This window comes from Gopherus evgoodei, chromosome 7, assembly GCF_007399415.2.
Source record: "Gopherus evgoodei ecotype Sinaloan lineage chromosome 7, rGopEvg1_v1.p, whole genome shotgun sequence".
Taxonomy (NCBI): Eukaryota; Metazoa; Chordata; order Testudines; family Testudinidae; genus Gopherus; species Gopherus evgoodei.
In genome coordinates, this window is record NC_044328.1 from 79,902,579 (window position 1) to 80,045,194 (window position 142,616).

Here is a 142,616-nt window from a genome sequence, read left to right on the forward strand (position 1 = left end):
GATTCTACGGCCCTTGTGGGACCGGGATCGACGGTGACGACGTCATCGGTGCCGTAGCAGGTGTCGGCGCCGGGCGATCCGACTTAGACGAGCTCTCTGGCTGCGGTGCCGCTGGCACGGAAGCAGCAGGAGCAGTAGCTCAACCACGGCGCGCGCCGGGGAGCCGTCAGGCACCGGATTCTACGGCCCTCGTGGGACTGGGATCGACGGTGCCGACGTCGTCGGTGCCGGGCGAGCCATCTTAGACGAGCTCTCTAGCTGTGGTGCAGTTGGCACAGAAGCAGCAGGAGCAGTAAGCTCTACCACGGCGCGAGCCGGGGAGCTGCCAGGCACCGGATTCCGTGGTCCTGGGGGACTGGAATCGACGGAGCCGAAGTCATCGGTGCCTCTGCAGGTGTCGGTGCCGGGTAACGCAACTTAGGCGAGCTCTCTGGCTGCGATGCAGGTGGCACGGAAGCAGCGGGAGCAGGGGGCTCAACCACGGCGCGTGCCGGGGAGCCTCCAGGCACCAGCAGGAATCGTAGGCTCTCTCGACCTCGGAAGAAGGGAGCGGTGCCGAGTCGACATCAGTGCCGGCGACGGTCGGTGCCGAAAGGCCTTGGTAGTAACGGCGGGGTCCGGTGCCGAGGAGGCGCTTCTGCCCGCCGCTTGAACATCGCTCGGCGCCCAAGGTGAAGGGGTAAGTGAAAGTCCCGCACCTTTTTGTTCTCGGCTTAAAAGCCTTGCAAATGGGGCACTTATCTGTCAAGTGTGCTTCCCTGAGGCACTTCAAACAGGAGACATGTAGATCTCTCTTCGGCCGCGGCTTCTGGCAGGCCGGGCCCTTTTTAAAACCCGGTGAGCCATGCATGGCTCCGGCACTGGGCTCATGGAAGGGGCTACTTCCTGAACCCCGCTAACTAAACTAACCATGTTAGCAAAGAAAACACGTATAACCATACAAATATATATATAAAAGGGTTATAACTGCATAATTATATACGAGAAAACGAGTAGCTAGGGAAGTGGAGGTCAGCTAAGCCGCGCTCCACTGTTCCAACGACCGACACGGGCGGTAAGAAGGAACTGAGGAGCGGGTGGGCCGGCAGGAGTATATATGGAGCGCCATGGTGGCGCCACTCTAGGGGGCGACCTGCCGGCCCACTGAGTTGCTAGGGTAAAAGTTTTCCGACGAATGTGCACGCGCGGCGCGTACACCTAACTGGAATGGATATGAGCAATCACTCGAAGAAGAAACAGGTTTTCCAGACAAAGGACTGCAGTTCCACCTGCTTGACTGTGTCTCCCATGTAAATTGAGCAAGGTGTGATCAAAGAAAAAGAAAAGTACATTTTCATGCCAGACAAACAAAGCCAAGGGGGGTATGGAGACTGCTCCTCCAGGAAGCCTTCCTGCCTCTTGAAGCAAGGTCAATGAAATGTGGGAGAAATACTTTTCAAAGGTTTACGTGACTATAAAGAGAGAAGCACAGAACCCTTATGTTAACCTTCACCTGAGGACACAAAGAAAACCAATCCCTTGGACTCTAGTGGGATCCTTAAGATACCAATTAGAACAACAGTGAGCTGGGGTACACTGGACTGGTCAGGCCAGCTGATACTCACTGCTATATACCAGGAAGCCCCTTGCCTTCTGGCAAGGAATGATCTTAGGGCCACACTGTGTGTAATTACTGGCCTGTAAGTAAGATATCAATCCCAGGCAAGATAATGGAGCATCTGATATGAGACTCAGTTAATAAAGAATGAAATAGTATACTATAATTAATGCTAAACATGACATGTTTATGTAAAATAGATCCTGTCAAACTAATTTGATCTCTCTCTCTCTTTGATGAGATTACAAGTTTGGTTTATAGATATATCTTTCTAAAAGATCTGCTCCAGGATTTATGTTGGGGAAGTTCTATGGTCTGTGTTATTTGGGTTCGTCTAGTAGGATAGTATCCAGTAATCCCATATTGGAGCGTACTGTGTGCTTTGGGGCTGTAGTTTAATGAGGATCTCTTCACAGTGATCACACACAATGTTCCCTCTAATTTTTTCCAGCCACGTACAGAATTAATGTTGTTATGTGAGGTAATGTGCGGATGTGCACCCTCAGTAGAAACAAAAAACCTAGATATAATATGAATATATTTAAAAGTTACCATAGAGCTAATTACTCCAGCCAGGACAGGTTAGGCATTTTAGAACTCACTTCTCAAAGAATTAAATTTAAGCGTAAGGAAAAAATAAAAATGCATAGACCAGTCTGAAAACTAAAATAACACTCTAAAAGAATAAAATTACAGCGAATATATGTGCATTGAAGAAAGTGATAACAACAATAATACAAATATGTGTTGGGAGGTGAGTGTGAAAGGCTCTGTGTGTGTGACAGAGAGCAAGGGAGACACAGAGACTGTGTGTGTGAGAGAGAAATAGAGTGGGAGCATGCTGGCTGCTGGGGAAGTCTCTGAGAGACCGTGCACTGTTTCTTTAAGGCACTCACTCACTGCCTGTAGGCTCATTCAGACCTCAGACTGAAGCAGCTCTCCTGCTCCTGAGCCCTGTCCCCTCTTCCCCCTGCTCTGTGGAGATGGGGTACAGGGGCAGGGAAGGGGGACACCCTGACATCAGCACCCCTCCCCCCTGTCACGGGGTCCCCGGGCGATGCTCTGGAACTGCTCCCCACCAAGCCTGTCAGGACTTTGGGGAGCTTCCTCTCCCTTGAAGCAGACTTGTTCAGGGCAAGAAGCTCACATGTCTTCACCTCTGGGTCTCTCCTTGGAGCATTCAGCATCCTCTTCCCCTCCGTGCACTTCCCACAGCGAGCCCACCCCAGCGGGGTCCTGGGGAAGCCCCAGGGTCCTGCCCCTCCACTTCGCAGTCAGACATGACTGTCAGCCAGTCAGTAACACAGAGGTTTATTTGATGACAAGAACAGGGTCTAAAACAGAGCTTGTAGATACAGCCAACCAGACCCCCTCGGCCGGGTCCATTCTGGGGGGCAGTGAGCCAGACCCCCTCATCTGCACTTCACTCCTCATCCCCAGCCAGCTCCAGACTAACAACCCCCTCCAGCCCCTCCTGTCTGCTCAGTTCCTTTCCCAGGCCCTGAGGTCACCTGATCTCTTTGTCTCCAACACCTTCAGTTGGCACCTTTGCAGAGGAGGGGCCCAGGCCATCAGTTGCTAGGAGACAGAGTGTCAGGCATTTAGGTGCACTGGCCCTTTGCTCTGCAGCAATCACATACCGTTATTCCACCACCTAGATACTTAAGAACTGCACAGGGGACACTGAGGCACCAACACAGTATTCAGAGAAAACATTAAGAACATTCCCAGTTCGCCACACCTCCACTCTGCAGAGCCAGCAGGAGAGTCCCAAGAGCAGCTGGCCAGGGGCTCCAAGGCAGAGGACAAGAGCAACATGGCTACAAAGCAGTGTGTGTGTGGGGGACACATGTACACATGCATCTCTGCTGATGAAGTGCATGGTCCTTGATTCACTCCTGGGTGGCTGTGCAACTGCACATCTTAGAGGGGAACACAGATCACACAACACTGCCTCACAATGAATAAGTACCATGTAACACGGTGTGTCTGGGCTCTGAGGCAAGCCCTGGGGCAGCTGGGATTAAAAGGGAAAACACCTTCACCAACTAACTGCTTTGGCTGAGTCAGGCACTCCCAGCACAGGAAAGAAGCTCCTTCTTAGCTCACTTAGTTAGCAGATCAGCTGGAGTTAACTGGAGTTTGGAAGTATCATGTTCTCCTTCACAAGTTCACTGGGTCAGGGGTTTCGTCATTACTGGGGAGATGGACATAAACTGACCCTCCACTGCAGCCTCCCCAACCCCCACAGCAGATCCAGGGTCAGGGTGGGGCATTAATTTGATCCAGTCTCTCTCCAGAAAGCAAGTGCATAGAGCCCTGTATCTAAGCCCTCGATTGCAGTTTGCAGCACTCACAGTCATTGGGTACCAAGGAACTTGGAGTACCCAGTGCCTGGGTCTGGCACCTCCCTGCACCCACATCAGTGATGGGAGAGTCTGAAATTAGGCACTTGGTGTAGCCTCAGTGAGACTTTGTTTGTGAGCAATAGGAGAATGGGGGAGGAGAGGCAGATGGTGTGTGCGGGGAGGACCAAGGTTTGGAGGCAGGGGCAGTGATTGGCAACAGGGATGGGGTAGAAGGACTGTGATAGAGCCATGCAACCTGACCCAAATCTGGCTACAAGTGTTGAGTCGGGTGGGAAAACAATCAGCCCCTCTCAGGTTTGTGTCAGCTCAGCTCTCCTACTCTTCCTGCCTGTAGGTTTGCTGTGGTTGCATACCCTGTTCCTGCTGGCCGCTACTACCTCACTGGGCTACGTGTGCTGCAGAGTGTGCGTGCAGGGGAGTCACACTGCCTCGCACACCTCAGCACACACACAGGGTATAGGGAGAAGTTCCTATGTGGAGTCTCTGATGTTTGTTAAGGGATGAGCGCTGATTGAAGCTTTTCCCACACTTAGCACATTGTGTACGGTCTCTCACCAGTGTGAATTTTCTGTTGTCTAATGCGGGTTGAGCTATCACTGAAGCTTTTCTCACACTCAGTACATGTATAGGGTCTCTCTCCTGTGTGGATTCTCTTGTGCATGATAAGGGCTGATATCTGACTGAAGCTTTTCCCGCACTCACAGCACATGTGTGTGTGTGGGAGGGGCCTTACCTGTGTGGAGTCTCAGATGTGTGCTCATGGTTGCCTATTGAAACTTTTCCTGCACGAAGAGCACATGTAGGGTGTCTCACCAGTGTGGTTTCTCCAATGGGTGATAAGGTTTGATCTGTATTTGAAGCTTTTCCTGCACTCAGAGCTTGTGTAGAGTGTCTCTCCCATGTTGATTCTCTCATGTCTGATAAGGTCTGAGTGGCTACTGAAGTTTTTCTCTGGCCTGAGCTGTCTCTCATAGGCATCTGACTGTGCACAACTCCAGGAAACGTTCCCTTTGGATCTTCCTGGCAATGGCTCCTGTGGTTGTCAGATTCATGGGGAGAACACCTGAAACACCTGCAAGCTGTCTTCCAGCACATAAGGGAGGCAGGATTAACCATGAAGGCCAAGAAGTGTCAAATAGGCCTAAACAGGGTACCTTGGACACCAGGTGGGTCAAGGAAACTATCAACACCCTATACAGGCTAAAGTAAATGCTATTCAAAATTGGCCTGTCCCTAAGTCAAAGAAACAGGTCCAATCCTTCTTGGGCTTGGCCAGGTATTACAGATGATTTGTACCACACTACTGGTGTCACTAGTGCCACCCCACTGACAAACCTAACCAGGAAAAACAGCCAAATACAGTTCAGTGGACTGAGAAGTGTCAGAAAGCCTTTAATCAGCTTACTTCTGAACCCGATACTAAGGGCTCTGAATTTCGACCAACCCTTCATGGTAACCACAGATGTGTCTGAGCAAGGTGTAGGAGCAGTTTTAATGCAGGAAGGCCCAGATTGACAATTCCATCCAGTATTACTCAAACTGTGGGTCCGGTTCCCTCTAATTTTTCCCACTTATGTGTGGAATGAATTTTTATATGTTCACCAATATGGAGGTGACGTGGGTCAAGGGGTTTGGAGTGTGGGAGGAGGCTTAGGACTGGGGCAGAGGGTTGGGGTGTGTGGGTGTGGGCTCTGTGGTGGGGCCCAGGATGAGGGGTTTGGGGTACAGGCTGGCCTAGGTGACAGTGGGGAGAGAGGACTCCTCCAAGCTCTCTCTCCCTGCAGCAGCACCTGGGCTGGGGGGGAGGGGCACCTCTCCCTGCCATGGCAGCTCTAGCGGGGTTGGGCTAGGCTGGGGCAGAGGAAGGGCCCCTCTCTCTGGCCAATGGCTTCTAGCCCCAGCCATGGCACCTTTGGTGGGCCTGGCCTGGGCAAAGGTGCTCCTCTCCTCAGCAGCTCCACAGGAGGCTGGGCCGTGACATGCTGGGGGACCTGCCTGACCTTAAATAACCTGCTGCATGGCCACGCAGCTTACAGGAAACCTAGGTTCCAACCCAAAAGGGGTGGGGGCAAGCTTATTGTAAGTGGGCATGGTATATGGTACTGCCACCCTTACTTCTGTGCTGCTGCTGGGGGTGGAGCTGCCTTCAGAGCTGGGCACCCAGCCAGCAAGCACCACTCTCTGGCTGCCCAGCTCTGAAGGCAGCTCCACCAGCAGCAGCGCAGAAGTATGGGTAGCATGGTATGCGGGGGGGACATGTCACTTTTTCAGGGTGAGGGTCTTCAAAGCCTGAAATATTTTAATAGGAGATCCCAGCAGAAATGAGAACTTCTCCACTAGACCATATAGTCGTTAGTGGCTGCTGCTTTCTTTCTCTCATTTCCAAGGTCCTTCCCACAAGAGAACTTAGAGTCAAAAATTCACACAATACAGCTGTCCCAGCACCTCCCTGTTCTTTGTAAGCTACCATCCCCAATACCACCATGCTCAGTGCTTTTTCATGGAAAAGGAGATGAGAATCTGTTGTAGGGGGTGCTATGAAAAGAAAAGCAGCTGTCCAGCTCCACTCTGTTACCCCACACAATTTAGTGATCTCCCCTGCCCCACGTCTTTTGGGTACTCAGGATGTAAGGGACCCAACTTTACCCCTCTGTGGGCTCTGGACTAACACCCATTCCCAGTGGGCTCTGGGCTTTACAGCTCTGCAGGGCCTTTTACCAGTGAAAAAGCCATACACAGTAATATCCTTAACCTCTACTTATTAAGTTACCAAAACAGAATGCACACACTAGGCATACAATGCTCACCACTCCCAATAAGGCAGATGAACTTTTCCTGGTGGCCGATCAGGGTCAGGTAGCTTTTGCATTATATGGTTGGCAGTGTGTTGAGGTCTGGCAGTTCTGATCTTTAGCTGTGTCCTGGAGTTAGGTTCCCAAAAACTTCCTTTTAGATCCCAGTTGAAATAGTTAAAACTTGGGTCCTACTTAGCTATACCTTAACTAATCATTTAAACTAAAATACTACATAACAGTATTTTTCATCCATTACGAAACAATTATTTAACCCAATCATACCCCACCACCTTAGTTGATTTAAATCTTGCAAATTAGTTCTGCATCAGATAGAAACCATTAAAGAACGGCCAGAAACCCATACAGATAAAAAATAGAGAAGCAGGGACATAAGGCAAGACAATAGAAGTATAGATGTCACAATCACAGCTGTTGACAAGTAGTTTATTTGATAGTATTCTGTCTGGCAAGAAAGTTTTCTTTAAACATCTTAAGATCTGTTTTTTTATCTGGTGATGGTGGGTACTCTTAGGACAGAAGCACCTTCTTAACAGCCCAATATTACATCTTTTTGGTGCAATAGACAGAATGTAAGGATGTGAATCTCTGTAACTTAGCTCATGGCTGCAGCTTTTACTGCAGAAAGAGGGCCTCAGATCTTACAACTGGAGCATCAACAGCAGTTGAGGTTTGCTTGTGCATCTCTTCTTTAAACCATGTGTAAATGAAAACTGTCTTGGTTTAGGAATTTCGGTGGTGAAGTTTTGCTAGGAATGGCAGCAAGCAGGGATCACCTTGTGGTTGGCACCAATTTGCATCACAGGGAGAAGGCAGGCAGCGTCTGATGGCCCAGAGTAGATCTGATAATGTGGACATGGCTGTAACATGGAGGGTCTTGGAGGAGCCAACACTCTCTGACTCTTGGAATGGACCATTGTCAGCACAGAGGCCAAAGCCCTTCAAAACCACGTGCCCTGTAGCAGGAGGTCTGCGCCTCCTTCATCCCCACCTCTCCTGGTAGGAAGGTGGCAGACACAGCGTGACAGTTAAAGCTATTTACCCATGAAGATTTGAGCATACTGAGAGCATCATTTCCATTCTGCCAGTGCTTGAGGCTGTAACTGAAAAACAGGGCTCTAGGCTGTGTGCACACAGAGAAGATGCCAGCCCCTGCCCCACAGAACATAGGCAGACTCTGGACGTAGGACTGGAAGGGACCTCCTGGGTCCTGAGTGTAGTCCTTGTTAGCGCAGGCAGCCATGTCTCCTCAGCCTGTTCAGGAGTACATGGAGCAGACACTGACCAGTGGGTTTGCACAAAGGAGGACAAAATCTCGTATGCATTTTGCCCCAAAGGTGTCATTATTAATCACTGATTTGGACTGCAGTAGCGCCAGGAGCCCCACTTATGGAGCAGGACCTCACTGTGCTAGGCACTGTCCAACATAGAACAAAAGAGATGGACTCTGCCTCCAAGGAGTTTGAGCACAAAGAATCAGGTTGTTCTAAGCCTTCTCCAAAGCCCTCTGAAGTCAGCTCCCACTGACCTCCCCTGGGTGTAAGAGCAGGCCCTTTAGTGCACAGGATATTAAGGGCTTTCCCTTCACCCCTCCCCCAGTTCTTGTTACACAGACAGAAAGTAGAAGACCACAAGTCTGAAGTGCAGGCAATGCGATGTTTATTGGGGTTAAATCAAGCAAGCATATCCATAGCTTGATGCTGGCAGAGCCTTTTCCCAGTGTTCCAGTTCCAGTTTCCCCTTCCTTAGCAGGCATAATTATACCAGTAGTGCACACCTTTGATCCCACCCCTTAAAATGTATGGTCATGTTCCATTTTGGAGGCTCTTGGATCAGGGGGCTTTGGTACCACCTCTTTTTATCCCTGTGGTGGGGTGAGAAGTAAGGGTGAGGTTGTGCTTTGGTCAGGGATAGGCATTTCTTTGACTTTTAGTATTTCTTATACCTTTCCCCTCAACTCCCTCAACCCTCCCGACTGGTTGTTTGACTTTATCTCAGGGGAGGAGTTTGAAGCAGGACTGTCCTTCAAGTGTATGTTTGTATATTAAACTCCCATCTAGCCCAGCAACACTTTTACTCTCTTATCTCCCCCATCTCAACCCACAGTAACACACAGTGTCTTTGTTCACATTAGTAGTAAGAATATAAAAATGCCAACAAGTCAAATGGGCAACAAGACTTAAAATTATATCTCAGGCAAATATACAGGCTCTGAATACTACATTGTCATCACTAAACACTCCTAACACAGCGAATGAGAGTTTTGATCCTTAGCAGAGGCTGTGACCTTCTGCCTCAGATTCCAATGCCAGAAGAAACCATTGTGATCATCTTGTCTGAACCCTGGATGACACAGGCCCGAGACCTGCCACACAGTAATCTCTAGTGCAGAGCTTTGAATGTTTTCTTAAATCTTCATGTAAAAGTTGTCACTGATGGAAAGTCTATCATGGCCCTGAGTAAATTGTTCCGACGGTTAATTCCCCTGTTAAAATGTACACCTTATTTGCAGTCTGAATGTGTCTAAGTTCAACCTTCCAGCCATAGGATCGTGTTAGACTTTTCTCTGCTAGACTGAAGAGCCCCTTATAAGTATATGTTCCCTGTGTAGGGCTCATAGACTAATAAATCATGCCGACCTTCTCTTTGCTAAGCTAAATAGATTGAGTTCCTTGAGTCTATTGCTAAGAGGCAGATTTTCCAATCCTTTAATGCTTCTCATTGCTCTCTGCTGACCCTTCTCCAATTTATCAACACCCTTCTTGAATTGTAGACACCAGAACTGGACACAAGATTCCAGCAGCGGTTGCACCAGTGCCAAAATACATCAGTAAAATAATCTCTCCTACTTGAGATTTATCTATGTACACATCCCAGGATCAAATTCTCTCTTTTGGCCAGAGCATCACACAGGGAGTTCACATTCATCTGATTATTCATCCCCCACCCCACCCCCAATCCTTTTCAGTCACTGCTTCCCAGGATAGAGTGCCCACCTGTAAATATGACTAATGTTCTTTGTTTCTAGATACATACACAGCCAGATCTTAAATTCAGCCAGAGCCAAGCTCTGGTAAATATTTTCAAACCCTCGAGCAGAAGCCCCGAGCCCTGACGCACCCTACAGAGCAGAAGCTCTGAGCCCTGGTGCACCCCACGGGGCTGAGTAGTCTCATTGTGCAGATAGGAAGCAGAGACACAAACAGACTAGTCACTTGCACAAGGCCACACAGAAAGTCTGGAGTAGAGATGGGAATTACCCCAGATTACCCAATAGCAGGCTAGCATCCTAACCAGTTTAACCAGAGGCCTGGTGGAGACTCCAGTCAAAGTCAGGACTGAATGTCTTTGTCAAGAGAGCTGCTCTAGCATAATAGTTGTCATGGGTTTGATGGAGAAGTCTCTGGGTGAGGTTCTTAGGCCTGTGCTCTGCCAGAGTAGGTCACAATGGTCCCTTTTGGCTTTAAAAAGCTATTCATGAAACCACTGGGTCATCTGTCCTCTCGCACACCTAGATGAAGTGGCCCTCCTCCTTGGTCATCCAGGAGGCAATACCCACCTGCCTGTCCCAGGACATTAGGGCAGGAATTGACATCCAGAGCAGCACTGTGCTGAAAAGGTTGGCGCCAGAACCTGACTTCACCTTCCCATGCAAAGGTCTGGTCCAGGCTAGAGTTAGGTCAACGTAAGGCAGCTTACCTTGACCTAGCTCTGTCAGTGTCTATACTACAGTGTGCCTTGTGCTGTGCTGCATGTGCTACATCAACCTAAAAAACTCCACTTCTGCGAGAGCCATAGCGATTAGGTCAGCGAAGTTAGGTTGACTTAATGTCAGTGTAGATGCTAGGTTGACTGTTCTGGCTGTCAGCCCCTAGCGGCTGAGAGCCCAAGCCCTGCCACCCCAGGAGCTGACAGCACAAGCCCCAACTGCGCTATGAGGTGGTGGTGGGGCTCCAACTGTCAGCTCTTGGGTGGCAAGGCTCCTGCTGTTAGTGGCCCACCTCAGTTGGTGCAAGTTCTCCTGATGAGATATTCACCACTGATAGAACAAGGGTAGTGTGGACATGAACAGCTGATTTCATTACTGTGGTGGCAGTAGGTCGACCTACTTGACTTAAATGTTGTGTAGCACCACAGTAGCACCAACACAGGGCCAAGCTAACCTGCCCTCACCTGGGTTTAATTTACCTGTAATTCAGTGCTGAGCTGAGGGCCAGGTCTATCAAGCCTCCGAGGGCCTCCTTCCCAGCATCAGGAGCTGCCTGCAAGCTGAGGAAAGGGGATGGAGCCAGGCATCCTGAATCCCCTCAGGACCGTTTCCAAGCTGGTGCAGAGTCAGTTTCAATTCCTGGAATGCCTGGTTGTCAGGCACCTGCTACTGTGGGGTGAGTGCCTCAGTGCCGGCTGCACTGTGCTAAAAACTTCAGTGTCAGGCCACCCGATCCCCCTGCCTTGTAGCCAACCACCTCTCCCAGACCTGCTCCCTGGCTCCATCCCTGTGCTCCCAGTAGCTGCTCATCCTCCTCCATAGCCAGACTTGAGAGAGCAGCTACTCAGCACCTAACCCCCATCCTTCTCCAAAGAGAGCTGGTTTGCTCCCCACCTTGATACCCTGCAGCATTTAACCTCCATGTGCCCCCAGGCCTCCTCACACTTCTATATTACTCCTAATGCAGTCTTGGGATGCATCAGGTGAGGTATTTCCAGTAGAGATAAGAAGGTGTTAGTACTGTTATACAAGGCACTGGTGAGACCTCATCTGGACAAGTGTGTGCAGTTCTGGTCTCCCATGTTTAAGAAGGATGAATTCAAACTGGAACAGGTACAGAGAAGGGCTACTATAACAAGCCAAGGAATGGAAAACCTGTCTTATGAAAAGAAACTCAAAAGAGCTTGGCTTGTTTAGCCTAACCAAAAGGTGGCTGAGGGGAGATAGGATTGCTCTCTATAAATATATCTGAGGGATAAGTACCAGGGAGGGAGTACCATAAGTACCAGGGAGGGAGAGAAATTATTTAAGCTCAGTACCAACATGGACACAAGAACAAATTAATATAAACTGGCCATCAGGGAGTTTAGACTTGAAATTAGACAAAGGTTTCTAACCATCAGAGGAGTGAAGTTCTGGAAAAGCCTTCCAAGAGGAGCAGTGGGGGCAAAAGGCATATCTGGCTTCAAGACTAAGCTTGATAAATTTATGGAGGGGATGGTATGATGGGATACCCTAATTTTAGGAATTAACTGATCTTTGACTATTAGTGGTAAATATGCCCAATGGCCTGTGATGGGATGGGATCTGAGTTACTACAGAGAATCCTTTCCTGAGTGTCTGGCTGGTGAGTCTTGCCCACATGCTCAGGGTTTAGATAATCGCCCTATTTGGGGTCAGGAAGGAATTTTCCTCCAGGGCAGAGGCCTTAGGGTTTTTTGCCTTCCTCTGCAGCATGGGGCACAGGTCACTTACTGGAGGACTGTCTGCATCTTGAAGTCTTTAAACCATGATTTGAGGACTTCAGTGGCTCAACTATAGGTTAGAGTTTTATTGAGGGAGAGGGTGGGTGAGATTCTGTGGCCTGCGTTGTGCAGGTCAGACTAAACCATCATAAGGGTCCCTTCTAACCTTAAAGTCTATGACTCTGTAATACTTTCCCGCCCTCCCTCCACCCAAACTCCCCCACTGGTCATCTTCTCACTGCCCCAGCGCTCTCTCCACTGAGGGCCCAGCCCACCAATCAGAGCTGCTAGGAGGGAGGGAAAATTAGAGAGCTATCCAGGATTCCAGCCCAATGCTCCTGTGCCACCTCATAGCCAAGGGACCGATTGCCTCCACTCCACATGTAGGCGTAGATGCTGGAAAGCCCCCCATGCAGAGCTCCAGTTCCACCCAAGGGAACCAGCCCACACTCTGGAGCTGGAACGACCAACAGCTCTGAGCCTGGCCTCTGGCCATTTATCTACCATGTCTCCACCCCTGCAGATTCTCAGGTGCCAGCTTCATGCCCTGCCCAGTGCCCTTCTCCTGAGCAAGTCACTTCACCTTCTCCCTGCCTGCCTCTAGTGGAGCTAATGCCCACCTCTGCATTTACTGGGAACAGTGGCTGGTGTTCCATGGATGGTGGTGCTCCCCTTTCTCTGCTACCACAAACATCAGGGAGTAAGATACCAGGGCACGGCAGCAGCAATACTTTAATAGGCCCCACAGAACTCACCAGACTGGCTGAGAGCAGAGGCCCATGTAATCCAGGTCTCTGCCTCCATCAGTGGCCTGCACCAGCTGGCTCAGAGGAATGTGCAAGAGTGTCTCAGCTACTTTCAAATTTTGTTCCCCAGTGAGAGGCTGGCTCCCTGAGTGCAATGGAGCGAGCAAGATCTTTGCTGAGAAGAGACAGCAGCAGCCACCTCAGGTTACAAATCAGATGGCTCCATATTGTACACCACATTTATTTAATAAAGGCACATGTTCTCAGGGACATACAGGAATCAGGGCACCCACACTGCACGAGCTGGGTACTGACACAAACAGCTGCTGATGCTGAAATCAGTGGAGTTAGGGCTCTGCCTTTAATCCATTCATTTTGGTTTCCAGATAAGCCTGTACCAATGCTGGATCTGTCCGGTCAGCTCTCTAACTAGCCATTCTCACTAGCCAATGCATTATAAACAGCACAATTTGAAGAGGGCTCCATTGTATCAGGGCAAGATCTGGAACAGAACCACATGGGAAATGTGAGACACCAGACTGAGCTTAAGGCCAATGACAGCAGAATAAAGCCCTCCCCTAGCAATCAGCAGCTCCATCATATTTCTTTCCCAGTAAGCGTAACTGGGCTGGTATTTTGTATTTAACACTCAAGCAGCAGTAGGGAGGGATCCGTCTCAGAGGAGCATTTGTAAACTCATCATATCATTAAAAAAAAAATTGATTAAATATATAAAAATATAAGTTCCAAACTAAAGTTTGCAGAGCATCCAGAGAATCATACAGACATCGGCCCATTTAAGAGCCTGGTACAGAGACATGAAGTTCTCGATTCTGGAAAATAAAGCTCTACAGACGTGGCAAGCTGGGAAAGGCTACCGGCTCCTGAGCTAAAAACGCTAAGATCACCCCACCCCCAACTGCCTCATTACAGACCCACCTCCTCATTAAACCTGTGCATGCCAAGCGGCTGCTTAGAGATCAGATAAAATAGTACAGTGCCGACTGCTGTACAATGGGCATGCAACAAATCACACACAGTTTTGCTCTATGGACAATCGGCAGGTTGGCTACCCGCTGGGATGGTAGACACAGCATCACAGAATGGTTGTCTGTCCTGATTCTGGGCTCGTCCCTTCCAAAGCAGTCTCCTGCTAGACTAAGTCCCCAGCTGCCATGCCTGAGTGTGAGGTGTCAATGTGAGGTGTCTTCCCTGGCTATCAGATTAAAAACCAGATTTGTGCCTGAGGCAGACTCCTTCTTTCAGGTGGAGTAGCATGAGGCATGCTCTAGCCCAAAGACTCCAGGTTAGAGAGAGGATTGCCGTGCCGCCCTACTAGCCAGGACAGCTGGAGATGAAACATCCAGCATAGGGAGACTGTGCATCCCTGCCCTGGAAATCAGCCCTGGATGCTACAGGCTTACAGACACTGGATCCCCTTCCTCCATCTTCATGTCTACGATGCTCCTGAAACCCAGTTAGAGTGCTCTATCCCCCAAGGGGCCCATCACCACCAGAAGTGCTAAAGCCTAAGAGAACAGGGAAGCAGGGCAAGGAAATTCATTGTTTATTCTGTGCCAACAAAGGCTCCTGGGGGAAATGCAGCCTCGTAAGGCCAGGCCTGAACCAATCAGCAGCCAGGAGATTTCTAAGTCTGCTTTGTCCCACACTTTACTGCATTGCCTAGGAGCGAGGCCAAGATGAGTCAAATCAGGCAGAGATGAGGGATCCACACACCCCACCCACAGGGAGTCCTGAGCTCTTGAGCACAAACCAGTGACCTTGCACGTCACGCAAAGGCAGGCAGGTTGCTCAGTGCCAGGAGCTCCATCTCCCAAGACAGCTGGTAGCCCATGGCACATCCTGCCTTGCCATGCTCAGAGTGTAGTCAGCCTGGACCGGATCAACAGTGAACTACAAAAGGGCAGTTCCAGCCCATGGGAAAGTTCTGACTGACACTGCGCCTTGGTCCCAGGGCTTTGGTTCCGCAGAGATGTAGGTAAGCCACAAGACTTCTGCTCACGCATACCTAAGTGACCAAGAAAGCCTTCAGGTTTACTGAAGGAAGCTGTCCAGTTTTGCCTGGCTCGTGCCAGAGGAGGAACCTGCTGCAGTTGTGGATGCTGGCCTGGAGACATTCCTCTTCCTGCTCTTTACAGCTAAGGGACGGATCTCCATTGGGTTTGTCTGAAGGGAAAACTGTCAGGGAAAAAAAGTCTGAAAATGGGGAGCAGGGTGATTTATTACCAGCTCCAGGATAGGTTAGGCTAACTTTTAAATCAGGATCATGTGGAAGGGTCTCAGACCTGCCCAGAGAACATGGCCACACAAGTGACAGTCCAAGAGCTGACAACTATTACATAGTGATCAGATGACTCAGGTCCCCCATTCCTTGTGAATGACATGATTCACATATAGGTCAAATACAGCCCCAGGACCTGTGCCCGCATACATACAAGACCCACAGCAGCACAGTTATCTGAGCCACAAGTTCCCAGATTGATCAGGATCTTTTAAGTTTCCCTCAAGAGTTCCCAACCGATCTGTCTCCCTCCTCCTCCCCTAGTGCCTGGAAGACAGAGCTGTGCAGTGAGACTACACACCAGAACAGTGTCTTTAATCAGACATGTAGTTAGATATTCTGCTCTCCTACCTGAGCCACGTTTGGTGTACAGTTTAACTTGGTGCATAGAAAACAGATTAATTAAAACCAGCCTTTTCTGTGGGCAAAGTGCTTGCTTAAACAAGTTCCACCACATGCTCCCTTAAAGAGTCCCCAGCCCATTCCCAAGCGAAGCCCATGCATTAATCACCCTAGATACTCGCCCCAAATGAGAGGGAAGCAAAGCAGAGATTCCTGCCCGCTTATTTCCACAGCGCAGATGGTGGGGAAGGATACGGGCTGTATGAACTTAGTTCTACCTCCTAAGCCATCATACCCCATTCTCACCTAGAAAAGAAGAGAGAAGATATAACACCACACAAGGTCTGCCTCTTGGGTGATACTAGGTACTTCACCCAAGCTGGAAGTTTGCTGTGTACTGGAAGTGAGGGACAGTTCCAGGCACCTTATAATGTACAGACTAAGGTACCTGACCTGAGACAATAAAGAAGCCAGAGTTTCAGGAAATGCTAAGCAACTGCCCTCTCAAGATCAGGACCCTTTGAGGGTCTCCAAGTTGGGTGTCCAAAGTCACTTTTGAAGAACTTGACCATATTCTGATGGAAGCTTACACAACGGACAGAACCCCCCTTAAAGAAATAGGACCTTTAGTGGGAAACGTAGGGGAGACAGACAAGCTGCCGAGCTAGAGCATTGATGGCGGACAGGATCTCAGTGAAGGGCTATGGCCATTTGACTAGCTTCACAGTGGATGAGGGAAGACAGAGGGCTCTAAAGAGAAGTCTTTAGCCACTTCTCACATCCACAAACACATAGGAAAAGCAAGAGTCTCATTTTCATTCACTCCCACTTAGATCACTCAGGGGCTAGAATGCCTACGACTGACTCTTGACAAGCCTCCACCACTGGTGGGCAGGGAGCAGCATCCTTGCTCTGATTGGCCAGGGCACATACTCACAGCTCCTGAGTTCTTGTGTGGCCCCAGCAGGCTGCCCACAGGTGGCTTCCTGGAAAGAACCGAGTTCCTGATGAATGCAGGAAAGAATTCTTCTAGAGGGTCCTCCTCTGGCTCACCTGCCCAGTTCTGTCCCAGGAAAGAGAGGAAAGGCAGCATGAGCAGCTTTACTCCATGAATTTCATTTACAGAAACAGATAGCACTGAAAACCGTACCAAGCAGCTTAGGAATTATAGCTCATGTACCCATGGTTTATTCTTTTAAGGTGGACCATGGAACTGCAGCTTCTCAGCTAGTCAGTATCAATGTCTATGGTTTCTTGCTTTTAAGAACAAAGCTTAGGAGCAAGTGTTTGTGTTTCATGTGGCTAGTAAGATCAGCTCTTTTCAAAGTGTTTGCCCCCAGGATTCTTAGAGTTTAACACCACTGGTGTCATTGGCAATAGCAACAGTGTGTGTGCCAGGTGAGTGCACTGTAGAAATGCCCCAAAACTATTAAGAACAGGTGGTCTGGAAGGCTAGAATAGCCCCTGGACTTGGGCAGCTGTGTTAGAGCATTTGCATGAACACTGTCTAGGCCAGTGGTTTTCAAACTTTCTTCCTCGTGACCCAGTTGAAGAAAAGTGTTGATGCCCGTGACCCAACATAATTATATCTTTTAAATAGAGTTTTCATAAAAACATAATATTGCAAAACATTCCAGCTTAACCCACTTCAAATAACACTAGACACTAGCCTTGGTAAGCCTATGGTAAGGAGTGTGGGAGGTGGGTGTGGGGAGTGAGGGATCTAGGGTGGGGCCAGGGATGAGGAGTTTGGGGTGCAGGCAGGCTGCCCCAGGGCTGGGGCCAGAGGACTCCCCACAGCCTTCTCCCCATTGGCAGCAGCTAGCTCCAGGGGAAGGGCTCTCTTCCTGCTGGCAGGCAGCTGCTAGCTCCGGGGGAAGGAGCCCCTCTCTCCCTGCTACCTGCTAGCAGGGGGAATACGGAGCTTCAGGGGAAGGGCCCCTCTCTCTCTCCTTGCCAGCAGGCAGCACAGAGCACAGAGCACCAGGGGAAGGGCCTCTCTCTTCTTCTGCATGGAGCTCCATGGGAAGAATCCCTCTCTCCTAGCTGACAGCAGTGAGCTCCAGGGCTGGGGGAGAGGCCTACAGCAGCCCTGCAAGCCCCAACTTGCTCCTCTCCCCAGTTTCTGCCCACCCCCTACCTCTGTCCTCTCCAGGTCCCTGCTGCACGGCCCTTTAGAGCTGCTGCGTTGCAACAAACATTATAATTTGAATCAGCAGTGCCTGACATTCCGCAAGCCAGTACTAAGTCGGGACTCGTACTTTGAAAAACACTGGTTTAGGCGATGCACTTTGGAGCATGTATTGCAGTACTAAGATCAGAGCACGATGGCTGTACAGCCCAAGTGGAGGGATATTCTGGTCAATTTCTTAAGTCTATTACCAGATTGAGAAAAGCAGGGGGATCTAAGAGGCCAGCAATTGGTTACTTTACCTCCACTGTTTCCTTCAGAACTTTTTTTGCTAGGTTTGTCACAAGAGGCCTGTAAGAAATCAGATCAGTGAGTCAGATGTCTATCTGCTGTAGGTTCACTGCTTCAGAGGACTGCAGCAATTAGCAAAGAATTTGCAGGGGAGAGGAGCAGCTAGATGGAAGGCCAAACAAAAATTAATGTCTCCTAGTGCAATGAATCAAATGGGCAGAGATCCTGATGCTCAGCAGAAATGTGAGCATTAGAGTGACTGAAGCCTGGTCCCCTTGGTCCCACCTAGGACTGGAGAAAGGGGAGAACTCACGGCTTTTTATCCAGCTTGGGTTTTTTTGCAGGGGTTGTGATTGACTTGTGAGGCTGATGCTCAGGTATCTCAACATCAAAGGTGGTGTCCAGGTCCATCTTGTTGCTATGGGCTGGGCGGTGGAGCTTTGGGCTCAGCAGTTCCACAGGAGCAGGGCTGCAAGGCCATTTCAGACATGTCATCCATCACCATCAAGTTACATACCGTCCACCAGACAGACAAGAGAGACCTTCAGCCCAACATTTTTAACTAGGATCCCAAAGTTGATAGGATCTCCTAACAAATCTAGAGTAGTTATAATGACACTTCTCTAATGCTGAGTTATAACAACAGCCACTAGGAGCAAAACTGGAGTTTCACTCATAACCTACCCCTTCATTTTGTTCCCTCAGAGCTTTCCAAATTACACCTGAGTCCCTCTCTGAACACATGCTTCCGGATACCTACAAACCCCTGTCCTCACATCAGCCTAGTATAAATGAGAGGGTATGAGAAAGATACAAAAACAAAAACAACAAAACCAGAGTTCTTTGAGATGGTTCTGCACATTCACACTTATGGGGACTGCACCATCTCCTACTAGCAGGCTCAGCTAGGGCTCTCCCATACCATTCCGACACCACTGCAAAGCCAGAGACAGAACAAACAAGGACTCTGATAGAGAAGGGGAGGCAGATGGGAAAGGTAAGCATGCAGAGCCATCTCGAGGGATACCGGTTACAAGTAAGTTAAGGTCATTTCTTTGAGTGGCTCTGCATATTGCCCCACGTATACTGGCAGTCTCAGGAGCAGTGCTCAAACTCACCTGGAGATGGGAGCAGAGTCCTAACTGAACAGAGACTGAGGCACTGCTTTAACAAATCCAGCATCTGCCCTAGAGACCAAGTTCAAACCATAGTGTCTGGTTACAGTGTGCACCGAAGTGCAGGTTGAAGCTCTGCAAATTTCAATGACTGGAACCTGCCTGTGACAAGCAAAGGGAATGTGATCACACTAAAGCAGGTACAGAAACTTTTGCTAACATGTAACAATCAGCAATACACTGTTTAATCAAGGGAGAGGATGGGGAAAAACAGTTACCTTTTCTGTAACTGGTGTTCTTTGAGATTAGTTGCTTATGTCTATTCCACAGTAGGTGTGCATGCTTGCCACTTGCACTGGTGCCAGATCTTCCCCAGCGGTACCCGTAGGGGGAGCACCCATCATGATCCCTGGAGTGGCACCTGCCTGGCACGGTATTTAGGGAGCTGCGCATGCCCTCCACCCTGAGTTTCTTCGTGCCAGACAACTCCGACAGAGAGGAAGGAGGGTGGGATGTGGAAGAGACATGAGCAACACATCTCAAAGAACACCAGTTATGGAAAAGGTAACTATCTTTTCTTCTTTGAGTGACTGCTCATCTGTATTCCACTATAGGTGATTCCAAGCTATATCTGTTGGAGGTGGGTAGGAGGTCACAAGTTCCCAGGATGGAGGACAGCCCTGCCAAACCTGGCGTCGTCCCTGGGTTGGGAGACGATCGCATAGTGCGAGGTGAATGTGTGAACTGAGGATCACGTGGCAGCCCTACAAATGTTCCGGATGGGGATGTAGGCCATGAAGGCAGCAGATGAGTCCTGCACCGGGGTCAAGTGTGCCCTCGCAATGGGCGGCGGGGGAACGCCTGCCAGCTCATAACAGGATCGGATGCATGAAGTGATCCAGTTGGAAAGGCTGTGGGTAGAGATTGGCTGGCCCCTCGCCCACTCAGCCGAGGTGACAAACAGTTATGAGGACTTTCTGAATGGCTTATTCCACTCGAGGTAGAAAGCCAAAGCCTGCTGCACATCAAGCGTGTGGAGGTGGTGTTCCTCACTGGATGCACAAGGCCTGGGGCAGAGGACTGGCAGAAAAATGTCGTGACTCATGTGGTATGTGGAGATAACCTTAGGGAGGAACACGGGGTGTGGGCGGAGCTGGACCCTGACCTTGTGAAAAACCGTGTACAGGGGTTCAGAGGTCAGGGCCCTGAGCTCCGAGACTCGTCCAGCCAACGTGATAGCAACCAGAAATGCCACCTTCCACGAAAGGTGAGACCAGAAGGACGTGGCCAACAGCTCAAACAGGGGACCCTGTGAGATGAGCTAAGACCAGGTCTAAGTCCCACTGTGGAACTGGGGGTCTAGAGTACCAGTAGAGGCAACTGCAGAGATTCCAGCGGCAGCGTGCTTCTGGAGTGCAGGGCTGACATCAGCGGGGCTCTGAGCACTGGCATGGACACGATGTCCCAGGCTGCCTGGAGGGTTTTGGGTGTGGAAGGCATCCAGACATCTGGAGAGGCCTGTTCCAAAGATGCTGGGCTACTCCGCTCTACGTAAGTCAGGGGCCTGGGGCCTGATGGGGATTAAGGACTGCCCGACATGGGCCTAGCCTCTTTTCCAGACTTCCCTTGGTGCCGTTGCGAGGAGGGAGTCTTGGTCTGCTTGGTGTGTCCCGTGGATGGGGAGGGGTGCTGACTGGTCAAAGGCACTGGCTGAATGCCGCTTACCAACACCGTGGTGTCTGGTACCGGCTCGGAGCCGTGTGCTGGGGTTGGTGTCAGCACCAACTCCATCAGAATGGTCCGGAGCCTAATGTCTCTTTCCCTTTTGGTCCGCAGCTTAAACAATTTGCAAATTTTGCACCTTTCGCTGGTGTGGGTCTCTCTCAAAACAGCAAACAGTCTGTGTGCAGGTCGCTCCTTGGCACAGAACACCAACAAGAACCGCACAACTTAAATTCTGGGTCTCGGGGCATGCCTCGGCCCAGGCTCACTGACTGACTAAAACTAACTAAACAGCTAATTAACTACAGGTACTAAATGAACGAACAGTTCTGGGGACGAGCTACAGCAAAGCTGGAGCAGAGCCATTCCGACGCACCTTCACTGGCGGCAAGAAGAAACTGAGGCGGGGGGGGAGCGTGCAGCTCCCCTTATACCACACCGGGCAAGCGTCACTCCAGGTGTCACGGGGGGGGGTGTGCTCCCACCCCCTATAGGTACTGCTAGGGGAAAAACTTCTGGCACTGGTGCACGTACCAAGCACGCACACCTACTGTGGAGTACACATGAGCAATTACTCGAAGAAGAAACCATATAACCCATGTGGTGTTTAGCATATGGCACAATCTAGATGATCTATGACAATTTTTAGTTCTAAGTAGTAGGCGAGAGCCCGTCTGGTGCACACAGTGTGTAGGATGATTCCCCCTTATGAGAGTGCAGTGGGGGGGGAGGTAGGGCAAATTATTTGTTTGACTGACATGAAAATCAGAGAGACAATGTCAGTGAGATAATACCTTCTATTGGACTGACTTCTGTTGGTGAGACAGATCAGCTCATGCAGAGCTCTTTTGACCTGAAGAAGAGTTCTGTGTAAGCTTGAAAGCTTGTCTCTCTCATCAGCAAAGTAAGTCTACAAAACATATTATCTCACCCAATTTGTGTCTCTAATATTCTAGCACTAACACTGCTACAATAACACTGCCTATGAAAATCAGACACCACCTTTGGTAAGAACCTGGGATCAGGTCTGAGACCTACCTTGTCTTTATGAAAAGGAGTGAAAGGTGGATCAGCCACAAGGCCATTCAATTCACTCACTTTCCTAGCTGACATGATGGCAATAACGAAAGCTGTTTTGATAGATAAATGCTAGAAAGAACACTTAGTTCAAGGGGCATGGCCAACACCAAATTGAGATCCCAAAACCAGACAGCATACATTTAATAAAAACTTTTCATAAACCTTTTGTCTGAACGAAGAAACAGCAATCCACTACTAAATAAAGCATGACACACAGAATTGGCTGCCAAAGGGACTTTTAACAATGAGTTAGATAAGCCCTAGACTTCAAGTACATTAAGTATTCCAGAGTATAAGGAATGAAAGCAGATACAGAGCAATCAGGTTTCCCCTTCTTCTATGCTTAAAATCTGGTCCTCTTTAAACACTAATAGCTCTCTAGTTTACTAGTTTCTACAGTTAATTAGCCTGCCCTGAACAGATGAAGAATGTGACTACTCAAGAGCAAAGTTCGAGCACCCATGCTGTCAACTGAAGAGACGGTGGGTCTGGGTGAAAGATCTTGTCCTCCTGCTGAGATAGTAGGTCTGGAGACAGAGGAAGACACAGAAAGACTTTGCCAAACAGTTGAAGAAGATCAGTAAGCCACCGTTGATGGTGTCAGGCTGGGGTAATGAGAATTATCCTTGCCCTGCCCTGACATGTTTTTCACTACTTTCTGAATCAATAGCAAGGCACACATCAAATCCTTTCCCCATGCAGAAGGAAAGCATATGACAAGGATAGACTGTCCCTGCTCACTCTGCACTGGAAGAGGTTACACTTTTTGTTGGAACTCATTGTGAACATGTCCACCTCCAGTCAACCAAACTGGAGAAAAGACAGTTACCTTTTCCATAACTGGTGTTCTTTGAGATGAGTTGCTCATGTCTATTCCACAATGGGTGTGCATGCTCACCATATGCACTGGTGCCGGAAGTCTTTCCCCTAGCAGTACCCATAGGAGTGCCCCTAGCGACCCCTGGAGTGGCGCCTCTATGGCATGGTATAACAGGTGCTGTGTGCTCCCCCACTCTCAGTTCCTTCTTGCCAGACAACTCTGACGGAGGAGAAGGAGGGTGAGATGTAGAATAGACATGAGAAACATCTCGAAATACACCAGTTACGGAAAAGGTAACTTGTCTTTTCTTCCTCATGTGATTGCTCATGTGTATTCCATAATAGGTGATTCCAAGCTACATCTGTTGGTGGTGGGTAGGAGGTCACAAACTCTCAGGATGGAGGACAGCCCTGCTGAGCACACCAGGAAAACCGAGACCACTTTGCCAAGTAGGCTCGACGCATGGGGGGTTGCCTGCTTTCCAAGAGGACGCGCTGAACCCCTTTCGAGCATGTCCTTTCTCCTGGCCTAATCACTGAGCAGCCACGCTGTGAGGTGAAGTGCCACTAGGTTGGGGTGGAGGCGGCAGCTCTGGTCCTGGGAGAGCAGATCCAGGCGGGATGGCAATGGCCATGGTGGGGTGACCGCCAGGCTCGTGAGGGTCCCGTACCAAATGTTGCCTGGGCCACGCCGGGGCAATCAGAAGGATCCAGGCAGGCCCTGTCCACCTTTATCTTTTCCAGGACTTTGCTGTTCAGTGGGATCGAGGGGAAGGCACAGAGAAGCTGGCCTGACCAGGAGAGAAGGAAGGCATCGGAGATAAAACCCACACCCCTCCCCCTGCAGAGCAGAACTGGCGACACCGGCGTTTCTGCCAGGTCATGAACAGGTCCATCTGGGGAGTTCCCCACTCTTGTAAAAGTGTGAGCACCACCTCTGGGTGTAGAGACCACTCGTGCTAATAGGAGAAGTCTTGGCTCAGGTGATCCATCCGTGAGTTCTGGGTGCCCAGTACGTGGTAGGCCTGTAGGCAAATGTCATGGGCTATACAGAAGCTCCACAGCCTGAGGGCTTCCTGGCAGAGGAGTGGCCCCGCCTTGCCTGTTGACGTGAAACGTCAAGGCCGTGTTGTCCGTGAGAACCCTGACCTCCAGGTGCAAACGGAAGGCCACGCACGCCAGCCAGACTGCCCTGAGCTCCTTGACGTTTATATGCAGGGCAAGATCCTGCGTGGACCACAGACCTTGGGTCTGAATGTCCTCCACATGGGCTCCCCACCCCAGGTATGGCTAAGATGATTTAGTTGGTGTTGGTCCTGCTTTGAGCAGGGGGTTGCACTAGATGACCTCCTGAGGTCCTTTCCAACTCTGATAGTCTACGATTCTATGACCCCATACTGGAAGTGGTGTCTGGCTACCACAAAACAAAAGTATTTGTGATTACTATTATGAGTCAATATATGAAAACATGCATCTTTTAAGTCAAGAGCTGTGAACCAATCCATGACCTACAGAGAAGGGATGACGGAAGTTGAAGTCAATATACAGAACTGAAGCTTCCAAAAATGTACTTGTTCAGATCCCTTCAGGGTAGTACTGGATGACCCCCCCCCATACCCTCAATCCTTTTTTGTACCAGAAAGTAACAGGAATAAGAGCCCTAACCTCTCACACATACAGGGATCTCCTTGACTGCTCCTATCAGATGCAACTTTTCTACTTCTGCAAGAATAGTCTTAAGTGTCTCCTCTAATGAGAGGGAAATGTAGGGGTAAGGGGTGTGGGGAGGCAATTTTTCAAATTATATGGCATAGGCCTTTTCTGTTTTCTCTAGCACCCATTGATCTGATATAATTTGCTTCCATACATTGAGAAAGTAGAGTAGCCTGCCCCCAAAAAAGGAGGTAGATTGGTTCTTGACTCTCAAACATCTTGTCAAAACTCAGATGTGTTCTGAGCTGAAGACATGGATGAGGAAGCAGGTTGGTTAGAGCTAGACCTAGGTTTGAAAGGCCTCTTTCTAGGCTGACTCTGGAAGGCTGCAGGCTGTTGCCATGGTTGACATCTCTGATTCAATAAAAAATAAGGGGAACAGGTACTGCAATAAAGACGCCTATCTGCTCAATCTGCCTCTAGGTCAGCCTGTCTTCTTTTAAGATGTCCCATACTGGAAAGAAGGCCCAGAAGGGAATCAAATCCAGAAAATGGCTGTCAATCTTGCATCCTTTATATTTCCTCCTCTCTGAAGGGGAGATCCTCCCATTTACTCCTCGTGTCCAGAGCTAGAGGGGATAAACGAAGCCACACATGCCTCCTAATGGCCCCAGAAGCAGCCAGTACTCTGGAAGCAAAATTTGAAGAGTCAAAGGAGGCCCAGAGGGAGTGCGTAGCTACATCTTGGCCCTCCATTAAAATGGCATTTGCTAACCTGATTCTGTCATCAGGTAAGACTTGTAAAAACAGTGTCATCTTCTCCTGTAAGTGGGCCATGACTGCCTGATAATTTGCCGCCCTAATACTGAGGAACGATGGACAGAACTTTTCTCCCCAACGACTCAATCCTTTCTCTTTCCTTGCTGTCTATAGTGGAGTGTGGCTGTCCAGATCTTGCGGTGCGACTGGCAGCAGTCACCACCAGTGAATTAGGGCTTGTCTCCACTTACTGGGAGATTGACATGCAGTTGATTTAGCGGGTCTTCACTAAACCCGCTAAATCAACTGCTGATCGTTGTCTTGTCAACCCACTGCAATAAGTCGACCTAAGGTATATCGACTCCAGCTATTCATGTAGCTGGAGTCGCGTAACTTAGGTTGACTTAGTCCTGCCCTTAGGGATAGGATGGGTATGGAAGTAGGAGCGCCCCTCAGAGGGTATCTGATACAACTTGTCAGAAACAGGCTGACAAGCAGCCGACAAGGCCCACATGGATTTAGCCGGCTGTAGCAAACCATCTGATAGGTAGGGATTCTACTCCTTGAAGTAGCATTCAGGGATATCAAACACCAGGTGAGAAGTCTCTTCCACAGCCACTGCAGGAAGATTTACAGTGGATACCATACAATCCATTAAATTGTGGAACTGTGTAGCATCCTCAGGAGAGGAGGCTGAAGCCACCTCCACATACATCTGGTGATAAATCACGTTCATAATCTGTTTCCAAATGCTACTACTCAAAGAAGGGCACTACCTCTTCATCTTCCTCCTCAGACAGCATTTCCAGTCTCACCATCTGTAGTGTCAATCTGAGGAACTCTGGACTCCCAGATCCTTTGCAGAAGAAAAAAAAGTTACCTCTCTGCCTACACAGATGATAATAGCAAAATTCCCGAGGTAGCCCCCCATAAGGCCACAGGACAACAAGTTCCCCCAGCAACTAAGGTTCAGGAACATTCTTGCAGGAGGCAGACTGTAGGGTGGTATGAATTAAGCCACAGGTCTCTGCATTCTTCCTCTATTTTCCTCCTGGTAAAGATCCAGGTCTGTATCAGGTCTATGTATCAGACACAGAATGTACCAGGGATAACTGCTGATCTGGAGAAGAGTAGGGAGATCCAGTTCTTTGTAGTGACCCTATAAGGGTCCTAGGAGGAGGAAGCACAAGGTGTTCACAGGAAGAACCAGCAGCGCCCTCTGATCTCTTCCTCCTATCACAAGACTGAAGCCACAGCTTTGGAACCATAGTAGTTTTGGGAGAATCAGATGGATCTGAAAGTTTGATGCAGCGGTCATTTTGTTCCTATGCCTCTTTTCCTTCGGTGATGGGACAGACGGAAATCAAAGCATCAATGGCTTCGATTCTGACACAACAATCGAATCCATCTTCCTGGATTTGGAAGTGGAATTCAGAACTGACCCTGGTCTTGCAGCAGGAGGAGTGCCATGGGGGTTGGGTATCTTCAAGGCACTAGGTACAGGACCTGTGAGGGTGGCTGAACTGTTTCTCGAACTCTCTTCTTGAACTGGGGCAGTCAGATCTGACCGCGTGGTCTTCGGTATGGACATGCATAGCCTTGGAGGCTTGACTGAGGGAACTGCAGGAACCCAATCTGGCCCCGACAGTGTGTGGCCTCTTGGAAACCTTCGACCACTGGGAGCCACTGAAAGCGAGAGGAGCCAAAATCGGTTTCTTCGACTCTGGATCTGAGGAGGGATGGGATCCAAAGGGTCTAGCATCGAGAGCTTCCTTGACAAGAAGGAGCTGCAAACAAGTCTCCCTGTCCTTGAGGGCTCTGAGAGTGAAGGTCTGACAAGTCAAACACCCAGAAGGCGAGCACTCTTCTCCGAGGGACCACATGTGATTGTCAAATGCTGAGAAGCCAGCTGGGCAGGAAATGCACCTCCCAAAGAAGGAGAGGAGGTTGGGATTTGAGTCCACCAGACCTGTGAAACACACTCACTATAGTACAAAGCTAACACTAGCTCTCTAAAAGAGAACGACTCAGGCTCCAAAGAGCCAGGCAAGGTTCACATCCATGCAGGCCAAGAGTTGGAAGGAAGTGAGGTGGTGAGGGAGCTCCACCCCATCCAATCTTGCTGTCAGGATGTCAGTGACAGAGGATGGGCGAGATACAGAAGAGCTCTAGATGACCCTGCTAGAAGAAGGTTACAAGGTCAGGCATCACAGGCAGTGCAGTACAGAATGTGAATGTGCAGAACCACCTGAAGGGAACAAAGGTTAAGCTACCACAATGCCTGCCCCACTTCAACCTCAGCTACTGCTTTCTGCTGCATCCCACACCCCAGCTTTCTGTTCCGATTTAGGCGGAAGGCTCTTTGGAGCCAAGATCTCATCCCTATCCATGTCTGTAGAGCACCCAGTAAGCCTCTATGTGCACTACACTGATTCCCAGAGAATGCATCCATCTAACCTTTCAAAGACCAGTCGGCTAAGCGTCTCGCTGGTTACAGACGGCACCTTCAGAGTCTCCTGCAGGATTCCAATCTTCTTCTTCAAACTCTGAAGAAAAACCAAAAAACCAACAACAGAGCACAGATGAGGAAATGGAAAGCCTGTGCCAGAGAGAGTTTGCATCTTCCTGCCCATAAAACTCAGGAAAGCCCACAGGCTGCAACACAGGGGACAGACAGAGTCTCAAACAGGATCAGGAGAGAGGCGACATAACAGGAACGGACAGTGAGCTAAGTGTCCAGCTAGAGCTGGCACAAGTCCTAGCTCTGCAGCTGTAGGCCACGGACTGCTACCAGCTACTGTAGGCTGAGGAGTGGAGGATCTCACCATAATCTCCTTGTCTGCATTACTCAGATCCTTCTGGGTGCTTTTTAACTCCTCTTTCATCTTCTCCAACTCCAAGAATGTTTTCTGCCGCTGCAGAGTAAGAACAGTTCAACAGTGCAATGATAGGAAAAGATCCCAAGCACGTATCAGGTATACAGCAAGCACAAGCTATCTTTCCCAGTCAACTTTCAGGCCCTACTGTTTGAGAATTGAACTCCCCACAGTGGAGACGCAGGGCAGCCACTCTAGATTGTCTAGATCAGTGTTTTTCAAAGTACGGGTTGCGAACTAGTACTGGGTTGCGGAATGTCAGGCACTGCTGATTTGAATTATAATGACTGTTGCCATGCAGCAGCTCTAAAGGGCCCCGCTGCAGGGACCTGGAAAGGAGAATGGTAGGGTGTGGGCGGGAACTGAGGAGGGGAGCAAGTTGGGGCTTGCAGGGCTGCTGTGGGCCTCTCCCCTGACCCTGGAGCTCTGTGCCAGGCCAGGAGAGAGGGGCACCTTCCTCCGGAGCTGTCAGCCGGGGGGGGGGGCCGCAGGCCCCTCCCCTGGAGCTAACTGCCTGCACCCCAAACTCCATCCCTCACCCCAGTGCCCTCACCCCCCCATCTCAACCCTGAGCCCCCTCCTGCACCCTGAACTCCTCATCCTCAGCTTCACCCTAGAGCCCTCACCCCCAGAGAGACCCCTCACCCCCGCATCCCATCCTCTGCCCTACCCTGGGCCACCTCCCACACTCCTTACAATAGGCTTACTAAGACTAGTGTTAGTTATGTAAAGTGGAATGTATTGCAATATTATGATTTTATGAAAACTCTAGTTAAAAGATATAATTATGTTTGGTCACGGGCATCAACACTTTTCTTCAGCTGGGTCACAAGATAAAGAGTTTGAAAACCACTGGCCTAGATCGCTGGTGTACTCTAGTGTAAGCAAGCCATGCCTGTTCATTCCCTCAAGCTGCCTGCAGAGGGAATCCCATGGTGGTTTATCTCAGACCCAGCCTCCAGCAGAGAAGTTTCACAGGTGATTTCCTGAGCTTTCAAGTCTCATGGTGACAGCTTTTCCATGGTTTAACACATGGATGGCAACAGCTGCACTTCGGTTCAATCATTTGAATTTCTACAGGATTTGAGACATATCAGATCAAAGGGAATCAGGACTGCCACCTTGAAGGACAGTGATGATGGGGCCTCACCACTCCCACAGGGACAGCAGCTTTGCTGCATCAGCATTAGTACAACACAAACATGCCAGTCACTACAACTTCACCAATTCAGGAAAGCAGTTCTGTTTTAGGACCTTGGACTATGACATTACGGGACTTCAGTAGTACGGTGATTATACCCCTGGCTACTCCAGCTTGTACTCAATCCCTGCCACTCAAAATTACAATAGATCTGCTCTGCTGACATTAGAGGGCCAAGGGATTCCTATTTGGCAATGCACTCCCACCTCTAGTCTGGATCAGCAGCTACAGACCTCAACCAAATTGTCAAGGGATGCCACTGGCCAGGACAGGACCTGCCAGATCACCAGGGCTGGGAAGGCCACGGCTGCTTGGATACCCAACAGCAAATTAACATTACCAATGTCACTTGAGCCCCCAAGCGCACCTTTCAACAGCACCTATTTCAGACAGTGAGCTATAGAGGGCAGGGATGGTAGTTTGCTGCAGGTCACAAATGCCCTATACACAAGAGGGCAGAACATTCCATCAGGGGTTAGTTATAGTATTTGCTCTGTTACAAGCTCTGGACTTGTAAAGAAGAGAGAGATTTACCTGGTTCTTTAAACAGCTTAGGATAACAGATTGGTCAATCAGTGGGGCTCTTCAAACACATGCTCCAAGCACAAGGAAGCACCAGCTGAATTTTTCAGTTTACCAAGCAGTGGCTAGAGTAACTGATACAGCTGGCTGGCAGGAGCAGGGCTTACTGTGAGCGAAGGGCAGGGGCAGAGGCAGAGGACACGAACAGAACAGAAATCACCCAGACACCTTTGATGTGCAACTCCTTGTACTTTCTTTACCTTATTATTGGCAGAAAACAGCTCCTTTTTCAGCTTCTCAGTCATCTCACTAGATGCCTTCCGAGCCTCTTTCAGATTTTCATATTCCCTGGAAAGAGCCCAAACTACAGTCACTCTAGGCTTTTGAGATAGAGTTCTTAACGGGAGTCAAATGATCACATACTGCCTGCAGATACCTGATTCACAGCTCCACGGCTGCAGAAAAGAGAGTTACCTTTTCCGTAACTGGTGTTCGAGACGTGTTGCTCATGTCTATTCCACAATAGGTGTGTCTGCTTGTCAAATACACCGGTGCCAGAAGTTTTCCCCCTAGCAGTACCTGTAGGGGAGCGCTCCTAGAATCCCATTGAGTGGCGCCTCTATGATGTGGTTAAGGGGTGCTGCGCGCTCCCCTCACCCTCAGTTCTTTCTTGCCAGACAACTCCGACAAAGGGGAAGAAGAGTGGGACGTGGAATAGACATGAGCAACACATCTCGAAGAACGCCAGTTATGGAAAAGGTAACTGTCTTTTCTTCTGTGAGTGATTGTTCATGGGTATTCCACAATAGGCGATTCCAAGCTATATCTGTTGGAGGTGGGTAGGAGTTCACAAACTCTCGGGATGGAGCACAGTCCTGCTGAATCCAGCGTCTTCCCTGGTTTGGGAGATGACTGCATAACGCGAGGTGAACGTGTGAACTGAAGACCATGTGGCAGCCCTGCAAATGTCCTGAATGGGGACATGGGCTAAAAAGGCAGCCAACGAAGCTTGCGCCCTAGTTGAGTGACCTCACAATTGACGGCAGAGGGATTCCCGTAAGGTCATAACAGGTATGGTTGCACGAGGTGATCCAGTTGGAGAGCCTCTGAGTGAAGATCAGTCGACTCCTGATGCATTCAGCCAAGGCAATGAACAGCTGCAAAGACTTCCTGAAAGGCTTAGTCCGTTCCAGGTAAAAGGCCAGAGCCTGTCTCAAGTGAAGTGTGTGGAGGCGGCGTTTCTCACTGGATGCATGGGGCTTGGGAGGACTGGCAGGAAAATGTCCTGACCCATGTGGTAGACGGAGACCACCTTCAGGAGTAATTGAGGATGTGGGCGGAGCTGGACTTTATCCTTATGGAACACTGTGTACGGGGGCTTGGAGGTCAGGGCCCTGAGTTCTGAGACCCGTCTAGCAGAAGTGATCGCCACCAGAAAGGCTACTTTCCATGAGAGGTACGACCAGGAGCATGTAGCTAATGGCTCAAAGCAGGGACTAATGTACAGGAAGAGACAATCCAATCCCTTAAGGAATTGGCCAGTCATAGCATGGGAGAATACCGTGTGCCCCTGCACCGGCGGGTGGAAGGCTGATATGGTCACCAAATGCACCTTGACAGACGAGGGTGCCAGGCCCTTGGCTCTAAGGTGAAGGAGGTAGTCTAAAATGAGGTGGATCGGGGAAGTCACAGGGAAAACGTCTCACTCAGATGCCCATCGGGAAAACCAAGGCCACTTTGCCAAGTAGGCCCGACTCATGGAGGGTCGCCTGTTTTCCAAGAGGATGCCTGAACCCCTTCTGAGCACATCCTTTTCCCCTGGCCTAACCATTGAGCAGCCACAGTAAGGTGGAGTGCTGCTAGGTTGAGGTGGGAGAGAGCAGGTCCTGGGAGAGCAGATCCAGGCAGGTCGGCAATGGCAGGGTGACCGCCAGGCACATGAAGGTTCCATACCAATGTTGCCTGGGCCATGCAATGGCAATCAGGATGACCCAGGCTCTGTCTGTCTTTAATTTTTCCAGGACCTGGCCGATCAGTGGGATCCGGGGGGTGGGGGGGGATGTTATAACCTTAGTCCCAGATCTGGACCTTAGCGTCCAAAATATGGGGGTTAGCATGAAAACCTCCAAGCTTAGTTACCAGCTTAGACCTGGTACTTGCTGCCACCACCCAAAAAATTAGAGTGTTTTGGGGCACTCTGGTCCCCCTGAAAAACCTTCCCTGGGCACCCCAAGACCCAAATCCCTTGAGTCTCACAACAAAGGGAAATAATCCTTTTTCCCTTCCCCCCTCCAGGTGCTCCTGGAGAGATACACAGACACAAGCTCTGTGAATCCAAACAGAGTGACTCCCCCTCTCCGTTCCCGGTCCTGGAAACAAAAAGGACTTTCCTATTCCCCCAGAGGGAATGCAAAATCAGGCTAGCCAATTCAACACACACCGATCTCCCCTGATTTCTTCCTCCCACCAATTCCCTGGTGAGTACAGACTCAATTTCCCTGAAGTAAAGAAAAACTCCAACAGGTCTTAAAAGAAAGCTTTATAAAAAAAGAAAGAAAAATACATACAAATGTTCTCTCTATATTAAGGTGACACAACACAGGGTCGATTGCTTAAAAGAATATTGAATAAACAGCCTTATTCAAAAAGAATACAAATCAAAGCACTCCAGCACTTATATTCATGCAAATACCAAAGAAAAGAAACCATATAAACTTACTATCTGATCTCTTTGTTCTTACACTAAGAAACAGAAGATTAGAAAACAGAACTACTTCTCCAAAGCTCAGAGAAAGCAGGCAGCCAGAAAAAAAAGACCCCAGACACAAAATTCCCTCCACCCAAAGTTGAAAAAATCCGGTTTCCTGATTGGTCCTCTGGTCAGGTGCTTCAGGTGAAAGAGACATTAACCCTTAGCTATCTGTTTATGACACGCCCCCCAAATTGCAGACAGTGGGGAAGCTCACTGGCGGCGATTTCCTTCTAGAACTTGAAAATAAACAGATTAATACAACACATGCACCTTTACATATACCCCTAAGTATATAACTAACAGACTTCTACATTTTAAGAACACTTTTTAACTACTGGATTCTGGGAAACTCTCACGGGAGAGAGCATCAGCAACTTTGTTAGAAGCTCCTGTGATGTGTTGAATTTCAAAATCAAAATCCTGGAGAGCTAAACTCCAACGAAGAAGTTTCTTGTTGTTTCCCTTGGCAGTATGAAGCCACTTTAGTGCAGCATGGTCAGTTTGTAGTTTGAACCACCGTCCCCAAACATATGGGCGTAGCTTTTCCAGGGCGTACACAATGGCATAGCATTCCTTTTCACTGACTGACCAGTGACTTTCCCTCTCAGACAGTTTCTTGCTGAGAAACACGACAGGATGGAAGTTGTGATCTGTTGCTTCCTGCATGAGCACTGCTCCTATACCACGCTCAGATGCATCCGTGGTTACTAGGAATGGCTTGTCAAAGTCCAGGGCCCTGAGCACAGGGTCAGACATGAGCATCGCCTTAAGCTGGGTAAAGGCCTTTTGACACTCATCAGTCCACTTAACGGCATTTGGCTGGGTCTTTTTGGTCAGGTCGGTCAATGGGGCAGCGATTTGGCTGTAGTGTGGTACAAATCGCCTGTAGTATCCGGCCAAGCCTAAGAAGGATTGGACCTGCTTCTTGGACCGTGGGACAGGCCACTTTTGGATAGCATCCACCTTGGCCTGTAGGGGGTTTATGGTTCCTCGACCCACCTGGTGCCCCAGGTAAGTCACTCTGTTTTGGCCTATTTGACACTTTTTGGCCTTAACAGTTAGTCCTGCCTGCCTGATGCACTCAAAGACCTTTTCCAGGTGGAGTAGGTGTTCGGGCCAGGAGTCTGAAAAAATGGCCACATCATCGAGGTAGGCAACTGCAAATTCTCCCAGTCCAGCTAGTAGACCATCTACCAGCCTCTGGAAGGTGGCGGGTGTATTTCGAAGGCCGAAAGGAAGGACATTGAATTCATACACCCCCGCATGGGTGACGAATGCTGACCTCTCCTTGGCAGGTTCATCTAGCGGTACTTGCCAGTACCCCTTGGTTAAGTCTATTGTAGAGATGAACTGGGCACGTCCCAACTTCTCCAATAGCTCATCGGTGCGTGGCATTGGATAGTTGTCCGGACGAGTTACAGCATTTAGCTTACGGTAGTCCACGCAAAAGCGTATTTCCCCATCTGGTTTGGGTACCAGAACCACTGGAGATGCCCATGCACTGGTAGATGGGCGGATTATACCCATCTGTAGCATGTTCTGGATCTCCCGTTCTATAGCAGCTTGGGCATGAGGAGACACCCGGTAGGGTGGGGTTCTCATTGGGTGAGCATTACCTGTATCAATGGAGTGGTATGCCCGTTCAGTCCGTCCTGGGGTGGCTGAAAACAATGGGGCGAAGCTAGTGCACAGCTCCTTAATTTGTTGCCGCTGCAGACGTTCCAGGGTGGTTGAGAGGTTCACCTCTTCCACGCCACCGTCTTTTTTCCCGTTGTAGTAGACACCGTCAGGCCACTCAGCATCATCTCCCTGGACTGTAAACTGACAAACCTGTAAGTCTCTGGAATAGAAAGGCTTGAGAGAATTAACATGGTACACTTTAGGCTTTAGTGAGGAATTGGGAAATGCTATGAGGTAGTTTACAGTTCCCAGGCGCTCTTGGACCGTGAATGGCCCTTCCCATGATGCTTCCATCTTATGGGCCTGTTGCGCCTTCAAGACCATAACCTGGTCTCCTACCTTGAAGGAACGTTCTCTGGCATGTCTGTCATACCAGGCCTTTTGCTCTTCTTGAGCATCCTTTAGATTCTCTCTAGCAAGGGCTAAAGAGTGTTGGAGGGTGCTTTGTAGGTTGCTTACAAAGTCCAGAATGTTAGTTCCTGGAGAAGGCGTAAACCCCTCCCATTGCTGCTTCACCAACTGTAATGGCCCCTTAACCTCGTGACCATACACAAGTTCAAATGGTGAAAACCCTAAACTGGGATGTGATACAGCCCTGTAGGCAAACAGCAACTGCTGCAACACTAGGTCCCAATTATTGGAGAATTCGTTGATGAATTTTCGTATCATGGCCCCCAAAATTCCATTGAACCTTTCCACCAGGCCATTGTGGTTTGATGGTGGTACAGGGTGGCAACCAAGTGATTCACCCCATGAGTTTCCCACAGTTTTTCCATGGTCCCTGCCAGGAAATTAGACCCTGAATCTGTAAGGATGTCGGAGGGCCAACCTACCCTGGCAAAGATGTCTGTTAGGGCCAGGCACACAGTGTTAGCCCTGGTGTTGCCTAGAGCAACTGCTTCTGGCCATCGGGTAGCAAAGTCCACTAAAGTCAGTACGTACTGCTTTCCTCTGGGCGTCTTTTTTGGGAAAGGGCCCAGAATATCCACAGCTACTCGCTGAAATGGGACCTCAATTATGGGGAGTGGCTGGAGAGGGGCCTTGACCTGGTCTTGAGGCTTACCCACTCTTTGGCATACCTCACAAGACCGGACATACTTGGCAACATCCTTGCCCATCTCCTCCCAGTGGAAGGACTTCCCCAACCGGTCCTTGGTTCTGTTCACCCCAGCATGGCCACTGGGATGATCATGGGCTAAGCTTAAGAGCTTCCCACGGTACTTAGTTGGAACCACCAACTGTTTTTGCAGCTGCCATTCTTCCCGGTGTCCACCAGAAAGAATTTCCTTGTATAAAAGTCCTTGGTCTATAACAAACCGGGATCGATTAGAAGAGCTGAGAGGCGGTGGGGTGCTCCGTGCCGCCGCCCACGCTTTCTGAAGGCTGTCATCTGCTTCCTGCTCAGCCTGGAACTGTTCCCTTGAGGCTGGGGTCACCAGTTCTTCCTCAGACTGTGGACTTGGACTTGGTCCCTCTGGAAGCGATGTAGGTGATGGGGTTGTTTCCGTTGCTGGTGAACCGCTCTCCGCTGGTGCACCTGAGGGTATTTCAGGCTCTGGCTGAGCCTTTTGGGTATGGCTGTCTTTTGCTTCTGCCAGTTCTGGCTTGCTGGCGCCCTCTGGCGTTGAGTTTGAAGATGTGGTTGCACTTGCTGGTGCTGGTTGCTGTTCCAGTTCCGGGCCTGGGACTGGAGATGCTGTGGCTGTTTCAGTGGTAGGCATGGAATCCGGGTCCACTACCTCTGTCTGGGTCTCTGGTAACACAGACGGGGCCTCTGTGGACGGCTCAGGAACATGAATGGGTCTGGAAGCTTGCCTGGTTTGGCTACGTGTAACCATTCCCACTCTCTTGGCCCGCCTCACCTGGTTGGCCAAGTCTTCCCCCAGTAGCATGGGGATAGGATAATTGTCATAGACTGCAAAAGTCCACATTCCTGACCAGCCTTTGTACTGGACAGGCAGTTGAGCTGTAGGCAAGTCTACAGCTTGTGACATGAAGGGGTAAATTGTAACTTTGGCCTTTGGGTTGATGAATTTGGGGTCAACGAAGGATTGGTGGATAGCTGACACTTGTGCCCCCGTGTCTCTCCACGCAGTAACCTTCTTTCCGCCCACTCTCAAATTTTCCCTTCGCTCCAAGGGTATTTGAGAGGCATCCGGGCCTGGGGATCTTTGGTGTGATGGTGGTGTAATGAATTGCACTCGCATGGTGTTCTTGGGACAGTTGGCCTTGATATGTCCCAGTTCATTACACTTAAAGCATCTTCCATCTGATGGGTCACTGGGCCGAGGTGAGTTACTGGAGACTGGTGAGGTGGAAGGGTAGGGTGTCTGTGGCTTTACTTGGGTGGTATGTGGGGTCTTTGGCTGTCCTTGGTTGTAGGGTTTATGGTCTGTGTGCCCCCTGTGGTAATCGTTCCCCTTGACAGTAGCTTTCTTGCTTTCTGCCAGTTCCATCCATTTGGCTCCAATCTCCCCCGCCTCAGCGAGATCTTTGGGTTTTCCATCTTGTATGTACCGTGTGATGTCTTCAGGAACACCATCCAAGAACTGCTCCATTTGTATGAGGAGGTTCAGTTCTTCCAAGGTTTGAATGTTGTTTCCTGTTATCCAGGCCTCATAGTTTTTTTGCAGTGTAGTAGGCGTGTTTGGGAAATGACACCTCTGGTTTCCACTTTTGGGTTCTGAAGCGCCGACGGGCATGATCTGGGGTTATCCCCATCCTGTATTTGGCCTTGGTTTGAAAAAGTTTATAGTCATTCATTTGCTGCTTAGGCATTTCAGCTGCCACCTCTGCTAAAGGTCCACTGAGTTGTGGCCTTAATTCTACCATGTACTGGTCTTCGGGGATGCTGTACCCAAGACAGGCTCTTTCAAAATTTTCCAAGAAGGCCTCGGTGTCATCACCTGCCTTGTAGGTGGGAAATTTCCTGTGCTGTGGAGCAATAATTGGCGCCGGGTTGTTAGGGTTGGCTGGCACATGCAGCCCAGCTTTTGCCAACTCCAGTTCATGTTTTCTCTGTTTTTCCTTCTCTTCATTCTCTTTTTGTTGTTTTTCCATTTCTCGGCAGTGGGACGCCTCTTCTTCTTCTTGCTTCCTTCTGTGGGCCAACTCTTCTTCTTCTAGTTTTCTTTTGTAGGCTGCCTGTTCTCTTTGGTAGGCTGCCTCTCTTTCTCTCTCTCTTATTTCCATCTCTGTTTGTTTTATTTCCAGTTGTCGCCTGTGTTCAGCTTCTCTGAATTGGTCTTCGGCCTCAATTTTTGCCTTGGTAGACATGGTTCCTGTTTTCTTGTGTTGGGGTGCTCTCCGGTGTTTCTCTTCTGAACTGCAGGCTCTCTGTTGCCTCCTGAAGTCTGCCTAGCAACAGTGCCTTTAGCTAATCTTCAATGTTAAGTAAACCTGAAAAACCACTTTATTTGCATTTATATAGTGCTGGTATGACTCTCAATGGGAGTGCTATTGTGTGACAAAAGACTCGTGATAGCACCTTAACGACTTCTTGCTTAACATGCAAGCCACAAACTGCCACAGAGAGCAGAGAAAAAAAATTTTTTTCTCTGGTTCTCTTTTAAAACCAAAACTGTTTCTCTCTGCTAAAAAGCCCTTAGCAGAGAAAAGAAAAATATAATATTCCTACTGGCTTCTGGATTCTGTCTATCTCCCACCCGCTGCCACTCATGTTATAACTTTAATCCCAGATTTGGACCTTAGCGTCCAAAATATGGGGGTTAGCATGAAAACCTCCAAGCTTAGTTACCAGCTTAGACCTGGTACTTGCTGCCACCACCCAAAAAATTAGAGTGTTTTGGGGCACTCTGGTCCCCCTGAAAAACCTTCGCTGGGGACCCCAAGACCCAAATCCCTTGAGTCTCACAACAAAGGGAAATAATCCTTTTTCCCTTCCCCCCTCCAGGTGCTCCTGGAGAGATACACAGACACAAGCTCTGTGAATCCAAACAGAGTGACTCCCCCTCTCCGTTCCCGGTCCTGGAAACAAAAAGGACTTTCCTATTCCCCCAGAGGGAATGCAAAATCAGGCTAGCCAATTCAACACACACCGATCTCCCCTGATTTCTTCCTCCCACCAATTCCCTGGTGAGTACAGACTCAATTTCCCTGAAGTAAAGAAAAACTCCAACAGGTCTTAAAAGAAAGCTTTATAAAAAAAGAAAGAAAAATACATACAAATGTTCTCTCTATATTAAGGTGACACAACACAGGGTCGATTGCTTAAAAGAATATTGAATAAACAGCCTTATTCAAAAAGAATACAAATCAAAGCACTCCAGCACTTATATTCATGCAAATACCAAAGAAAAGAAACCATATAACTTACTATCTGATCTCTTTGTCCTTACACTTAGAAACAGAAGATTAGAAAACAGAACTACTTCTCCAAAGCTCAGAGAAAGCAGGCAGCCAGAAAACAAAGACCCCAGACACAAAATTCCCTCCACCCAAAGTTGAAAAAATCCGGTTTCCTGATTGGTCCTCTGGTCAGGTGCTTCAGGTGAAAGAGACATTAACCCTTAGCTATCTGTTTATGACAGGCCATGCAATGGCAATCAGGATGACCCGGGCTCTGTCTGTCTTTAATTTTTCCAGGACCTGGCCGATCAGTGGGATCGGGGGGCGGGGGGGAGGCATAGAGAAACTGGCCTGACCAGGATAGTAGGAAGGGCTCAGAGCTCCCGCTAGGAGCAGAACTGGAGACACCAGTGGTTCTGCCAAGTCCCAGACAGGTCCGCCTGAGGAGTTCTCCACTCTTGGAAAAGTCTGTGCACCACCACTGGGTGTACAGACCACTTGTGCTGAGAGGAGAAGTCTCGGCTCAGGTGATCCGCCCATGAGTTCCAGGTGTCCAATAGGTGGTAGGCCTGTAGGCAAATATCGTGGGCTATCCAGAAGTCGCACAGCTTGAGGGCTTCCTGGCAGAGGAGCGGGCCCTGCCTTCCCTTTTGATGTAAAATATCGAGGTCACATTGTCCGCGAGAATCCTGACCACTCTGCCCTTCAGGTGTGAGCAGAAGGCCACGCACGCCAGCTGGACCGCCTTGATGTTTATATGCAGGACAAGGTCTTGCACAGATCACAGACCTTGGGTCTGATCGTCCCGCACATTGACATATCAGACCTGGGGTGGGGAGCCTGACACTAGCTCCACCTTCGTTGGCCTGCCCCTGAATGGGACCCTGGTGAGCATATTCCCTAGGGAGGACCACCATTGTAGGGAGGCGATCATCGGCTTGGGCACAGTGAGGACCGTGTCCATCCTGTCTCTGGCCTGGGAGAACACAAGATCAAACAGAGCAGGAGGGATCTCATCCTGAGTCTGGCATTGTGAACCACATACGTGCATGCCGACATGTGACCAAGGAGCTGGAAACACGCTCTGGCTATCGTCATGGGAAACTTTGTGACCGTGTTGATGAATCCTTTCAGGGTCTCGAATCTGTCTGGTGGGAGGGAGGCACTGGACATCATCACATTCAGGACTGCCCCGATAAACTCTATGCGCTGGACTAGGACTAACGTGGACATGGGTGTCGTTCACCAATAGTCCCCGGGTGGCGCACGGGAACAGGAGTGCCATGTGATCCCACACCTGTGACTGGGAATTGCTCTTGATCAGCAAGTCATCCAACTAGGGGAAGATCTGGACCCCACAATGTCTGAGGTAGGCCGCCACAACAGACATGTACTTTCTGAATACCCTGGGAGCAGTGGACAGGCCAAACAGGAGGACCATAAATTGGTTGTTTCACAGTTGGGCAGGAGCACTAAGGAAGCGCCTGTGCCCCTTGAAAATATGAATATGGAAGCATGTGTCCTGCAGATCAAGGGCAGCGTACCAGTCCCTGGGATCCAGGGAGGGGATGATGGAGGCCAGAGAAACCACATGAAACGTGAGCTTTATCATGTACTGGTTCAGGTTTCGGAGGCCCAGGATGGGCCTGAGCCTCCCTTTGGCCATCAGGATAAGGAAATAGCGGGAGTAGTACCCCTTGCATTTGAACTCCACTGGCAACAGCTCCCCCGCTCCTAAGCCAAGGAGCCGCCCCACTTCCTGCTCTAGCAGGGCCTTGTGAGACAAGGGACGGGTGCAGAGGGTGGTTGGGTGAGGTAGAGGTAAACTGGAGAGTGTAGCCCTGGGAGATGGTGTTGAGCACCCAACAGTCCAAAGTCAGCCGCGATCACTCCAGGAGAAAAAGCACACAAGCGGTTGGAGAAGGGAAGCTTTATTGTGGGTGGATCCCTGTTGTGAACTGGTAGGTCACCCCCAGGTGTCCCATCAAAACTGATGTTTCCCCACCTGTTTACCCTTGGAGGACCCAGGAGGAGGGGCAGACTGAGACTGCCTCTATGGCCATTTCTTATAGTTCTGTGACTTTTTATAAGGGAGCCTGTATTTAGAGTGGGTGGCCTGGGTGGAAGCCTGCTGAGGCTTAAACTTGGGCCAAGCTGGAGCCGGGACATAGAGGCCAACTGTCTTCAAGGTAGTGCGGGAATCTTTCAGGCTGTGCAACTTCATGTCCATTTGTTCCACAAACAGGCCTCGCCATTAAATGGGAGGTCCTGCAAGGAGTTCTGCACCTCACTGGACAGCTCAGGCAGCAGGAGCCACGATACCCTTCTCCTGGACACCGCGGAGGCCATGAACCTTGCAGCCATATCCACAGCATTCGATGCGGCCTGCAGGGTTACCCTGGCAGCCGCTGTACCCTCCTCCATCAGAGCTTTGAACTCCTGTCACGTTCCTGGAGGGAGTCCTCAAATTTGGGCAGAGAGCCCCACAAATTGAACTCCTACAGACTCAGGAGAGCCTGATTCGTCACCCTTAACTGGAAACTAGAGGACGAATAAACCTCTCCCCCAAATAAGTCCAGCCTCCTTGAGTCTTTATTTTTCGGAGTAGGGACTGGTTGGAGCTGCCTCTCCCAGTGGTTGATTGACTCGACCACCAGGGAGTTGGGGGCAGGGTGGGTGTACAGGTATTCATGCCCCTTGGCAGGCACAAAGTACTTTTGTTCTGCCCTCTTAGAGATGGGGTGCAAGAAAGCTGGGGTTTGCCACAAGGCATTTGAAATTTTTGCCACCCCTTTGTGGAAAGGGAGGGCCACCCTGCCCAGTACCATGGCTGATAGGACGTTGAAGAGGGAGTCAGAGGGTTCCTCCACCTCTTCAGCCTGAAGGTTGAGGCTTGATGCTACCCTTTTCAATAGTTCCTGGTGGGCCTTAGAGTCCTCCTGCGGAACAGAGGGAGAAGGGGCCGTAATCGCCTCATCAGGGGAGGGTGAGGATGCAGGCTCAGTACTCTGCATACCCATTGGTGCCGGAGGTCCCACAATTTGGTCGCCCTCTGGGCATGGAATCAAAGATGCATGTCCCACCGACTCCTTTCTGGGAGGCTGGGAAAAGGAGGCTGATGGTTGTTCTGAGGCTCCAGCCACTGAGCAAGCCCCTACCGGGGCCCATTGGTACTATGGTGCTGGCCAAGGAGCCCGGTGCCACTGCACTTGCTGTGGCACCGGCGGAGCAGGCTTTTCAGCCTGACTAGCCTGTCCTATTGACGAACGACTACCTGCCGCTCTCCCTGGACTGGGAGAAGCAGTGGTGTTGGGAACGGTGCCGACCATGAGACCGTGATCCCGACGTGGAGGAATGGTACCGCCAGTAGCTGCTGCTCCATGATCTGCTCCGACAGGTGGATCTGCGCTAGTGAGGCACTGGTGATCGACACTCGGGACTGCAGGAGTGGTGCTGTGGTGGCGTCCTGGAGCGAGATGAAGAACGGAAACGGTGTTGACATTCGTATCGCAACAGGCTATGGTAGCCTCTGGGAGAGGAGGACCTCCATTGCCATCTGTCTCGGTCTCAACAGGGCCTGCTCCTTTCGCAAGGTCTACGGTCCCTCGAGGCGGAGCGGTGCCTGGAACCCCTGTCAGTCAGAACCCAGCCAGACAACCTGGTGGGGGTCGACAGCGACCGGCATGGACTACGCATGGGATGGTTGCTGAACAGCAAACGGCATCGTGAACATTCCCTCGACAGCAAATGGTACTGACCAGGAGGTGACTGCGGCAATCCAAGCGGTGGCTTGCCTCTGGACCAGGGAGCCAACGGTGGCGGAGTCGGAGGCCAGGAGTAAAACAGGGACCGAGAACTGCCCAATGTGAGTCTACTCTCTCCCCTGGTCCTGCTCCAGTGCCTCGGCAGAGAAGACCTCTTCTTAGCCTTCTTGGTGTGCCCTGAGGGCAGGGAGCAATGTTGACTCGTGGAAGTCACTGAAGGGTCACCGCGCACTGATGCTGCGGTACCCAGTGCCGACTTGGAGGAGCGCACCGGAGTTGAGGTCAACACAGACTCCATCAGAATGGCTTGGAGCCGAACGTCCCTTTCTTTCTTGGTCCGAGGCTTGAAAGATCTGCAAATCTTGCAGTGATCGCTGAGATGGGTTTCCCCCAGACAGCGTAAACAGTCTGTGTGTGGGTCACTCACTGGCATTGGCCGCCTGCAAGTGTCACATGACTTAAAGCTCAGGGCATAGGCCACGCCCCAACCTGGGCGCACTAAACTAAACTAACACTAATCTGAACTACTTCACCTATAGGTACTATTACTATTAATGAACAAGAGTTCTAGAGGAAAGCTGCAGACAAGCTAGAGCAGAGCAGTTCCAATGCACCTTCGCTGGCAGCAAGAAGGAACTGAGGGCGGGGGGGGCGCGTAACTCCCCGTATACCGTACCAAAGAGACACCACTCCAGGGGTTGCTAGGGGTGCTCCCCTATGGGTACTGCTAGGGGAAAAACTTCCGGCACTGGTGCACATGGCGAGCACCTATTGTGGCATACACATGAGCAATCACTTGAAGAAGAGCTTTAGGTGCAAGGCTATTTATACAAGAGGCCCCACTGGGGAGAAGCCAACGCTGGATAAACCAAAGCTCAACTGTAGCATGGCAACCACCAACAGAGCACTGGGCAGCTAAGAGAACAGGCTTAGATGGAGACTGCAACTCAAGTGACTGGAAGGGGCCAAAAAACTAAGTCCCTGACTGCAAAATGGAAAGGAGATGTGATCTGGGGGCCATGCAGCCTCCTTGCTGAAGGGGCCCATGTAGTACTGGTTAAGAAGTGAAGTTCAGAGGCACTTAGGGATATTTGCCATGCAAACTCATTATCGATACAATGCAGGTGCAATCATTCTGCCTGGCAGCACCATATAAAATCGTGATCACTGAACTGCCATTAGATTAGAGCTGGTGAAGACGCATGAGCAGAAGGATCTCTTTGTAGGAACTGGAGCCAGCGCAGAGAAGTATGGCAAAAACTTGGAAGCTGAACAATCGGAGCCATAGCAGCACTGCTATCAGGTACTATGTGCCGCATGAATGAGACATTCAGGGTTTGTGCCACCATCCCTAGGAGTATGTCAATGATTTGTTCCCTCAACTGCCATCCAATAATCACCATCTAGATGCACTGAACAGCTCTGAAAGCTGTTCCTATAGCAATGCACATGTCCACAGTATCAGTGGAAGAATTTCCAAGTGGCAGCCTCCAATCTAAGTTGCCTTGATTCTGTCAGTCGAAGCCCAGCGTAGCAGCAAACAGGCAGGTCACAGCAGCTAAACCATTGTACTTTTCTCCAGTACCCTGAAGGGGGAGTTCTATACATACAATCCAAGAGATGGAACAAACAGTCTACTGCCAAGTTTTTCAGCACCTACTTTTCAGTGAGACGCAGTAGACTGCAAAGCTGTTCCACTGCTGCTGCCCTATTCCCATATCACGGATCATCTCCTCCACTTCCGGGCGCTGGCTCTGCAGGAGCATCTCAATTCCTGAAACAGACACGTCTGTTCAGGTTCCCACACAGCCATGAAGAGTGGACTGGGAAAGGAGTTGGAGTGCTGGGTTGTTACCTGGGCCACTAGTGTGTTGATCCCCACTGCAGTGACACACTGGGATGGAAGCTACAGCTGCCCACTAGCTGCCCTTAGTGAGCTGGGCTGTTTGGGAGGAACAGTGGGGCAGCAACGGCTTAGCAAAGGGTGGGGGGGAGAAGGGGGGGCAGTGTGCTGTAGTGGATGCGAGCACCAGGCTGGGATTCAGAACTCCTGTGCTCTATTCCTTGTCACTGTCCCTGGGCATTCACATCAATATCTACATGCCTTGGTTACTCCACCTGTAAGCCAAGCTCCCAGTGCTAAGGATGAAAAGCTCTAGCTAAGTGCCAAATGGTTATTGTTTAGAGAGCAATAACTGCCCGGAGGTGCCGGGGTGGGGAAGAGGTGGCGATGAGTTTGGACAGGTCAGGACCAATGAGGACACACCAGCACTGATGCAGGAGGTTCCCAAAACAACAGTGCAACAGCAGTGACATTTCCATCTGCACTAGGACTGAGGCTGAACCCAAGTAGCTCTGCATTGATAGCCATTCAGAACTACTGCACAAGACCTCTAAGAAAGTAAGTGACTCGGACCACTGAACAGCATGCTTGCCCCAGCCCACATATACGTACACAGCAGAGGCCCTGTATCTAACCCTCTCCATGGTTTTCAGTTTATTTCTCAGCCTTCGGGCCTCCTCGTCTTTGCCATCTTTAGTTTCTTCCTGCTGCTGCTCCAGGTACTTCATTTGTTTCTGAGATTGAGACAGGCACATTTGTGCAGTTAGCATGGCACATAGGAGACACATAGCTAGTACGTGTACATTGAAATACCTGCACAACCTGCTCAGCAGTCACGCTCCTCAAAGCTCTCACCATCTTATCAGCCCAGAAGCAAGGTGTCCATAGGTTCCCACCCAGCTACATCACTCACTCAGCTCCCAACACATGGCAAGTTCTCAGTGCTGGCCATCAGATACTTCAGTCCATGAACTGCTTGATCCCATTGCTCCCATTAGGATTATTCGTGGAGAGTTATATGTGATCCTCTCCTTCCGTGTTCAGAAGTGATGAAGATCCACAGGGAAGAGTCTCCAGCTACTGCAGCCTTCTCCCCATTCAGACACTCCGTTACCTCTGAACTAACTCTCCCATTTTGCTGAACTGCCATCTGTTGCCAGATGTGAGAAGAAATCCTGCATGGGACTTTGCTGGGAGCTCAGACACTTTATCAAGACAAACTCAACATGGTGCCCTCAGATTACACTGGAGGAGCATCTGGAGCTGTCTGAAGGTGCTGCCTGGTTTTCTAGGTATTCTCAAAATGACTGGCAGTAGGACATGGCCTGAGCAGGATCAACTGAATATTACTGTGTATAAGGGGCTCCCAAGGGGATCACATGGTTTTTTAAAACACTCTTTCAGTTCACCTGTATTCACTCCCTAAGCTTTGATCTGCCTGGACAGTTTAACATATCAGCTTCTAAGGTTCCTGATGGCTTTCCTTCTTTTCACTGAGACACTGTTTGATCTGACTCCAGAGAGAAGATTGGCCAAAGACAGTGTCCTCTCCTCTTGGCAGAAGCCAGAGAGGTTTAATATGCATTCAATCTCAGACCCTTCCACTGGCTCACCAGATACAAGATACAAAAGGAGGCCTGAGATGCCACTGTCCCTCTGCAAGGTCTCACCTTGCCTGGCTAGGATGTTTATCTTTCTCATACCAGTGCCACTTTTTGCCTCTCCTGGCCAGCTCTCTCCACCACATTTGCACTACTGTTTCTACTTCCCTCACACTGCTCTAAACTGGCACGATACACGGTTCTCAGACTCCCTGGCCAGAACTGCCAACGCAACCATATCTGCTGTTCTGGCATCCAGCTGTGGCCCGGAGGCACCAAGCAGGTTCATTGGTAACTGACGCAGTCCTAGCAGAGGAAAGGTCCTGCTTGAAGCTGGTGAATTTGGTCTTTGCCATGGCTCTGCCAGGCCTGCAACAGTATAGCAGAGGCTCCAAGGCTTATGCTTTAAACAGTCTGAGGAGAAACAGTGCACAGAACTCTGCAGGGAGATCTCAGACCCTTTCAAGAGGACAAGACGCAATGAGCATGGTGCCTTTTCTTCCAACGTTCCCAGATTACATTGGAGGGGCTTTCACATGTGTCAGAGAGCAATTACAGTCAGAGGAAAGATAGGTTATGAGTCTCCCCTTGAATCTGGGGTAGGGAAAGCCCAGGAGAGAGGGGGTGTGGAAACCTAGCAGCCAACCCAATCACCTAGAGCAAAATCATCTTGGGAAGGGCTCATTTGTATCTGCTGCAACAGCACACCCCGATTTAGAGTTTTACAGCAACTGGAGTGTTTACGTGACCAGGAAATGCTAATAAGCCTCACAGAGAAATTCTGTTCATTGGGACACCCCAGTGACCTATAAAACCACTGAAAAACATTAAAGTCAAGGACAAAGGGACAAGATACCCTTGGGGTGAAGAGAGATTTTCACAGGTTCACCTTTTTCTTCTGTTTAACCTAGGTGCGTTAAGAATGCAGCTCCGCACTCACAGTTGATGAAGCACAGCTTACTCGGTGGCAGACAAAGTGCACCCCCAATACGTGGAATTTATGGCACTATCATCTCAATTAAGCAGCAGCTAAGACCAATCACTGTGATTAAGTTGCATCAGTTTCCCTGGGGAGCACCACAGGGAAGTGGCCATCCCATCCCCATCCTAGTTTACTCACTCATGAGTTTTGACTATATACATATAGACACACACATACATATACACAGAAACAGATTATTTCCTGTTAGTGGCTTGACTATAGAACAGGTTTGACAGCAGCACAATGGTTGGTCCAACCCAGCCTCAGCTTGTAACTTTCTCCTTGTACATTTCAATTAACTTGCCCGGGTGGAGGCGGAAATCACTGATTAACATTAATCAATTCACGCAGAACCCCACCAGGCCTACAGAAAGATTTAATGCAGGGCACTAGTGTCAGCCCTCAACAGAAGCTAGGGTCTCGCTCCCTAAGCAAGCATTCACACTGATGGGATGGAAGATCAATACTGACACTGCATCAACAAGCCAGACCCAGCTCACTGCAGGCTCAACACCTCAGCATACTGGGTAATGCAGGGAAGCATGTGTATGCCTCTCATTCCCTGGCCTTGAGCGGAATGCTGTTTTTAAGTAGGATTCTAACAAACCACCCCAGCCATAAATTGCTAAGGCTAAGCACAGAGAAGACCCAATGTCTTAACATGTCAAGTACCCCAACTGCTTTATATTCATCCAATAAGTGTATTGTTTCCCCAATATCTCACCTCTTCCAAGGTGCATGGGTTCAAGGGAGATAGCTCAGGAGATTACTGTCCCAGGGTGGTGTGTGTTAGAACTGAAAAACATCGCCTTGAAATAACACTGCTGCCCTAGAGAACCTTACCCCTTTGCCCCAGTGGCTATTCTATAGCACCACCTCCTCAAGGAGCTCAGACAAGATTAAAGGATTGTCTTAAATGGGAACGCAGCCCCATTACTCTCCTTCCACTTCACATCTGGAGAGATGGGGCCCACACGCGTCACAGGGAGCTGGTTTCAGAGCAACAAACAGAACTTAGACCTCTGAGCACAGAGCCACTTGTCCTCTCTGCACAGGCCTGAGGACAGTGTGACCCAGAGGAAGAGCTAGTGAGACTGTAACCCTAGTCAGAAATGGGGAAGATCAGATGTACGCTGCCCATGGAGGAAAGTACCTTGAGAGTGGAACACAGCATCTCTGTCTCACACAGGGCTTTCTGGAGTGACTCGATGGTGACGCTGTGAACATCCACAGTCTCCCTCAGTGTGTCTATGATTGACTGGCAGTCTCGCTTCTCCTTCTCTGAAAGGAAATGCTCACATAGCACTTGGAATGCCTTGCCCTGGGCAGCCCTGAGACCCACGGGTCTGAGGGCAGATATGAAACCAGAGTTACAGACAGGATACATACATTCAGTCTGAGAAACTCTCAGAGACGTAGCCATTTCCCATCAGACCTTCTCCTCACTGAATGCAGTGTGTCAGACAGGACCTGTGCTACGCAATCCCTGAACTCAGAACCAGTAAACTTCAAACATTTCTTTACCAATCAAGAAATGTTCCCCTCAGTGGCCCTTCAGCCCTGTCCTAGCTTTCCCAGTCAACGTGGACTGAGATAACTATCATGCACTATCCTCCAGCAGCGCCCAAAGGCAAGCTTGGGCGCAAGGAGCTGGCATCCTTGCATGCCGAACAAAACATTTATAGAACTACAAAGCTCTGGTGAGCTGCCTTGACGCTGCTCTCCCAGCGAGAAGTCATGTGTGCAGGGTACATGCTTAGCTAGGCTTGACAGCCACTGCTGTGCATAGGAACACAGTGCCTACGTGCAGAGCAATTATACTGCTGTGTAGTTATGCTGCTGTCACTCACCCTCACCACAGTCTGTGTGTCTCAGGGTGTGAGATCACAAATACACAAGCGAAGCAGCATTAAAGCACAGCTCTGCAGAATGCACTGGAGCTCTGAAAGGCCATGTGATATTTGATTAAGGCAGATTTATCACTCTGGAACATTTCCAGTCCTTGCACGTCACAAGGCTTTAAATCCTTGTGACGTTATTGATATAATTTGGGACCACATAGAACATGGGTTGCAACCAAGGTCCTGTAGTGGCACCAAATCCTATGTAAAGGGGGTCATATAAGGTGTCTAAGACCAACTTATGAGTTACTGGTTATGATTATGCTGTCTGTATGTCTGTATCATTTTGTAGTTGAAGTTATAAGTATTGGCTGTATATTGTCTGTATTTCAAATTGGTGCTGCAGTTCTGGGAAACACCCCAGACAAGTTGGTGTTAGCTCTGCTTAGCCTGCTTGATGGCCCATTAAGGACCATCAGCTACACAACTGACCCACTGAGAGGAGGCAGATATGCCTTGTGACTCAGCAGGGTGTGCAGGGACTTGCCCATGTGACTCCAAACTCCATGTTGCTGTAATTTTCCACAGTAAGAACAAAGAAGTGTTCTTACACCTGGAAGTGCCTATATAAGGCGGATGCCTCATCTCCATCTTGTCTTCAAACCTGCTTCTTACCTCTGGAGGGACTTTGCTGCAAGCTGAAGCTCTACACAAGGGACTGATGACCCATCCCAGCGGGGGATGTTCTCCGGAGACTTGATTTGAACCTGCAGTTTACTCCATCACTGCTACAAGCCTGAACTAAGAACTTTGCCATTACTGTATGTAATTGATTTCATTTAACCAATTCTAGCTCTCATTTCTACCTTTTTCCTTTTATGAATAAACCTTTAGGTTTTAAATTCTAAAGGACTGGCAACAGCATGATTTGTGGGTAAGATCTGATGTGTATATTGACCTGGGTCTGGGGCTTGGTCCTTTGGGATCGAGAGAACCTTTTTCTTTTACTGGGGTTTTGGTTTTCATAACCATTCATCCCCAGGACGGGTGGCACTGGTGGTAATACTGGGAGACTGGAGTGTCTAAGGAAATTGCTTGTGTGACTTGTGGTTAGCCAGTGGGGTGAAACCGAGGTCGTTTTTGTTTGGCTGGTTTGGTTTGCCTTAGAGGTGGAAAAAACCCAGCCTAGGGCTGTAACTGCCCTATTTAAGCAATTGGTCCTGAATTGGCACTCTCACTTGGGTCCTGCCACAACCGCTTCGTCACAATCCTGTTGTTCTGATCACCCCTCCCCCAAACTAATATCCTCAATTCTGATGCCCTGGATACCAGCAATACAGCTTTTTGGCCTGGAAGGTGTATTAATGCCTGCCTTCAGCCACACGAAATAGAGGTGCGCAGATCCTGCTGGAACTGAAGTGTGCTCTGGAGGGAGGCAGAAAAGCCAGCTGGTGGTTAGACTGACCAGCATCATGAGCTAACAGAGCCAGAGAACATTTTACATCACTGGAAAGCTCCTGTTTTGCAGCAGTATAAGACAGTGGTCCCCACCTCTTGCAGTGTGACTACAATCAGTCATGGACAGCACAGCAGCACTATTTTTGAGCACTGTTTAAATCCACTCATCCTCCAGGTTTCCATCTGCTCTTTGGTAGTAGCTGACCATTACTGGAGAGGGCCTCAAGGGCTTGCTCATCTTCCCAGCCCTACAGCTTCAATCCCCGCCAGGGTCTGAGGCATTGCTGGCTTTGTGACATTGCTGCCATCCCAAAAAAAGAACTGAGCTAGAAACAGGATTATGGTCTCCTTGGGAAAGGAGGCAGAAGATGCCCAGCTGGGGCCAGGGGAAAGAAAGGGAGAAACTGGTGTGCGTGTGCGCGCATGCACCCTCACACAAACAAATCAGTGACAGCCACAAGATGGCCATAGGAAGTGGCTGGGTAAGTACGTTGGTTTGTAAGTAAAGCGTTTTCCCACACTTGTTTGGGTGGTTGTACCTATCCAGAAGCAGCATACTTTGGGGGGTGGGGGAGATGCATCCCACTAGACACACTTTCAGGCAGAACTTCCCCTGGTGCGGTGGCAAGAGGCTAGCTCTGGAGGACTGAAGCTTCCAGGGCCAACAAATGTTTAATTTCTGGTATGTGTGATGTGAAGGAAATGTTCCAATGTGACCAGGGTGCTGCGATGCCTCCTGGGCTCTGCAGACAGATCCAGCACCTCAGCTACTGGTCTATGGTCTGTACAAGACTCTTCTCAGGTACACATCTGCTCTTTAGAACCCCCTGTGGTAGCTGTGAAACTGACAAGGCTATTTTCATTCTGCTGCTGGGGAAAGCTACAAGCAGAGGCAGATTCTTGAGACGAGCAGGGCAGGAGGAATAGACCACACACAGTCAGGATACAGGACAGAAGAAAGCTTCTCCTTCTCAGCGGGGAGACCTTCAAGCCCAGCACCTCCTAGCTAACATAAAAAAGCAAATCTGCATAGCAATTCCTTTGGAGAGCATTCTGGTAGGAGGCCCAGCACTCTACCCCAGAAGGTTGGGCCCAGCTACTCACTATGTCACTGCCCCGGACTGCTTGCAAGGAGGGCCTTGATATAGGCATCTGATAGATTTTCTAATAGATCTAGTCAACTATTTCTATCTGCCTTGCACGTGTGAGAGGGCAGAGGACCCAACAGGAAAGAGGGCTCTTTGGAAATGGCTGAAACTCTCCCCACTCCAAGCTCCCCTTAAAGGTCTTTTTTGCTTATTGCAAACTCATGTCTCAGAATTTCTGTCACTTAGACTGACTGACATTTTCCTTTGGCTGCTCATGACTCATATTCTGACGACAGGCTGCCTACAGACAATGCTTAAAACACATCGACAACATCCCCAGGGTGTTTGCTTTCCTGTCTCCATCAAACAAGCTCTAAAATTAAAGAGCCCGAGCTCTTTAAAGCAATGAGAAAATAGAAATGCACACATCAAATTGTGCCTGCTCTTTTGAGGATGCAGCATTGCAGCAGCTGAATAAGTGCCAAAGTTCTCCCATTTCCGTTTGGGCCCCAATTATACGCCCTCTTCTGCCACTTTACACTTGAATAAATGAGCTACTAACATCTGGCTGTTGAATCTCCTGATAAACAGGCCTAACTCAATGAAACAATCTTTGCTTGCTGTTGATTCCCACCTGGAATAAGGGCTACACTGAGCCGTCAGTGGTATGTCAGCTAGGACAATCTTACAAGGGACAGAATTACAGCACAGGGAGGGGGGATAGCTCAGAGGTTTGAGCACTGACCTGCTAAACCCAGGGTTGTGAGCTCAATCCTCAAGGGGGCCCATTTAGGGATCTGGGGCAAAAATCTGTCTGGGGATTGGTCCTGCTTTGAGCAGGGAGTTGGACTAGATGACCTCCTGAGGTCCCTTCCAACCCTGATATTCTATGATTCTGTGTCACATAAGTGCCCTAGCACTGAACAAAGTCTACAGGTCTCTACTCACTGACCCAGCAAACTTAAGACTCACGATCCCCAGTTCGCTCTGTCCAACTGGTTTCAGAGAGGCAGACCCTACTTGTACTGTAGGCTCAGAGAGCACCCTCATATACTCAACTTTTCTGCTGCAAACTGACCTGAAAGCATCAGCACAAAACAAAACTGTAGCTTGAGAAAGCCCAGAGCCTGCCAATCCCATGTTCCTTCTCTCCACGCCCTTACTGCTGGGCAGAATACTCTTTTGTTTCCTTTCTGAACTCACCTTTCATGGAGAGCTGTGCTTTCACCTTGTCCAGTTCATTCTGAAATGCAACAAAAAGAATCGGATGAGGAGCAGCACCACCCAGTAACCTTCACCTAATCTTAGACTAAAGTTCTCTGATTCCTAAATGCTTTCTCCTGGTGAGTTACATGACCAGGTGCTGAGAGCAGAACAAAATAGTGAGGAATGCCCTTGTTATATGCAACATTCCCAAGTGCTACTGCAGGACACACGGGGAGCACCTCAAACTGGTAGTGCGCTTCAGTGGAAGAACAAGACTGCCATAGAGAACATCCCAGTCTTATCTTATCCTTGTGACTCTCTCTCGTTTCTCACAGTGTCAATCATTTTTACCGAATTGAACAACTCTGGAAGGCCTCTCAGGGAAAACATTTGAAGTCAGAGGAAGAATTTTCATAACATCTTAACTAAACAAGGCAATAAGGCAAGGATCTCACCAGACAGAACTAGATTGCCAATTATTTTTAACTAGAATTATGAGTTCAGTGGTTGAAGGGAATGAAATAGATGTAATGAAATTGGGCCACAGACACAGAACAATGGGTAGATTTGAACATATCCAGCTAGACAGAAAATGAAGTGGGTGAGCAAGTGTCTAACAAAACCAAATTCAGTGTTCATTTGTATCAGCTTGGATATGGATGCTTATGTGAACTGACAATTGGCTTGCAGCACCATAAATAAAGGGCAACCATAAACTGATCAGTATCAAGTCAGGGGAGGTGGTGTCTGGCAAGTACCACAGGGATCCAGGGAAGATCACATCTTATTAAACACCTTCATTAGCAATCTGGAGAAAATAGCATGTTAATTAAATTAACAAATATTAAATTGGTAGATGCTGTAAACCCAGTGAGCATACAACGGGGACCTACAAAGGGGTTGGAAAAGTGGGCAGAGAATAATGAAGTGAAGCAAAAACATCTGGGGAAAAACCTTAAACATATTTAATGGGAAAAAGAAACCTAAAAAGCAGTAATACTGAGAGACCTGCAGGGGACAGCAGACAGCAAGCTGGACAGGAGTTGCATATAACTAGACAGCAAGAAATGCCAACACAACACAGAAGCTGCATATGCAGAGGCATCCTGTCAGAGGTAATAGCCCCCCTCTCTCTCTACATGGTACCTGGAATATTGTGTTCAATTCTGTCATCTGTTTGCCAGAAAGATATCGACAAACAGAGGAATTCAGAGAACAGCAACAAAAATGATCAGGAAGCTGGAGGGATGACACTGACATTTGGCTAAGCGACAGCTACGGGACAGGGGAACAGAAGCCACAGGATTTACAGTTTATATCTATTTGAAAGGTGTAAACACCCTGGACGGAAAGAGGCTAGTTACTGTGAGGCACATGGCTATAATTAAGGGCTTGTCTGCACATGGAAATTGAGCAGATTTAACTATTGCAGAAGAGCCCCCCTTGTGGATCCTATTTTGGAATAATTAGTGTGCTCAAACAGTGCACTAATTATTCCAGAATAAAGTGACTTATTCTAAAATAGAATGTCCACTTGGGGAATTATTCTGGTCAATTTCCCATAAAGACAAGACCTAAGAATAATGGGATAAAACTAGGAAAATTTAGGCTGGACAACAGGATAAGTGAGATATGTTGGCTGGGCTTTAGAATAGTCTCCAAAGGAAAAAGGAAACCCTGCCATCTTGGCTCCTCCTGCACTGACACAAAGACGAAACTGTGTAACCAAGTAGGCTTTTTCCCATCACCCAGTACCAACGGTTTACGATTCTGTACATGATAGTTGTATGCAGGGGTTCTCAAACTGGGGGTCAGGACCCCTCGGGGGGTCACAAGGTTATTACATGGGGGGTTGTGAGCTGTCAGCCTCCACTCCAAACCCTGATTTGCATCCAGCATTTATAATGGTGTTTAATATATATATATATATAAAAAAAGTGTTTTTAACGTATACAGGGGGTTGCACTCAGAGGCTTGCTGTGTGAAAGGGGTCACCAGTACAAAAGTTTGAGAACTACCGGTCATACATATAAGCACTGCAAGTTAACCTTTCTCCAGAAGATCAACATTACACGTTTAAACTATTTTGAAAACACTGCAGGGCAACAGGAAGCATTCAATGTGATAGTACTGCTCAGCTTCCCCGTCCCCAGTTAATATAAACAGTAAACTGAGTTTAATTTGTTTCACATTGTATGCAAATAGTTTAAACACTAAGACATGCAGTTCTCTTCTGCTACTAAAGTGCCCTGCTTCTTGCTAATTAGCCAAGATGCATGCTGGGCAACCGATGGCTTGCTCCTGTAGTTGCAAGATTTGTTCTGTATGGGCATAGCACATTAATCTCAAGTATCTGTGTCTAGGGCAGAAAGAGTGCTCTCACATCAATACCTAGAAGCACAGGAGCAAGCCTTCACTGAAGAATCAAGCAGGAAGAGAAAGCTAGGTGGAAAGAATGAGATCCCAGAAAGAGCTGCAAAAGTGTTTAAGAAACATGAAAGAGAAAAAACAGTCAGTGGCAAGAAAAATTTCTTTTCTAGAGAGATTCTTTTTCTAGCCAGCCCACAGTGAATGCACCACTCATCTATTTAGCATGCATTCAAACCAGTTCTTGCAAGCATAAAGGCAGAATTTATCTGCTCCAAGTCACAGTTTTAGGTAGCTATGGGTAGACGGGTTGTTTTATAGGATGTCTTCATCTCTTCTGCACATTAGTTGTTTCTGAAGATGACACTGTTACCTATGTTAATGTCTTGCATTTTCCAACATCCCCCACACACATATGAAACACACAGCAGTTGCCATGACGATGTTAATTATGGTAATCGCTGCACATGCTAATTTTAAACACAAGAGGGTATAAGAATCCCATTATACCAAGGTCAAGGCGATTTTCTTCTTTTTAAACAGTTGACTCACACATGCAGAAGTAGGACTTTGCCAATGCTAAACTACTGACTTGAAGACAGAGCACCATAATATCTTGATTTAACTCTTTGCATTCAGAGTTTTCCAAAGCTAAACACCATACACACACTACTATCATCAAGAGATTTGTTTACATACATCCCTAATCAAAGCAGTTTTCCTGCAGTTACCAGTGTGTCAGTGTTACTCTTATGCTTTCTCTCTTAAAATGAGCATCAAGGTACAGATTTCCCTATGCTGCTTTGTTTAAAGGCATTTCTGGTCAATTTCAATGAGTTAAAAGTAGGTTGGCATACTAGACCTGCTCCCATGTCAAATGTGGGTTTTTGAGGGAAAAAAAAATAAATCAGATGAGGTAGTCATACCATTTGATAATGCTCTTTCCATTCCACTATAATCTCAGGAGGATGTTAAATAGCTACTACAGTTAGACATTTTTTAAATCAGCACGCACAGATAATTTGCATCCAAGAGTTTTGAAAGAGTTGGCTGAGGAGCTCACTGAACCGTTAATGTTGATTTTCAATAAGTCTCGGAACTCCAGGGAAATTCCAGAAGACTAGAAGAAAGCTAATGTGCCAGTTTTTGAAAAAGGATAAATGGGATGGCCTGGGTAATTACATGCCTGTCGGTCTGACATTGTTCCCGGACAACATAACAGAGCAGCTGATAACAGGATTAAAGGAGGGAAGTATAATTAAATGCCAATCAACCTCAGTTTATGGAAAACAGATCTATCGAACTAACTTGATCTTTTTTTTGACGAGATTATAAATTTGGTTGACAAAGGTAACAGCACTGATAGAAACAACTTCTGTCAGGCATTTCACTTTGTATTGCATGACATTTTGATGAATTAGAACAGGGGTAGGCAACCTATGGCACGCGTACCGAAGGCGGCACTCGAGCTGATTTTCAGTGGCACTCACACTGCCTGGGTCCTGGCCACTGGTCCGGGGGGCTCTGCTTTTTAAATTTAATTTTAAATGAAGCTTCTTAAACATTTTAAAAACCTTAGTTACTTTACATACAATAGTTTAGTTACATATTATAGACTTTTAGAAAGAGAGCTTCTAAAAATATTACAATGTATTACTGGCACATGAAACCTTAAATTAGAGTGAATAAATGAAGACTCGGCACATCACTTCCAAAAGGTTGCCGACCTCTAAACTAGAACATAAATTTAACATGGCACACAGTAAATGGATTAAAAACTGGTTAGCTGATAGGTCTCCAAATGTAACTGTAAACAGGGAATTATCATCTAACAGGTGTGTTTCCAGTAGAGTCCTGCAGGGATTGGTTCTTGGCACTATGTTATTTAACATTTTTATTAATGACCTAGAGGAAAATGTAAAATCCTCACTGAAAATGTTTGCAGATGACACAAAAATTGGGGGAGTGGTAAATAGTGATGAGGACAGATCACTGACACAGAGTGATCTGGATTGCTTGGTAAACAGTGCCCATTTTAATATGGCTAAATGTAATGTATACATCTAGGAACAAAGAATGCAGGCCATGCTCACAGGATGGGGGACTATCTTGGGAAGCAGTGACTCTAAAAAAAAAAAAAAAAAAAAATTTGGGGGTAGTGGTGATAATCAGCTGAACATGAGCTCCCAGTACAACAGAGTGGTCAAAAGGGCTAACGTGATTTTTGGATGCATAAAACAGAAGAATCTCAAGTAGGAACAGAGAGGTTAATTTATTTCTGTATTTGGCACTGGTGCAACTGCTGCTACGGTTCTGGTGTTCACAATTCAGGAAGGATGTTGATAAACTGGAGAGGGCCCGGACAAGAGACATGAAAAGGATTAAAGGATTACAAAACCTGCCTTATATAAATGCAAGGAGCTCCATCTCTTTATCTTAACAAAGAAAAGATTAAGAGCTAACTTGATCAGTCTAGCTGTACTTACACAGGGAACAAATATTTAATAATGGGCTCTTCAATCTAGTAGAGAAAGGTCTAACACGATACAATGGCTGGAAGTTGAAGCTCAACAGATTGACAGGAAATAAGGTGTAAATTTTTAATGGTGAAAATAACTAACCATTTCAACTATTTACCCAAGGCCATGGTGAAGTCAGTGAAAAGTTTTAAATCACGATTGGATGTTTTTCCTCAAAGATCTGCTCTAGGAATTATTCTGGGGAAGTTCTCTGATCTCTGTGACATAGAAAGCCACGCTAGATGATCACAATGATCTTTTCTGACCTTGGAACCTATGAATCACTTCACCCTCATTTTTGGGACTTGCACACAGTAACAGGGAAAAAATGCCTGAATATACATGGAAACTGTGACTCACTGTGACGAAGTGGGGGGGGTCTTGTTTTTTTCAATGGTTTGCACATTGAGGGGGTGGGATACAGTTTCCCTGGGTGTTACTGGTTTAATGAGATGATGGGAGAGGGAGTTTGTTGTTACAGAGGACCAGCAACAGAACTTGGGACCCCATGCAATGGCCTGGAGAATTGATATCCCACAACTGATGACCTGGAGGCCCAGTTTGGGAGTCACAGCCAGTTCTGGCCAGTGGGAGGCTGCGAAGAGAGGACCCTGGTTATCTGACCAGCCAGTTCCAGCCAGAGAGGAAGAAAGGATGGCTGAGCGTAGAGGCGGCCCAGGCGACCCAGTTTACCTGGACAGAAGACAACGGACAGAGGCGGGGCTTGGAGGAGGTGATATCAGATGCCCAGCTCGAAAGCATGGGGGCTCGGGACTGGAGAGAGAGAGAAAGCAGACAGAGCCCACCTGGACGCAGGAGAGACTTAGATGTACTGTGCTGAGGGAGGCCATGCCTGAGGGCCCTGAGAGTTTCCTATGCTATGTTCAGACACTCAACAAACCCTCCTGTTTTATGCTGGCTCAGAGTCACTCCCATCTAGAGAGCAGGATTGCATTATTCCCTCTGGGAGTGGAGGTCCCGGGGGTCCAGAGTGAGTGGACTCCTGTGGGGGCCCATGGCGAGAGACAGGCGTGCTAAGACTCAGAGAGGTGCAGTTCCAGGAGGTGGAGGGGCTTAACCCCTGAGAGTGGACCTCCGAGAAGGGCTGTCACACTGAAGAGAGTTCCCCCCAGGGACGGTATGGGGTCAAGAGTGGGCACAACCTGCGAATCCATGGTAGCAGAGGATGGTTTGTGGACACACCCTGTAGACTGCTGGCTCTGCAGTGTGTGGCTGCCAGTGATAAAACGAGGGAATTGAAGGAACCAGTGCGGAAAGGGCCTATAAGCAGTTCCGCAAGAGGGACCTGGCACGTCTGTGCAGGGAGAGAGGGCTGAGCGTGGGAAGCCTCACTAAAGAGCAGCTGATGGCTCAGCTTGTAGAGAATGAACAGTTTCAGAAACAGGCTCCAGACCCCAGTGGCGCTCCTGGGATGCCCAGAGAGCCAGGGAGCAGCCATGCGAGCAATCCATGTAGCAGTCGGAAGTCTATCAGACCTGACTCCCCAGTCGCACAGGCGGGCCCCAGTCAGGTTTCTCCCTGGAGGAGCTGCCGAGGCTGGAACTGAAAACAAAGGAGCTGGAGGAGTGGAGGCTGGTGGACTGGGCAGAACAGCGAAAGCATGAGAAGTTGGAGGAGAGGTGGGCCAAGAGGGCCTGCCGTGGGGTAAGTGGGGAAGGGCCCCGAGACACCAGATTCCTGGGCTGGTTCAGTGCAAACTGAACCTTGGAAAGCCAGTAGGTAGTTGGTGGTTCCCCAGAGGTACTACCACAGACAGTTGTTCTTGGCCCACAATATTCTCCTTGAAGGGCATCAGGGCATCGGCAGGGTGACCTGGTTGGGGAAGAAATACACTGTGGTGGTGGTAGATTTAGCTATGCGCTACCCCAAGTTGGTGGCCTTGTCCTCGATCGAGGCAGATGCACTGCTTACCGTTTTCAATAGAGTGGGGTTCCCCAAGGAGGTCCTTACAGACCAGGGGTCCAATTTTATGTCAACCCTTCCCCAGTGCTTGAGAGAGAAGTGTGGGGTCTGACACACTGGGGCCTCGGCATATCACCCTCAGTCCCACAGGCTGGTGGAGAAGTTCAATGAGACCCTAAAAATGATGCTGAAAACCTTTCTGGAACAGCACCTGCAGAACTGGGACAAATATTTACCCCACCTGCTGTTCGCATACAGGGAAGTGCCCCAGGAATCCACAGGGAGGAGAGTGAGGGGACCCCTAGACTTGATGAGGGATGAGTAGGAGGGGAAGGCCTCTCCCGATGGAGACTCAGTGGAGGAGTTTGTACTGACCTTCTGGGAAAAACTCACAGAGCTCACGGGCTTGGCCAAGGGAAACCTAGCCAGGGCATAGAGGAAGCAGAAGGTCTGGTACGACCGCTCAGCACGTGCCCACTCCTATGCTATGGGGACTAGGTGATGCTTCTCATCCCTGTGAAGAAGAACAAGCTGCAGGCTGCCTGGGATGGCCCCTTCAAGGTCATCAGACAGGTAAACGAGGTCAACTATGTAGTGGAACTGTCCAACAGAGCCACCAGGTATACCATGTCAACATGATGAAGCCATACTGGGACAGGGAGAAGTTGGTGCTGGCTGTGTGTGGGCAGTGGGTGAAGGGAGAGGATCCCCTGGTGGGACTCCTCCCTGAGGCAGGGGCTGACCCCTCGCTGGAATTAATTCCCCTCTCAATCCAGCTAACCCCTGCCCAGCAAGCTGAGATCAGAGATGTGCTGCATTCATACTGGCAGCTGTTCTCCAACCGGCCTGGGCTCACTAACCTGGCTGTTCACTGGGTGGAGATGGGAAGCAACCTTCCCATCAGGTGTTCACCATTCAGGTTCACTGGGAAGACAGAGATTGGAGACATGCTGGTTTTAGGGGTGATCCAGACATTCTCCAGTCCCTGTCCTCTCCTGTGGTGCTGGTCCCCAAGGATGGATTGATCCGATAGCCCACACAGAACCAGAAGTTCAATGCTATAACCTTGTCCGATGCCTAACCCATGCCTAGGACCGATAAGATCCTAGGTATGTGGGGTGCCTGGTACCTCGCTACCATGGATCTCACCAAAGGCTACTAACAGGTGCCTTTGGACCCAGAGGCTAGGGTGAAGTCTGCCTTCACCATCCCAGTAGGGCTCTTTGAGTTACTGGTCCTGCCTTCTGCCTACTAGTCCTGCCTTCTGGCCTCAAAGGGGCATCCGCCACCTTCCAGCACATGGTGGACCAGTTACTAAGGGGATGGAGGACTTTGCTCTAGCGTATATTGATGATATCTGCGTCTTTAGCCAGACCTAGGAAAAACGTGTGGTTCCAGGTGAAGAGGGTGCTGGGTAGCCTCCAAGATGCAAGACTGACCATAAAAGCTGGAAAGTGCCTGGTTGGGATTGCAGAGGTGTCATACTGGGCCACAAGGTGGGGAGTGGCCACCTGAAGCTGGAGCCGGCCAAAGTGGAAAAAAAATCAAGGATTAGCCCATTTCCCAGACTAAGAAGCAGGTCCAGGCTTTCATTGGGATGGCGGGGTACTACTGGAGGTTTGTGCCACACTTTAGCAACCTGGCAGTTCCCCTCATGGAGCTTTGTAGGAAGGGAAAGCTGGACAAGGTGGTCTGGACTGGGCAGTGCCAGAGGGCTCTCTGTGTGTTAAACGGGGCATTCATCCAAAGCCTGGTGCTGGTAAACCCAGATTTTAACAAACCCTTCCTGGTGTTCATCAATGCCTCAGACCGGGCTGGGTGCGGTGCTGATGCAACTGATACTAAGGGGGAGAGACATCCCATTGTGTACCTGAGCAAGAAGTTGCTGCGCTGGGAGCAGCACTATGCGGCCATAGAGAAGGAATGCCTGGCCGTGGTGTGAGCCCTTAAAAAGCTGCAGCCATATCTATTTGAGTGGTGCTTCACTATGTACACTGACCATTCGCCTCTGACGTGGCTGCATCAAATGAAAGGGGCTAATGCCAAGCTCCTGAGATGGAGCCTGCTCCTCCAGGGTTATGACATGGAGTAGGTTCATGTGAGGAGGAGTGCCAATGTTATAGCCGATGCTTTATCACAGGGCGGGGGCCCTTACCTTGAGTTGGGGGAAGGGTGGGGGGTTCTTGTCTTTTTTCAATGCCGAGGGGGTGGGATGCAGTTTCCCTGGGTGTTACTGGTTTAACAAAGTGATGGGAGAGGGAGTTTGTTGTTACAGAGGACCAGCAACAGAACTTGGGACCCCAGCCAATGGCCTGAAGAATGGATACCCCAGCAACTGGTCACCGGGAAGCTCAACTTGGGAGTCACAGACAGTTTTGGCCAGCAGGAGGACAATGGGCTGTGAAGAGAGGACCCTGGTGACCTGGCCAGCCGGTTCCAGACAGAGGGGAACAAAGGATGGCTGAAAAGAGGAGGCGGCCCAGGCGACCCTGGTTACCTGGACAGAAGAAAATGGACAGAGGTGGGGCTTGAGGGAGGTGATATCAGATGCCCAGGTGGAAAGCACGGGGGCTCAGGACTGGAGAGAGAGAGCAGGCAGAGCCCACCTGGATGCAGGAGAGACTTAGAGGAAGGCCAGCCTGAGGGCCCTGAGAATTTCCTATGCTGTGTTCAGAAGCTCAATAAACCCTTCCATTTTACGCTGAGAGTCACCCCGGTCTAGAGAACAGGGTTGCATTATTCCCTCTGGGAGTGGAGGCCCCGGGGGTCACAGAATATCAGGGTTGGAAGGGACCTCAAGAGGTTATCTATTCCAACCCCCTGCTTAAAGCAGGACTAATAGATAGATCTTTACCCCAGTTCTCTAAATGGTCCCCTCAAGGACTGAACTCACAACCCTGGGTTTAGCAGGCCAATGCTCAAACCACTGAGCTATCCCTCCCTGCCCCAAACTGTGTGTTTCTGCCTGGTCCAGAGTGAGTGGACTCTCTGAGGGGGCCCACAGCGAGAGACAGGCATGCTAAGGCTCAGAGAGGAGTGGTTCCAGGAGGCAGAGGGGCTTAACGACCAAGGGAGAGCAGACCTCAGAGAAGGGCTGTCACACTGACGGGGTCCCACCCCCCACAGGGACTATACATGGCCAAGAATGGGCATGACCTGTGAGTCTGACACTCACAGGGCTGTTAAACAGATAAAGTGAACAAATTGAGTGTACCTTTAATAGGCCCTTCCCCAAGAGGGTTAGAGGATCATCCTCCTATGCCCAGGTTCTCTAGGGTTTGCTGATTGGCTCAATAGAACTTGGGACTCCCTTCACCCTAGGCTGCAGGAAAGCTTTGTCTCCCAGCCTTCCCGACAACGAAGGCGCCTCAAGAACAAAAAGAGTTTGAACAGTTATAACATATGGGAAGGGCTTCAGGGAAGATAAGAAGTAAGGGGGAAGGAGCGAAGGGCTTCCTCATTTGAGAGAAAAGCAGGGACCATTGTGAAGTACCACGAGAAGGTGTTCTGCAGGAAGAGCTGAGCTGAGCTCAGTGGCAAAGACAGGGACAGAAAGCAGAGAGGCAAACAGTAGAAAGAACAGCAACATCCAGCTTTCAATCCCAGGACTTTTTAGAGACCTCACCAGTGACTGAAAGAAGCTGTAGCTCCAGGCTGCTGTTAAGAGAACAGAGTCAGAATACCTGTATGCTTTCTGCATCCAGTGACGTCTGCTCCTCCAGGGCAACATCAAAGAACAGCTTATTGATGATGTGTCTTTTGCTGACCTAGATGAGACATGGAAGAGGAGTGTGAAAATGCAGGAAGATCCTTTTCTGCTAGGCAGACAGCTACAATGGGAGAGAGTTACTGTCCCATCACAAGACAGTAACGTGTGGTATGGCTGATGAGAGTCAGTTCACACAGCTGGTATCTCTATGGTGAGATCCTGGATCTGTCACCCAAGCAACAAACTTGAGATTTACAGTCGTCACTCCAAGCATGATCCTGGAATTTTGACAGAAAGATTCAGGCATTTGAGTCAAAAGCAGCTTGTTCTCTGGCAGCTCAGGCCCAGCAGCTGATGCTGAGCTCACCCAGTGTCAAACCCAAACACAGAAGTATGTGCTGCTCTCTGTATGCTGAGGGTGCTGTAATTGAGTGCAATAGCTCTCCCCACCTCCCCCACGCCGTTACAGCTTTGTGTTTTAAGTATTATATGCAGTCATGACATCAACTAATTGCATAGTTACTGCTACATAAGATGTTATTTTGCAAGAACTCCATGGTAACCCAGAGATGTAAGAGGTGGTGAAGAATACAGGGAATCAACAAGTCAGGGAAGAAACAAGGGCCAAGACCTTGAAAGGAAAAAGACAGGAGCACACCTATAGAATTAACATGCTGGCCGCAAACTGACACCTCCGTATAACTCAGCTCAGAGTATAGCCAATACCCTCAACCTTGACTATTACTGTAACATGAGGCACAAGAACCAGACTAACTTAAGAAATATGGTTTTGGGGTTCAGGCACCAGACTGGGACTCAGAAGAGCTGGGTTCAATTCCTGGTTCTGCCCAGACTCCCTGGGTGACCTTGAGTGAGTCACTGAACCTCTATGCCTTGGTTCCTGATCTGTAGAAGAGAAATGATCCTTCTTGTCTCCCACCCTCTGCCTTTTTTTCCCTATTTAGGCTGAGTGCTCCAGAGCAGGGACTGTCTCTCATGATGTGTATGTGCAGTGTCCTGATCTCAGCTGGGGAAGATAGATTATTTCCTAGCTCCCTCCACCCCTTTTCTTTTCCAGGAGGACAATTTAGTGCTAGTGAAGTTTTGCCACAGTAAAAGCCCTGAAGGCCCAGCAGTAGCAAAACATGCTTCCCCATGTGCCCCAATCTGGCCTGGAGAGGCTTAGAGGGAGGATTTCAGTCTCCATAGCCCATTCACTCCTTAGCCTCTCTGCTAGAGTGTAAGTAGTGACATCCAGCACAGTCTGATGGTGACTGAGAGGTGACAGCCAATCTCTGCATGCCATCAACACCTCTGTGAGCCACCACTGTGCCCTCAGGCCTGAGCTCTGACAGTGTTGGTAGACAGCATTGGGATGTAGAAATACAGTGTTTTGCTCAGTATTAAGGATTTACCTGGATTCTACACTGCGGACAAGTCCGACTCGGTGCAGTGTGAAACCACTGGATGAGACTGAGGGAGAAAGAGAAAAAAAATACACAGTGAATTGTTACCATTTAAGATAATCTATTCTAAAGGTTGCCCAACCAAGGGCTACGTTGCTAACCTACCAGGAGGCAGAGGAATAAGTTGTATCAAATGGAGGATGTTTGGGGACATGCTTTAAGCTCTGCAGGAGAACAGCATGTGGAGGAGAATGTCCAGTCTCATGTTAGGAATTGGGTCTTCAGAGCACCTTAAGAATTATGTGATTATTGGCAGCAAAACAATTAGCTTAGCCAGTCAGATCCAAAGAGCACTGCTCCCCTCACCCCTCCTCTAAAACCATTACTGAGCAAACCCCAGATGTTCCTTTCATTGAAGTCAGTGACCATCCTCAGGGTGATTCATTTTGGCATGCATGAGTGCGCCCTGGTATACACATGTCCCCTCTGCCCCCCTCCCCCCACACACTCAGTTGATCCCATAGGAAGACCACATGCTTCCAGCTCAAATACACTTGCAAAGGAACTCCAGCAAAAATGTGGAATTGATTAGGATTGTTTCATCTTTAGCTTGTTCCTGCTGGAGCACATGGACAAGCACTTTCTGATGGAGAGGGCAAGGAAACCAAGACCACAGATGGGGAAGGGACAAGCATGAAGGGGGAGGGAGCAGCACTGCATCAGAGTTCAAGAGCATTGCAAGTTGCAGCCCCATTTCACTCTACCACATTCCTCCAGCAAAGTGAAAAATCAATGGAGGAAGCCCAAGAACTACACCCTTAGCCAGAAGAAGGGTCACTGTGACAAGGATGTTTAGGGGAGAGAGTAGGAATCATGGAAGACAGAGGGAAGAGACAAAACACGAAAAGGTGGAAGGAAGAAATGAGACAAGAAAGCCTTGAACAGCAGAGGTGTTTTCTACAAGGGATGGAAGGTGCTAAGAGGAAAGAGGATATTCAGTTACCAGAGTTATTTGTCTGGCAGTTAAGGGAAACTCAGATATAAGACTTCCCAGGGAGAACCAAATGAGCCAACAAGTGACACTAGGCCCTGGTACAGAATCTTACTTTGGGTCACCACAAAAAAAGCTCCTTTAATACATGGCTCAGAAGGGGAGAGCCTGTGGCATACAAACATATTTAATATGTTTGGCATTTCTCCATTTTAATGAAAAAGTGAGTTTCAAATTAACACCTAAGAATCAAGACTGGCAAAAAAAGTATCTTGAAGTCTGTATATTGACAGGCCTAATCCCCATTTCCTTTAGTCTCAGAGTGCTAAAAGCACGGGACACAGGATTTGATTCCTATTCCCAAATCTGATACTGGTTTACTGTGAGCTTGGACAAGTTAACTTCTGCTCTGCCTCAGTTTCCTAATCACTAAAATGGGGAGGTGAGATATCTACCCACCTCACAGTGGCATTGTGTGACTTTAATATTCAAAAAGCACTCAGAGAGCCTTCAATCAAAGATACCATGTTACGAAATACATTAAGACAAATTAAGTACTTTTTACTGCTTTTTTTGAGTATAAGGCACTCACTCTGCCTAGCTCCAATCAGCACTAACTAGTCAAGAACAGTGCAGGATTATCCACATTGCTCAGTTTTGCATTGCATTGGCAGAACTGCACTCCCTTCCCCTACTACAGTCCTCAGCCCCACTACAACTCTGCCAATGTACTTCAAAGCTGATCTGCAGTCCCCCTGCAATTCTAGTGCTCCCAACACACAACTATACCAATGCAGCTCAATGCCAACCCACAGAACCTCCTGTTATTTTAGTTCTGCATCTCTCCAAGAGAGGAAAAGCACAACTGTTAGAAGCCTGCACTACAATGATGGCCAACTAACAATCTGTCAGCCCATCCCTTCATAAACCAAGAAGGGTCAGCCAGGCACAAGGTACATGATTTTTAATGTGTCTTCTTCCTTATCCCCCTTGACTATAACATTTGCAAACAGCAGGATTAGAAAAGAGGAGGCTGAAGAGTTCAGAGACTGAAATGCAGAAAGACAAGAGATTATCACAACAACAAAATGGAGATACATTTCCTCTGCTTCTCCAGAGATACTGACATCATCATAAGACATATCAACTCAGCAGTTAAAGGAGATGCATGTTTTTACCACTACCTGTCATGTGTTCATGTTTACTCACCACTCCTGATGGAAGGTGTGCCCACAGTGGATAGCTGCCACATCCTTGTGATTGTCAAAGAAATCCGAGCAGATGGTACAGTGGGCCCGGATAGGCATCCTCTATGGTTCCGACATTCAGGAGGCTGCCACAGCACAACCAGGGAAGCACCTCTCCTTGGCCTATGCAAGGGGAGATGAACGCACCAGTCTCAGCGGGGGCTGTCTCCAGAACGAACACCAAACACAGCCTCACAAATTTGGATCTTTGCCTGGCATGCTATACACAGGGCATAACCTGACATTTAGGATAGCATGGGGGACCCACTATGAGCTGCAGGCAGGCCAGAGAGAAGGTACAGAGGGCACTGTAGGTATAATACACAGGACACGCATGGCATGTTGCTATTCAGGGTACTCATGGCCAGGCATGGGTAGGGATTAAGAAGGTGTTGCACAGGTGTCAAACATATGGTCCCCTGGATGCATCCAGCGCACACGATGTGTTTGTGCCCAACCTAATACACCAGAGATGAGCAAACTACAACCCGCAGACCACATCCAGCCCACGGGACCATCCTGCCCGGCCCCTGGGCTCCTGACCCAGGAAGCTAGCTCCTCCGCAGCCTCAGCTCGCTCACTCTGCCACGGGTGTAATGTTCTGGACAGCGGGACTGTGAGCTCCTGGGGCAGCCTGACCCGGAACTCTGAGCTGCGTGGTGGAAGCAGCAGCATGGCGCAGCTGTAGCGCCACCAGCAACATTGTAAGTGGGCAGGGAAGTTCAGGGTGGTGGTCAGGGAGCAAGAGTGTGGCTAGGGAGTTGAATGGGGGCAGTCAGGGGGAGTGGTTGGATGGGGTAGCAGGGGGCAGTCAGGGGCAGGAGTTCCAGGGGCAGTTAGGGGACAGGGAGAAGGGGTGGTGAGATAGGGCAGGAGTCCCGGGGCGGGGGGGGGGGCAGATAGGAGTTGGGGGCCGGGCCACTATCCCCTCACCTAAGCGGCCCTAAATAAAGTTTCCAAAATCCGACGCAGCCCTCAGTCCAAAAAAGTGTGCCCGCCCCTGTGATACACCCAGATGGGGCAGAATCTCGACTTTGTGCTGGTGGCTGTAGGGGCTTGTTCCACGGGGAGCGATGTCCCCCACCGCCCCTAGTCTGCAGCCAGCCTGGAAGGGGAACGCTAGCTCCCAGCGCGAGCCGGGGTCCGATCCCAGCGTCCCTTCGGGGCCGCAGCAGGGAACGAGTCAGAGACTCGCGCCGAGCACAGGCTGGGGACTGCCTGGGACACGCGGGTTATAGGCGGCGGCCTCTCTGGGACAGGGCGCGGGGGAAACGGCGGGCAGCCCGAAGGGGGGGGCACTCGGGCCAGCTCCCGCCCCCGGCTCGCCGCTCTGCCCCAGCCTACCTCGGTGCGAGAGGGCCCTCCACCAGGTCCCGGGGCAAGTCTCTCCCGGGAGGCTCGGTCCCGGAGCAAGAACTCGGTGCGGTTTACATCGCGTTACCTGTTCAAATTTGGTTCCTTCCGAGGCGGCTTCCGGCATGAGCCGGAAATGACAAACCCGGGAAAGGCGCGGGACCCGCCGCGCCGCGCCTCGCCGCGCTACATGGCGGAGGAGGGGGCGGGGCCGGCTTCTCAGAGTCTCTCCTCCTCCAGCGGGCTCTCTGGGGCGGGGCTAACAGGAGCAGGGGCTCCTAGCGCCGCCCCAGCCTGACGGCCGGAGCGCACAGCTGGGTGGTGGGCCGCGGCCCTCACACTCAGGGGCACAATATGTAAAGCAGGGCCTTTGTGCTCGTGGGGTGGGGCGGGCTCAGCAGGTTTATGGGGTGGGGCATGTGGGTTAGTGCACGGTCTGCAGACTCAAGCGGTAGGGCCTGGAGAATGACTCTTGGCTTGTTTCCTGTGAGGGATTTGGATGCAGTCTCACCTTCCTTTAAACAATCCTGTTTCCAGCCCACCACATGGTGAGGAAAACCTGGCAAACGTGGTCTGAATGTCATTGACACTGCTGTGTGTTCCCAGGGCTGCAGAAAGCCCAACATCATAGTTCTGGGAGGTGGGAGCTGCTCCATCCATCTTTGTGGAAGTGTTAGATCTGAAACCTAATGATGGTGATATGCTTACCAACTCTAACTGTCCCACTGCCAATTGTTATAGCATATAATCATGTGCTCACAAGGACTCCACTGGCTTTGTGGGCACCTGAAATCCCAGCTGACTCTTATCAGAGGGGTAGCCGTGTTAGACTGGATCTGTAAAAGCAGCAAAGAGTCCTGTGGCACCTTGTAGACTAATAGACATATTGGAGCATGAGCTTTCATGGGTGAATACCCACTTCGTTGGATGCACGTAGTGGAAATTCTCAGGGGCAGGTGTGCAAGCAAGAAGCAGGCTAGAGATAACAAAGTTAGTTCAATCAGGGAGGATGAGGCCCTCTTCTAGCAGTTGAGGTGTGAAAACCAAGGGAGGAGAAACTGCTTTTGTAGTTGACTAGCCATTCACAGTCTTTGTGACTCTTACTTACCCACCAAAATCTCCAGCTACCCGACACACCATCTAGCTCTCCTACATTTGTAATGATGTACCATTTGTTTAGCAGGTCCTAAATTGCTGACCTAATAGCCTAAAGCATCAGTCCTGCAGTTGGATCTGCCAGCATGGACCCCAGTTCATTGGCCATGGGTCTGCGCGAGTGGAGCGGATTGAAGGATCGGGCACAAGACAAAGAGGACAGGGATAGAACCCAAATAGCATGAGTTGTGCAGAGAGTAATGGATGTCTCAGCATGGGCTGTTGAGTGTGCTATTTTGTCTTCACTTTCATGAAGACAGCAAGGCAGAGAGAAAACAAAGTGCAATAGGCAGGGAGGTTGAGGTTGGTCATCCAGGCACAGCAAGGAGGCAAGCAGAATCCCAGACTGTGAGCAGCAAAAACAGCGTTAGCGGACCTTACTGTGGGAGGGGGACCAGTGTGACAGGGGGCTCTGGGATGGGCTACCAAGGGAGGAAAGCAGGGAAGATGCTTGCAGGAGAGGGGATGCATTGGTGGGCAGAATGCTGGTGAAGCTGTTAGATCTGCATGCTAAATGCAATGTATCATGTGTATGGAGCCCGCTGAGACTACATTTGGCCCTGGTTAGCCTCGGGGCCTGAACTGAACCAGTATGGGCTGCTGCACACTCCTGCCATTTCTCTGGCTTCTCCAGCAATTACTGGGCATCTTCATTTTAATTCATCAAGTTTATGGCCTTTCTAGCTGGGAAGAAAAGCTTCCAATGTGACTTGGTGCAGAACTGGCTGCATGGGTCTGTTCTATGGGCTCTTACATCACTGTCATCTGTGGTGTCATTAAGTTTCAGACTTAATGGTTTAATTACTTAACATTTTAGCAGGAACTTGAGTATGGTGAATGGAATATGCAGGAATCATGTCACCCAGTACTGGAATGCAGCCAGCTTGGGTGGAACACAGCTGTTGTTGAACAGCACACAGCAAAACTATAAAACAGTGAGACAGGAAGAGCAGAATCCCGTGTCCCATTGAAACTCGGGGAGGGAGGAGGGAAATTGAGGGAGGTAGAATGAAGCATAATTGGAACTTGGCCAGCACAGCCCTGTTTATATTCCTTCTTCCTGTGAACAGTGCCGTGGGATCTATAATGACCACAGATGATCAGGACTTTAGCTTTACATCTCTAAAAGTGGTCACTTCAGTACCTAATAGAACCACATTCAGGCAGTGGGGCTTGGTAGGAACTCCCGCACTAGTTCCTGGGATTTTCTCAGAAGTCATTCATCCATGTTCCAATCATACTCAAAACTGCTTAGCCAGGCAGAGCCCAGCCTTGGCTCAAAAGGCAGCAGACTATGAATGTGCCCTTACTTGAACCTGGCAGCCAGGTGGTGCCTGTGTGTGCTTTGTCCTCTGAAGAGCACATGTACAAATGGACATGCTTACAGACATGATGCAGTGAATGGCAATCCCAGTAGGCCCGTGGGGAGTTATACTGGGCTTTGCATGGAGAAGAAGGATGGGGTCATGGAATTAGGAGAGCTTCAGAGGTCGGCCTCCTTCATCTATGTCATCTCAACCATTTGCCCTGTGCAGAATCAGGCATTACTTGCCACATCAGCATTCTCCCAAAGACAGGGCTTAAAAGGTCCAGTTGCCCTGCCTATGCGGGTCTCGCCCTATCCATCGATGGGACCTCAGCCGTCAGCTTTTCCAAGTCTTCCAACATCACCTGAGCACCTGCCCCCATCTGTCCACAGTCAACTCCTGCTGTAGCATGCTGTCTCAGTCATTGGGGCCATTGTCTCCTTAGAAGCCAGGAGAACCCAACAAATGATCCTGCTTCCCACAGACCTTCCAATGAAGCATCATGGGGACCAGTGCAAAGGATTCTATGAAACATCTGAACCATCAGCTTGGGAATAGCTGATGAGTGGATCATGATCCTTTTTTATCTCATTTCCTTGTCCGTTCATAAGGACTGTGGGCCCCATTGCATGAGATCAGTGATGGCTAGGGGATTTGCTCTTCATTCCTGGAGCATGCAATGGCTATTAGATGGGGTCCCCTCTCCAGAGCCACACCCTGTCCCAGGGCTGTGGGAAGAATGTCTGGGGAGTTGCTGCCATGCCAGACATGCTGGTGCTCTGAGGCTTGCTCCCAGCAATTTCCCAACCCTTTTTGGAGCAGACTGTGCTGCAGCCAGACAAGTTTAGGGCCATAGCAACCAGAGGGAGCGCTGTGCCTGCCCACAGGACAGCAGAGATCAGATGAGCTGGATTTTAGAGGGGGGAGTTCCCCAAGACTCAATGATTAACCTCCTCTTAGCTGCACCTCTACCTACCCCACCCCTTGTTCCTTCCAGCCCCCAGAGCATGTGTCCCACCCAGTCTTCCCCCAGCTCACCTCTGAGGCACAGAGGCATGCATGGCAGCTGGCTGGGGGATCTGCTCCTGGCACCAGCCTGGTGGGTGAACTGGCCTCTAGAAGGGCAGAACTCATCGGCAGGGCAGACAAAGAGACAGAGTAGGTGAGGCTGGTGCTTTCTCGGTTTGTCCTCAGAAGGTCTTTATTTGCCAGTAGTACAGTGCAGCGATCACACAGGAGCTTCCGGGTGGTCGTGGTGGAAATAAAAGTTTCATAGATGGAACTCAACCCTACAAACATGCAGCTGTGAATCAAGGAGAAGGGAAAAGTAAAGCCAGAGTGGTGGGACCATAGCCCAGAAAGCTGCAGGCTGGGAGGGCCCTGGGGCAGGCAGCTGTGGAGAAGGCCCCATTGATGGCAGGTCAGCCTCCCAGACCCTTCACAGCGGGACTCGATCTTCCTTCCTGTGTTTAGTTTGGGGCCAGGGGAAGGGGGCACAGGAGGCTGATGGGCCAGGCCTGACCCTGGGGACTAGTTGAGGGGCTCTGGTCAAGTGTGCAGAGCTCACAGGCTTCTCATCTGGACTGCTCACCCCTACCCTCTGAAGAACTGATAGTTAATGCTGCAAGCACCCTGCACCTAGGAACAGGCAGGCAAATGCCTCCAAAAGTCTATTTCTAGGCCTTGAGCTAGAGCATGGGGAGGGGTTGTTCAGGCTCCCACAGTTGTGATCACATGGTGGAGGGGCATCAAACTGGCATCCAATAGCTCATTCACTAGAGCGCTAGATCAGACTGCACCCTAAACTGGGGGAGGGGGAGGGAAGTGATCCTGATCCAAGCTCTAGACTGTGCATTCCACCAGAATGTAATATTTCTGGAGCACTCTATAATCCCTATGAGGTTTCATGTTGGATACTCTGGAACCTAAACAGGGTGGTGGCACTCTAGACCACTTATTGGCAAGCACGTGGTGTGATCTAGGACAAGACCTTCACAAGTTGGATGCCTAAGATGCCCTAGAGCTGCCAGGAGCTCTCCTCGAGGATGATCTAGAAGCTTCACAAGTGCAGAGTGCTCTAGAACACTTGGCAGTAAAACACATTTTTGTCAATGGGAAATGACTCAGGAAACAAGGAAAATCTTCTCTTGTGCTAGTGTAGGACCCTGGACTCTGCCTACCAGCAGCTAAAACCAATCCATTTCCACTGCCATATCCCCAGACTGCCCAGCACAAAGCAAGCCCAGAGCAAGTCTCCTTGGGCAGGGCTGGCTCCATGGCTGGGCACTAACATGGGGCTGGAGACTGGAGCGGACCATGTGCCCCAAAGTCCCCTGCAGCTACAGTTCTGCACAGGGTCAGCATTATGGGTGGATGCCGTGGGTAAGAGGCAAGGAATGGGGCAGGGCTAAGGTCTGAAGCCACAGAACGGAGCTCAAGGCAATGGAGGAGAAGCGCAATTGGTAGTGGGAGCAGAAGAGTGGCTCAACCGGGGCCGGCTCCAGGCACCAGCAGAGAAAGCCGGTGCTTAGGGCAGCCAATTGAAAGGGGGGGCACATCCGGGTCTTCGGCGGTAATTTGACAGAGGGTCCCTCACTGCCTTTTGGAGCGAAGGATCCACAGCCAAATTGCCGCTGAAGAATGAAGTGGCACGGTAGAGCTGCTGCCAAGGTGCCATCGCTCGCAGCTTTTTTTTTTCCTCCTTTGCCACTTGGGGCAGCAGAAAAGCTGGAGCTGGCCCTGGGCTCAATAAGCCATGTGCCGAACATCTCATAGCCTTGGATCCACTCTGTTCCAGAGGCCACATTTGTATCAAGCCATCCTGATTTACAACCTTACTGTCCAATCAGTGCTCATCCCCACTCTAAAATGTGCACTGCTAGTGGCTGATCCAGGGGTGATGGGGGTGGGGGGAAGGGGCTGGGGGAGGCAGCAAGGATCAGGGGGATGGGTGGGGGCCAGGGAGGTAGCAGGGGCCAGGGAGGATGGGTTAGAGGAAAGAGGAGGCAGCAGGGACCAGGGTGCCATTTTCCCTAAGGCCAGCCCTAGTTTTGCAAACTGTCAGTTCAGGTTGGGGCAAAGGAACACAACTCTGCAAGGGGCCACCATCTAGAGCTACAGTCAAGAAAGCCCCACTTGGAGTGGATTGGCCCAGGCCTCAGCCTCCACAGTACAGAGTCTATGTGCCCCAGGTTTAGCCTCCGTGAGGAAACAAGACTACACAGTGCTGAACAGGGCACATGGGGATTACCATGTATGCACATCCACACAGTGAGAGTATATATGTACATACACCACTCCCGCCCCCAGATCCTCCATAAACACACCCAGCAGGGACTGAATCTCACATGGCAAAAGCTAGGACCAGAGCTCTGCCATGTAAGTCTCACGCATACACCATACTACTCCATAGACATGCTGCATGCCGTCACACGTGAGCTGCAAACACCACAATCAGCCCGGACAACAGCAAAGCTCTTGTAGGAAGAGGGATAGGACAGTGCTTTGGTGATGAGCCAACCCCCAACCCCTCCCTGCTCCCCCTTGTTCTGACAGGCCAACCCAGGGCTCCCGCATGCCTTTTGATCAGCACACACAGGGACTGGGGGACCAGCTCTCAGCAGGGCTGCAGTTCTAGCCCCCAGCCATGCAGGATTTGTGATGGCCACTGGACAGCTAGAGAGGCACCTCTTGTGAGGGGTCTGCAGCCCCTTGGACGTTCCCAGCAGCCCCTTTGTTCCTCCCGGGGCTGCTCCAGCAGGGACTGTGATGCACAAATGCTGGGCTCCTCCACACACTGAGCCACCACAGGCATCCCTGATGCCCACAGCTCCTGGCAGCAGGGCCATTGCTGTCAGTGACACCAGTGAGCCTGCAAGGGCAGCAGTGAGACCAAAAGTGTCATGCTGGGAGGATGCCACTGTGAGTGAGTGGAGTCTGGTCTGTATCTGCCTTGGGTTCAGGCTCTAAAGCAGTAGAGCAGAGTGCAGAGCTGGTGTGTCTCGCCCCTACGTGGATCCAGGCCCTCCTGGAACCTGCTGTGGATGCAGACTAGAGAGGTACAGGACATCCCCAGTGCCTACTGGCCAGGGTGAGGCAGCGCTGGTGCTCAGGCATTTCCCTCACTCACAGGGAGGAAGGCAGGTCTGCAGTCCAAGGGGCCAGATGCCACCGTTACAGCAGGGAGGAGGGGCACTCAGGCTACTTGTTCTCTGCACATCTCCCAAAGCTCCAAGCAAGCCAATGAGGGTGGCGAAGCACTGGACTGGGTTACCTAGGGAGGCGGTGGAATCTCCATCCTTAGAGGTTTTTAAGGCCCAGCTTGACAAAGCCCTGGCTGTGATGATTTAGTTGGGGTTGGTCCTGCTTTGGGCAGGGGGCTGGACTAGATGACCTCCTGAGGTCTCTTCCAACTCTGATCTTCTGTGATCCAACAGGAACCTGTGGGCATAGGAAGGGGAATCCCACCAGTGCCAGCAATTGCATGGGAAGCTTTATCTGGGATCGAAGTGCAGCGTTCCTGCCCTAGGCCACTTGAACCTCTAGCCCTCCCCACCTCCCTGTCACACCATCCCTCCAGCCGGCTCAGCTCAGCTGCTGCTCTCCAGACTGGTGCTCAAATCCTTCCCTAAATGCCTCAGGGTTGCTTCTCTCCCTACTCCCAGGTGAATGCACCCACTACACGCACACTTGTTCACCCATGGATACACATATGGACATACCCACCCAGAGACCTATACACACACACACCAATGCATAATCACAGACATCCAGATACATACTAATTCATATGGACACCCACACAAACGCCCCATGTCTGGAGACACATATACTGCAATAGACACACAGCACATACATGCAGCAGTATGTAAATGCGCACACACATGTACTGAGTATGGAAACAATTGGATCTGGAACTCCGGCGGGTGACTGTTTGATCCTGATGTGCCAGCTTCCCCTCACTTGGCCCAGCGATAGGGGATCAGGTGAGTAAGTGAGTGGGCAGACTGAGAGAGCAGCCTCCAGTGGGGAAAGGAAACCAAACAAAGCCACCAAAGGAGACAGAGAAAAGAAAAGCAAAGGAGAGAGAGAAAACTCCATGCAAGGGGCTCTGCTTCTGCCTCTGTCTGTCCACCTGGCCCTATTGGGTCGCTCCAGGCTCAGGAACATAGAAAATAGAAGCTCTCTGCAGCGGCCCAGCTGGGGGTAAACAGAGTCAGACAGACAGGCACACAGCAGGGACAGACAGAGAGCCAGGGGAGGTTTGGATACCATGCCAGCGACTATGTACAATGAGAGATCCAATGCTTCCCCACCCCGTCCCTCCTGCTCAGCCGGTCTCCTCGGTCCAGGCCTCGGGGGTAGCACTGGGGGCAGTGGCTTCTTCTCCATTACACGTAGCCAAGGATCCCGCCGTCGGGGCAGTGTTATCAGGTGCGGCGGTGGTGGCGGGGGCCGGCGAGGTGGCACTATCCGGCATGGCGGCAGCTGGCAGGGTTGGCTTTGCCGGCTCAGCCTGCTCGGGTGCACGGAGTCGCTTCATGAGCGTGGTCACTCGCACAGCTTTCTGCGGGGAGGGGAAGAATCCCGTTGGTCACTACAGCATGGGTGGCCTTTCACCATCGCAACAGCCCTCTGCCCTCACACTGAGCTCCCACCTCCCCCCCTCCATCTTGCCCACTGCTCTGTGCCCCTCGGCCTGTCTCCGGCATTCCCAACCCTGCATCTCCCCGAACAAGTGCAGTGTGCAGGGGTGAGAGCCAAGATATATGATCAGTGACGCAGGGGATGGATGCACCACGAGTGCTCCAGTGGTACAGCTGCAGCACTGCTGCTGACTGCCCTAGTGTAGACACTTCGTCTATTGATGAAAAGGGTTTTTCCCCTGCTGCAGGGAACCTGCCTCCCCAGCCAGTGCTAGCCAGATTAATGGCAGGGTTTCCTCTGGGGGCTGGGTTGGCTTAGCTACAGCCCTTGGGGTGAATTTTTTCACATCTCTGAGCACTGCTACATTTTAAGTGTAGACCAGGCCTAAAAGGGAACAGACATTATGGGGATGCTGCAGTTACCCCAGAATCATATGGTGTCATACTGCCTGTTTGCCTTGGGCTTGCATACAGCCACCCATCACCACAGTATCAGGGCTCCGATCATACAAATCAATAGCAACAGTGAAGCCCTTAGTGGACTTTGAGGAGCTTCCTTTCAGGGTCAATGCTCTGCTTGGGGAGATGTCCTAGGGTGAGCTGGCTCTTTAAAAAGGCTGGAGCTCAGCTGGGCCAAACCCGGCTCACCCTCCCAGGTGGAGGAGAGGTGCAGGCCTGTGGTCCAGGCAGACTGGAGAAGATCCCAAGGACAGCAGCCCTGGCAGGCCAGGGGTGAGTGGGAGCATAGAGAGAGGTTCTGAGATGGACACAGGGTAGTTTGGACTAAGGGGGCTGAAAGCCCAGTTGTTAGGGTCCTGGATACCCTCGGCAGGGAGTGCACACAGATTCTCCGTAGGCTGCCGCCCTGGGTGTGGCAGGTGCAGTGACCCCTGCTGTTAAGGGGCAATGGACAGACTCTGATTACCCTGGAAGTGGTGGCTCTTTCAGACTTCTCCAGAGGGCTAGGTCACTGCAATGATGGGCCAGCGCTGGGAGACAGCGACTGACTGACACTCTGGGGAAACTGAAGCAGTATCCAATGCTGGCTACTACAGGACTTTGCTATCGGAGGGTTTGTGTGAGACCTGAGCATTACAAAGCCAGGAAATACAGAGTGATGGTTAAACAAGAAAGAAACCCAGTGGCAACTAGGTCTGGAAATGCCCAGTTCAAGTCTCCTCTGGGCGCATTAATCCCCTGCCTTCCTCTGGGGCCCTTCACCTGACAGATCCCTTCCTGGCAGCTCCCCGGACAGCCACAGCAGTGGGGCTGGGACCTCAGCGGAAGCAGCTTTGCCTGCTGACAGGCTGGTTTCTTAGCCCTGCCTGAGAGCAGGACACCACAGATCTCTCTGTCTCAGTACTCACCTGGCCCTCCTGTCTTCTCTACACCTGTTGCTGCAAGATCCTCTCACCACACCAAACTCTGTGGTCCAGAGCAGGATGGAGACCCAGGGTATAGGTTCAGTGACTGGCCCAGGGACTCGGTGGCTTAGCTGGGAACTGACCGCTGATCTGTGCAATCCCAGGCCAGTTCCCTACCCCCATATCACCCTTCCTATCCTGACTGGGGAGAACACGGTGCAGGAAGAAGCTGAGATCTCCGCTCTGCTCAGGGCACCCTATGGGTGGGAGGGACTCTGCTGTGGTGGAGCACCTGAGCCGCAGCACACAGCGAGGGCCAAGTACCTTCCACTTCGCTCTGGCAAAGTTCTTCTCAATCTGAGCGCAGACGCCATCTTTGATGTTCTTATCTGAGGCGGCATTGCCAGAAATCCTGGAAGTGGAAACACACAATGACCAGCTTCCTGAAGCTACCCTCCTGGCACCATACACCTACACTCTGCTTCCACCCCTAAGGCGTGGGGCCCATAGGGCGCTCCACCTACCCAGTCCCCATCACCTCCAGCTTGCACCCGGCCCTTCCCCTGGCACCAGTAAGTGCAGCCGGGCTCTCATGTCCCTCCCAACTCCCACGATAGTAGCCAGTGTCCTCTCTATCCCTCCAGGGTCCTCCTGCCAGGAGAAGACCCCTCGTTTGGAGTCACCAGCACTGCCTTACCACTCATGGGAGATGGCTTCTTCAGCTGTGATCCTCTGGTCCTGGTCCACCTCCATCAGACGTGTCACCAGCTCCTTAGCTGCGGAGACAGCAAGTGGGAAGAAGGCGCTTAGCGCTCAGGCTGGCCATGCACCAGGGCACGGCCCGAAAGGGGATGGTGGCAGGTAGTGGATGCTCAAACTCCCTGTTCTTATCCCCAGAGGAGCTGGGGCTGGCACAGAATAGAGGGGAATGAAAGCCCCCCCACAGCTGGCTGCTCTGCTGGAGGAAAGGGTGATGTGGGGCTCTCCTGACTGGTCACCAGGAAAGGTCTATGCAGGGCAGGGAGCATGCACCCACCACGGCTGGTCACTGCTCTCCCCAGGGGCCAAGCTCGCACAGACAGCTCTTATCTGACTCCTCTCCCCCAGGGCAGTCTGGGATGAGGACTGGGCCTTCACTCCTGGAGCAGGCCCCATCCCACCATGCCCTGCCTCCCACACACCCCCCACTCCAGTGACAGCACTCCCTGGACAGCCACCAACCCCCATTGAACAGGACTGGGGGATGAGAAGAGGATGGGGTTAGGACCCTGTAGAACAGGGCTGGCTGGGATGAGGACGGGATTGGGGCCCCATAGAACAGGCCTGGTGTGTGGGGTTGAGGACAGGATTGGGATCCCATACAATAGGACTGGCGGGGGTGGAAAGAGGATGGGGCTGGGGTCATGTACAACAGGAATGGCAGGGGTGGGACGAAGATGAGGTTGTGATCCCATGGAACAGGACTGGCGGTGGTGGGATGAGGATGGAGCTGGGATCCCATGGAATGGGAATGCCAGGGGAAGGATGAGGATGGGGTGGGGGTCCCACAGAACAGGATTGGCAGGGGTAGGATGAGGACGGGGTTGGGGTTGTTTAGAACAGGACTTTGGAGGTGGGACGAGGATGGGGTGGGGGTCCCACAGTACAGGACTGGCAGGGGCGGGACGAGGATGAGGTTGGGATCCCTATGGAATGGGCTGGCGGGGATGGGATGAGGATGAGGTTGGGACCCCATAGAACAGGACTGGTGGGGATAGGATGAGGACAGGGTTGGGATCCTGTAGAACAGGACTGGTGGAGGTGGGATGAGGGCAGGGTTAGCTGGGATCCCACAGAACAGGACTGGCAGGGGCACGACAAGGATGGGGTTGGAATCCTGTAGAACAGGGCTGGGGGAGGTGGGACGAGGATGGGGTTGGGTACTATAGAACGAGACTGGCGGGAGTGGAATGAGGACAGGTTTGGGGCCCTATAGAACAGGACTGGTGAAGGCGGGATGAGGACAGGGTTGGGGCCCTGTAGAACAGGACTGGCGGAGGGACAAGGAGACGGTTGGGGGTCCCCATAGAATGGGACTGGTGGCAGGGACAAGGACATGGTTGGGGCCTGGTAGGACATGACTGGTGGGGTGGGACGAGGATGGAGTTGTGGTCCCCAGAATGGGAAGGGTGAGGGTGGGACGAGGACAGGCTGGGGTCCGGCAGAACAGGACTGGCAGGGGAAGGATGAGGACGGGGTTTGGGTCCCAGACAGAGGTGAAAGTAAGCTGGTACGAGCCAGTACGCCGTACTGGCAAGAGCCGGTATGCTGTGCCAGACTGGACCAGCTTCCCCAGTGGTGATTTAAAGGGCCCAGGGGAGCAGCACCGGGCCCTTTAAAATTGCTGCCGGAGCTCTGGCAGCCAGGCTTGATCAGGGATTTAAAGAGCCTGGAGCCCCGGCCGCTGCAGGGAGCCTGGGCCCTTTAAAGCACCGCCGGAGCTCCGGTAGCGGGGCTCAGGTGGCGATTTAAAGGGCCAGGGGCTCCCCGCAGTAGTAGGAGCTCCGGGCCCTTTAAATCCCTGCACGAGCCCAGCAGTAGGGCTCGGGCAGCACTTTAAAGGGCCGGGGTTCCCCACCGTGGCCGGAGCTCTGGGCCCTTTAATTCACCCCGGAGCCGCAGGGCTCCCAGCTGCCTCTTCAGCTGGTTGCTCCGGGGCGATTTAAAGGCTCTGGGGCTCCCAGCCACAGCCGGAGGCCAAGGACCTTTAAATATTGAAGGTCCCCACCTCTTCTGGTTGAGGCCATGCCCCCACTCGGGACTCCAGCATACCAGTAAGTCCTTTAAGTTACTTTCACCCCTGGTTCCAGAGAACAGGACTGGTGGGGGCGGGATGAGGATGGGGTTGGGTTACCATAGAACATGACTGGTGGAGTTGGGATGAGGATGGGGTTGGCCGATGTCCCAGAGAATGGGACGGGCAGGGGGTGGGACGAGGACCAAGTTGGGATCCCACAATACAGAACTAGCTGGGACAGGATGAGGAAGGGGTTGGGGTCCTGTGGACACAGGACTGGCGGGGGTGGGACAAGGACAGGGTTAGGATCTCGTAGGCACAGAACTGGTGGGGTGGGAGACGAGGATGTGGTTGGGGTCCCCATAGATGGGGACTGGCAGGGGGAATGAGGATGGGATTGGGGTCCTGTAGAACAGGACTGGTGGGAGCACGATGAGGATGGGGTTGTGGTCCCTATAGAACAGGGATGAGGACAGGGTTGCGGTCCCGTAGAACAGGGATGGCAGAGAGGACGGGGTCCCATAGAGACAGGACTGGCGGAGGTGGGACAAGGATGTGGTTGAGGTCCCCCATAGAAAGGGACTAGAGATGGGGGACAAGGATGGGGTTGGAACTCTGTAGAAAAGGCCTGGGGTTGGGGTCCCATAGAGGAGGGCTGGCAGGGGCGGGACGAGGCAGAGTTGGAGCCCCGTCCAACAGGACTGATGTGAGGTGGGGGGAGGGGATGAGGATAAGGTTGGGGATCACGTAGAACAGGGCTGGCAGCGGCGGGATGAGGACAGGTTGGGGTCCCATAGAACAGGCTGGTAGGTGTGGGATGAGGACGGTGTTGGGGTGACACAGAAGAGGACTGGTGGGTGGGGACGAGGTCAGGGTTGGGATCCCGTACAACGTGGCTTGCGGGGATGGGACGAGGATGGAGTTGGGGTCCCATAGAACTGGACTGGCGGGGGTGGGACAAGGACTGACTGCGATCTCGTAGAACAGGGGGGGATGGGACAGAGTGGGGGGGGAAGGCGAGGGCAGAGTTGGAGCCCCAGAGAACAGGACTGGCGGGGGCAGGCCAAGGATAGGGTTGGAGCCCCAGAGAACAGGACTGGCGGGCACGGGACGAGGACGGGGTTGGGGCCCCGTAGAACAGGACTGGCGGGCACGGGACGAGGACGGGGTTGGGGCCCCGTAGAACATGACTGGTGGTGGTGGAATGAGGATGGTGTTGGGGGGTTCCATATAACAGGGCTGGCGACGGTGGGATGAGGATGGGGTTGGCCAGTGTCCCACAGAACAGGACAGGCGGGGGTGGGGTTTATGAGGATGGGGTTGGAATCCCGTAGAAGAGCACGAGGATGGGGTTGGGGTCCCACAGAACATGACTGGCGGTTCAGGATGAGGATGGAGTTGAGGTCCCATAGAACAGGGCTGTTGGGGGGAGGGGATGAGGATTGAGTAGGGGCCCCATAGAACAGGGCTTGCGGAGGCAGGACGAGGACAGGTTGGGGTCCCCGTAGAACAGGGGTGGTGGTGGTGGGATGAAGATGGGTTTGGCCAGGGTTCCACATAACAGGACTGATGGGGTGGTGGTACAAGGATGGAGTTTGGGTCCTGTGGAGCGGGGCTGCTGAGGGGAGGGGACGAGGACGGAGTTGGGGTCCCACAGAGCGGGACCGGCGGAGGCAGAATGAGGACAGGGTTGGGGTCCCACAGAACAGGACTGGCAGGGGAAGGATGAGGATAGTTTGGGATTAAGTAGAACAGGGCGGAGGGCAGATGACGAGGACTGGGTCGGGGCTGCCATAGAGCAGGACTGGCAGGAACTATTGTTTTTGTCTCTCCCACCGAGCGGTCTCTCAAGGGGGGGTGGGAGTGTGTGGGGTCTGTGCAGCGGGGGCTCTGCAGGGGCTGCGTGAGGGTGAGTTTGCCCACATGGGGTCCTCCGTTCCATTGGCTCTCAGGAGTGGGTTTGTGAGTGGGACGGTGAGCAAGCACCACAGTGGTTCTGGAGCCAGGTGCCCAGCGGTGCCCCCAGACGAGAGAGCCTCACCTGCTTGGGAGATGTCATCCCAATAAGGCGGGTCGAATTCATAGTCGCCAGCCAGGATCTTGCGGAAGAGATTCTTGTCATGGTTCTCATAGTCATCCTCTTCCACCTCCTCATAAAAGGGTGGGTTCCCTGACAGCCTGCATGGGGTGAGAACATCAGGGCAGTGAGCATGCCTGGCCTGGCCCAGTGCTGACTACACCATGGCTCCACTTACCCCATCACTGCCACCTTGTGGGCAGGGTGTGCTGCTGTGTAAGGGACACAGGGCCCAGGGCACTGAGTGTCTGGCCTCCTTCCCCAGGGCCCCTCTGGCTGCCTTCCCTGGGACCCCTTGGTCTCCAGCCCCCTTCCCCAGGGCCCCTCCAGCTCCCCTCCCTGGAGTCTGGGACCCTTGGTCTCCGGCCCTCTTCCCCAGAGTCCAGGCCCAGGCCCTGGTTGTTGGCTCACTCTCAGCTAGTTTCCTGGATGTGGCCTCTGGCTGTCACCCTCCACCATGTCCTTGACTCTACAGCCCAGTCTGTGTCCATCGTCCCTGTCCCACCACAATATCAGCTTCCTGGCCCAGCCTCTAGCTTCACCCCATACTGATCTCTCCAACCACAAGCCCCCCCACAAGCCCATCTTCTGCTCCCTGGCAGTCTCTGGCCGGATCCATCCTCAGCCAGCCCCCAACCCCTGCAAGCCAGGCTCAGAATTCCAGGACCTCACTCTGCATTCCCCTCCCCATACTTACAAGATGTACATGATGACACCAATAGCCCAGCAGTCCACAGGCCGTCCATACCGCTGGCGTCCCACCACCTCCGGAGCTGCAACAGTCCAACAAGGTGAGCCCTCTGCAGTGCTGCCGGCAGGTGCCCAGACCATTAAGCACAGCAGCCCCCACCTTGGACATTCCCATGGCAGCAGTGGTGCAAGTGCCAGTCGGGATCTGGCTAGCTAGGGCTATGTCTCATTTCCCTGCTCCCTTCTGCCTGCCATTTTGGGCCTCACCTTGGCATGTCCGCACCGCAGCTGGCAGCGAACCTCCTAGCCCAGGAAGATTCTCTCTGGCCACGAGACTGTGCCTGGACTCCCCCTCTGTGGGCTAGCACAGGCACCCAGCCTCAGTTCCTGGTTCCCCGGCCATTGCCTCTCTTGTGTGGAGACCCACGTCTCTCCCTTCTCATCGGGGTATTTCCAAGCTGTTCAGCTCTCTGCCTACATGGTGACCTCCCCAGCAAGAGATAGGCTACCTCAGCAGGCCTGCCTCACTCCTCTCCCCAAGCTGGTACACAGTATAACTGCCATCGTGACATTACCACCTGGCCCCTGTGAAGCAAGCCCATTGATTCTTGAGGGAAAAGCATCACAGAGAGGAAAAGAACCTACACTCAAGCTACTAAGCTTACCAGTGGTGCCCAAGCTCCAGCATGGGCTTGGGCAGATGAGCGGCCCTTCCAACGCCATCATGGGATTTTCTTGTGCTTCCCAGTTCATAACACCCTTTGCTCAGAACAAGCCCACAGTTGTGTGGGGCATCAGTGAGCCAAAGTCCTTCCAGCCCTAGCTAAGGATCAGGGTCTGCCATAGACCAGAGGTCCTTCCCGTTAGTGGAGCCAGGAGGAAGGCTCTAAGTCCAGTGTAACTCAGGCTATTTAACCAAAAAGCCTCCTGTGTCTCTTGGTCCCTGGAGAATCCGGTGTGAGCCTCTCTCCCAGTAGGGGAAGCTCGCTGGAGGTGTTACAACCTGAGTGAATTTGCCTGATCACACCCAGTGCTCTTAGCTCCTGGAGGGCTCTGGCCTTGCTCCTCTTTGTGGGCAGCTGCCCCCTTTTTGAGCAGCCCATCAATGCTCCCGGGTTACTGTGCCCATGCTCTCTGTGGACTGTGGGAACCTCTTCCATCGAGGAGAGGGAGCTCAAAACTTTCCAGAGAGAAAGCCCCTGCCAGTGCCATGCCCAGGAGGGCCCTGTGTGCATGCAGAGCCAGTAATTTCTCCCCTGGAGGAGGGTGAAGGGACCAGAACAGCTGCGGAGGGCACAGGATGGCGTGTGAAAGGAGGCCTAGCTGGAGAAATCCTGGGCTGAGCCCGCGGGTAGGAGGGTTGTAGAGAAGGAAGGGGGCAGGCAGATGAGGAAGAGCTCAGGAGAATGTGCATGGATCTCATTTAGCCACCACTCCCCAGGTCACAAATTCTGCTCTTAGGTGGGAGAAGCAAAAGGCTGGAAGGGATCTCTACCCTCATGGTTCAGGACACAATCCAGCCTTTAACTATTCCTGAGCCCCTGAAATGGGCTCTGGGGGCAGCCCCTGAGCCGGGGGGGTGAGGGAGGATGGAGGGAGGAGGACCAGCCTGGATTACTGAGCCCCTGGAATGGGCTCTGGGGGCAGCTTCTCACTCTGTGGCTCACCCTTAGTTTCTGAACAAAAAAATATTTAATTTTTGTGCCTTCTCTTGCCTAGCCTGTCCCTTGCTGCCCTTTGCCAAATGCCCCCTGATGCCCAACTCGCTGTTTCTTACCTAGATACTCTGGGGTGCCACAGGGCTCCTTGATGAGGCCGTTCTCTAGCTTTGCCAGGTGGAAGTCACTGATCACAATCTTGGAGTTCTTCATGCGGTTGTAATATACCAGGTTCTCCAGCTACAGGTCCGCATGCCAAAAGAAGGGCAGGAGTGGAAGGAGAGAGCACAACTCATCCCAGGGATGGGCGTACTGCTGTGTGTGTGGGTGTCAATGATCCCTGGGCTCCAAGGGGATGTCTCTCCCCCAGGACTCTGTGGGTCAGCCAGCACCACGTCCTACCCCACGGGAGAATGGCTCAGAGAAAAGGCCATTTGCCATATAGAGAAGCTACACTGCAGGGCACACCAGGCCGTGAAGCCACCAACCAGCCTGCAGGAGGGAGTCAGGCTATGGAGCCAAGCAGCACCTACTGGGGAGCACAGTGAGGTATGCTCCTAGAGCTGCTTCCCTGGAGAGGAATGAGAGTGGGGAGCCCCATTAGAGCTCGATTGCTCACGATGGCTGGGGACTGCGAGGGCAGATAGGACCTGCAGGTAACAGACCATCCTGGGGCATGCAGGCCAGTGCGGGAGCTGGCTGACTGACCTTGAGGTTCCTGTGCACAATCTTGAGTGAATGCAGGTAAGCGACGGCCTCCAGCACTTGTCGGATGACATTGCTGGTGTCCCGCTCAGAGTAATAACCCTGATCCAGGATCCAGTCAAACACCTCCCGGCCCGTGGCCCTGCAGTAGGGGAAAAAGCCCACACCTGAGAGAGCAGCAGGGTCAGGCCTTTGCCCTGAGGAGCAGGCCTTGTACCCAACACCCCCCAAGCTACGGCTGGAGCATCCGAAGACCCACATGAGCACCCCAGATGCTGCAGGATCTCAGAACCTTCCCCATCCATCAATAGCAGCTGCCCTAGGCTGCAGAGGCAGCTGGGTCCCGGGCTTGATTAGGAAAGGCAGGAGGCATGGCAAGGGAAGAGGAGTTGTCCGGGGTCCAGCCCAGCCAGAGGCAGGACACAGCACATGTCTCATCAGTATGCCAGATCTTAGAGCTGCAGGTAATACTATAGAGCAGCCCCTGCATTTCTGGGTGCTCAGCTGAAACGCCCAAGTGCCTGCTGTTAAGAGTTTCAGTGAAGTTGGCCAATCCTCGCCCACCCAGGAAGCATGCTCACAGCAGGGACTTGACCATTCCTGACAGCTCCCCACAGCAGGCTGCAGCTGAATCTGTCGAAGAGCACGAATCAGCCTCCCGAGTGAGTCACCACAGATCCTCTGACCTTCCCAGCATGGTTCTTTCTCCTGTATTGCCCGTGGGATAATGAAGGATCCCAGACCTGGGTTAATTGACGGCTCCAGCCCTCTGTACATGGAGATTAGCAAGTCCTGTGCTGCTGGCTATAAGCTGCCCTGGCTGTGGCACATAGCCAATCCTTGGCCCAGAGCTGAGCTGCAGTTCTAAGCAGGAGCTGCCTCTAGACTAAACTGCTAACGAGTGAAGCATCTGGCCATGGAGCAAGATCAGGCCCAGAAGGGGAGCCAGGCCGGCTTTGTGGGGCAGGTTTGCATGGAGACAGCCTCCCAGAAGGAGAAAGGGGCTTCTGGGAAATTACTCAGGGGGTGTCTGGTGTGGCTGCCCCAGATACCTGCCTGGGGAACAGCAGTGGAGGGGTTACAGCCATAGCAAGCTCCCACTGGGACTCCAGAGTGAGGGTCTCTCTGGGGAGGGGGAAGGGCCCTGTCAGAGCCAGCTGGGGCCAGTCTTGCAGCTGCCGGGTACCAGGCAGCATTGACTTACAGTTCAAGGAAGATGAAGTACTCTTTGCGGGTGACGTATACGTCCACCAGCTGCAAGATGTTGGGGTGCTTCACCCTGGGGGCACAAAGTGAGAGAAAATGGGGTTAGCAGACTCTGCCCAGCGCAGCACCACATCCCTGGGGTACCTGCCTGTGCCAGGACACAGACTCTGCTCCCTACTCTGCTCCCACTAGGGCAAGGTGGGCACTGGAAGCTCTTGGGGGAGCCGTGCAGGTCAGAGGGGAGAGAAGGCTGGGGAGGCTGAGCCACGGGCGAGCTGGGTACGACAGTGGACAGGGCAGAGAGAGCGCCTAGCACCGCACAGGCTGGGCAAGATCCCTCACTCAGCTGTGGCTGGCTCCCTCTGCCAGCTGCTCAGAACTCCTTCCTCTGGCTCCCCCCACAGTCCCTCAGGGTCTCCCATTGGAGGAAAGGGAGGAGCTGGAGACAGAGGCTGACTGATTGGTTGAGAGAGAAGGTGTCAACTGACCCCACCCACCCAGCAGCAGGACGGAGACTGGTGGGTGGGGACCAGGGATCCTGCCGCAGCCCAAGCTCTGCCAAGACTCCCTGGTGCCCCCGCCTCAGAGTCAGGCTGGACTGGGGGCTGACGCGCCAGCTGGACTCTGCCTCAAACTGGCCAAGGGCCTAGGTCAGACCCTCCCCTCTGTGGCCACCTTAACCCAACCCAGAGCCTGGCACCATGCCTGCCCATGCCTTCTGGGGAGCTTGGGCTGGGCAACATGCATTGCATGTCCAGCAAAAGGGGGCAGGGGGATGAAGCCGACTGCCAGCACCTAAGGGAGGGGGGCATTGGATACGCCTGGCCACATAGGCAGGGCTGCGGGGATAGGGGAAACTCAGGCTACCTTCTGTGTCTAGCCTCATCTCCCCACTGTAATAAACACCCTATCTCCTCTCTCAGTTCTCACTACACTGCCTGCAGTGGGGGAGGCAAAGAGTACCCATTGACTGGCAAAGGGTACTGTGGGCATGTCCCAAGAAGGAAGGGCTCTTCTATAAGTTGGCACTGGTCACACATGGAGGTCAGCTTGTGAGTGAGATGCAGTGCTAGGTCAGCCTAGTCAAGGGACCAGAGGCACAACAAAAGGTGTCATAGGGCTGCCCTACCCAGCCTTCCCAGCATCGAAGCAGGCGACATTGGGGGTCCACAGACGGAAAAGTGCAGATACATGTAGAAAAGGCCTGTTGTCAGTAGGTATGCCCTGAGCAGGGGGCCTGTTAGGAGGAGACCAGGTTAGCAGAGCCTGGTCAGTCATGTCATGGCTTCAACAGACGTAGCTCCCACTGGTAAATTTGTCCCCCTCTGTTGGCTGGTCCGCAAAAGAGGATAAAAGTCTACTACAGCTGCTAGCTAAAAGAGTTACTCCTGTAGTATACACAGCAGGGACTCATGCTGTTAATGCTGAGCGCTTCAGGCTCAAACCCCGGGATGGGAAGCTACAGTGACTCACATTTTCAGGATGATGATCTCATTCTTGGCCGCCTTCCGCACCTTCCGACCATCTCTCTTCAGGAACTTCTTGCATGTGTAGAGCTTTCCCGTCGTCTTCTCTTTGGCCCTGAATATTTCACAGAATTCCTCCCTGAGGAACAAATCAGCATGGGCCCTGTTAGGACTGTTCCAGATTGCCCCATGTGGGGCTAGTGCTGGCAAGAAGCCCTGTGTGTTACCTTCTGGGAGGGAGGTGCAATGATCGGCTTCCCTAACTGCTACCTTGGTGCCCAAATCATGCTGTCAGAGCACAGGTCAGTGTGGTGGCATGCATCAAATCTAGCATCAAAGTGCTATCTGTGTGCCACCAACTACCCAACCAATGCTGCAAGGGGCATACACTATGGAATGCAGGGCAGGTGGGAGCATGCACATGTAGGGGGAGGGAGGAGAAGAGTTAAGGTTACTTGGGTGCCACCTCCATGTTGCACCTGCGGTTGTCATGGCTTTCAGCAGCACACTCACCCTACCGTGGTGGGAGGAGCCTCCCTGCACTTGGAGAAATTCCAACACCAGACAGAATTGCTGCAATGTGAAAGTGAGGCTGCGGCTCCTCCCTCCAGCACAGGAGCCCCCACCTGGGCTGAGGCTCCCATAGGACACTGCCTCTCTTATGGGGAAGGAGCTCTGGACCTCAGTCCTCCTTCCCAGAAGATGATGACACAGCCTGGAGAAGCAGAGCTTTTTTCTTTTTTTTTTTTTTTAAAAAAACAGCTGAAACTCACATGCTACATTGGAAGTGCTGTCTCCCCTGCACCCCTGGAAAGCCAGCTAAGAGCAGCAAGGAAATGGGTGTCTAATGCCATGAACTCTCCCCCTCTGCTTGGAATGGACTCTGCCTAGCATCATGCTTGCAACACACCCACCACTGCTCCCAGGACTGACTGCTCCAGTTCCACTCACTCCCAGGACTCAACCAGGCCTTAGCACCAAAAGGTATCCAAGCGTCCCAGCGAGTCAGACCACCTCTCCTCCACTTGGAGGGTCCCATGGCACAGCCCGATACTTCACCTATCCCAGCCCACATTGGGAGGAACTGGCAGAGCAGACCTAAGAAATCAGATTCCAACCATCTACCACCTCTCCACTACCTGGGAACATTAGCTAGGCATGGGCCCAAAGCAGGCAGCACAGAGCTACCTGAACTAATATTGACACTAATCAATGCAAGCTCCATCTCCAACACCCATGACCTTGCCAGTGATGAATCCCCTAATCTAGCCTGCATCTCCAAGGCTGGATGACGCTGGGAGCCCTGTGCTAGCCCACCTAACCCCTCAGGACAGAACACACCCCTGAATTCACACCCTTTAATCTTCATACAAAGGAAGCCTTTTAAGGTATCATTTGAAAAGTCATAATTTGATGGGCAGTATTGTCCTGGTAAAATATGTGTGGCAGCATTGTATGTGAAGTTATAACATTCTACTGTATGGTTTTATTAACAAAGATTCCAATCCCCATAGCCCTGCCCCAAGAGAAGTCTGCAAACAGGCCTGTCCTAAACAAAGGAATGTGTGCTCTACTTAATTTGCCTTGAACCAGTAAACAGAGTTATCAAGCAGTAAGGTAAGAAAAGACGTTCAAACAGGTGCAAAAACCATAAGAAGGAGGAACAAACACTCCTTTCCCATCACATTCTCTACACGTGAAGAGACAAAGGAAGCAGGCTTTGGACGCTGGGGAAGGGTCCAGACCTGAGAGTTTGGTCACTCAGATAGCTGGAGCATGTGGTGAGAAACTTTGCTTGAATCTATGATAGTTTGTTAAATTAGGCGTTAGTAAATATCTTATATTTTTTGTAACCATTTCTGACTTTTATGACTCATTACTTGTACTCACTTAAAATCTCACTCTTTGTTGTTAATCCCCTTGTTTTACTGTTTTATCTAATCTAGTGTGTTTAAATCAAAGTGTCTGAATAACTATTTGAGATAATAAACTGGCATATTATTCCCTTAAAAGGAGTAATAAACATAAAATATTTGTACTGTCCAGGAGAGGGCTGGGAGGTACAGGACATATTATTTCTGGGGGAAAGTCGGGACTGCGGGTATGTTAGGGTCACTCTGCAATATAACCCAGGATAGTAAGAGCTGGAATATAACCCAAGTGTGGCTGGTGGGCTTCAGTTACATACAGACATTCAGGGTGTGGCTTGCATGCTGTTAGGCTGTTTGTGAGCTGTCCAGATGGGACCTACTTCAGCAAGGCATTGTGAGGCACCCAAGGTTGCAGGGCACGGGTGACACAGCCCCCACCTCGTCTGCACTGTACCCTGGTATGTCACCCTCACACCCCTAGAAGACTCGGTACACCACAGACCCAGAAAGGAAAAGAAGGCAAATAACACTGCATCCATCTCCTCTGCAAACATCAAATCCAAGAAAGGTGCCTCAGATAAGACAAGGTCATTCAAATTCATTAATCTAACAATAGAAACAAGGGCCAAAGCTAACACAGATGTTATGCTCATTTACAGACCAAAGACGAAAGGGTTCACGAAGGAACTCACTGACAATAGTGGTCATTCTGGGAGATTTCAACATTCATGTCGAAAAGGCAGCAAAGACAACCCCCCCACAAACATCTGTCCTCATCTCTGGTGAGACCACCCAGCCTGGACCTGCTCTTTTGTCTAGATGTCAATATTAAGGACATGACAACCCAGCCACTGCTTTGGGCAGACCATAAGCACATTAAGGCAGTGAACAGCATTCTTCCAGGACCCAGCATCAGAAAGGCTCATGGACTCTGCCAAGTTCAGCAAGACTTCACAGGACAAGGAGTCCAAGACCCAGTGACTCATTGTCATTCTACACTTGCCTCAGCTGTTGGCCCCAAGTGGACCCTTGCTCCCAATCACCCAAACAGGTCTCCATGGTTTTGACACCCTGCACAAGATGGAGAGAGAGAGTCAGAAACTTGTGCGCCAATAGCAGAAAACAAAGGCTGATACAGGCAGGATGAAACAGAATGAATTCCGCCATGCTTATGCTAAGACTTTAGTAATCACCAGAAGGTGATTACTATCAGCCTGCACTGAAATGGCCAGATAGATCCTGTCCCAAGGAGTTACCTGGGTGGTAGATCACTTCATCAGTCCTGAGCCCCCACCCTGCATCTGAGCCAAGCCCCAAGTGCTAGGAAGAACTATCATCCTATGGTGCGTGTAAGCATGGTGGTTATCTGCTCCTGCCCTTTGGGGCTTAAAACAGCCCAGGAGAGGGCTATGGCTGGGGCAAGAAGGGCTTAAAAGCTGCAGCTCTAAAAGCTGGGCTGATTGGGGAAGCGGATGTAGCTGGGCCATGCCTCAATCAGAGCCCAGCTGGCCCTATAGAGAGGCTGGGAGCCAGGAGCTCAACACTCTCCCTCTGCCTGTAGAGGGAGAAGAGCCTGACTGCAGGAGCTAGACACAGGGTACCTGGGTGAAGCAGGGCTGGGGAAAGGCAGAAGAGATGGGCAGCTCCTGCCTGGAAAGCCCCAGCCTGCGGCTAGCAGAAGGCCAAGAGGTACTGGGGGTTGCACAGGGCAGCCCAGGAGCAGGCAAAGGCAGCAAGTCCAAACCCCTTTGCTGATGATGTGTGGCTTATACTGCAGTCTGCCCCAGAGAATGGGGGCTAGATGGAGACTGGGCTGCAGCCAATACTGAGGCAAAGTGGGGACAGTGGGGTGGGGGTTCTCCTGGGAGGGGGAGACCCAATTAAAGGAGCACCGGGGTCCTGAGAGGGACACAGGGACCAGTAGCTGGAAGGCAGATCACCGGCCTGCAGAGGGTACTCCGGATACTGGAATGAGCTAATTCCCGAGGACAGCCAGCAGGAGGCGCCGCAGGGGTGAGTCCGGTCGTCTACAATGCTGAAAAGATCACATGTATTTGGGAAGATTTCTTACACAGCCTAGATCTACTCTGTCCGTACCGGACAATGAAGAGCTCACCTGTATTCCTGGTCCTCAGTCCAGTAGCTCCTTGCAAAGTACTGGACTCCCTAAAGGAGTCTGGACCCAAGATCCGAGACTCTGACTCGCCCCTTTCCTGACTGGTGGCAGATAACATGGAGCAATGGGTGCTGCTCCTGCCAGGACTACCCAACATCTCCTTCAGAGGAGGAATCTTTCCTCCCTCCTTCAGACCTGCAATAGTGCTACCAACACTGAAGAAACCTGCTCAGAATGCTTCAGTTCTAGCCAGTGCCACCTGGTATCAAACCGTCTGCTCCTAAGCAAGCTCCCAGAAAAGCAGACAATGGCCAACTACAGACTCACTGAATTTAAGCTAATATCCTAGACCCAGCAGAGTCAGGCTCCAGGCCAGAACATGGGACAGAAATGATATTAATGGCACATATGAATGACTCCTGGTGTCTACAAATGGAGGGCACATATCCATTCTCATCCTATGAGACCTCTCTGCAGCACTGGATACTGCCAACCAGGAGAGAATGCTGATCTCCCTAAAGGAGGCAGCAGGAGTGCTAGAATGGCTTAAGTCCGTCCTGGAGGTTTTCACCATGAGGCAAAGAGAGGGGTTTCAGAGGGCTTAGCTGTGGACTCTGTGCTAAGAAGGTAAATAATTGTCATTGGTGACTCCCTAGTAAGACCAGTGGGCAGAGAATTCAGCAAAGGACACACAGATAACAGTGCAGTGTGCACAGAGAATGAAAATGCAAGATATTACTGCAAGATTGGGCAGGTTATTTGACTAATAACACAGCATCACATGGAACTACACAGGCCACAGAAGATGTCAGGGACCTTTGAAGGGAGCTGATGAAGAGGAAAATTCCAGTGATCTCAGAAATTCTTCTGGTCCCACAAGTGAGAGAAGGCAGAAAATACTGGAGATGAACCACTGGCTGCATGACTGGTGTGAAGCAGAAGGATTTAGTTTTGTGGAACATTGCATAGCACCCTCTCTCCATGGAATGTGGCCCAAATTGGACAGCCTGCATTTTGTAAGCGGGAGAGATGCTAATCTTCTCAGCTGGAGACTAGCTGGAGCAGCCAGGAGAGCATTACACTAGCAGTGCCAGGGGAGAGTGCCTCAGGGGCAAATAAACTGAGTTTGAGCAGGCACTGTATCACAAACAAACTGAACCAATGGGAAGAAGAATGTGCAGAGAAGAAATGTTTTCATTGTTTCTGTACCAAAGCTGGTAGTCTGAGTAACAAGCAAGAAAACTTCGAAATTCTCATTGATGAGAAGAAATTTGATATAATTGGCATTGCTGAAACTGGGTGGGATGAGTGGCACGTTCAAATCCCTGGTATCCATGAAGAATAGAGTGGGTAAAAGAGGTGAGGGGGTGGCACTCTACATTAAAGATGCTATTACCTGGTTTAGAGATATCAGAAGCTGAATAAAATAGACAGGCCAAGCTCTTGTGTGGAATGAAACTGTGGACGCAGGCACTGCAGTTGTGATGAGCCTGCTGATCATCGCTGTTGCTCACCATGGGGTGCCTAAGCTGACACTGTCTCTATGTTTGTTCTGTTACAGTCTCTGTTTCTGTTCCCATGGTGCTGCTCCCTGTGATTGGATAGCGTTGTTGCCAGTCCCACTCGGTCACCAACACAGGCTGTGCAAAACCATTGCCAATCACACCATCACTCATCAAGCCAGGAAGGTGCTCCAGGGCAGGGTTCCTGCCAGTGGAAGGATGGCTCCAGTGAGCCGCTGCTCAGCCTCCTCTGCCTTCTGGGAGGCATGTGCCAAGGGCGTTCACTGACAGTGTTCCAGATCCTCGTGCTAACACATTCCCAAGAGCTCCTGCTGGGAAGGGCTAGTGGACATCATGGGAGAGCTGTGCAGGCTTGAAAAATCTCCAGTCAGGGAGCAGAAGCAGTCTCCCCCGACACAGGTCACCAAAGACACAGCACAATGGACAGAGACTTTCCACAGTGGCAATGGACATCATGTGGGAGCCATCTCGCTGCGATACAGTCACATACACCAGCCAGCTGAGAGCAACCAGCTAAGGGAACTCAAAGCCTGGTGACTCCCATGGGGGTGTCAAACTGGAGTAGGGGTCCTTAGAGAGACTCCTGGGATATTCTGCCCAGCTTTCACCAGCAGCCATCCCTGGTGTCAGCAGCATCAGTGGCACCACCACCACTACCATTAACATTATTGCCACATTGTTACCAATCTCGTCCCTGCACTGGCACCGTCACCCAGTTAACCCCTGTACTAGCACCAATGTCACTATGGCCCTGGTCCTGCTCCCAGCACTGTGGCCAGGTCCATGCTATCACCCCTTTGCCCACTGGGCAGGCTCCATTGCTTCGGTGTCCCTGCTCCCGCCCCATGCTCTGGATCACAGCGACTGGCAAGCAGGGCGCACAGAAAGAGGAGAGTGTTTGTGTCTTTTACATGTCACACAATGACTGTAACATGCAGGAACTGCATGGACACAGTAGGGTCCAAATAACCATGGTTACCAACCACACACGTCATGGTATCTTTCCCCAATCTGAACCTTAGAGTCCAAAAGTTGAGGTACCAGCATGAATTCCCCTAAGCTTAATTACCAGCTTAGATCTGATAGCTGCCACCAATTAGGACTTGGAGTGTCTGATACACTCTAGTCCCCCCAAAACCTTGCCCAGGGGACCCCCCAAGACCCAGACCCCCTGGATCTTAACACAAGGAAAGTAAACCCCTTCCCTCACCGTTGCCTCTCCCAGACTTCCCCTCCCTGGGTTACCCTGGAAGATTACTGTGATTCAAACTCCTTGAATCACAACACAGAGAAATCAGGTTTGTTCCCCCCCCACTTCTCTTCCCTTCCACGTGTTCCCTCCCTGGGCTCCTGGAGAGAGAGACAGATTCAAGCTCCGTGAATCTAAAACAAAGGGATTTCACCCTTCTCCCCTCCCTTCTCCTTCCCTGTTAAGTACAGACTCAATTCCCTTGAGCCTCAACAAGGGGGAAAAAATCAGACAGGTCTTAAAAGCAAAACTTTTAATAAAAAGAAAGAAAAAGTAAAAGGTGTCTCTGTAATTTAGATGGTAAAAGTTACAGGGTCTGTCAGCTTATAAAAACTGGAGAAAAAGTCTCCTCCAGCAGAAATACAATTTAAAATACTTCCAGCCAAATACACATTAGAACTCTACCAGCCAGATACACATTTGCAAATAAAGAAAACCAATTAAAAGACTAAACCGCCTTTCTACTTGCACTTACTTCTTGAACAGAAAATTAGAGCCTGTAGTACATCCAGTCACTCTCAGATCCCAGAGAGAACACAGACAAAGACCAAAGAACACACACACAAGCTTCCCTCCACCCAGAGTTGAAAATATCTTGTCTCCCGACTGGTCCTCTGGTCAGGTGTTGTTTGTTAACCCTTTACAGGTGAAAGAGACATTAACCCTTAGCTATCTGTTTATGACAACACAATACAAGCCTAGCCACACATTCACACTACAGCTCTGGCAGGGGGCACGTGGGCTCAAACACAGAAGACAGCAAGGGCTAATACAGGACTTGCCAGCTATTTAAAGGGATACTATGAACAGGAACTTAGTTTTGTTTTTGTCAGTGGGTGCTTGCTCCTCTCTGACCCCACCCCCTCCGTAGGAACAGTGGGCGGGGCCTCAGAGGGAACAGGCTGAGTGGAGCAGGGCTTCAGGGAAGAGCTCGGGTGGGGCTTTGGGAACAGAGACCAATTGGGGCCAGGGCCTCAGGGTGGAGTGGCAGGCAGGGATTAATTCAGCTCTGCAGGTGCTGAGCACCCCCTATTTTTTCCATCCATGGACTCGGTGCCTATGATACCACAGTATTACTGCCCAATATATTCTCTCTCTCTCTCCCCCTTCAGTCTGAAAAAGGATATAACATAGTTACTAATGCAAGACTATCTAAGCTACTCTCATTCCATAGAGTGGAGGATGACAACTTCTCTCTAGCTAGCAGCTCACAGGCAGCACAGAAGGATCTGGAACAGCAATTGTATTTCTTGTGCAGCTGTCTCAGCAACATCTCCCTGCTCTGTAGAGCCAGGGTTACCTGCAGGCTCACTGGTGTTATCACAAGTCACCATCTGTGGTTGTACTGTAGGCTCAGTATTTTCAACAGGTGTCACAGGTGTAAAACATCTTGCTGAACCTGTGCTCAAAAGCATTTCTGTGTCTTCTCCAGGACATATTTGGTGTCACTTCTACCCATTAAGGCAGGGCGGGAACCAGTCTGTGACACAATCACTCCAGTTTTCCACCAATTTATCTTGATTGTCTCTTACTACTACTTTTTCTCCCATGTGAAAGCTGTGCAGTCAGGTGTGACCATCTGTGGCCATTTGATCACACTGTTTCTTGTGAACTCACTCTATAGATCAGGCTTTAAGAAGTCCAGGAGTTATCTTAAATTATGTCCCCAAAACATCTTCGCTGGTGTCTGATTTGTAGCAGCATGAGGTGCATTCCTATAGGCAGATAGAAAATTTGCAGTTGCGTGTTGTAAGCTACCCTTACAGATCATAGCTGGGGTGAAAGTGAGCCAGTATGGCATATCAGTAAGAACCCACATTGGCCTATACCCAGCCCACATTAAAGTGCTGCAGTGGCAGCGCTTTAATGTCCCTGCCCCTTTTACTTCCCCTGTTGGCAGCCCTGCTGGTGGTGGTGGGGTGGGGGGAGAAAAGGTGCAGCAAACTTAAAGCACTGCCCTGTGCTGTGGCAGCACTTTAAGGATCCTCAAAGTGCTGCCATGGCAAAGGACTATCCTTAAAGTTCCTTGTCAGCAGCCCTGCTGGTAGGGTCCGTACGGGCAGGTCCGCCAACGGGGGAGGTAAAAGGGGCAGGGACATTAAAGTGCTGCTACAGCAGCACTTTAAGGACTGTCCTATGCCACGGCAATGCTTTAACATTCCTGCTGGGGGCAGGTGGGGGAGGAGGAAGAGGGGAGCAACAGTAAAGCGCCGCTGTGGCAAAGGACCCTGCAACGCTTTAATATCCCTGCCCCTTTTGCCCCCCACGCAGCTGTTGACGGGTGCGGGGGGACAAAGGGAGCAGTTACCCTGGGGCTGGTGATTTAAAAGGGCCCAGGGCTCTGGACGCCACTGGCCATAGGCCCTTTGAATCAACGTGGGAGCCTGGGCAGCATGGGCCAGGTGGCCTAGAAGGGATGGTTGGGGGATGCTGACCCCGCCCAGCCCCACCCTTTCTGCCCAAGGCCCCGCCCCTTCCAGGGGCCAGAGGGGCCCCCCCGGCCCCGTACCGGTAAGTGTCCTGACTTACTTTCACTCCTGGCCATAGCATGGGTTACTTGCTAGAATGTCTAAAGAAACCTCTCCACTAATCCGTCTGTGGCAGGCTGGGAAGGAGCTAATGCGGCATGTTTGTTCTGTTGACAAACAACTGAAATTCTTTGGATGTGAATGGAGTTCTGTTATCACTCACAATCTCCCAGCCTTGACAACAAGTTGGGTCATCATCCAAGACTGCTATAACATGAAATATATGGCAGAACGCAGGTAAAACAGAGCAAGGGACATATAATTCTTCCCCAAGGATTTCAGTCATAAATTTAATTAACACATTTTTTTAATAAGCATCATCAGCATGGAACATGTCCTCTGGAATGGTGGCTGAAACATGAAGGGGCATACAAATGTTTAGCTGACACTTTAAATGCCGGCTACAGAAGTGCCATGCAAATGCCTAGTCTCACTTTCTGGGGACACTGTAAATAAGAAGAGAGCAGCATTATCCCCCGCAAATGTAAGCGAACTTGCTTGTCTTAGTGATTGGCTGAAAGTGAAGTAGAGCTAAGTGGATTTGTAGGCTCCGAAGGTTTACATTGTTTTGTTTTTGAGTGCAGTTATGTAACCAAAAAAGATTTTAAAAAAACAACAAACTACAAAGAGATTGCACTATAGTACTTGAATGAGGTGAACTGAAAAATACTATTTTATCATTTTTACAGTGCAAATATTTACAATAAAAATGTACACTTTGATTTCAATTACAACACAGAATACAATGTATAAAAATGTAGAAAAACATCCAAAATATTTAATAAATTTTAATTAGTATTCTGTTTAACAGTGCAATTAAAACTGTGATTAATCGTGATTCTTTTTTTAATCACAGTTAATTTTTTTTTGAGTTTATCACGAGTTAACTGCAATTAATCAACAGCCCTACTTAAAACGTGTGTTGTGATTTATGCAAGCCAGCTTTGTGTAACGATCATGTCCAGGACGTGGGTGATTGGGCCTTATGGTCAGAGCCACAGGGGTGGCCAAGCCCAGAGGTTAGAGCGGAGATGGGCTGGTGTGAAGAATTAGGACCACAGGATGCTCGGGGACATCATTGAATGTAGAGACATAGGTTGGAGCCAGGGTCCAGAAACCAAAAAACAAAGCTGATGGGTGAGCTAGAGATGTGACCAGGGAGAGGAGCCAGAGGCCAGAGCCAGGAACGTCAAATACAGAGAAGGGCAGGACGGGGCTGGCCTTACCATGAGGCAAACTGAGGCGGCTGCCTCAGGTACCAGACCGTGGGAGGGTGCCCCTAGGACCCAGACTGTAGAAAATTGTGTCTGCTGCTGGTGCATATGTATTCTCTCTGCTCTAGATGCACAGAGATGGTGGAGTGCTGTGCTGGAGGAAGGAGGGCACAAGAGACATAACAGGCAGGCAGGCGAAAAGGTGAGAGGGGTTAACAGAAAGCAGAAGGAGCTGCAGGGAGAGAGAAAGAGGAGGAGGAGCCGCCTCTTATGTAGCTCTCTAGCACACCCAGGAGCCTGGACTGATTAACACCAGCTTCTCAGGGAGCTTCCTGTTTCCTGCTGCTTCCCTGGACCCACTTGAGGAGAACAGGCAGTCAGCTGAAGTAGCAGGAGCCAGTTAAGCCCTTAAGATGCTGATATCTTACCTCACTCAGGCCTTGCTACCAGCCTGCTTATTTGTCCCCTTCTATTGAGTGTTGAGAGCCACTATAGCTGGCACAGAACAGCAGTCATGAGTGAAAGAACAAAATGCCCCTCTGGGGCAGCATTCAGAAAAAGAAAGAAGTAAAGGAAGCTTTTCTATCTAAGCAGGAAGGAGCTCTCCTGAGATACACAGACACAAATGTTGATGGTGAGCCATACAGCCCCAATGAGGATGTGAGTGGTGAGGAGTTGCCTGATCTTCCAGTTAGTCAGAGTGCAGGTGACCTGGCAGCTACTGCAGCATCCATATCTCCATCTCAAATGGATGAAATGCACATTCGTGAAGAAAAGTGTAGATCACAGAAGAGTGTGGTAGAGGCACAAGAAACAGCCGCTGCTGAGTTTAGTTCCTTACGTCTAGATGATCCAGGACTGTGGACCCACTTGAGCAGTGGCCTGAGGGACTTATTTGTATTGCATGGGCCACAGCAAGTGTCAAACTGTAAAGGGAAGGTTTCAGAGCAGCAGCCGTGTTAGTCTGTATCCTTGAGAAACTGCTGAGCTGGAATTGATATGCAAACTAGATACAATCAATTTAGGCTTAAATAAGGACTGGGAATGGCTGAGCCATTACAAACATTGAATCTCCCCTTGTAAGTATTCTCACACTTTTTAATCAAACTGTCTGTACTGGGCTATCCTGATTATCACTTCAAAAGCTTTTTCTCTTGCTTAATTGGCCTCTCAGAGTTGGTAAGACAACTCCCACCTTTTCATGCCCTCTGTATGTTTTCATATATATCTCTCCTCAATATATGTTCCATTCTATGCATCCAAAGAAGTGGGCTGTATCCCACGAAAGCTTATGCTCAAATAAATTTGTTAGTCTCTAAGGTGCCACAAGTACTCCTGTTCTTTATAAAGCGAAGGGTAACAACCCTTCTGTATACAATACTATAAAATCCCTCCTGGCTAGAGGCACCAAAATCCTTTTACCTGCAAAGGGTTAAGAAGCTCAAGTAACCTGGCTGACACCTGACCCAAATCTTGAGACTAAGAGAGACCAGACATCAATCCATGTTCTCCAAATCTTTCTGCACAAGTCTCTCATAAGTAACAGCCAGGCAAGGCATGTTAGTTTATCTTTGTTTTCTCAACTTGTGAATGTTCCCTTTGCTAGAGGGAGGTTTATCCCTGTTTTGTTGTAACTTTGAAACTAAGGCTAGAGGGGGTTCCTCTGGGTTCTTTAAATCTGATTACCTTGTAAAGTTATTTTCCATCTTGATTTTACAGAGATGATTTTTGCATTTTCTTTTTAATAAAATCCTTCTTTTAAGAGCCTGACTGATTTTTCCATTGTCCAAAGACCCAGGGGTTTGGGTCTTTGATCACTTTGTAACCAATTGGTTACGATATTATTCCTCGAGCCTCCCCAGGAAAGGGGGTGTAAGGACTTGGGGGGATATTTTGGGGGGAAGAGGAACTCCAAGTGGTCCTTTCCTTGTTTCTTGTTAAAATCACTTGGTAGTGGCAGTATACCAGGTTTTAACCTAAGCTGGTAGAAATAAGCTTAAGGGGCTTTCACGCAGGTCCCCAAATCTGTACCCTAGAGTTCAGAGTGAGGAAGGAATCCTGGCAGCAAGTGAAAAAAACTTCATGTTCCCCAAAAAGACAATGAAAATATTAGTTTACATCCAAACACATTATTGGCATGAAATCCCCAGTGGTGACAAAGTGGAGAGGCCATGGCTTATGTACTGCGACAAGGCACCTTGTCGGGCTCACCAGCCTTAGCTGCTTTTTGCCTTGGCGAGACAGGCTTGGGCAAAATAGTCCCTCTTGGTGGCACAAGGGAAGTCCATTCCTTCTCTCCACTAGTCTTTTTAGCTTGTTTTTCTCCCTTATGGGAGGGAATGCAGCCTCCCCTCCTGGAGAGGCTTGCTGTCTTGCTACTCCTGACCTATTGGCAGCAGGACTCCTCCTCTCTCCCTTCTCCTCCCAAAATGGGAGAAACAAATGACTTTAATGGTGCGTTTTATAACAAAATGTCGCTGCAGTGGTGACTGTCAGAGCATTTTCTAGAATTTATCAACATTGATGATACTACAGGAACTGGTATGACAAATGTGCTTCTTAAAAAGCTGGAAGATACAGGAATTGCAATAGCTGACATGCAGTTCTCATTCATTGAATGTGGTGGTCAGTGATGCAGCAACAGCTTCTAGCGAGGCTGCTGATTTTTTTAATGTAATTCAAAGCATCTATGTATTTTTCTGTGCATCAACTCATCAGTGGCAAAATTTTGAAGAAACATCTGGGAACATCCTCTCTGACACTGAAACCACTGAGTGCCACATGATGGGAAAGTCAAGTGGAGGAGATAAAGCCTATCAAACACCAAATTGGGAAGATAAATGATGCCATAGTTGCCATTATGGAGGATAATGCTATGACAGGAACTGTCTGTGAGAGAACAGTGGCAGAGGGAAATGGAATCACCAGAAACATACAGAACTTCAAATTTCTGTATGGCTTAGTGTTGTGGCATGACATACTGTTTGAAATAAATGTTGTAAGCAAGAGACTCCAAGGTGTTGACCTTGATATACCTGGAGCAATGGAACAACTGGACAAAGAAAATTCAGACCTACAGTCTTACTGGTCAGATGAGGGATTTCAAAACGTTCTGAAGAGAGTGCACAGAAGTTGGCAGAGGAACTTCACACTGAAGCTATTTTCCCACCCATTCAAGAATACAAGAGTCACTAAAGAAGAAGGCATTTTGATCATGAGGCACGGATAATCCCATAAGAGACCCCAAACAACAATTCAAAGTTGAATTCTTTAACCAGGGGCTAGATTGTGCAATACAATCAGTTGAAGAATGTTTCATGCAGCTCCAGGAACACAGCAGTATATTTGGGATGTTGTATGATATTCCAAAACTCCTCACTATACCTGAAAACCACCTACACCAGCAATGCAGGGCACTAGAGACAGTGTTGACACATGATGATATGTGCGGTATTGATGCAAGTGATTTAGGTGATGAACTGAAAGTCCTTTCAACGTATATTTCAGCAGGATCAACTCCAAAGGCTGTTCTGGAATATGTGTGCACAAATAAGATGACCCTCCTCTTTCCAAATGCTTTTGTTGCTCTGCGCATACTTCTAACACTTCCTGTAACAGTTGCCAGTGGAGAACACAGCTTCTCCAAGCTGAAGTTAATAAAAAGACATCTATGCTCCACAATGACACAGGAGAGGCTGGTAGGCCTTGCAACCACCTCAATAGAGCATAGACTGTGGACCTTCAGGAAGCAGTTCAAATCTTTGCAACCAAGAAGGCACGGAAAGCACCACTTTGATTATTCAAACAGATAAAAATGCCAGTGTTTACTATGCAGACAAGAAAAATTAACTTTCAAATGCCTGAACAGCAAATATAAGCGTTACTTAAAAGTTTTGAACACGGCATTTTAAGTTGTTAGTTCTCCTTTATTGGGGTAGGTAGCAGAGCAGTACCATGAGAGGAGAAAAACAGGAAGAAGACAGAATTGAGACCTTTCAAAGTTTTGGCCCAAGCGAGGGGGAGTCATTTGAGCTCCCCACCTCAGGTGCCAAAATGTTGTGGGCTGGCCCTGGGGCAGGAACAGGCTGTAGCGGGGTCAAGCAGTAGCTAGCTCCACCCCACCACCAGTCGTGAAGGGCTGTCAACTGGTCAGCCCCTGCTAGGGTCTGCTGTGTCCAGTGTCTCCGCTGCAGCTGGCTCCGTCATATGCATCCATGTCGTGCAGCTGAATCTTGGAAAGGTTCCATTTGCTCCCTGTTTGCTCTCAGCCTTTGCTCAGCCAGCATCACACGTTACTTTGGGAGGGCCCCACACTCTGGTCCTCATGAGATGGAGTGCCAGCCGTGCCCCATGGCACCTGCTCCAGGGCTCCCTGCCAAACAGCAGGTGCGGCCGTTATCGCAAACACCAGCCAGTTAGACTGAAATAAGCCCTTGTGTGTGATAATTGTGAGGTTCTTCTTGGCACTGCCTCCAGCCTCCATTTGTAGGCAGGCTTGAATGAGATCGGTCCTGAAGAAATGCTTCTCATCGGCTAACGAGGCAAACACAGCCTCCATTCGAGGCCAAGGACACTTATCTGCATGCAGCAATGGCGAAGGATAATCTTGAAATCACAGCGGTTCTAGACACCCCTTCATTTCACTGCTGGCTCTCTTGGGGGCTCCTTGGCTGGAACTCCAGAGCCCTCAAAGAGTGGAAATTCTGCCTCTCCCTTTGGCCATGTCACCAAAGATACTGGGTGAGCTTTGCACAGCTTCCAAATCACTCACTCTCTTTGAGCATCCTCGTTTGTTTCCCAATGCCATCAGCTTCCTTGTCCCAAAGTTCCACTTGTCTGTGTGTCAGTCCGCAATTCTTTAATGCTGCAGGGGTATTGCCATGGCAAGCCAGCTGAATCTCTCAAACAATGCAGGACCTTCACACTTCACAACAGAGATTTAGCAGCTGCTGGTTACAGTTAGACGTTACCTTCCAGGTAATAATGCCCAGGAGAGAGAGGGTTTCTCCTTATCTTTCTAGTAACATGGAGACCTTGTGCTCTCCGATAACCACACTGTGAAATCCTAATCACAGCAGAGCCTCAATCCAGCTCCATTTTATATCTTACCCTTCCCATTGGAAAGAAATCCAAATAACCCTTCATTTATTGTCTTCTAAATGTAACTAACTATAGAGATGCTGCAGTGGTTGTCATATTGCGGATCAGGACTCCAAAGTAGGTCCTCATCCCATTTTAATGGGGTCGCCAGGGCCAGCATTAGACTCACTGCAGCCTGGTACTGAAGCCTAAGTCCAAGGGACTCAGTCTGGGGCAGCAGGGCTGGGGCTTTGGCCCCCCATGCTGGGGTGGCGGAGCTCAGGCTTGGGCTCCGGCCCCACTCCACCCAAAGTAGTGCTGCTTGGGCTCTGGTCCCCACCCAGGGTCAGCCAGTAATTTTTGTTATCAGAAGGGGATTGTGGTACAATTAAGTTTAATACAGCATTCTCAACAGACTCCCTGTTGTCATCTGCAATGCTGAACTCCAAGGGGATGGCCCTTAGAGCAGCGGTTCCCAAACTGCCGTTCGTGAAACCTGGGGGGGGGTCCAAAATGTTACAGAGGATTCTCGGGAAAAAAATTCCCTAATGGCGGACAGAACTGTCCCTAGGGAGCACAATGCCAGCAGCCCAGAGCCCCTGAACTTCCAAGAGCTAAGCAAATCAAAACAAGCATATCTGTTACACTGAGATTTAAACTTCAAGACTCACAAGAAATGGAAAGGGAGATGGATTTTTTTTTTTGCTGTTTTTTAAATTAAATAGGCAGCTAGTGTTTTAAAATTATTATGAAGAACAAGTTTAAGCTTTGTTGTAATGTGCATTCTTTGCCTGGACTTTCTCTATGGGGTTAGTAGGGGCTGGTAAGCTGCACAGCCAGTCCTACATTTTAGCCCCCTTTACACCTAGTAAATCCGCCACCTCTGTCTCCCCAGTGATACTGTTATAGATGATCTACTATTCCAGTCTCTCAATCTAGGTGAGCCATAGAGGAATACCACCCACTTCCCACGCATTGCAGAAGGAATGGGAGAGTGTAAATGACAGAGAGAGCACAGCAGGAGGTGCGGGGGAGAGGGCGGGTAGCATCCGGTCCAGACTCACGTTTTGATGACCTGTCCCAGGTCATATCTGTCAGTCACCTCGGATGGCTGGTTGTAATCTTTCTTGTCTCCCAGGGTGACGCAGCCAAACGGCATTGCCGGCTCTGGTGCTGGAAGGCAAAGAAGCAGAGAGTTAGATTTCTATATTTTGAGGGAGTTGTGTGTGAACCTGCAACTTGGCCCTGTTGCTTTGCTCCTTGCCTTCCTGGTTCTAGGCATGCTCAGGGACACACATGGCTGCAGGGATGGAGTCTCAGGTTTTTTTAAGTAGCATTCATTCCACCACTAAGGATTTACTCCCTTTGCATTAGCCTCCTTATTTCATTGACATTTCCCTTTCTGAAGCTCAGCATCAAGATCACCTTTTGATGTCCTCCCCACCGCTTAGGGTGTCAAACCTAATTCTGTTGTGTGGTCACTGTAACTTAGGGCTTGTCTACATCAGAAAGTTGCAGCGCTGGTGAGGGAGTTACAGCGCTGCAACTTAGGAGGTGTACACATCTGCAGGGCACCACCAGCGCTGCAACTCCCTGTTTGCAGCGCTGGCCGTACTCCCGTTTTGTCTCGGGTGTAGAGGATCCAGCGCTGGTGATCCAGCGCTGGTAATCAAGTATAGACTCTTACCAGCGCTTTTCTTGACCTCCGTGGAATAAGCAGGTATCCCAGCATACCTGAGGAAGCCTCTGGTAATCAAGCTGGTCTCCTTCCCCGGCTTGCTCTCGCGTTCCCCGAACCCCCGAGCAAGCAGGTCTCCTTCCCTGCGGTTTGCAGGGTGGTTCGGGGAATGCGAGAGCAAACCGCGGCGAAGCTGGTCTCCTTTCCCGGTTTGCTCTCGCGTTCCCCGAACCCCCGAGCAAGCAGGTCTCCTTCCCTGCGGTTTGCAGGGGGGTTCGGGGAACGCGAGAGCAAACCGCGGCGAAGCTGGTCTCCTTTCCCGGGTTGCTCTCGCGTTCCCCGAACCCCCGAGCAAGCAGGTCTCCTTCCCTGCGGTTTGCAGGGGGGTTCGGGGAACGCGAGAGCAAACCGCGGCGAAGCTGGTCTCCTTTCCCGGTTTGCTCTCGCGTTCCCCGAACCCCCGAGCAAGCAGGTCTCCTTCCCTGCGGTTTGCAGGGGGGTTCGGGGAACGCGAGAGCAAACCGCGGCGAAGCTGGTCTCCTTTCCCGGTTTGCTCTCTCGTTCCCCGAACCCCCGAGCAAGCAGGTCTCCTTCCCTGCGGTTTGCAGGGTGGTTCGGGGAACGCGAGAGCAAACCGCGGCGAAGCTGGTCTCCTTTCCCGGTTTGCTCTCGCGTTCCCCGAACCCCCGAGCAAGCAGGTCTCCTTCCCTGCGGTTTGCAGGGGGGTTCGGGGAACGCGAGAGCAAACCGCGGCGAAGCTGGTCTCCTTTCCCGGTTTGCTCTCGCGTTCCCCGAACCCCCGAGCAAGCAGGTCTCCTTCCCTGCGGTTTGCAGGGGGGTTCGGGGAACGCGAGAGCAAACCGCGGCGAAGCTGGTCTCCTTTCCCGGTTTGCTCTCGCGTTCCCCGAACCCCCGAGCAAGCAGGTCTCCTTCCCTGCGGTTTGCAGGGGGGTTCGGGGAACGCGAGAGCAAACCGCGGCGAAGCTGGTCTCCTTTCCCGGTTTGCTCTCGCGTTCCCCGAACCCCCCTTGAAGCCGCCCAACAGCGCTGCAGTGTGGCCACATCTAACACCACTTGCAGCGCTGGTTGCTGTAAGTGTGGCCACTCTGCAGCGCTGGCCCTATACAGCTGTACTAATACAGCTGTAACAACCAGCGCTGCAAAATTGTAGATGTAGACATGGCCTTAGTGGCTCTGCTACTGTCACTTCTTGAATTAACTCCTCTATGTTAGCAAGATCAGCTGCTCTGATCAGTGTGTGCTTTAGCTAGTCCATGAAGCGACTACTTAACACGTTGAGAAATGGTTTTCCTAATCTTGGTTCCATTTCCTCAGTTGCTAAGTGGGTAGCTGAGATCCTCTTTGTTCCCATTTTGTCAGACTTTGCTGCCTCGTTGATCTCTCTCAGCACCGTGCACTCAGTTTCCTGTTTTTGGTGCTAGCACCATTACAATTAAAGCTCAGACTAAACTTACTGCTTCACAACTGATTTTTTGAGTGCTCAAAAATCCATATCCAAACTCCGATTGCCTAGAAACGTGCTGTGCCTCAGCAGTGCTTGTGGCAGGTGGTCCAAATCCAGGCTAAAGTTGAGCCCGGGGTTCCTAAGACATGGCTGAAATTATCACATTACAGCAAAGTGTTTATGGATTTTTATAACTTTTTTGCACCCACCTAGGGCTCAAACTATTGCCCTGAACCTGCCTCGTATTGATCACAGCTGGCATCTGGCACCTCCTGCCCCTTGGAAAAGCAACATTTCCAATGTGTTGTGGGGTGATAGTTAGATTCCCCCAGGCAGCTCACACCTGGGGGATGAGCCAAGGAGAGTGGTTGGAGTGCAGGCCAGATGACTGCTGGTTGGCAGGGGGCAAAGGATACAGCTGCCCTAGAGTCACAGAGCAGCTCACGGCAATAGGTGACAGCCATGCTCAGCCCCTACATGTTGGCAGGAAGTTCAAGTCCTGCCCTCTGCAGATTTCTGAGCTTGTCAGCTGTGCCAGTTCCATCTGTGTGTGTATGGGGGGGGCAGGGGTCACAGAGCTTATTTCACTTAGGAACAAAGCTTTTTCATTAAGGACTGATCGTTCCCAGAGCTCTAAAATCCACATACAAAGTCAAATTGTTCTGAAAGCTGCCTCCTCAGGGCCAGAGGTGGAGCAAGTGCTGCCAAGTGAGGGCTGGGATGGACTGGCGCCGGTTTTGAGGCTGGCTGCACTCAGCGATCCGGAAGGGCACCATACACTGCCACCCCCCTATGAGTGGGCATTAATGCAGTTTTGGGGCAGTGGCTGTAGTTCTATTCTCAGCCCTGGGACTCGTGTCCCAGGCAGATCCAGCAACATGAGCCTCTGCTTGCTGAATGTTGGTCACACGAGCTTCTGTGGCACCCTTTAGGCACAGCGCTGCTCCTCCCACACTCCGGCCTTTCAGCTTCCCACCCATACCACACCCCCGAAGTATCCCCAGTCCCATGCTGTCTGGTTTGCTGCCCTCTACTGCCCTCACCCTCCATCCCCCAGCTGCCCTGGATTGGAATTTTGGCCTTCTGAGCATGCCAGGCCCCATTACCAGTGCTGTCAAGGGGCTCTAGCCCAGTGGATTCAGCACCCCCTAACCCTGTTTTTTGGCCCTGCCTGACCTCCCATCATTGATCCTGGCTGGTGCTACACAGACAGGGCCTGCAGAAATCCCACTGAAGCAAATGGGCAGCAATTGTGCCACCTCCAACTGCTACCGGCCACCCCCCACACACGGCATTTCTCTAGTTGAGTCCAAGATTCACCCCCAAATCCTGCAGCAGGTGATGGGCAGGGAGAGGGGCTATAGACGGAGGTTCTACCTTATGAACCCCATCAGGCCCTGCCAGATCCCAGCAGGTGATACCATACAATCATCTGAACAAGCTTTATATCCTCCCATTGGGATGAGCAGCACGCCCTCGCAGACCAACAGCAAGATCGTCCCCACAACCCACAGCGAGAGCACCCTCCCCTCGCAGACCCACAGCGAGATCCTCCAGCTCCCAGACATGAACAAGATCCCCCCCACAGTGAGATCCCCCTCTGAAGAAACATAGGGAGATCCCCCCTCCCCCTCCAGACTCACGAGTGCTTACAGGGAACAGCCACCACAGCAACCAAAAGGGAAACTATGCTTTGTCTAGGTGCATGGTCACAGCTGTGCACCTCCATCAGTGCTATGGAGTCCCCCTCTGGGCCTGGTCCATGAAGCCAGGACTCTGTCAGGCCCCAGTTAAATCACGTGTATTGCCCAGATGGCGGATGACCTATCAGCAGGGGCTGGGGGCATGATGGGCCAGGGCAGCACCCACGGCTCTGGCTGTGATGGGCCTTGCCACCTGGAGGCCTGGAACCATCTCAGGGGCTGTGGTTCAAACCTGGACCAAGTCCCCACTTAACTTGATGGGCTCCATCTTGGGGGATTGAATGAGGGTTCTCTGGAGCTCCCAACCAGAGCTGAAGAGCCGGGGGTTGTATCCGACTCACATCCTCTGGGGCTGAGGTGCAGAGGGGGATGCATCACCCACACAGACTCCCAGGGGGCTTATGCACCCCAGGCTCTATTATAAGGCTTATGGTGACTGCAGCCCCTCTGGGATTGCAGCTGAAGGAGCAGCTGGCTATGTGTCCCTGCTCACCATGTGCCAGCAGCCCCACATAGGAGTCTGTGTAGGTAACTCAGCATACAGGGGGCACCCTCCCACAATGCTGTTCCCTAAGCACACTGGGGAGAACGTGGGATTAAAACCAGCAACACCCTGGCTAACGAGGGACAGACGAGGGGGGAAGGCCCACAAGGGGCAGGACTGAAACGTATCCAAATCAGTTCTTCTCCCCAGGATCTCCACAGCTTCTGGATCTCCAGGCCACTCCCTCTGGTCCCTAGGGTGAAACCCTAGGCTGTGCCCCACAGCAGGGCCCCACTGCAGGGCAGGGCTGTGTCACAGAGGGCCCAGGAGCTGCTGCTGGGCTGGGATCAGAGCTGCACGGGGATTGGGATGCAGGCACTGGCTACAGCTCTTGCTGTGTCACATGCTGTCATGAATATAAAGGGAAGGGTAGCAACTTTTATGTATGCAGTAGCATAAAATTCCTCCTTGGTCACTGTACTGGATTGTCTTACCTGTGAGGAGTTAAGGAGTTCAAATAACCTAGTTGGCACCTGAGCAGAAGGACCAATGAGGAAAGAAGATATCTCCCCCCCCAACCCCCAGATTTGAAAGTGTGTTTGTTGTTCTCTCTCTGGATGGAGGGAGGAGCCAAGCAGGTCCAATGTCTCCTGAAAATATACCTGAAATAATCTATCTAAAACCACAGAAACTGTGAGCAGGGCAAGGAAATGCTTTAGATTATCTTTTGTTTTGGCTTGTATGAAGTTTCCTGTGCTACAGAGGTAGTTTTATTCCTGTTTTTCTAACTAACTGTGAAGCTGAGCCCAGAGGGGAATCTTGTGTTTTAATCTTTTTATTACCCTGTAAAGTTACCTTCCATCCAGTTTTTGCAGGTGTGATTTTTTTTTATTTTTTTTTTACTCTTTTCTTTATTATAAAGTTCTTCTTTTAAAGAACCTGATTGATTTCAGTGTCCTGAAGACAAAGGGTCTGGTCTGTGCTCACATTGCTAAGGCAATTGGTTGGTATATTATTCTCAAGCTTCCCCAGGAAAGGGGGTGAAGGGGCTTGGGGGTATACTTAGGGGGAAGTAGGGATTCCAAGTTACCCTTCCGTGAATATTTTGTGTAAAATCACGTGGTGGTGGTAGCAATACCAGTCCAAGGACAAGGGAAGGGATTTGTGTCTTGGAAAAAAGTTTTAACCTAAGCTGGTAAGATATCAGCTTAGGAGGCTCTTTCATGTGGGTCCCCACAGCTGTACCCCAGAGTTCAGAGTCGGGCAGCAGGAAGCCTGACACATGCACATTGCAGGAGTGACTAGAGCCCTGCCAGGATCCGGGCCCCACGTGGCCAAGTGCTGCACAGACACCAGGAGACCTAGCCTGGCCCTGCAATGCTCCCAATCCAAGTGACATGCTAAGGATGCACGGAGAGGGACCAGCCCCCAGCCCCACCATGGGGCAGGCAGGGCGAGGGACAGAGAGCTACATAAAGAACTCAGGAGTGGGGCTGCAGTCCAGAAGGACTCTTAAATCCAGGCCATGGTTTCCCTCTGACTGTCCAGCTCCAGCAACTAGTCATTTAAAATATGGATAATACAAACTGGACCTGGATTCATGAGCCCCTGGATTGGGCACAGAGGGGCAGCTCCAGAGGGAAGGCCAGGCCTTGATTCCCGAGCCCCTGGAATGGGCGCTGGGTGCTGTATGGTGAGCACTGGCTCAAGGATGGGCAGAGTGGCCTGCACTGGGTGAGGCAGCTGTTCCATTAGCTGTGCCCAGGCTGTGTCAGGACCCCAGAGCTGGCACAGTGGACCAGGACTGCACTCCAGGGAGGTGACCAACAGTGCAGCACAGACACAATGGGATTTCAAGCACCATGGGTCTCTGGAGGCACGGGGGGAGGGGGTGGGGGAGGGCAGGGACGGCCCTGCAGGCTGACTGGTCCCAAGGCTCCTGGCACAGTGATTCCCAGCCCACAGCCCCAGGATGGGGCACTGCTCACGTGGGGGCCCAGAGCCCTGGATGCATTGGTGGCAGGGGGCCCTTGCTCTGTGGGCCTGAGGCACAAGCTGGGGTTTACTGCTGGGCTGCAGCTGCCCCAGGGCTGCCTCCAGCCATGGTCAACCTGATCCCCTCCCCCCAGTCTGTCATCTACCTCACACCATGGAAACAAGGAGGGGGATAAGGCCCCAGGCTTGGGCTGCCTCCTGCTTGTATTGAAACCAACAGCAAAGCCCAGCAGATCAGCAAGGGGGCTGGACTGAGCCTCTCTGTACAAGAACCACTTTGCCTGCCACAGAAATGCAGCCACTGCTAGGATGGGACATGCCACTGTCAGCAGCCACACAGCACAGCAGCTCAGGCCAGGAAGGGCAGAGGAGCCCATATCCAATGAGCAGGAGGAATTCAGGATTCACACTATTACCCAGATTGACTGTGGTGTGGACACCACAGCTTTGGAAGACAGCAACCCCTTGCTGCCCAGCAATGGGTCAGCCACACCTGAGAGGAGAGCCCCACGCAGCAGAGCCACCTGCCTGCTCCCTCCCCACAGCACTGCTCCCCCCAGTGCGGTGCAGTGGGATCAGTGCTGACACAAGCCCCCCAGTTCTCTGCTGCCCCTCAACACACTGTGGTTCCACCCTGCTCCCCGCATCATGAGAGGGCTGCCAGTCAACACCTACATGCAGAGCCATTGCAACTGCCCACAACACGACAGGATCATATGCCAGGATTAGGGGGCTATTTTGTCCTGCAGAGCTGCACTGCCCAAGTTGCTGGGATGAACAGCATGCCTGAGCCCAGCCTTGCTGACAGTCCTGCCCAGTATGAGCCCCAGGGGCAGCATGCCTGAGCCCTGCCCTGTGGATGGCCATGCAGAGCCCAAGATGGCTGCATGCACAAAGCCCAGGGGCAGCGCCCACCCCACACCCTGCACAATCTGAGTGTCCCTGGGGCAGGGACTCTCACTAGGAACACGCCTAATCAAGGGGTTGGGATCCCTTGTGCTCTCACTTCCCCCTCTCCTGCACACAACAGGCCCAAGAACTGAGAGGAGCTGGGCTGGGGTCTCTACACTTATTAGCTGGAGGCGGGGTGGGGGGGGGGAGGAGAGGAGTGCAGAGCTCGCTGCTCTGGGTACCAGGCACTGAGCCTGTTGCTATGGAAATGGGAGTTGTACAAGCAGGATAAAGGCAAGTCTGTGAGGAAGGCGCGAGGCCAGTCTGAAACACCCTGTTAACAGGGGTGGTGGGGGGGGTCTGAAATGCTCTGTTGGCAGGAGAGGGACAGGAGGAGGGTCTGAGACACCACATTAGTAGGGGAGAGGGTGGGGGGTGGTCTCTGGGCTGCAGGATTCACTACAGAGGCTGCCGGACACAGATTCTGTAGTTCTCTCAGAAGCTCTGGTTCCCAGCCTGTGTTGCCCTGTGTCAAGGCTAGGAGGCTCCCCACAGCCCAGTGGGGTTGCAGGGGGTAGAGGCACGGCCACAGGTATTGCTGTGGCAGTCGACCCAGATCAGCACTCCCTATGAGGCCAAGCCAGTGGTTGCCCCATGCTGTGGCAGGGCACCTTGGCTGCCCGGTGCTGGGGCAAGAGAGTAGAGTGGCATGGTTAAAGCTCCCTCCTCGCTGCCCTGGGAAGGCAGGGCATGGAGAAGTGGCCAGGCAGAGAGATGCCTGTGTCAGGGGTCCAGGCGAGGCCCCTGGGCCTTTCCCTGCAGCAGGATGGGCCAGGTGACAGAGGGCCCTGGTCATAACATGCAAGATAGTCTTCAAGTCCATTGCACCTGCTCCCCTGCCCATGGAGGGCCCCAGGCACATATCCCTGCTGCCTGAAAGCCTTACGTCCCTCAGCTGCCACTGCCTAGAGTCCTGGGCCGAACAGGGCAGTGCGAGCATTTCAATGCCCAGACAGGGCATCTGGTGGTGCAGGGAATGGCACTGAGGGTGCTGCAAGACAGATTCCCCCCCAACTTCCTCCAGCCAGAGCCAGGCACCACAGGGAATGAGGTGGGACAGGGACATCTATGCCAAGAGCCAGGAGTTGACTCAGAGCACAAGGGGCCTGGCCTGGCCAGCTGGCCTGCTGTAGAGGCAGCATAGCTGGGTCTCACCCCTGGACGCTGTTGGGGGAGCAGCATTGTGGGCCATCAGAGACTCAAAGCCATGGGGGGGAAGCCAGCAAGACTGCAGCCGAGGGGGTTGGGCACATGCATGACTGGCCCAAGGAGCTGTGACTCCCCCCAGCGGTACAGGAGAAGGAAGGTGAGGGCTGCTGGATGGGGAGGGGTTGAAAAGGAAGGGCAGAGAGGAGGGCTGGCAGTGAGGTTCTAATTCCCCAGGTGGAGCTTTCTGTAGTATCCAGGCAGCCCGCTCTCCCACAGGACAGGGCTTCGTGCCTGCACCCTGTCTCCTTGCGCTGAAGGAAAGCAGCAGCAGCAGAGAGAGGCTAGCGCCTCCCGCTCCCACTCAGAGGGCCGAGCTGGGCTGCAGTAGGCCCAGCAGGAATGGGATGGGGTTTGCAGGGCTCGGGGCTGGGCCAAGCCTCCTCACTCATCCCAGTCCCAGCACAGATTTGGGGAAGTCAGGGGCGCTGGGAGCTTGTCTGGGTTTGCAGGTGCCCAGATCACCACCCCACAGGCAGCTGGCTGGGAGGGCATGTGCAGTGGCCCCCCTCTCAGCCCTCGGGAGGCACCCCAAAAGGGCACAGGGGTAGCTAGCCTGGCTCATCCAGACTCATAGGGCATAACTCAGTCTGCTAGAGCTCCTCAACTTGTGGGAATCCAACAGCCATTTCAACACCTAGAAGGATCCAGGGCAGGATCCAGATAGGGCAGGATCCAAGCTCCCCAGTGAGGCTCCCACTCTCTGGGGCAGGTGGGGAATCCAGGGGAAGATCTGACCAATGTGGAGCGAGGAGGCTGGGACTGAATGGAAGGTGCGGTCATGTGAACCAGCCACAGGTTCCTCTCTGGGGTAGCTGAGCCCCCCTTTGGTTCCTCTCAGTTCCTGCTGTGACAAAGTGTGGGGGGGCGTTTCTTGGCTTTTCCAATGGTTTGCATGAAGAGGGAGTGGGACGCAGTTTCCCTGGGTGTTACTGCTTTAACGAGGGGATGAGAGAGGGAGTTTGTTGTTACAGAGGACCGGCAATGGAACTTGGGACCCCAGCCAAAAGCCAGGAGAATGGATACCCCAGCGACTGGTGACCAGGAGGCCCAGCTCAGGAGTCACAGCTGGTTCTGCCAGTGGGAGGACAATGGGCTGCAAAGAGAGGACCCCCATGACCTGGCTGGAACCAGCTAGTCAGAGGGGTACAAAGGATGGCTGAGGGGGAGAGGAGGCCCAGGCAACCCTGCTTACCTGGATAGTAGACAGTGGACAGAGGCAGGGCTTGGGGGAAGTGATATCAGATGCCCAGCTGGAAAGCACAGGGCTCAAGACTGGAGAGAGAGAGAGAGAGAGAGAGAGAGAGAGAGAGAGAGAGAGCACCTGCGAGCAGGCAGAGCCCACCTGGATGCAGGACAGATCTAGATGTACTGTGCTGAGGGCCCAGAGGGTTTTCTGTGCTGGGTTCAGATGCTCAACAAACCCTCCTGTTTTACACTGAAGGAGAATTGCTCCAGTCTAGAGAACAGGGTTGCATTATTCCCTCTGGGCGTTGAGGCCCCGGGGGCCCAGAGCAAGTGGACTCCCTGAGGGGGCCCACGGCGAGAAAAAGGCATGCTGAGGGCTCAGAGAGGTGCATTTCCAGGAGGCAAAGGAGCCTACGGCTTAACCTCCAAGAGATAGTGGTTCCCTGAAAAGGGCTGTGACACTGAAGAAGGTTCCTCCCAGGGACTGCACGGGACCAAGAGAAAGCACGAGTCCTGTGACAGCCCACAGGGAGGTATGTGGTGCCAAGGGAGCAGGGGACATGATGTCACTCACTCCTGTTCTGGGGAGCAAAGGGGGCTCAGGGAGATCTCACTGTTCCATCTTGGCACATCCCAAATCAAGGGCTGGTCTGCACTAGAGGAGGGGATTGATCTAAGATACGCAGCTTCAGCTACATGAACAACACAGCTGAAGTCGAAGTATCTTAGATCGAGTTACCTACCGTCCTCACGGCGCGGGATCGATGTCTGCTCCACTACTGCCGTTCACATTGATGGGGTTCCGGAGTCGACAGGAGCACGTTCAGGGATCGATATATCGCGTCTAGATGAGACGCAATATATTGATCCCTGAGAAATCGATTGCTACCCACCGATATGGCCGGTAGTGAAGACGTACCCCAAGGCACAGTTGGCAGGGTGTACAACAGGGAAGCTGTTAGTCAGGAATGAAGGGCATCAGCAGAGCTCAGGGTCGAGCCCAGAGCTGGGCCAGCAGGTGACTGCAGGGCAGAAGTGAGGGGCACTGGCAGAACTGTGCAGGAGGAGCTCTCTTTTTCCTTTGTCAGTGACTAACAAGTACCAGATTCATGCCCATTAAACAGTTTAAACTCCATCTTGGTGCCCTGTTCTTAGCAGGTGCCGAGGGAGGTGGGGTACAGACAGCATGCAATGGAAAAGCAGGGAAGCCAGGGGTTGACTAGTTGAGGGAGAGGCGCTGACAGCTGGCTTCCCCAGGAAGGGACAGCAGGTTTCACTGGCCGATGAATGGGGAGGGGAAGTTACATGTCACGCAGAAAGTGGGGCTGTTACAGAGTCTGGCTCAAGCACAAGCCTTAAAAACTCAGTTGTCCAGCCCTCAAATTCCCTGGTGTTGGCCATGTTGGCAGCCGACACGCCAGCAAAAGCTGGACCCAGGATGGGTCCCCTCAGCCTGGGCCAATTGCTTTTCTCTTCCCTCTCATTCTTCTCAGCCTGCCTCAGGCCCTCTCAGGAGCTTCCTGCTCCATAGATACAAGATGGCCCATCCTGGCTTCCCCTGCCTGCTACATTCAGCATCCCATGGACCCCTCTCATCCTTTCTGGGGAATCAGGGCCTCCCTTGCATTCACCTGTTCACCATCAGCAACAAAGATAAGAGCAAGGTGGAAGAGCCCTGAGCTGCCTGAGTGTGGAATGACACAGGGCTCCTGTGCTTTGGGGAGGGTGGGGGGAGATTCTCTTCTCTTTGCTACATTCCATGGGGGTTATGTGGAAGTGCCGCATTAACACCCCTGGAGAGCAGGGATGGCATTAGGCACTGAAGTGGGGCCCCAGAGGCTTGGGCACAGTGACACACATGGCAGGATGTGTGCGAGACGCAGCGTGTTGGAATGGCACTGGAGGGGGCGCTCGCTCACATTGCCTGCCGCTCGCAGGCCCGTAATAAAGTAGCAAAACATTTCATGGGTCTAATAAGGAGTAGGGAAGCCAGAATTAGCAACTCAGCCTCGTGCCCTGGCAGGGGAGCGCAGCACCAGTCCACTTCCAAGGCACTCTGGTTGGCTGAGCTGGCACTCAGAGCCTGCCTCCCCTGGTCACAAGGGCAGCACCAGCAGCGGCGCGGATTTGGCAACCATCTGCTCGTCAGTGCCCAAGCTGCAGGAGCCAGGCAGTGGCGGAACTGGGGCTGCGACCTTCCAGGACAACAGCAAGGGAGCCCCACCCAGGCATGGGAGGACACAGGCCATGAGCCAGAAGAGAACAGGTGTGTGTGGGAGTATCTGGACTGGACAAGAGCAGGATAGGACAGAACTGAGTTCGGTGAACCGCTGGGCCAGGGTGGGTGCTGAATGCTGAAAGACACAAGTCTAGTAAGAGGGGGACAACAGGGGGAACAAGACAATGCAGCCTGGTAATCCTCATCTGGCTTAGGGATTTCTCTGGCCTCCATCACTTTAGTATGTGGGCATCTCACCGTCCATCTCATCTGTATCGCCACAGCCCCCTGGGCAGCCGGGCAGGGCTGTTGTCCCCATGGGAGAGAGATGGCACGACTGGCCCAAGCTCACACAGAGAGTCTGCAGTGGACACAGGAACTAAACTCAGGTCTTAAGTCCCAGTGAGCACCCTAACCACTGGGCTATCCTTTCCCATGACTGCAAGCCCCCCACCATTCCTCTGGAGCCCACATGGGTCCAGCAGGGCTGCTTAGAGCCGGGGCTAGATGCTAGAACCAGGACAGGAGCCGAGATGGAACCCAGAATCAGCTGAGGTAGCATAGCAAAGAGACAAAGACAAACAAAACCCAAGGGGGGCCAGGGAATGAAAGGAACTTTTTCCAGAGAGACAACATGACTCTGGGAACTGGGGCTATAAGAAAAACAACCAACATGGGACATACAATAGAATTCACAAGAACTGGTGACTGAAATATTTTTGACTCCTGAGTAATCTGACCTCCTTTTAAAACTCACTGACAACGAAAAAGGGGAGATAAGTGAGAAATCTGAACCTAGTTTTCAGGGCCCTGTGCATCTCCAGGCCACAGAATTTGCTCCAAAATCCACCCTTTGCAACCATAGGCGCCAACTTCACCTCTGCCCCATGGGTGCTCAACCCCACTTCTGGCCCTGCCCCTACCCCGCCTCTTTACCACCTCCTCCACTCCTCCCCCTCCCTCCCAGAAAGTCCTGAGCACTGCCAAACAGCTGTTAGGTGGCAGGTGGGAAGTGATGGGAGGGGGAAGAAGCAGGGATGTGGCACGCTTGGGAAAGGAGGAGGCGAGAAGGGGGTGGGGGCAGGGGGAGCTTGTCTGCTGTTGGGTGTAGGTCACCAGCTAATTTTTCCCTGTGAGTGCTCCAGTCCCACAGCACCCACGGAGTCAGCATCTACGTTTGCAACTGAATCATGCTCCAGAATTGATTAATTCTGCTTTTAAAAAAATCCTCATTCTTATAGTCACAAAGAAAACCCTTAAAACATGACCCAGTCTTATGGTGTCTGCCTGAGTTTGCAGAGAGCCCCAAGTGATAGCTGTTCACATATGCCCCTTTGACTCACCAGATATTAACTCTGAAACATAATGTCTACTAGTTCACATGTTCAGTGGAAACAGCCAACTAATGTGCTTATCCCAATATCTCAAATTCCCCTCCACCTTCACACCACCACTGTTCTCCCCATGCACAGACCCTAACAATTTTGTCACTGCAAGTGGATATCATCAACACAATCTGCACCATATTAAAAAGGTGGGGGCCATGTAAAATTCAGAACAGCGAAAACACCCTCTGCATCTGATGAAGTGGTTTCTAGCCCATGAAAGCTTATGCCCAAATAAAATTGTTAGTCTCTAAGATGCCTTGTTGTTTTTGCTGATACAGACTAATATAGCTATCACTCAGGATAGTGAGACACATCAGGAGTATTTCCTGGCTATATCTGTCATTGTAGTACTAGAATTCAAAAGCAATAAAGCAAAGACCTCAAGTTTTTAATATTACCTAAGTGGATGCTGCCTTTCCAGTCTGCTCCACCAGGGGGCAGTGTCATGCACATTAGGTTGGACTTGCACAGCCACAGATCAGGTGGCATTCCCATGCACTTGGATATGGAGGGAATTGGCATACATGTTTGGGGCGGCACATTTTCAGGGATGGCATTCCAGCCATCTTTTTTTTTTTTTTGGCTTTGGGCAGCAAAAGCCTAGAGCCAGCCCTGGCAGCAGTAGCGCGTCATGTGCGGGGGGCTCCCTGGGGCCACTGCGCTTCACGCTGCGGGGGAGCAGCGCCTGCACCTTGTGGCTGGACCAGGCAGGCTCCAAACAGGGGACACTCAGGCTGGGGGCCACCTCACAGGGCACACAGAGCCACCTGCAGGTGCTGCAGGGCAGCTGCCCCCCAGCACCACAGCCGGGGCTGAGCGAAGTGGCCTGAGCTGCCCAGGGACTGCAGCAGGGCGGCCAGAAGCAGCAGAGGGGCCATAGAGGGCGGGGTGCTGCCATGTGGGGCCCATGTCCTGCTATCCAGGGCTCCACTCCCTCTGTGGCTACCCTCTCGGGTCCAGGCCACTCCTGGAGGCAGGAGCCCTGGTTGGAGAGACCCTGGGCTGAGATGTGGCCTGGGAGCCCCACTCCTCACCCTGACCCTGCCAGTGTTGGACTGGCTGGAGGCAAGGAGGGAGCGGAAGGAGTCAGCACTAGAGGCGGGGAGCCCAGCACTGGGACAGCAGGGGGTGCTGGTGGGGGAAGAGAGAGCCCAGGGCTGGGGTGGGGGGCAGCCAAAATTTTTTTTGCTTGGAGCAACAAAAAACCTAGAGCTAGCCCTGGCCACTGCCCCACCAATGGCAGCTTTAGGGACAGAGTGGGGGGGAGGAAGAGAGGCAGAAGAGTGAATGTAGAGCCAGGCCCTCACACAAAGAAGAGAGAGTGTCACCAGCTAGGTCTGACTGTCTCAGCCAGGCAGAGTGGGCACTAACCAGGAAAGAACCTGGCAGCTGTTCGAGAATGGAATCAGGAACAATAGGCAGCACTTGGCATTCTAAAGGAAGAGGCTGTGCCAAGGAAACATGACAGCTTTTGGGTTTCTATAATCACAGGCCTGATGGCTCAGGGGAGCCGGGGCAGGGTAACTCGGATTTTACAGCAGCATTCCAGACCATCTAACAACAGCTCACTTGGCTTGGCTGGGCCTGATTCTGCACATCCTGAGCACCCCCTAAAAGGGGTCACATGCCCTCCACTCTTATTGACTTCAGTGAGCACAACCAGGCCCCCTGGATGGCCTGGGGCAGAAACCCACATCCATGTACCCAGCTGGGGAAAAGGGGCCGTGTGGGATTGGGTGTGGGCCCAGTCTTGCTAACATCCTCGTTAAGGCTTTGTGGGAAGGTCACTGTGTGAACGCACAGACAAGACCACCCAGGGCAGTGTCATGGAGAGCAGGGGAGGCAGAGCTAATTCAAAGGAGCTGGATGAAATGCCAGGGGATTCGCCCTGGGGCAGCTGCAGCTGACACAGCGGGAGCATAATTCTGGTCATGGACACTTAGTGGCAGAGATCTGCACCCTGGTGATGCCAGCAGAGACTTGGAGGTGGAAAGGGGAGCAGGCAAGTTAGGAATTTGTTGATGTTCTTCTGTCTGTTACAGCAGACCCCCAACCAGACTGGGGAAATGCTGCTATGCACACACACGTACACACAGCCCCTGCCCCCAATCACTTAGCATCTAATTTAAGACAAGATGCAACAGTGTAAGACAATAGCTGGGGAAGTGGGAGGCAGGGCGTGGATGGCATGAGGAGATGACGCAGCTTTCACAAGCCAAGGAGCCCGATTCAACATAAACATCCCTCCTGCTGTACTGTGGCAGTAAATTAGCTTCCCAACCCTCACCTGTCCTCAGACCATACACATAGCCCCGGCCTGTTAGACTCACACCCCCACCCAACTTGTTTTGCACCTTCCAGCCCGCTGTCGCAGCCTGAGCCCAACCTTGGGGGTTAACAAGCAGCCGCCTCTGCTGAGAGCTTTCTGGAGCTCTGCTTCCAGTTCCAACTAGGTGAGTGGCTGCCAGAGAATGGAGCAGCGAGCAGGGCAATTTTGCTCACTCAGGGGCACTGGCATCATGTACCCGGGAGGTGACAGCCCGCTCTGGGTGGCACTTGGGCTACCTCTCCAGAAACAGCGGCTTCTCTTCTGATACTGTCTGGCTAAAGAGCAACAGCCACTGATCAGGCCCCCAAGATGGACCTAAATAATGGAGCTGTGATATCAACCCCCAAAACTGCCTTAAAGGGATTGTTCATGGTGGTGCAAGGAGTAACACACGGAGACCACTGGCAGAGCTGGGATGGGATAGAAGCACAGGGCTGGCATAGCAGGGGGCTGCAGGTTGGGACTAAGTGGCACTGGCAGAGCTCCATGCAGGGAACCCATCAGAGCTCTTCCAACCAAGTATCAAGCAGGGACAAACCCTACTTAGCTTGTGAGATCGGAGGAGAACAGAGCTCAAGTGAGATGGCTGCAGATCATAAAGAAACCCCAGGAAAGAGCCTTTATTGAATCTAATAGCCTCAACATCAATCACGGCTGCAGAAAAAAGGAAAGTCGGCTGCTGGGCTGTATTAAAAGAATGAAGAAGGGGAAATGCTGTTTTATAAATCAGTGGTTTGTTCACACTTCAAACCCTGCGCTCGCATCCTGTCCTTGTAGATGTGAACATTGAGAACAAATCAGGAAGAGGCAGTGGGGATGGGTGGGGAAGGGGAAAAACAGGGTGTGGACATTACATGAGAGAGTTGGGGGTTGCTGGGGTCAGTGCATCTGGAACTGCAAATTATTCTGAGTGGATTTGGCTGAGGTTTGCAAGGGTCCTGAAGGATCTAGTGGAAATGTCATGGTTCCTCCCTATCCCATAACAAGAGAATAGGAGGGAGTCTCAGCTGATAGCCTGTGGAACTCACTGCCACATGACACTTATGAGTCACATGCTGGAAAGGGAGTTAAAAGGACAGACATTTTGGGAGTCTGAGTAACACTGCAGAGCCTCCAAAGTGCATTAGAAGGCATTTTTAAGGGGACCAACGATGCTTTTAGTCACAACAAATCTTGCATCTTGGCAGGGGGTAGATTAGATGATCCTTGCGGTTCCTTCTAACCCCATGGGTCTGTGATTGGCTGAAGCACAGAGGTAGGAGCCAGCCTGTAGGCACTGATGGATGAAACCAACTGCCTCTGCACATGGAGCTTTGCAAACCCCTCCAGCAGCTGTCCCAAACCAGGGCAAGGCCTGTGCTGAGCAACAGACTAGCCCCAGTCAGCCAGTCTCTGACTTCAGTGAGCATTCCTGCCCCCTGCAGTCTATCAGGATGCTGGGACTACTGGGAGGGGAAACCCAGCCCATGAACTCTGACAGGAACAATACATCCAAACCATCACTGGCTCCCAACAACCACCCAACTGCTCACAATATTCTAAGAGAATTCACCAGCCCCACCCACCAGCTGCTCCCTGTGAGAGATGAGCTGGGACACGGTGCCCCAGGAAGCAAGAGGGAAGACTGAGTCCACATGATGCTTCCTGCTAAGTGGTCTGCAGCCTAGCACTGGCTCTGCAGCATCCCAGGCAGCTCAGACATGCCCCGCCAAAGTCCCAGGTAGTATTAGGTCCTCCATGAGCCAAGCCCAACTTGCACTTTGCAAGAGATACATATGTACCTGACCCCAGCACCAGTTCCTGAGCACCAGGGCTTGCACTGAAGTGTGGCCTGTCTCAAGGCCAGGGCCGGCTCCAGGCACCAGCCAAGCAAGCTCGTGCTTGGGGCAGCAGATTCTACAGGGTGGCATTCCTCCCAATCCTAGGGTAGCACGACCGCTTTTTGTTTTTGTTTATTTTGGTTCTCTGATCCAGCCGCCCTGTAGGGGATGGTGGCGCGGAGGAGGGGAGTGCCCTGCTGGGAGTGGGCTGAGTGCTCTATCTGCCCCAGCTGGTGCTAGGTCTGCAGCAAGCCCGGCAGCCCGCGTCCTTCCCTCCCTGCCGACCGGAGTGGTGGGGAGCCCACTCAGCAGGCGGCATGGTGGTCAGGGGTGCATGGCGAGCACCCTGCTGAAGCCCCGGCCGCCCCCCTTCTCTCTCTCCCCCTTGCTCCTTACCCCTCCCCTCCACTAGCTGGGGTACGTCTGCAGTGCAAGGAGTCCTCCTGCACCCTGGCTCCAGCCATGCTGCAGGTTGCCCCCCAGCCCCTGCGTTGCTGCTCCGGCCATGCAGCAGGGTTTTTTTTGTTTTTTTTTTTCCTCCCCTGCTTTGCCGCTCCGGCCACGCTGCATTTTTTTTTTTGGGGGGGGGGGGGCGGGATGGGATGCTTGGGGCAGCAAAAAAGCCAGAGCCAGCCCTGCTCGAGGCCAGAACTCACTATCACCTGGGGCTGGAATTAAGGAATGGAAAACATACAGAGAGGGGGAATCAGGCCAAGAAATAACCTCCCACTGCTGGGGGAGTCCCCCAACTGCACAAAACTAAGCAGGGAAGGATCCTACAATGGCCAGGCTGGGGAGGGCAGTGTGACCAGGTCAGGGTCCAACAACACCTGCCTCATTGGAGATTTAAGGAGAAAACATCAACACACCTTTGAAACGCTGAGATCCCAGAGGGCCAGATTCAGAGTTGGCATAAGCTGGCACTGCTCCATTGCAGGCAGGGAAGTTGCACCCATGTACACCAGGTCCAAACTGAGCCCAGGCAGTCCTGGGTGGCTGGCATGGAAAGCAGTAAGGTGAAGTCCACCCCCTCCACACAAACTAGGTCTGGGGATACCAGAGGCACTGCTAAAGATCTACCCTATCCTGTGCTGTCTCTCTCCTCCCCAGGTGTAGCAGTGATTTCCAGGGCTCTGTGCCCCTCCTCCCCCCCACCCCCCCGCCGACCCCAAGTGAGCTGACTTCTGATTCCTGGCTACAGCCTGATATGCTCAGGCTAATATTTCTCCTCAGTGCCCTGAAGTGCAATGTGCAGGCACCGGGCAGCGTGAACTGATGGGGTCTGTCTGGATCCCAACACCACAAAATGGGTTTTAAGTTCAGAGGAGTGGGTGGGATGAGACCAATTTTCCAGCATCTCCAGCAGTGGTAGGGTGCCACCGTCCCTTACAGCACATTCTTAAGGCTGAGCCACTGCATTTCAAGTGCAGGTCCAGCCCCACAGCCAGCACCCCCCACCCCAAAGGGCTACAGCAGGGAGCTCAGGTTGAGGGAAGGCATCAGGATGCAGGAGGGATCTGAGGCACCAGGAGGTCAGGGAGGCCAGATTAGAGAGGTTAGAGAGGTCAGATAGACTATGTTAAAGGCTGGGGGGGGGGGTGTGAGGAGGACCACAGGGCTGCCCTGGCCCTACTCTCCAGCCTTTGTCCAGATGACCCTGCAGAGGGCAGGATGGAACAATCCCACCTCAACCCCACTGAGGGTCTGGGGCAGGAGCCAGGGCCTGACATCCTACAAAAGGTCAAGGAAGGGGTGGGGGCATCTGACTTTGTGAGATGGCTCCAGCTAGGGAATCACGAGGAGAAAGGGGGATGCAGAACTCTAACCCCTCTCCCTTCACACATACATGGCCATCACATGTGCATCCCCACCCAGGAGCCAAACAGCACATGTGGCTATATCACAGCTGTGAGCATGTGCAAGACTCTGCTGGAGTGGATGGAAACCACCTCTGGGCAGCCAGCCCTGGGGGGCCTGGCTCAGCCCTCACCCCCCCCCCCCCCCCGTCACTGCACCTGCTGGAGGTCAGCATGAAGGGTGGGGAGGGAATCTATTTGTTATACTTAACATAACATATTCCCCTCCTGCCCAGCAATGGCTCCACGACGCCCCACCCCCCAGCTCTGCATGCTCTGCCAGCGGCACGATCCCAAAGGTGCCCCCTGGCCGCCCCAGGAGGGCTGCCCGCGCGCCCCCTGCCCGCGCAGGCTGAGCAAGGCAGACACAGTCCTGCACGCGCAGTCGGGCATGGCCCCAGATGCTGGCATGCTGCACCCACTCCCACACCGGCGCTGGCACAGCACGCGGCACACGCACACAGACCCCCTCGCCCAGGGCGTGCCCCCCATGCTGCCTGGCAAAACTTGAACACCCGCTGGAGCCCAGCCCCCACCGCCATCTTCCCTTTATTTGTGACATTAGCGGTTGTCATGGAAATTAGCGCCACGTCTCTCGCAAGGGGGTGAGCTGGGGGAAGAGGATGGAAGGCAAAACAGCCCGAGCTGGGCGCAGATCAGTCCTCGGCCCCCCGGATCCTGACCAGGGGGACCCCACCGCCCCCGCTCCCGGAGTAGCCCCGCCTGACAGCCCGAGGCGCCAGTCCATGGGTACCATTCCCCGATGGCTCCCGCGCGGTGCCAGCTCCCGGTCAGAGCGGAGCGGAGCAGAGCATTCCCCCTCCCCCGCACATGCTGCACCGGCGCCTGCAGCGAGCTGCATGGGAAGGAGCCGCTAGCGACTGGGGGAGCTCTCCTGCAAAGTGCCCAGGCACCACCTCAGGCTCCTTCCCCGGGTAACTTTGTCCGGGCACCACAGTGCTCGACTCCAGCCGCCTCCCGCTCCTCGTCTCTGCCCCGCCGCCCTCCCCCGGGAGGCGAAGCGAGCCTCTTGCAGCCTTCCTGCCTCCAGCGCCGTGGGCGCTGCTGTCCCCTTTGCTAGGGGGCGAAGACTCATACCGCAGTCACTCTCTCTGCGCGAAGGACCGGCAGCCGAGCACCTGCCCGAATTACAGCCCTCGGCTCCACACAGGGCTGCCTGCGGGGAGGGAGGCACACAGCATGCATGGCGCGCCCCCTCCCTCCAAATCGGGCGAGTTCGCCGCCCGCGCCTGGTCCCGCGCCCCCGGCCGCTCGGGCTCACCTGCAAGCCTGCTCCAGCCGCGGGAAGGCGCCGGGTCCCTCAGCCCTGCCCCAAACGCTCAGGGCTCCTGTGCCGCCCACCCCACCGTGCCTGGGCTGGGGGAGCCGGGCGTCACTTGGCGACGAGCTCCTTGGGGGGCCCGGGCGGGGCAGACGGAGCTAAGCACGCTCCAGGCACCTGGAACATCTCCCTAGAGTTCGGCGTGGGAAAGTTACAGGGACTGGACTGATAGGGGCCCGCCCCGGGGAGGGGCCAGGACTCGCTGACGTCATCGGCAAACTTTAGGCTCCTCCCACTGGTGGGGAAGCGGGTGCTGCCTGGACAGGGGTCCACTAGCTCCCTCTGGGCAGCCACGGGTCGGCTGGGTGCAGAGGGCAGCGTCGGGCATCACTGGGCTGCCAGCGCCTGTAAGAGAGAGGGAGGTGCAGACCACGGAGAGGAGCCCTCGCAGGGTGCAGAACTCCACTGGGGGGCCCACAGACGCTGCAGGTTACCCAGGGTGCTCCATAGGGTCAGAAAGGACTACACCAGGGGTCGGCAACCTTTCAAAAGTGGTGTGCCAAGTCTTCATTTATTCACTCTAATTTAAGGTTTCGCGTGCGGGTAATACATGTTAATGTTTTTTAGAAGGTCTCTCTCTCCAAGTCTATATATTATATAACTAAACTAGTGTTGTATTGTAAAATAAACAAGGTTTTCAAAATGTTTAAGAAGCTTCATTTAAAATTCAATTAAAATGTTGATCTTACGCCACCGGCCCGCTCAGCCCGCTGCTGGTTTGGGGTTCTGTTCACCTAGGCTGACAGTGGGCTGAGTGAGGCCTGTGGCCAGGACCCCAGCTGGGAAGGGTCTGGCAGCCAGAACCGCAGACCCGCAGCGGGCTGTGCGGGGCCAGCAGCCGGAACCCCAGACCGGCAGTGGGCTGAGTGGCTCAGCCTACTGCCGCTCAGGGGTTCCAACTGCCGGCTCCTGACAGCCAGGATCCCAGCTGCTGGACCCGCTCAGCCCGGTGCCGGTTTGGGGTCCCGGCCCTGCCCACATACAGTGGGTACCGACCTTCTCCCTGGTTCTAGCCCGTTCTCTTCCTCTTTCTGCACTGAGCTGAGAGTGGGAGTGGACTGAGCACAGGGCTGGGGTTGAAGGGTCTGACCAGGAGCTAGAATGAAGGAGGGAGCTCAGGGCTGGGGCAGGAGGTTTGGGTGTGGGGGCACTCACCTGGGCATCTCCCATTTGGTGTGAGGGGTGCAGGTGGGAATGTGAGTGGTGGCACAGGCGCTCCCATTTGGTGCTCAGGGCGGGGATGGGGATGGGGGTGCATGGGATGTGGGGGGACTGGGGATGTGAGGGGGTGCAAGAGTCAGGGCAGAGGGCTGAGGACATGTGAGGGGGTGCAGGTTTCAGGGTAGGAGGGCTGGGTATATGTGGGGTTGCCAGTCAGAACTGGGGTCATGGGCGGGGTGAAAGAGTCAACAGAGGGCTGGGTGGTATAGGGCTCAGGGCAGGCGCCTGGGTGTGTGTGAAGGTGCAGGGCTCAGGGCAGAGGGCTGGGTGTGTGGGGGGTGGGGTCAGGGCTCAGGGCAGAGGGCTGAGTGACTGCCCCCCCAGAATCCCCAACCCCCCCACTCCTTGTCCCGACTACCCCCTCCTGGGACCGCTGCCCCTTATCCCCTGACTGCCCCCCTCGGACCCTACACCCTACGTGTCCCCTGACTTCCCCAACCCTTATCCACACCCCTGCACCCAGATAGACCCCCTGGAGTCCCATGCCTATCTAACCGCCCCCTGACAGGACCCCCAGAACTCTGGACCCATACAACCCCTCCCCCTGCTCCCTGCCTGCCCCAACCCCTCTCCACACCCCTGCCTCCTGACAGCCCCCCCAGAACTCCCAACTCATCCAGCCCCCCACAGCTCCTTGTCTCCTGACCACCCCCTCCAGAGACCCCCCACCCTAACTGCTCCCCCAGGACCCTCCTTGCTTCCTGTCCCCTGACTGCCCTGACCCTTATCCACCCCCTAAACATATCCCGGGACTCCCAGGCCCCATCCAACCCCCCTGCTCCCTGACTGCCCCCTCCAGAGACCCCCACCCCTAACCACCCCCTGAGATCCCACCCACCCTGCTCCCTGTCCCTTGACTGCCCCCACTCCTTACCCAACCCCCTCCCCGCCGGCCCTGGACCTGGCCCCCTTACCATGAGGCTCCCCACTCACCCGGAGCCCTGCTACCACCATCCCCGTGCGTGTAGCCCTGCCCTGCCCCTCAGAGCACTGCATGCGTGGCGGCAGGGCTCCAGATGAGCGGAGAGCATCTTTCCCTCCCCCCGGAGCCAAACGCTGCCCCGCGGGAGCGCCTAGCCCCAGCCCCCAGAGCGCTGTGCACACAGCAGCAGGGCTCTAGGGGGAGCCAGGGACAGAGGCTTGCTGCGTTCGGGCCGGCACTCCTGCCTGGGACAGCAGACCCCGCAGCTTGCCGCGTCGGCAGGATTTTTAATGGCACGCGGATTCCCAGCAGGCAGCCACGTGCCATTAAAAATTGGCTTCTGTGCCATCTTTGGCATGCGTGCCATAGGTTGCCGACCCCTAGACTACACTGATCATCCAGTCTGATTCTGTAGCAGGTGAGCTTTGGGGGCAGCCTACACCTGCAGCGCCAGCCTGCCTTCAGTGTCACTAGGGCACTAGTTCTGGTGCTGAAACATTCACCAGCCCTTCATAGCAGCAAAGTGCCTTACAAATGTGATCTGACTCACACCCCCAGGAGGCAGATTAGTTTTACAGAAAGGGAAAATGAGGCAATGAGCAGTGAAGGCTGCACCTTACCTCACTGCCAGAGCTGGGATTGGAATCTGGAAGTCATCCCTGGGGTCTAATCACTAGTTTATGCTGAATAGCTCCCTGTTGTTAAATTAGGACCTGTATTTAATCATCCTTAGGCCTTGTTTGTTATTTATGTCAGTAGTGTCCTGTGATCCCAGTCAGGACTACAGCCCCATTGTGCTTGTTATGTTATGTAGAAAGAACTAAGGTTCCCCCAAATGGATGCCTGTTACAGGAATAAAGTTGTGTGAATAACAGACTCTGGGCTCTGCAGCAGACTGAAATCCACGCAGCAGTGGAAGCCTGATTTAAACTGAGGTACTAGTTAGGAGGAGGGGAAATCCATCTTCACATGGCATTTTCTGGGCAGCAAACCTGCTCTTGTTTGTACTGCGAGATGTAGAATAGTGTGGGCTAGTGGTGGCTCATGGACACCTATGATAGCAGCCTGGGGCTAGGGTTCCCATGGGCTCTCAGGGAGGAAGGTTGTGTTACTCGTCAGCCCATGGATGCTACCCTGTGTCCATAGGTGGTCGCCTCACTGTCTCACAGCCTAGAGAAACCACCCTTGCATTTGCCTTGCCTTCTGCCTGGAAACGCCCCATTCCAAAGCCCTTGTCTCAAACATCTCTGCCCTAGCTCCTAAAAAAACACCAAAACCCTAAGCAAATTGGGCCCAGCTGGACTACAGCCTACCCTGGTGCTTCAGAGGGAACTCCCCTGGGTTCTAGCTTCCCACCATCTTCCATGTCAGCCCCAAGGCTAGAAGATTTAGAGGAATGGAACTCTGCTCCTCCTGTAGGTGAGCTGAGAAAAACCTAGCTCTGGCTAGACTAATTGACATAAAGTAGAATATTGTTTCCCCAGAATTCCACCTTCTGAATTTTGTTGCTTTAGCTGGCCTTTGTTTACATTTATGTATACATCAGAACAGATGATTATCATTACTGTAGTCATGCAAGGCCTAAGGATTGTACTGGGCATGCCCTAGTGTGAGTAGGTCACACTGATGTAATGAGTAGTGAACTTTAGTTTGGTGATTAAATGTAAGCTCAACAGCTACTATGGTTTAGTTGTGAGGTATTGTCCACATTTTAGGTTAATTTAGCTACAAATACACTCTAGAGAGGTGCAGTCAAGCTGATCTGGGTCCTGGTAAAGATGCTGCTAGGCTGATGGGAGAATTCTTCTGTCAATATCTTTTCCTAGGTGTGAGTTTATTAAAGTGCTAGAAAAACCCCTTCTGTTGCTCTAGCAGGTGCATATGCTACCCTGGTGTACCTGTAATAATGTAGCTGTGCTACTGTAGTGCTTGTAATGTAGACATACCTTAAGAAGTGGGGATTTGAGTGTTTCCTCATCTGGGCAGTCTATGCGCAGTGAGTTCCTGTGTTCTAGCTTCTTGTTGTCCATACAGATGTAGCCTTCCTTTGTTTGGGATATTGGATGCCATCACCATGAGTGCCTGAAGGGCCGTTCCCACTCATTCTATGCTCCTTGTCCCAGGGCCACCTGGCGGGGGGAGGGGGAGCAAGTGTGGCAATTTGCCCCAGACCCTGGGCTCTGCAGAGGTCCCGTGAGCCCTGGCCCAGCGGTCCAGGTCTTCGGTGACATTACAGCAGCAGGGGGCTCTTCAGTGCTACCGAAGACCTGGACCGCCGCCGGGTGAATACAAGCGCTACAGCTCCCCTGCTTTGCCCCAGCCCCCCTGAATCCTCTGGGCAGCCCTGCCCTGTCCCCAAGTATGTACTTCTAACAGGGAGAGATGAGAGAACAGACAGGAGGCCTCTTTGGCCCCAGTCATGTCACACTATCTTCCCCCCATTCAGACTTCCTTGCTATGCCTCAGAGCTAGCGCCTCGTGCAAAGTCTGATCCTGCCTTGGGAGCAGAGATTTCAACAGGGCTAAGGAGAGAAGAGGGTAAGGTATGTCATACAAGCAGTGCCAGTATGGAGGCAAAGGCAGCCAGGGGATAGGGCACCAGGCTGGGAGTCAGGGAACTGGCTTCTATTCTTGGCTCTGATCATGTCTTGTAATGGGACCTTGAGCATGCCACTTCCTCTTTCTGTGTGGCAGCCCCCCCTCAAGCAGTGCTTATACACTGAGCAGAAAGTGCACGGAGCGAGAGAAGACAAGCTCTAAATGTGATTAGTAATAATCCCAGGGACTATCAGACAACATTAACTCACTCCTGCCTTCAGAGCCAGGCTTGATTTGTTTTACACAGCAATTATGAATATGCTTATAAAGGCAGATGGTTGGGGCATGGGGAGGTGTAAGGGATTTGGGGTGGCTGCATTACTCCTCGAGTGGCAATGCAATATATGTATGAAACTATATGTTCTGATCTTATAGGATAGGACAGCACATGCTATTCCTTAAATAACGCAGTAGCCTACATTTTCTTCTACAACCTTATCGTTGGAAACACAGAGGGCTGGATTCTCCTCTCACTTGAATCAGGAGTAAATCCTGTAAAGTCAGTGAAGAGACATTGGCGTGAAACTGCAGTGAGAGAAAAAATCAGGGCCAGCAATGTGTATGTGTGTGCGTGCACGCGTTGTGTGCTGTGAATTTAAACATCCAGTTTCAATAGCTAGCTTTGAAAATCTCAGACACAGGGTTTGCTTCATATATATACATATATATACATATAGACTTCGCAGAATTTGTGTTTTTTTTAATATAATTTCACCAGATAAAAAAGCTTTAAAATAAACATTGATATTAGGTTTTAATTGATTTACATTTTCACAGTTATGCACAATTATGGGTTTTAAGCATTTTTACAGTTGTGGGAAACTACGTGGTGGTGGTCAGCCAAGGAGGGGAGGTCAGACAATAATTATCTAGTGACAGTAGATATTGAGATCCCAAAAGTTAAAGCTTTTACAACCCATAAAACAAAAACTGTCAACATCACAGACCAAAATAAACAAAATAAATCTCCTTAAATCAAATTGTAACAAGTTCTGGAGCAGCCTGTTTCTTACTTTGCCTATCTGTAAATTTCAGTTAATATAGATGGAAATATTTTTCATCAGTTTATGAGTGCAGTGTGAAATTGACCTTTACTGACATTTACAGGTAAAATCCTGTCCTTCCAAGCCTGTATATACACATACACACCCACGCTACAGTACATATGTAACAGTGAAAAGTGAAATCCTAGTTATAGCCTCACTGCATTCACTAAGGGAGAGGGTCATAATTCACAAGGGGTGGAGCCTTGGTGTAGCAGGAATACAGGGGATTCCAAGATGGGCAGTCAAAATGCTCTGAGGCTGGAACCATGCCCATGTTGAGAGAGGCAGGAAAGACTGGGATGGCTCTTTTTAGAAGAGAGAAGTGAGAGCAGACATGACAAAGAGCTACACACTGACAAGTGGAACTGAACAGGCACTTCTCTTCTGCCTGCCTCCTAACTGACTGCTGTTGTGTTCCAAGGAAACTCAGCACATTTAAAAAGGGGAAAAGGACAGTTTTTCCACACAACACACAATTAACTTGTGCAATTCACTGCCACAAGATGTCTCTGAGGCCAAGAGCTTAACAGGATGCTTAAAAAGGCTGACCATTTCAATGGATAATGAGAACATCTAGAGTTATAATAGCAAGGATTAAAAAATCCAACCTCCCCCCCCATCTCAATCCCTAAAGTTTGGCTGCTTCATGGGCCAAACCAACCTTGGACTTACAAAGGCTGGAAACAGGTTTCAGTGTGGCAGCCATGTTAATCTGTATCAGCAAAAAGAATGAGGAGTACTTGTGGCACCTTAGAGACGAAAAATTTATTTGAGCATAAGCTTTCGTGGGCTACTGCATCAGATGCATGTAGTGGAAAATACAGAAGGAAGATATATATACACAAAGAACATGAAAAAATGGGTGTTGTCATACCAACTATAACAATAGTAATCAATTAAGGTGGACTATTATCAGCAGGAGAAAAAAAACTTTTCTAGTGATAATCAGGATGGCCCATTTCCAACAGTTGACAAGAAGGTGTGAGTAACAGTAGGGGAAAAGAAATTAGCATGGGGAAATAGTTTTTACTTTGTGTAATGACCCATTCACTCCCAGTCTTTATTCAAGCCTAATTTAATGGTGTCCAGTTTGTAAATTAATTCAATTCTGCAGTTTCTCGTTGGAGTCTGTTTTTCAAGTTTTTTTTTGTTGGAGTATCGTGACTTTGAGGTCTGTAATTGAGTGACCAGGGAGGTTGAAGTGTTCTCCAACTGGTTTTTGAATGTCATAATTCTTGACGTCTGATTTGTGTCCATTTATTCTTTTGCTTAGAGACTGTCCGGTTTGACCAATGTACATGGCAGAGGGGCATTGCTGGCACATGATGGCATATATTACATTGGTAGATGTGCAAGTGAATGAGCCTCTGATAGTATGGCTGGTGTGATTAGGTCCTATGATGGTGCCCCTGAAGAGATATGTGAACAGGGTTGGCAATGGGCTTTGTTGCAAGGATAGGTTCCTGGGTTAGTGTTTTTGTTCTGTGATGTGTGGTTGCTGGTGAGTATTTGCTTCAGGTTAGGGGGCTGTCTGTAAGTGAGGACTAGCCTGTCTCCCAAGGTCTGTGAGAGTGAGGGATCATCCTTCAGGATAGGTTGTAGATCTTTGATGATGCACTGGAGAGGTTTTAGTTGGGGGCTGAAGGTGATGACTAGTGGCATTCTGTTACTTTCTGTACTGGGCCTGTTCTGTAGTAGGTGACTTCTGGGTACTCTTCTGGCTCTGTCAGTCTGTTTCTTCACTTCATCAGGTGGGTATTATAGTTGTAAGAATGCTTGATACAGATCTTGTAGGTGTTTGTCTGAGGGGTTGAAGCAAATTCAGTTGTATCTTAGAGCTTGGCTGTAGACAATGGATTGTGTGGTGTGATCTGCATGAAAGCTGGAGGCATGTAGGTAAATGTAGCGGTCAGTAGGTTTTCGGAATAGGGTGGTGTCTATGTGGCCATCACTTATTAGCACTGTAGTGTCCAGAAAGTGGATCTCTTGTGTGGACTGGTCCAGGCTGAGGTTGATGGTGGAATGGAAATTGTTGAAATCATGGTGGAATTCCTCAAGGGCTTTTTTCCATGGGTCCAGATGATGAAGATGTCATCAGTGTAGCACAAGTAGAGTAGGGGCATTAGGGGATGAGAGCTAAGGAAGCGTTGTTCTAAGATAGCCATAAAAATGTTGGTATACTGTGCAGTTATGTGGGTACCCATAACAGTGCCGCTGAAAGAAAGGCTGGAAAGAAAGTTTATCCACTGTGGGATACTGTGGGGGGTCTTACACCTTTGTCTGGCAGTGACTGATGTGAGAGCTGATGTAAAGAGCTGCGCACAAGAACAATTTACAGTGCACAATGACAAAAGTTAATGCTCCTACAAAACCCATGATCTATACTGAGTGCTATCCGCTGGCACCTTATCTACTAACCAACTATTTACATTTACCAGGGACAGACATAACGCATTGTCCTAGCAGAGGGTCCTCTCCACTCAGACACAGATTCCAGGGTCACATAGATCCCTCAGGAGGTCATCTAGATCAACCCCCTGCTCAAAGCAGGACCAATTCCTAACTAAATCATCCCAGCCAGGGCTTTGTCAAGCCTGACCTTAAAAACCTCTAAGGAAGGAGATTCCACCACCTCCCTAGGTAACCCATTCCAGTGCTTCACCATCCTCCTAGTGAAAAAGTTTTTCCTAATATCCAACCTAAACCTCCCCCATTGCAACTTGAGACCATTACTCCTTGTTCAATTATTTGTGCCTGCTTATGCTAAGTGCTTCAGTTTTGCATTTCCCTCATTTTGAACAAGACAAACCAAGGAAGTCTCTTTCATTTTCATTTGTAGTCAGTTTCACTTTTGATTATAATCACTTTCTCATACAAATGGCTAGATCTGCAGCGTTTGGGTTTCAGACACTGCAGGTGAAGATTTCTTTATTTAAAAAAAGATGTTTTCATTGGAAGTAAAAATGCCATGAACATTTTTCTGTGGGCCTCAGGGTTTTTTGACAGAAGGGGAATTTTCCAACATTTAAATTTCAGACAAAATGTGACAGCTCCCCCTTCCATAGAACAAATACAGTCATCAAGGAACACGGAAAGAAACATACAGCATCAAAAATAAATCAGTGACCAAAGTACATAGACCAGGCAGCTGGGGGAGCCCCCCGGCCCATGGCCCAGCCACATTTAAGCAAGGACGTAAAAATAGGCTTGTCACCTGGCTGTTTTGATTGGCCTGGCTGTTTTTTCCACTCTCCGGCAGGTTGTCGGTCAAGAGCTGTAATTTGCTGGGATTTTTGGCATGTACACATGTGCATGTACAGCCATCTTGTAACTAGTGGCAATATGTGTCATGAGTGAAAGTGTGCTGCAGCTGGCCTTCTGGTCCTGCTCTGTGTGTGCAGGACGCTGCATGCTGGGCTCTCATCTGCCAAAACTGTAGCAGCTCCTCTCTGCGCTGTGGACTGGCTGGCAAACGGAACAGACCCATCATCTGAAGGTGAGGCCTCCCTTTAAATGGTCCTCTGCAGTACCTAAAAATATGAACTGGGCTTGCTGAGAAAACGTTTTCAGCCCCCAAATCAGAGCATAGCTCTGAGTCCCTTGGGTTTGTATCATCACTATTAATGTTTTGAAAAACGTTACGTACCATATAACCTTGTTATAGTTGTAAGAATTTTTTTTCCTGACCAGAAGACTTCGGGGAGCCTTACAGTATATCCCCTCCCACTGGGTTCCCCCTTAAGCCCATCTATCAGAGCTGGAACAAAAGGACCCACCACTTGAATATAAACTCACAACACTTTATTTACTAAAGGAGAAGGAAGGAAGTGGGAGGGGAATGGATGACGAACTCTGGAGATTTGGTATAGAAAACACATGCATGCACATACACTCGATAAAGCAAAGGTGTTCTTCTACCTTTTCCAGGTGCTGATGATGGAGAGGCTGCAGAATCTAGATCAACGAGATCAACGATGAACAGCAATGGTGGATCACAGGTGTAGAAGACAAGTATGGAACCCTATCTCAGACCTCTCCCTATCCCTCGCTGCGTCGTCTAATGTTGTAAGTCTGAGCTAACTAACCGGACCAAATCTGCACATGCAGGTCTGCTTCCCAAAAGAAAATAACACACAAACCCCAAAACATTTAGTGAGTGGCTACTGCAGGCCAATGACCAGTGTGAAAGGGTGTGCCACACTATGCAGACAGAGAGAGAGCATTGGACACCTGAGCCCCCACAGACTCAAGAGCTCAAGAGCCCTTGGCCCCTCCTTTTATCTGTCTTTATAGGAACCTGTCACTTAGCAACAACAGATTCCCGCTCTTTCTATTTTCCCGCCTTTTGCTCAGCGTAAGGGAACAAGAACCTGTCACAACATGGAGGTCACCTTATTCTTATCCCAGACCAAGATGGCTACCTAAAAAACAATGCTTAAAATCCAACTTTGGTATGTATCTTTCCCAATAATTTGGCAGGGGCGAAGCTGTGACTAACATAGTCAGAGCTGTCTGTTCGGTAAAACCTGTTAAATAAATAATAGCGGTCATGGCTTGTTACTTTTTTCCTAATTTTCTGCTCTCTCTGACTTTCATCAGTTCTCAGCCCCATGTGCTCCAATAGGCCCTGATGCTGCAAAGACTTCTACTCACATACTTAGCTTTCTGAACTGTGAATATTGGCTTAAATGGGACAGCTGACAGTGTGCAAAGTTAAGCATGTGTATAATGCTTTGCTAGATTAGAGCCCAGAATCACCTGAACCAGTTTCAACTTCAACAGAGGATTGGAAAATTTACTGTTCACATCTTCACCACAAAAACTGTCCAGTCAGGGAATGGAAACTTTACCACCTGGTTTATGCAACCTATCCACGCAGTAAGACTTGCAAGGTGAGCAGTCTGTTGACATTTGTCAAACAGACCTTTGGTTGTGATAGCACGCTCAGCTTTACATAGAGCCAGGGGTATTTATTCCCTGGCAAAAATAAAATAAACTGTACAGCGTGTAAATAGGTACCAGTTAAATTATCCCAACATTATTAGAGTGCTGTCAAGCAAACTTCTGTAATCCTAAACACCCCAAAGTTAATGTTAACATTTAAAAATGTACAGGAGAAAAGCTATGACCGTCTAGCCATGTGTTCTGTCTGACCGTGGCAACTCTCACTCTAGAGCATGGGTCCAGGATTCAGGAGACCTATGTTCTGATCAGTAATCTGCTGTGGGACCTCAGGCAAGTCATTTCACCTTTCTGAGTCTTTGTTTCCCCAGCTGTAAAAAGTAGATGATGATACTCACATTCCTTTGTAAAGTGCTTTGAGATCTAGGGATGAGGAATATAGGAACCAACAGACTGCTTGGGAGGAAAGGACAGGAAAACCCGCAATGGACTGTTCTGGAAACTAATTGTGTAGAAAAAATTTCTGGAAGTCAGGGAATTTTTTTTGAGTTTCTGCAAACGACCTTAACTCTGACCCCATCCCCCTGTTCAATGATCTGCTATTTTAATAGCATCAGGAGATTGCAAGAAAGTGATACATCCAATCAGTGTGTGTTTTGAAAGGTGGCTAAGGCAGGGGTGTTGGTTTGACTGTGATACAGTGTAACCTGTGCTTGGAATTTGCCAGCTCTTGGAGCTCCAGACATCAACCTTTAGAGGGGCCTACCAAAAGGACTACAACTAAGATGGCTGCCAGAGGCCTCTGATACCATTTCTCAGCATGGTTGGAGACAGAAGCAACTAGAAACCCCTTCTGAGGCTGGTAGGCAGGTTCATAGATTCCAAGGTGGGAAGGGACCATTGCGATCATGTAGCATGACCCCCTGTATTACCCATGCCATGGAGCCAGGGCTGCTCAGCCCCAGCGAGAGGAGAACCTGACATGGAGAAACAGTTTTGTTTCAGTTTTGGTTTGGAAGTTGGGGGAAAGACAGCCCAGCTCCTGGCATTCCTGCTACACTTCCACTCCCCCGGAGGACATTCTTTCATGGCTGTGAGATCTAGTCCCTTGATCAGGCAGTTGCAGCCCTGCAGTGACTGGATCCAGGTGGGTGCTGGCTCCTGAGACACCCACAGAATTCCAGACCAGGAAGCCTGGTGGGAGCCTGGAGAGGACCCTGCCCCACTCCTGTGCGCACAGTGAGGAGTCACCTTGAGTGGAGGCACCAGGTGCCAGAAAAGCACTAGGGAGAGAGATGGGGGACTTAAAGTCACACTTCAGGGGAGGGGCTACAGAGGTCACCACTGCACTGTACACAGAAACAAGATTCTTGGAGTAAATAGGGGAAGAGAATCTGTTCCCAGGTCAATGGCCCATCAGGAGAGTGAGTGATAGAGGTGTACGTAGATTGAGGAAGGAGTTAAGGAAAAGTAATGTAATGATGAATTTCTTGGTGTTCAAACAGTTATTTTGTAATTTTAACCTTAACTTTGAATTCCCAGGATTTCCGACTAAGGTGGGATATGATAGAGGTCTATAAAATCATGACTGGTGTGGAGAAAGTGAATAAGGAAGTGTCATTGACTCCTTCACATAATATTAGAACCAGGGGTCACCCAATGAAATTAATAGGCATCAGGTTTAAAACAAATATAAGGAAGCATTTCTTCACACAATGCACAATCAACCTGTGGAACTCATTGCCAGGGAATGTGTGAAGGCCAAAAGTATAACTGGATTGAAAAAAGAAATAGATAAGTTCATGGAGAATAGGTCCAGCAATGGCTATTAGCCAAGATGGTCAGGGATGCAACCCCATGCTCTGGGTGTCTCTAAACCTCTGACTGCCAGAAACTGGGAGTGGACGACAGGCGATGAATCATTTGATAAATGCCCTGTACTGTTCATCTGCCACTGGCTACTGTGATAAGGGAGTTAAAACCTCATGGATCACGGTTTAAGCCCATCTCTAACTGTGAAGAATCAGGATGAGACCTTCATGGGAACAGATCATCTCACATCTGCTGCTGCAGGGTTCTTATGCCTTCCTCTGAAGTGTGTGGGCTGGCTGGACCTCGGGTCTGATCTAGTCTGGCCATTCCTTTGCTTCGGGACTGTCCCTAGATCAGTCCTTAGTGTATATCATTTTATCTGCTCAGCTCCTTTCTACAGTGAACTGTCACAATTACGTCAATCTCACTTCATCACAGTTTTTCCAGGTCCTTAATTGTTCTGATTGCCTTTATAGCAGTTTGCACTGACCTGAGCATGAAATTACTGCCTGTCTTGGCAACCCACAGAATTCCTAGTGACTGAAAGAGGCAGAACACACTAAACAAAAGGTAGCAGAACAGAACTGTGTGAGAAATGCCAATTATATTTGATGGGAAATTTTGAAAACGTTTGGTTTTATCAATTTCTGGTGTGTTGCTTTTGTTTTTTTCCAACAAAAAATGGAACCAAAACCTAAAAATGTTTGGTTTTAAGCAATAGTTTTGGTAAAAATTCTGATTTTCATCAAACTAAAACATATTTCAACAGAAAACACTTTGAGTTTTGTTTCCATGGTCTAGGTGTCTCTGGTCAAAAATCCAGGAAACTTTGATCAAAATGCATATTTTCGATAGAATTTTTCATTTTGGTCCCAAACCCAATTTCTTGTTGGAAAAAAAAAGTTTTGGTCACTTTTGCCCAGAGGGTAAGAGACATTCTCCTCAGTATATCTAGATCAATGTTTCAAACAGACCTGGGCAAAAATTTATCACTGAATAGTTTGTTCCCTGAAAAATACAGTTTTGGTTGACCTGAAGCTATTTTTGCATTTTTGTCAAGTTCATTGAATTGTTTTCACCAGACTAAAAAATCATAATGTTTTGATTTTTCTGGGCTGGAACCATGGAAGGTCTAGAGATGGTGGGTAGGCCCTCCTTAAAACCTTTAGCCCAGAGATTACACCATTTGTCTGTGGTGAGGGAAGCCCTATTTCAATCCTCCCTCAGTCTGGTGTGGAGAACGTGGATCGTCCATGTGGGAGGACCATGCCTTAGCCACTGGATGATGGGATAGCCTGGTGTGAGTCTTTCTGAGTCTCTGCTGTTGAAGGGGTTTCACTTTGTATAAAGAATTAAATAGTTATTGGAGGAGGGAGATGAGCTTGAAAGCCCCGACATGGAACATCTGGGCCCTGGAAGGGGATGAGAAGACTTCCCCTCCCTCAAACCTCCCACCCATGGCAGGGCAGACAGCCATTTGGATGCTCTCCTCCTTATCCTGTCTGTGCTGGTCCTCTCCTCTAGCTCTGCAGAGTGTGACAGACCCAGACTAGTGGGGTATAGGAGTCTAATAGAGGGCAAATATACTGGTCACTGGATGAGTAGTTTTCTGTTCCCTGAGTGACCAAAGTAGGCGCTGCACTAGAGTAATCAAGAACCTGCTAGAACCAATTAAAGCAGACAGGCTGATTAGAACACCTGCAGCCAATCAAGGCAGGCTCATCAGGGCACCTGGGTTTAAAAAGGAGCTCACTTCAGTTTGTGGGGGGCATGTGAGGAGCTGGGAGCAAGAGACACAAGGAGCTGAGAGTGAGAGGGTGTGCTGCTGGAGGACTAAGGAGTACAAGTGTTATCAGACACCAGGAGGAAGGTCCTGTGGTGAGGATAAAGAAGATGTTTGGAGGAGGCCAGGGGGAAGTAGCCCAGGGAGTTGTAGCTGTAGTGCAGCTGTTACAGGAGGCACTATAGACAGCTGCAATCCACAGGGCCCTGGGCTGGAACCCGGAGTAGAAGGCGGGCCTGAATTTCCCCCAAACTTCCCAACTCCTGATCAGACACAGGAGGAGTTGACCCAGACTGTGGGTTCCACCAGAGGGGAAGATCACTGTGGTGTGCAAATCTGCCAATAAGCGCAGGACCCACCAAGGTAGAGGAGGAACTTTGTCACAAGAGGTATAAATAACTGTGCTAGCTGCAGCTCGCAACTGCTGCCAGGTGGGAAGGCCGAGCTGGCTGTGGAGTCTTGCACTCTGTAAATAACTGGATGACAACTCCCTGCTGTGAAAATCACACTCTGCCGGAGCTGGAAAGTGGCTGCAGTGCCCATGGAAGGCAGGAGCAGGCATGTGCCAGGTTGTCTGGGGCATGCACCGAGGGTAGTATGCCGGGCTGGAGCATATGGAGAAAGGAGTGCCTAGGGAGAACACAGAGGTGTCTGCAGGAATGGAGGGCAGCAGGGCACAAAGACAATCAAAGTCCTTTTTAACCCTCCCTTAGCTCAAACAACTAGACTGAGCATTAACAGTGACAGGGCCAGAGGGTCTCAAACACAGGGTGAAGACCTGCTAGGCAGCAAACGCCACCATGCTGCCACCATAACCATTTTGTGCACTGCCACCTGTGACCTGCTGCAGACACAGCCCAAAGGATGCTCCACCTCAAAGGACCCTCACAGCTCCTGAGTGGCTCCCCATCCTATACAAACCTAAGAGGTGATCCTGGAAATGTCTGGGCAACAAAGCAGATCTCCTGTAGCAACCACAATAATTCCTGCTCCCTGGTCTTGCACTCCTGGCTTTGGCCTTGGCTTGATTTAGGCCTCACTCTCTGACTTGGACTCTGATCCTTGGTCCTCACCCTGGCCTGGAACCTGTCTACCTACTTCTCCTAGCCTCTGGTTTGACCCTGTTCTGACCCTTGGTCCCAACTGCCCTTGTCAGGAATCCTGACAGTCTGCCTGGGCCCCCATGGCCTGTGGTGAATACCTGCCTGGGGGAACGTGGAGGAAGGGGGTCACTTCCTGCCCAGCATTCCCCAGAGGGCACTGGAGATGCCTAAACAGACTGACTGCTCTCAGGAGGAGCTCCTCCCATTTGAGCCCAAGTCACACAGCTTGCAGCAGAGAGCCAAGCTCCATGCAGGCCCCACCCAGCTCCGTGAGGAAAATGTGGCACTGCAGGTCCAGCAAACTGCAGAGAACCAGCTGCTAGGAGAGCAGACGGCCAAGTTAAAGGACGAGAATGCTGCACTACAGGCATGCACTGAGGCCAAGTACCCAGGGGTGGCTCCAGGCCCCAGCACGCCAAGCACGTGCTTGGGGTGGCAAGCCATGGGGGGCGCTCTGCCGGTGCTGCGAGGGTGGCAGGCAGGCTGCCTCTGGTGGCAGGGCTGGCTTTAGGCTAATTCCACCAATTCCCCCGAATCGGGCCCCGCGCCTAAGAGGGCCCCGCACCCAGTGAGAATCTCTTCCCTGGCTAGAGGTGCCTTTTTAATTTTTACTCACCTGGTGGCTCTCCCGGTCTTCAGCAGCACTTCAGCGGTGGGTCCTTCGCTTGTTCTGGGTCTTTGGCGGCGGGTCCTTCAGTGCTGCCGAAGATCGAGCAAGTGAAGGACCCGCCGCCGAAGTGCTGCCAAAAACTCGGAGCACCACCCGGTGAGTACAAGCCCCATGTGTTTTTTTACGTGTTTTTTTTGTCTTCCCTGCCGGGGCCCCGTCGAAACTGTTCGAATTGGGCCCCGCACTTCCTAAAGCCGTCCCTGTCCGGTGGCTTGCCTGAGGAGGGTCTGCTGGTCCCGTGGCTTCGGAGGACCTTCCACAGCCACGCCTGTGGGAGATCCGCCAAAGCTGCGGGACCAGCGGACCCTCCGCAGGCAAACTGCCAGAGACAGCCTGCCTGCTGTGCTTGGGGCAGCAAAATCCCTAGAGCCACCCCTGCAAGTACCCAGACCCAGGCCCCCTCCCGGAATGTTTTGATGGGGACTGTCAAAAATACAGGGGGTTATTAACCAATGCTGCCTGTGTTCCTCGTCCATCCCCACTCCCACACCACCAGCCAAGCAAAAGTAGGACTCATTATTAGCCTTCTGATGGGTTATGCATTGGACTGGGCCTCACCCCTGCTCAAACAAGTGAGCCGGATGCTATCTGACAAGGATGCCTTCCTCCAGGCGTCTCCTGCCATATCTGATGATCCCCACAGTGCTAACTTACCAGAGGCAGCCCTGCAAACTCCAGCCTGGGCAGAGACCTCCTCCGATGCCACCTGCTTTCAGAGACTCATCTGTGACACCCTACTTCTCAATATTCCTCATTCCCACCTCCACGGATCACGTCTGCCCTCAGCCACAGTGCTGCACTGATCACTTGTGTTCAGTCGGTGGCCACCAGAACCCCTGAGCCCTTTTCAGGGGCAGCACTTTCGGGGCTACCACCCCAGCCTGTGTGTGACTTACGGTCTAGGTGTCTGACCTTACATTGGGCTGTATGATGTTTGAAGCTCACCAAGCAATCCAGATCACTCTATATTGGTGAACTGTCAGCCCTCTACATCCCCTGCCTGTCCATGTGTCACTTTACCAGCAAGGGTTTTATATGTTCTTCCAGAGCATTGAGTAAAGTATTGAATGGCACTAGGAGGAGAACAGATGCCTGGGGGACCCCACTAGAATCTCTCCCACCAGAGGATGAATCCACATCCACGTTTTGAGGTCTAGCAGCTTTTAAGCCCTTTCATAGTGAATCTGGACAGGGCTAATTTTTTAAGGAGAACATCATGTGGGACTACCTTACAGAAGTCCAAAGATATGGTGCCATTGCAGTCACCTTTATTAACTGAGCCTGAAATTTCATCAGAGAACAAGGTTAGGTTCATTTGGTGAGAAGGGTTCCATGAAATGGTGTTGACAGGTACTAATTAAATTACCATCCTTTATTGATTGAGTCCAACACCAGCCATGCCATAATTTTGCCCAGGAGTGATGCCAGATTAACCAGTTTATAGTTACCCAGGACATCCCATTTATCCTTTTTATGT

General features: G+C 51.1%; 2 protein-coding genes across 3 annotated transcripts; both read right to left on the bottom strand.

The window, feature by feature from the left end:
- Positions 1 to 13,394: 13,394 nt before the first annotated feature.
- Positions 13,395 to 67,912, bottom strand: TRAIP (TRAF interacting protein). The gene is made up of 17 exons (XM_030569004.1): positions 67,822 to 67,912; positions 66,440 to 66,600; positions 64,249 to 64,306; positions 62,808 to 62,891; positions 52,313 to 52,352; positions 47,876 to 48,003; positions 44,775 to 44,873; positions 43,953 to 44,068; positions 30,053 to 30,140; positions 28,019 to 28,108; positions 27,651 to 27,739; positions 18,359 to 18,514; positions 18,057 to 18,105; positions 16,561 to 16,686; positions 15,806 to 15,929; positions 15,009 to 15,178; positions 13,395 to 13,481 (listed from the first exon to the last, which is right to left on the bottom strand). The coding sequence occupies exons 2-16, from the start codon at positions 66,535 to 66,537 to the stop codon at positions 15,009 to 15,011; spliced, it is 1,515 nt and encodes a 504-aa protein (XP_030424864.1). The 5' UTR covers positions 66,538 to 66,600; positions 67,822 to 67,912; the 3' UTR covers positions 13,395 to 13,481.
- A 6,722-nt stretch (positions 67,913 to 74,634) lies between these two features.
- On the bottom strand, positions 74,635 to 125,231 carry CAMKV (CaM kinase like vesicle associated). Of its 2 annotated transcripts, none has more exons than XM_030570688.1 (11): positions 125,023 to 125,231; positions 104,524 to 104,632; positions 87,887 to 88,018; positions 86,412 to 86,486; positions 85,211 to 85,349; positions 84,622 to 84,742; positions 82,852 to 82,927; positions 82,119 to 82,255; positions 77,999 to 78,077; positions 77,626 to 77,713; positions 74,635 to 75,858 (listed from the first exon to the last, which is right to left on the bottom strand). In XM_030570688.1, exons 2-11 carry the CDS (start codon positions 104,616 to 104,618, stop codon positions 75,622 to 75,624), a joined length of 1,179 nt encoding a protein of 392 aa, XP_030426548.1. In that variant the 5' UTR covers positions 104,619 to 104,632; positions 125,023 to 125,231; the 3' UTR covers positions 74,635 to 75,621. The 2 variants fall into 2 exon arrangements, with proteins under 2 accessions (XP_030426548.1, XP_030426549.1); XM_030570689.1 differs by lacking the exon at positions 125,023 to 125,231 and adding an exon at positions 124,839 to 124,908.
- Positions 125,232 to 142,616: the final 17,385 nt, after the last annotated feature.

Bases quoted from the DNA above. Each gene is read 5' to 3' on its own strand.
- TRAIP (XM_030569004.1), bottom strand. From the start codon at position 66,537: ATGCCTATCCGGGCCCACTGTACCATCTGCTCGGATTTCTTTGACAAT. The intron at 28,109-30,052 runs GTAAAGAAAGTA...CTTACTCTGCAG, and splicing joins TGTTTTCTGCCAATAATAAG to CGGCAGAAAACATTCTTGGA. The intron at 18,106-18,358 runs GTGAGTTCTCCC...GATTTCTTACAG, and splicing joins CCCAAGCTGGATAAAAAGCC to GCCTCTTGTGACAAACCTAG.
- CAMKV (XM_030570688.1), bottom strand. From the start codon at position 104,618: ATGCCGTTTGGCTGCGTCACCCTGGGAGACAAGAAAGATTACAACCAG. The intron at 86,487-87,886 runs GTGAGTCACTGT...TTGTGCCCCCAG, and splicing joins GAGATCATCATCCTGAAAAT to GGTGAAGCACCCCAACATCT. The intron at 82,256-82,851 runs GTAAGTATGGGG...CACCCCATGCAG, and splicing joins GGTGTCATCATGTACATCTT to GCTGTCAGGGAACCCACCCT.